At 47.9% G+C, this 144,179-nt stretch overlaps 2 protein-coding genes across 3 annotated transcripts; both read right to left on the reverse strand.

The window, feature by feature from the left end:
• Positions 1-25,149: 25,149 nt before the first annotated feature.
• On the reverse strand, positions 25,150-26,245 carry LOC137544857 (uncharacterized). Its single transcript, XM_068265948.1, has 2 exons — positions 26,130-26,245; positions 25,150-26,026 (listed from the first exon to the last, which is right to left on the reverse strand). Exons 1-2 carry the CDS (start codon positions 26,243-26,245, stop codon positions 25,150-25,152), a joined length of 993 nt encoding a protein of 330 aa, XP_068122049.1.
• Positions 26,246-33,503: 7,258 nt separating this feature from the next.
• LOC137544061 (TRAF family member-associated NF-kappa-B activator-like) lies at positions 33,504-85,104 on the reverse strand. 2 transcript variants are annotated; one of them, XM_068265125.1, is made up of 4 exons: positions 84,909-85,104; positions 82,818-82,944; positions 79,377-79,915; positions 33,504-33,847 (listed from the first exon to the last, which is right to left on the reverse strand). In XM_068265125.1, exons 2-4 carry the CDS (start codon positions 82,927-82,929, stop codon positions 33,674-33,676), a joined length of 825 nt encoding a protein of 274 aa, XP_068121226.1. In that variant the 5' UTR covers positions 82,930-82,944; positions 84,909-85,104; the 3' UTR covers positions 33,504-33,673. The 2 variants fall into 2 exon arrangements, with proteins under 2 accessions (XP_068121226.1, XP_068121225.1); XM_068265124.1 differs by having other exon boundaries at positions 84,893-85,104.
• Positions 85,105-144,179: the final 59,075 nt, after the last annotated feature.

Consider the following 144,179-nt stretch of genomic DNA (forward strand, 5'->3'; position numbering starts at 1 on the left):
AATCTGTACTCTAATATTCTTACAATAAAAAGCATACCATTCTGTTCCTTATTTTCTCCTGGACCCCTCTGTGCTGTTTCTGCCACTCCCTGCTGCAATCCTGGTTTGTAATGAACAGTGTTAGGCAGTGTTTACAAACAAAAGACTGGCTTCTAACCACAGTATCATAGGCTGAGAACTAGCTTACTGTGTGACTCATGCAGAGCTTGGAGGGGGTGTGTAAAGCTGCTGCCAATGACAAGCAGTGCTGCACAGACACGACAGAGGAAAGGAGATACGATTTATTACAGAGACAGTGCAAGTAGGAAAGGCTGCAGTAAGACAGGCCACATTAGAACAGGTATAGGAACTTATAGGATAGAAGAAATAAGGCTTAAAATTTGGTTACAGAGTCTCTTTAAAGAAAACCTGTAACAAAAAAAAACCTTCCCTGGGGGGTACTCACCTCGGGTGGGGGAATCCTCCGGATCCTATTGAGGCTTTCCCCGTCCTCCTCGGTCCCACAGCGGTGGCGATAAAGCTCCCGAACAGCGGGGATGCAAATATTTACCTTCCCGGCTCCAGTGAAGGCGCAGTATTGGTTCTCCGCTCGGAGATATGTGGAAATAGACGATCGCTGTTGGCCTGCTCTACTGTGCAGGTGCAAGTCTCCTGTGCCTGCGCAGTAGAGTGGACCCGACAGATCAGCTATTTTCGCTTATTTCCGTGCGGAGAGCCGCAATATTGCCCCCGCTGGAGCGAGGAAAGGTAAATAAATCAGCGCTTATCAGCGCTTTTCAGGCTTGCCGAGGGAGGATTGCCAGACACTGCGGGGGAGCCAGCGCTTGACTGCCTGCAGCTACAGGGGAGAGGGAAGCCTCATTGGGACCCTGAGGCTTCCCCCTCCCGAGGTGAGTACCCCCCAGGGGAACTTTTTTTTGTTACGGGTTCTCTTTAACAGACTGTTTCCTAACTCTAAATACACCTCTCCAACTTTTGCTGTCCTTGATAGGCTTTGGGGCTCCATATCAATAGAGTGCTTGGGGCCTCATGTAAAACTCACACTGGGCCCCCAAGCTCCTTTGTTACGCCACTGAACAAACATGATCATTACCTATAGTAAATGTATAGCATGCAAGCAGTTACAGTGTGTGTGTAGAGCAGACTGGGATGACTGAAACTCTTATAGTAGGATTATGTCCCTGCTGATTGTGCAGAGCCTGTCTGAGGCTAAAATAGCTACAGGCTTTTGAAGAATATCACACTGGTGATGAAGGTCTGTGATTCGGACTAGTCTAGTATGTGAACACATCAGAGTTTGAGAGCCCGCTGTCTCTGGGATATTTCTGACCTGTGAGTTACCCAGGAGTGTACGGAACAGCAGCAAATACAAACCATTACTAGTAATGACCTTTTAGCGTTAGACAAAAACGACCTTTGGTAATGACATTGTTAAATTAACAAGTACATTGCCAAATACATGCTGGTCTCTACTACTAGTCCATGTGTGACATTAGGATTCCATGTACTACCACGACTCTAATAAAAAAAGGCCACTCACTGTGAAGTAGGCCTATTAAGTGTTTTAATAGAGCAATTAGTGGTGCACTGTTTGTGCGTTTCTCCATGTATTGAAGACTAATGCCTGTTCCCAATAAGTCTTTCTGGCAGCAGTTTTCCTTGGTGCGCAGTTCTGGTGCAAGTTACAGAAAAGTGTAGTTACAAATGTAAAAAACTAATGATCTGTTGTGAGGACTCTAGTAATCATCCTGAGATGAGCCACCAAGCTGTTAATTTCTCAGCTGCACGCTTAAACTGTTCTGTAATCACTCACATCAAATTAAAATAAATGTTCCCGGCTTACATCCTAAATTTTGATTCTCCTTCTTTCACATATTCTGTTTAACCCGTTGCCATGGCAGAACATTAAACTACAAAACTTATCCAGCTTTGCCTGTAGGCTCCAAGGTTTGCTACAATTACCTCCAGTCACTGTTCATTGTCCTGAAGAAGCTGATCCTTACCAGTGAATTGCATTGTCTAGTAAGTTTTTCAATAAACTCACTACATTTTTACTTAAACTATAATTAATTCATGAGGTACGTTTTTCTTACCTTTTTAAACTGTTTTTTTTTTAGATATTTTTATTATTTTGGTGCACCTCCTTCTCTTCTAGTTTACTTAGCCACTACAAGGGTTGCTTTAAGTTCAAGCAATTGCATTTTTGTAACCCCTTCATGTATTTAAACTAAACCTTTTTCTGGAGGGCGATCAAATCTACCAGAGTATACAGGGTCGGTGAACCCCCCCCCCCCCCCCCCCCTGTAAGAAATGGATATTGTTGAAAATATAGCATCAACAATCAGATATTATTAAATACAACAATATCTATGTCACGCTTGGAGGTGTATTCTCCACGGTCAGCACGTGATGCATAAGCTGACGTGAAGGAGGTACACACACCAGCACAAGGAATCAGGATATCCCCAGTTTAGTGGAGGAGAGGACTGACTCCAATAAGAGATTGTGGTGCACAGAGCCGGTGCAGATCCGAACAGCCACAAACACTTTCGTAATAACGTCTCAGCGCAAAGTAGCGCTGAGCGCATAAACCAGGACTGAGGAGATCAGGACAGGTAGACAGAATGAACGCTTGCCTAACTAGCCACTACTCAGTGACAGCAAGCGTCCACAATAAAACAGACTGGAATGAGGTAGCCAATGCGTTTGCAGCAATGGCGTGCCTCACAAAGACAGGACAGGATAGTCAGGAAATAGCAGGATCAAGATAGATGAACGTAACACAGATAAATATACAATAAGTATGATTTCCTAGCGTATTACAATTACAGCTATCAATGAAACTATTTGTAACGTCTGACTAACATATGTATATATCGGCAATGAACCGATATATGACATAAGCAGGAACTCTGACTAAGACTAGAGTAATACAGGGAACAGGACTCAGAAGGATTCGCTATCTCTTCGCAGAGATGAACGCAATCCACAAACAGGAGCAGGAACAGGATAACTAGCTCAGCGTGCTGGAACGCTGATTAACGGAATACAGGATATAAACAGTTCGTGTACGTATATATCAGCGACACTGATGTATCAACGTAACACGAATACAAGGAAAATAATTAACGTGCAAGTATGCGTATATATTGGCGATGAACCAATATATGACACAAGACAAGCAAAGTAACAACTTCTAGAAACAAGAGCAGAACTAGGAGGACTCGCTGACCCCTTCGCAGGAGTCAGCGCAGTCCACACGGACTAGGAACGAGGTGGGGCACGGGCAGAGTAACAGACAGGATCTGAGACTATGGTAGCCCATGAGACATTGCAGGAAGCAGTTCTTTATACTGAGGTCATCCAATGGGAGCAGACCTGCAGATTCCCACACAAGTGAATGGTAATTAATCACAGGCTGATAGCAGGAAAAGGCAGACAATGATATGCAGCCTGCAGGAAAGGGACTGCCCCTCCACTGCAGCAGACAATGTTTGTTTACACAAGAGCATGTTAAACTGTCATTAATTTCAGAGTGACTGCAGATGGAATCAGCAACTAGTTTAAGTGCAAACCAAACTATGCAAGAAAATGCATGTAATGACATCAGAACTTCTTGGGTTACAATACCACTGCAGCCAGCAGTAAACGCTGCAGACATGATCATAACATAACCCCCCCCCCCCCCCTTAAAAGCGGATACCAGACGCTTTTCAAAACTGAAATTCCCGACAAAACAATCTGACTGATAATTCATGATGACCGGGACAGCCCGGCAAGACCAAATTCCAGAATCAGGCCCCACAAGACTGGACCCATCAGAACCAGAACCTACAGAACCATGCCCATCAGTACTACAAGCCCCAGTGTGACACCCATCAGAACCATGATTTCCAGAATAAAGCCCTCCGAAACTCCCTGAGCGATACCCACCGCCTTCCAGGAACCGTTCAAAAACGCCAAAGCCTTTGCAATGCCCACGGGGACTGTCTTTACCAACACAAAACCCACTATTGAACCAGTCCAAGGCACCAGGACAAGTTTTCTCAGAGACCTCCCAGAACACCTTGAAGCTCCAAAGAGATCCCCATAGGTCAGAACGCCCCTTAGGCTCACATGGAGAACTATCAAGAACCCCTATGGAACCTAGGGCAATTCCCGAGTCAGGGCCACAAGGACAAACATCAAGATCAGGGCTTTCAGGGACCAGAACCATCTCTGGGCATGCAGGCAGACTGGCAACATCAGAACATGTTCCTACCAAGGAAGCATCAGAGCACGCTAACACCTTAGACACACTTGGGCATTCTGGCACACAAAGAACATCTGGGCACACTGGCACAAGAGAAACCTCTGGGCATGTCAAGGAACCGTGAGCCTCAGGGTCAGCCAAGACAGGACCAAAACCAGGACTGGCCAAAAAAAAATCATCATGACTAGACTTCGCAACTACTGGGCTTTTACACGAGAATGCAGGATCAGACTTAGATGTCGCTGATTCCAGCAAAGTTAGTAACAAATCAGATTCAGGGGCACTAACAAGACAGGACAAATCTTCTGATGTATGCACTGAACCAGATAGGAACTCCACAACTACCTCTGGACTGGACAGACTCATCTAATACACTGGATTGGAGCTCATGAGGTGCTGCAGAACAAGTCAGTATTGCAGCAGCCCCCACTGGACTAGGCAAAACTGAGGAATTCCCTGGACAGGAAGGAGACTCTGGAACCTCTGCCACAGCGGCCAGAGAACTAGAATCTTTCAGGATACAGGGCTGGGTTTCAGGAACACTCATTAGACCGGACTGAAATTCTGAGATTTCTATTATTTTGACCAGAGAATCAGAATTATCCATGTTACAGGGCAAGACTTTTGAAACATTCAAAGGACAGGGCTGGAGTTCCTCGGTTGTTACAACACTGGAGAGGGACTCAACAACATTGGATAAATCAGACTGTGTACAGGGCAAGGTATCTAACACACTTGCTGACGAGGACAATATTTCAATGGCTTCTGCTTCGCTGGGCAGAAATTCATCAAGTTTTATTAGAGCAGACTGTAATTCCAAAACAGCTGCTAGACAAGTGAATATTACTGCAACACCAACTGAGGTAAGCAGTGCCTCAGACTCCTCTGCTAGAGGGTTTGAAGTATCCAAAGTACTGGGTGAAGCATAAGACTCTGCGACCACAGCTTCACTGGACAGGATCACTGAACAGTCCATATTGCAGGGCAAAACCATGGAAGCACCTGCTGGACAGCAAAATGATTCTGTGACCTGAGTTTCATTGGAGAGATCTACTGCACAATTCATGGTACAGGGCAAATTTACTGGAATATTTTCTGAACACGGTAATAATTCTGCGATTTCGGATTCACATAGCAGACGCTCTGAGTTATTCACGAAACTAGAGTGAGGTGTAGAAACAGGAAGATCAAAACACAATGTTTGCGCATCTGAATCACCATTCAATTGTGAAATTGGAAAATTCAGATGCTGGGGTTCTGAGGTTTCTGGACAGGATTGCTGGGACTCGGAAACTGATGTAGTGCATCTATTGGCATTTGCTGGATCAGACAGGAGTTGAACTTTATTAACACAGGTAATTTCTGCAGAAGTGTTTGCAGAGACAGGCAAGATTTTTCTGGTGTCTGTTTCACTGAACAAAGACTCATGAGTACTGGCTAGGCTGGACTCAGAAGTCAGCAGGACCTCTGGATTCTCTGCTGAGAAATTTGTGCAGGGCAAAGTTATGAAAGTATCAGTGGCTTCTGTTTTACTGGGAAGTAACACTGAGTTATCCATGGTACAGGGTGGAGTCACAGGAACATTCACAAAACATGGCAGGGACTCAGTAACTGGAGAAGTGGGACAGTCTCCATAAAAATCGTCCAAAATCATCTTCCACACATCGATCAATGGAGCCACAAAGTCATACCCACACACACCAGTTTTTATTAGGTTATAGGCAGACTTAATGCATGCATTCAATACTAATTCACTTTTTGCACTGTAAAATTGACAAAATGAACTTGAATCATTCTTCCATTCATTGATCAGAGCTTCCATCTCTCCTTTCTCAAATGGAGGATTCCAAGCATACTTAACAGGCAGATCACAGTTTGCAAATGTGGTTATGGCAGAAACATACATTGGATTATTTAGCAGGCGATTGGCAGATTTCTTATTCCTAAGGATCTCCAATACCTGTAGCAAGTGTTGGACTGTAGTGTATGCAAATTTTTCTTGCTGCACGAGTAGATTGATTTGTTCAATACTCTGTAATATATCCTCATAATCATACTCAGATAATTCTTTTAAACAAAAATCTTTATTTTCCCTAGCCAGTGATGAAAGTTCATTAGTAGTTTCATAAGTCCATTTAACTCCCCTGAAAGACAATTGCATTTCATTATCTGTTAATGGCAGAATCTCATTGCAGGTCTGATGCGCAGTCGCTAAAGATAACGATTCTGCAGATTGGACACGTTTCTTAGAACGTTTGCGTTTTGCCTTTGACCTTGCTGTTTTTGGTGATTTATTCAAAGCTGCAGGAAAATTATCAGTAACACTTTCTGCTTGCTGGTCATTTTTGCAAGCAATTGAAGGAGCAGCTGATTGGCCTGCTGCCAGGAGTTCATTAAGAGGAAAAGGCAATGGATCTATGCGCAACCAATTGTGAATTACAAAAGCTATAAATTGCAAAGGACTTTGTCTAAACTGAGTGTAATCTAAGACATCGATTGCCCAATCAAAAAGTTTGCCCTTAAAAAGAGCACAAACGATCCAATCAGACCAGGTAGAAATTGCAGAAGCCCGAAAGTCGGGATTGGCCAGAACTTTAACCAATTCTGATATAAATTTGTCTGTAACTTCAGGACCAAGCTTTTCAAATTTTTTAAAGGAGCAGAACCCCTGACAAACAGTGTCATTATTTCTGGAAATCCCCCCCACAATAGGGATTGGTAATGGGGCTACCATAATGTCACGCTTGGAGGTGTATTCTCCACGGTCAGCACGTGATGCATAAGCTGACGTGAAGGAGGTACACACACTAGCACAAGGGATCAGGATATCCCCAGTTTAGTGGAGGAGAGGACTGACTCCAATAAGAGATTGTGGTGCACAGAGCCGGTGCAGATCCGAACAGCCACAAACACTTTCGTAATAACGTCTCAGCGCAAAGTAGTGCTGAGCGCATAAACCAGGACTGAGGAGATCAGGACAGGTAGACAGAATGAACGCTTGCCTAACTAGCCACTACTCAGTGACAGCAAGCGTCCACAATAAAACAGACTGGAATGAGGTAGCCAATGCGTTTGCAGCAATGGCGTGCCTCACAAAGACAGGACAGGATAGTCAGGAAATAGCAGGATCAAGATAGATGAACGTAACACAGATAAATATACAATAAGTATGATTTCCTAGCGTATTACAATTACAGCTATCAATGAAACTATTTGTAACGTCTGACTAACATATGTATATATCGGCAATGAACCGATATATGACATAAGCAGGAACTCTGACTAAGACTAGAGTAATACAGGGAACAGGACTCAGAAGGATTCGCTATCTCTTCGCAGAGATGAACGCAATCCACAAACAGGAGCAGGAACAGGATAACTAGCTCAGCGTGCTGGAACGCTGACTAACGGAATACAGGATATAAACAGTTCGTGTACGTATATATCAGCGACACTGATGTATCAACGTAACACGAATACAAGGAAAATAATAAACGTGCAAGTATGCGTATATATTGGCGATGAACCAATATATGACACAAGACAAGCAAAGTAACAACTTCTAGAAACAAGAGCAGAACTAGGAGGACTCGCTGACCCCTTCGCAGGAGTCAGCGCAGTCCACACGGACTAGGAACGAGGTGGGGCACGGGCAGAGTAACAGACAGGATCTGAGACTATGGTAGCCCATGAGACATTGCAGGAAGCAGTTCTTTATACTGAGGTCATCCAATGGGAGCAGACCTGCAGATTCCCACACAAGTGAATGGTAATTAATCACAGGCTGATAGCAGGAAAAGGCAGACAATGATATGCAGCCTGCAGGAAAGGGACTGCCCCTCCACTGCAGCAGACAATGTTTGTTTACACAAGAGCATGTTAAACTGTCATTCATTTCAGAGTGACTGCAGATGGAATCAGCAACTAGTTTAAGTGCAAACCAAACTATGCAAGAAAATGCATGTAATGACATCAGAACTGCTTGGGTTACAATACCACTGCAGCCAGCAGTAAACGCTGCAGACATGATCATAACAATCTATTTCTCGTACGTTCTAAGTGGTCATTTTGCAAAAGAAATGCACACCAACAACAGTATAAATAAAGTTTATATTATATGCATAGCTCCCAACTGTCCCTCTTTTGGAGGGACAGTCCCTCTGTCCTTCTTTCCTCCCCATTTGTCCCTCTTTGGCCTGGTGCACACCAGAGGAGTTTTTCTGATGCAGATTTAAAAACTCAAAACGCTCAGAAAAACTCCTCTGGTGTGCACCAGGCCTTTCTATGTAAATATATACATTTATCTACTAAAACATGTGTTTGATTGACTCTAAACTTCATTCCTATCCTTTAAATTGATATATTACTAGTTTTAAAATGTTAATATAAAGGAAAATGAACCAGGATAGAAAGGACCAGTGTGGTCTGAATTATAAAACACCATATTTTTCTTATGAAATCTTTATGGTATGCGTGACTAGGGGTGTGATCAGGGGCGTGGCTTAAGTGCCCCTCTTTCTCATCTCAAAACGTTGGGAGGTATGTATATGTGAGATTTGCAGTGCATGTACAGACACCGATGAACTACAGAAAATAACATCTGCACTGACTTCAACAGTATAAAAACATAAATTACAAAGAACCTACATAATGTATACATTAATACCTAGCCTTAGTGCAGTGCAGCTTCCCCCAAGACATTCTAAAGTACAGACTCCATTACAGACCCATAGTTCCTTACCTTGCCTAGACCAAGACAAAAGAAAAAACACCCCTTGTCACCAATGTCACCTGATACAGAGAGTTTCAGTTTCCTTGACTCCACTCCCTCTGCACACCTCACTTCTCTTTAGGTGCCATAGTGATTGGCTAAAGACTCCGTTCCCCGCTTACGGGCCCGGCCTGAATAGTCCTTTAGCGAGACTTCGGCTGCACAGCCATATCCGCGTGCGTGCTTGCTCCCGCTCGTGTCTCCAGGAGCTTACTGCGCAATTTACTGGAGTTTCTTAACTCTTCCCGTACTGGAAACCTGTAACGATTGTGGGATATCTCCGTGTTCAGCGCACAAAGATGTGCGCTGACACTGCGGAGGTCCTCCACAAGCTTGTCAAGATACTAGAACCCAGCTTTTGGTGCAAGCACCAGTAGAGGGAAATTCCTGTCGGCAGAGGGCGCTGTGAAGCGCAGAGGAACCAATCCCCTGCACCTCCACAAATGCCAGACAGGAATTGCATGAAGCGCAGAACGCAATCGCAAGAGAAGCGATTGCGAATGAGAACGAGCAAAGGGACAGGTTGTATGTGTGTGCGCCAATCTAGTCGCCACCCCGCGACCGCGCACACACAACAGCAGGTGCGAAACAGAAACGCAACCGCCAAGAACGGCGATTGCCAGAAGTGACACAAGGCAGATCAGAACAGAATACGAGGATAGCAAAGGCACAGCAAATCATACAATGAGAAGATACGGAAAATAATAAACGCTAGCTAACCGCGAACACCGCACTCATTCGCAACAGTGCACACGGTTATGCGCGGTCTCCGCGTGATAAGCACAATAGAGACAAGCACGCCTAACTAACCATCAACAGATAAACACGAAACAAAGAACGTGAACGCTTGCTAAACGGTTACCTCATCGAGCCTACAGCAAGCGCCCGTATCAGACAAGACAGACAAACGAGAAACAGGAACTAGGCAGAAAGGATCCACCGCTCCTCCGCCAGAGCAAGTGCGATCCAAGCAGGAACACAGACCAGAAAGATCCACAGCCGCTAACGCCAGCGGCCAGCGCGATCCAAACAAGACAGATCAGATGAAGTAGCCGGTAGCAACCGCTGCTCCAGCTTACACTCCAGGAACCAGATCAGAAGGATCCACAGCCGCTACCGCTAGAGGCTAGTGCGATCCAAACAAGACAGAGCGATTCGCTATCAACCGTCGCTGGTGACAGCGCAATCGCGACAGACAAGACAGGACAGAATAGGCAGTACAAATTATACACAAACTGACTGCACTAACTAGGAATGCAAGGAGCACTCCCCAAGAATTAACTATACTAAGATAGCAGTGGCTGACACTCCAGGTGAGTCCAGCAGGAACAAACCTCTATGAGCAGCGAAGCATTGTGGGACACACATAGTACTTATAGTACACGCCTCCAATGAATGTGGCCAGGCAATTTGCATGACAACGTATGCAAATTCCTCAGCAAGCACAAGCTGCAAAACTTACAGAAGGTCTTCTTTCCAGAGTCCTGCAGCATGCAGACCTGAATAATGATCAAAAGGCTGCCTGCCTGCGCAGGCAGCCGAGCGGATTGTTACAAAACCATGTTAGACTTCTGTCTCTGCTCCTAATGTTTTATTTCTTAGCTGTACTACACATACAAATCATTATATCATTTTTTTTTTCGCTTCAGTATCTCTTTAAAGTAAACCTGTCTTGGGGAATACAGAGAGGCTGCCATTACTGGCCTCCCCCTGTGGGTATAGGGATTGGGGGCGCATCATGACTTACCTACATCTATAGTCAGCATAGTCAGCACATCTATAGTCCTCTGGCCCCTGGCCCTTTGGCATTCACCACCTTCTCCACCTGACTGGCAGCATCTAGAAGATTTTGAAACTGATGGGAAGTATCGCTTCCAGGCAGCATGAAAGCGGGAATTGCATAGGTGAGGAAAAATTTGCCTAATTTTTAGAACTCGCCAGCACTTAAGTCTAGCCAGTTTAGGTATTGCATAAGGCTCCACAGCTGCTTCAGATGCTTCCAGCTGTATTCTACAATCGTTTGGCCTAGAAATGGCTAGTTTTTTACTTAAAGTGAACCTGAGGTGAAAATAAACTGATGAGATAAACAATTACATTTATCCTCCTACTCCTAAAAATGACTTTTTTTTAGATATCTCATTGCTTTATTTTATATTTAAACATTTACAAAGTGGGTTGGATGTTTTAGGGCCCGTTTCCACTAACTACCTGCGCTGCAGGAAAGCAGACGAATCCCATGAGCCGTGCCATGCACGGCTATGGGATTCCCAGCCTCCCGCACGAAAACTGTGGCCAGTGTGGGCCGAATCGCTAGGGTAAGCGATTCGGCCGGCGGCACCATAGTTGCTTATGGGAGAGTTTCCACGCGCGATTTGCCTGCGGGGAAACTCTCCGAATTTGGCCCGGTTTCCGTGCTAGTGGAAACGGGCCCTTACAGTCTCTAATCAGTGGCTGCCTATTAAGTGTCCCAGAGTTAGAAAAAGGTCTATAGGTCATGTGTTTTATCTTTCCCTGTCCTCAGAAGTTGTATTCTGCCAGGGAAACTTTTATGGTTTTACTATGCTTATCAGTGATGTTTACTATATTCCCAACAAGACAGAAGCTGTCACTTTCATGCCTAGAAATTAACTCTTTCAGGCAGCAAAATTGTACAAGTAAAACAGCCTGGTTGTCACATATTGCTTCGGGTGCACTTTAATCTTTTTCTACTGGTTATCAGGGGCATAACAATAGAGGCTTTAATGGGTGCTGCCATGGGGGCCCAAGGCCCCTCTGGGACCTGTCTAGGGCTGTTTTGGGGTCGTGAGCCAGTAGGGGACACAGCACATGAGGAGGGAGCAATGCCTACACACAGTGGCAGGGAGGGGGGCCCATTCCCCCCCTCACCTTGGGCTCCCCCATCAGCGCTTCCTCCTCCACCATTAATTAGCAGCAGCAGCGACATGGAAAAGGGAACACAGACTTACTTCCATGTTCCACAACCAGAGGTTGTTCTCTGTATTGGAGCCTGACGACGCCACTTCCTGTTTTTTAGGAAGTAGTGTCAGGCGCTGATTCAGAGAAGATCTGACTTCTGGCGTGTGGAACGCAGAAGATGTATGTCTGCGTCCCTTTTTCCCATGCCACCGCTGCTGCTAATTATTGCTGGAGGAGGAAGCGCTGATGGGGGGCCCAAGGTGAGGGAGTGGAATCCCATGCCTAGCTAGACTGAGCACCAATGCCTAGCTAGACTGTGAGCACCCATGCCTAGCTATACTGAGGGCACCTATACCTAGCTATACTGAGGGCACCCATGCCTGGCTATACTGAGGGCACCCATGCCTGGCTAAACTGTGGGCACCTATACCTAGCTATACTGAGGGCACGCATTCTTGGCTTCACTGGGGGCATCTGGCTATACTGGGAGAACCTATACCTAGCTATACTAAGGGCACCCTGCCTAGTTTTACTGTGGGCACCCATGCCCGGATAAACTGTGGGCACCTATACCTAGCTATACTGAGGGCACCCATGCCTGGCTATACTGAGGGCACCCATGCCTGGCTAAACTGTGGGCACCTATACCTAGCTATACTGAGGGCACGCATTCTTGGCTTCACTGGGGGCATCTGGCTATACTGGGAGAACCTATACCTAGCTATACTGAGGGCACCCTGCCTAGTTTTACTGTGGGCACCCATGCCCGGATAAACTGTGGGCACCTATACCTAGCTATACTGAGGGCACCTATACCTGGCTATACTTGGGGCACCTATATCTGGCTGTACTGGGGGCGGGCACCTATATCTGGCTATACTGGGGGTGGGCACCTATTCCTGCCTATCTATACTGGGGACAAGTATACCTGGGGTGAAGGGTAGGGGGGCCCCATTCAAAGTTTCGCAGGGGGGCCCAGTAAGTTCTAGTTATGCCCCTGGTTGTTATGTTTGCAATTTGGAACTCCTGATTGCTTATTGTGCAGGACTGTGCCCCTTTATAAACAAATACTACTAATAATAATAAACTGACAAAAGCTTCCATCTTGTTCTTAAGACCCTCTTGTCCTACTTCACAAATGACATTTTTACCGTATTTATGAATCTGGGCACTACTCACTCTCTCCATGGACTGCTGTGGCTCTTTAGTTACAGGCCGAGTTGGCAGAGCTTTAGTCAGTCTGGAATGCAGCTGGCAGACTAGGCTTTCTTCCTAACCACATTCCAATGTCTGATTCCTTGTGCTCCATTATAACTGATGTGCTCAGCTCCAGTCATCATATCTTATTACCACCTCTCTGAAGAGGTTTGTGGTGCTGTTCCTTTATTCTTAAATGCTTTCTCTTTCTGTCACACTAACAATAGTATTCTTCAAGTGCTTGCAGACCATGATCTGTTTATAGAAGAAGATTGTCATTTTTCCAGGTTCATTCAGTCACATCCTATTCATATCTGTTGTGCATACCATTCCTGTCCTGCATTCACTTCTCTCCACTCTCTTCTACACTACTTATCTCATTATGGATACAGTACAGCTTTATGGGCCAGATTTATCAAGAGTGTCTGAGACAAAATATTAGTAGGTTTTTAGAAATCCATGCAGAACTGTCTCAGGCATCCTAAGAAATCATTAGATAGTGCAGATTCCTTCTAAAACTGTTGTATAATAGGAGGAGCTAGGAAGGTCTCTCCGACAGTACAGTGTGTGAGGGAAATTGCTGTTGCTGAAGTAACCAACACACCTGCTGTATTGATAGCAGCAGGCTCTGAGGAGGAATTCAGCAGGTGGGAGGAGCACATCACAAATCATGTGTAGCCTGAACTCTGCAATCATGTCTAGCCAGCAGTTCTACATCTGTAGAACTGCTATCAAGCACTTCTTAATGTGTGCCAGTTTAGGGATGGATTTGCACGTTTCTTAACCGTAGTGCAGCTCTAGAAATTCATGCTAAACTGCCACTATTACTAGGATTTAAGAAGGTTCTTATCATCATGCAGAACTGTTCTCCCTTCTGGTTAGAACAGATTAAGAAGAAAAAACTGTCGGTAATGCTTTGATAAATCTCCCCCTATATTCTTTATTTCCTTCTAACCTTTTACCTTAGTTGCGTGTGGTCCGGTATTCGTCATGGAGACAATCCGAAGACATAAGAACGAAAACTGTTCAGGTGATACCTTTAATGACTAACTGTACAAGATTTCTTTGCAAACTTGAAGTTTCTACTTCAGGCATGTTTCAGAGCTGGATCAGAACTATACGGTTCTGATGGTTTTGATCCAGCTCTGAAACATGCCTGAAGAAGGAACTTCAAGTTTCAAAAGCTTGCAAAGGAATCTTGTACAGTTAGTCATGTAAGGTATCACCTAAACAACTTTTATTGTTATGTCTTCGGATCCTTTTACCTTAGTGTCACTAACTCATTTACTCTAAAGGGGGCCCCACACCATACAACTAAAAGATCCAATTTGACACCAATTTGATAACTAAGATAGGTTGTCCCAAAGAATCGACAGTTTTTTTTTCATTTGTTCGAGAAATCTGATCAAATTTCCCGTTTTGTATTCGATAAAAGAAGAGCTGGAATGTTTAATTTTTCTGATCATTTTTTATCAACATTGTATGGTGTGTGGTAGATTGTCAATTACTTGATGTACGGACTCAAGCAATTTTTTTTGAGTTGTAATCATTTTTTCATAATTGGGGAAACATTGAACATATGTGTGTGGTACGTTGGTTAGATTTGTGAAATGTTACAATCAGTCAGAAAAAATGATTTCAATTATTAAATTGAAAAAGGTATTTCAAAAATTGTATGGTGTGTGGCCGCCTTAAGGCTAATACACATACATATCCAACATAATGCACAACCAATGTTTACACAGCAAGTACGTTCACACACGCCAACCAACTAAACAACAAACTCATTTAACCACTTGAGGACCACTGTATTAAACCCCCCAAATGACCATTCATTTTTTTTGTAAAATTGGCCACTGCAGCTTTAAGGCCAAGCTGCAGGGCCGCACAACACAGCACACAAGTGATCCCCCCCCCACCCCTTTTCTTCCCACCAACAGAGCTGTCTGTTGGTGGGGTCTGATCCCCCCCGCCCGTGTTTATTTTTTTAATAAATATTTGTGGGGGTTTTTTAAATATTTTTTTTTACTATTTTTTGTTTATTTATTTTTTTACAATCCCTCCCTCCCCCCAGCCGGCCAATCATGGCGATCGGCTGTCATAGGCTTCTGCCTATGAGAGCCGATTGCTCTCTTGTCCCCCAGGGAGACAGCTGTGCCACGCGGCTGTCCCCAGTACAGCGCTACTGCTGATCAGCAGCACTGTACTAACAGCACCCGCTCGGAGACTGAAGGCAGGGCGGAACTCCGCCCCCCGAGCAGGAGATGCACGTGCACCCTGCGCACAATCTCCTGCACATTGCTGCCCCAGGACTTTATGCCGATCAGCGTTAGGCGGTCCTGGGGCTGCGCCGCGGCCACGCCCATCGGCGTGACGTGGTCGGCAAGCTGTTAAAAGACTTGTACACATGTTCCAAACTGCACAATAGTTGGGCAGGTTGATCCACTGGTTGGATCTGGCAAACAACCTGTTATCATTTGGTCGTCTGATTGTTTGCCAGCCGTACACACGCCTAACAATCTTCCAACAGACTAAGTTTAGAAGATAGTTGGGCAGATTGTTGGGACGTATGTATGAGCCTTTACTCTTTAGGGACCTTTGCAGATTATATCTGATTTAGGCTGGCCACACCCAGAAAGTCTTTTAAAGTGTACAATTTGTTTCATAAGGTTTTATGTACAGTATATACTATGTCGATTTTTTGTAAGGAAGTCATGTAAAAACCTATGGTTATGTAATGGATAATCAGAAATGGTCACTTACTGTATATGATCAAGGGATTTCCCACCCCCAAATCCAACCACCACTGATTGAGGTAAAATTAGAAAAAATAGTTGAATTTGTATTAAGGAAATTAAGGTCAAATTGATGTGCAATCGAAATTTGAAACGCAACACAAATGAAATGCATCTATCCCAGAGCTGTTTAACCTGAATATTGTTTATAAACCAAGGTCTAGGCCTATGAATGCTAAAAAAAAATATCTTGCACTCTTTTGAGATGACCCCTGTAAACTGGGCAATTAAAGGGAATCTTAAGTGACATGTGAAATGATGAGCTAGACATGTGTATGTACAGTGCCAAACACACCAATAAATATGTTGTGATGCTTTTATTATTATTAGTGATTTATAAAGCGACAGCTTCTTCTGTGGCACTGTACATCAGCATACAGGCTATAAAAATACAAAATAAACAGTACAACAGTTAATACAAAACAAGGGTGGATTACAGCTGATGCAGTGAACAAATTAACTACAGATTTTTAACCACTTGCCGACCGCACACTCATAACGTGCGTCGGCAAAGTGGCAGCTGCAGGACCAGCGACGCAGTACTGCGTCGCCAGCTGCAGCCTAATTAATCAGGAAGCAGCCGCTCGTACGAGCGGCTGCTTCCTGTCAAATCACGGCGGGGGGCTCCGTGAATAGCCTGCGGGCCGCCGATGGCGGCTCGCAGGCTAGATGTAAACACAAGCGGAAATAATCCGCTTTGTTTACATTTGTACGGCGCTGCTGCGCAGCAGCGCCGTAAGGCAGATCGGCGATCCCCGGCCAATCAGCGGCCGGGGATCGCCGCCATGTGACAGACCACATCCTGTCACTGGCTGCACAGGACGGATAGCGTCCTGTGCAGCCCGGAACACCAGGGGGAGGCAGCAGGTAGGAGAGGGAGGGGGAATTTCGCCGCGGAGGGGGGCTTTGAGGTGCCCCCCCCGCCACCCACAGCAGGCAGGAGAGATCAGACCCCCCCAGCACATCATCCCCATAGGGGGGAAAAAAGGGGGGCAATCTGATCTCCCTGCCTGCACCCTGATCTGTGCTGGGGGCTGCAGAGCCCACCCAGCACAGATCAATCAAACCAGCGCTGGTCCTTAAGGGGGGGGGGTAAAGGGTGGGTCATCAAGTGGTTAAACAGTGTTCAAAGATATGTACACACATTACATAGCTTTGTGAGTCAAAAGAGGAGGAGAGCCCTGACCAAAAGGACTTACAGTCTTAAGGTTTAAGGGATAGGACAGTAGGTAAAGGGAAGCTGTGTATGAGATGGTAGAAATGGTGGTCAGTGGACGACGTGTCCTAGGTAGGAGAGTATGCTTGCTTGAATAGGTGAGTTTTCAGATTCTGCCTAAGAAGAGTAAAGGTAGCCATACACTGGTCGATTTGCCATCAGATTCGACCAACAGACAGATCCCTATCTGATCGAATCTGATCAGAGAGGGATCGTATGGCTACCTTTACTGCAAACAGATTGTGAACTGATTTCAGCCTGAAACCGATCACAATCTGTTGTGGTGGTGCTGCCGCCGCTCCCCCCGCCCGCATACATTACCTGCTCCGCCGGCGCGACTGCCCCCGGTCACCGCTCTTCTTCTCCGTCTCCGCTCTGGTCTGCTCTGGTCTTTGGCATGCTTCCCTTCTTCCTGTCTGGGGAAAGTTTAAACAGTAGAGCGCCCTCTACTGTTTAAACTTCCTGCCGGGACAGGAAGAAGGGAAGGATGCCGGAGAAGACCAGACCAGAGCCGATACGGAGAAGAGTGGAGACCCGGGAGTCGCGCCGGCGGAGCAGGTAATGTATGCGGGCTCTATTGCGTCGGTCGTCAGGCACTCGAACGCCGCTAGCGATGCGCTCTTTACCCGCGGGCGATCGACGGTTATTTTCCGCACGGCGCGATCGACGGGATCAGACGGAATGGATCGAAATTCGGCGTGTAGCGTGAACGATTGGCAGCAGATTCGATCCCAGTGATCGAATCTGCTGTCGAAACGGGCGGAAATCGGGCCAGTGTATGGCCACCTTAAGTGTGAGTGGCGGATGTGTTGAGGGAGAGTGTTCCAGAGAAGGGGGGAGGATCGAGAAAAGTCTTGCAAGTAGCAGTGAGAAGAGGTGACCAGAGAAGAAGACAGGAGGATATTGTTAGTAGAGCACAGATTGCGTATAGGATGGTATCTGGAAATAAGTTAATTTAGATAGGAAGTGTGGAGAGCTTTGAAGGCAAGAGTAAGAATTTTAAAATGTATCCTTTGTGTAACTGGCAGCCAGTGAAGGGACTGAAAGAGTTTGATAGGGCTGGAGAAGTGGGAGGAGAGGTGGATGAGTCATGCAGCAGAGTTCATGCTGGACTGTAGCGGGCTAAATGGTTGGCGGAGAGTTGCAGTAGTCTAGTTGTGAAATAATCAGGGCATGCACCAGAAGTTATTTAGTGTCCTGTGTGAGAAAAGGGTGGATGCGGGAGATTTTTTTTAGGTGGAGGCGACAAGAGGAGGATAGTTTGATGCTTTTCTTCTTTCTCTGCCTGAAAGAGTTAACATTCAGATATGCAACTGACAGTTTTTCTTAAAGCGGAATGTAACCCAGAATTTCTTCTTTGCTCTAAAAGATTATTTACAGCATATAATATACTAACATAATGTTTTTTTTTAGTAAAACAGCATTAAAAGGGTTACATCACAGGGCTGACTCTTTCTTCTGCAGGGAGAACCCGCATCAGAACTGCTTATAATCTTATCTTGTGTACACATTCTTTACTTGATACATTTATGTAAACATTCTCTGGCTGTGCAGGACTTCAGCTGATGAGTGCTGCAGTGAAAAACAGATGAGAAATAACTGCTGGCAGCTTTTAAAACAGAATGATAACAGTTATAAATAAAATGCACCAGCAGCTTTCAAAGTAAATTAACTGAACTTTGGGAAGTTATAATATCTAAATGAATATTAATACTTGTGCACAAAAGCAAATATGATAATTGTTTGGGTTATAAAAAGTAGGAAAACACATTTTTGTTGAAAATTTTGTCAGAGTTTTAAACTGCTTTAAGTCAGGACCAAGGACTATAGCATCCCCTACTGATAAGGAATTACAGCTATGAAATACTTTGCTATCAGAAGCCCAGTTCTCTGCCAGGAGAGGATAGATAAAGAAGGTCAAGAGTTCATATATTTGAGCACTCCAAGACACAGGGGACAGACTGCTTAATTCAGCTAAGACAAAACAATACATCTGTTTTTTAAGTTCTTAAACATAACATCAATCTGTGGGATATCGAAAAGTCATTTTTAGAAGTAGATACAATTGTTTATCTCATCACCTTGTTTTCACTTTAAATCTTTAATTTTATAAATTTTGTAAAACTTTAATTATATAAGCAAGACAATGCAATGTAGTTTATTTAGCCATTGCAGATATGTAATGTAATATAGAGGCAACTCTATCTAGTGAACTTTTCCTATCAACAGTTACAGATTGTGCTAAAAATCAGATATAAGGCACTTTAGAAGAAAAATGTTCAATAAAACTGTGCATCCCTAATCAGCATGCTTCTCAGTAGCGAGTAAGCTTACTCTGATGTCCAGAATAAGGCCACATACACACATCAGACCACAGTCTTTTGAAAATGAAAGATCACAGACCAATCTTACCACCCTTCATGTAGTATGAGAGCCATACTCTACACAGTCTATTCTATGGAGCTGAACTCCACATCAGAAAAAAATCTTTGCAAGATGCTGCACACACAGATGCTGTACAGACACAACAGATCAGTATCTGCAAAAGATCTGTTCCTGCCAAAAATCCATTCCTGCAAATTGCAATGATAGTCTATGAGATCTGCAGATCATCATACACACATGATTTAACTGACATTCATCTGCAGATCAGATCCACCAGGATGGATTTTCAGATCTGCGGATCTGCAGATGAATGTCAGTTAAATCATGTGTGTATGATGATCTGCAGATCTCATAGACTATCATTGCAATTTGCAGGAATGGATTTTTAGCAGGAACAGATCTTTTGCAGATACTGATCTGTTGTGTCTGTACAGCATCTGTGTGTGCAGCATCTTGCAAAGATTTTTTTCTGATGTGGAGTTCAGCTCCATAGAAAAGACTGTGTAGAGTATGGCTCTCATACTACACGAAGGGTGGTAAGATTGGTCTGTGATCTTTCATTTTCAAAAGACTATGGTCTGATGTGTGTATGTGGCCTAAGGCAGCTACGCTGAATGTGCGAGCCTATCAATGGAGCTCACAAACTACCAAATACACATACAAATAAAAAGCTATTAATTAGTTAATAAACTATTTAAATAATAATAAACTATTTTGCATTAAAGAAACACTGAAGCGAAAAAAAAATTATGATATTATGATTTGTATGTGTAGTACAGCTAAGAAATAAAACATTAAGATCAGATACATCAGTCTAATTGTTTCCAGTACAGGAAGAGTTGAGAAACTCCAGTTGTTATCTCTATGCAAACAAGCCATTAAGCTCTCCGACTAAGTTAGTCGTGGAGAGGGCTGTTATTTGACTTTTATTATCTCAACTGTAAGGGCCGGTTCACACGAACGTCTGCCATCGTTATTTTCTGTCGTTTAAACGACGCGTTTTAACCGCTCGTAATAGATTTCTATGAGAGCGTTTATGTTAGTATCGTCTGGCAGCGGTTTTGGGAGTTTTTTTCAGCGTCGAGGTTGATGACGTTCTTTCGGACGCCTCATGAGACTTCTATTGGCGGCTGCGTTTGGCAAACGTCAGCGGTAAACGCATACAATCGCCGTCGAAAGCACGTGAACGGTTGTGTTGAAGGTTGTAGGCGTTCTGGAGGTATCTTGTTGACAGGAAATAGACAGGAAATAGACCAGAATTCATAGGGAAGGGTGTTGACAGGAAATGGACCATAATCCTCTAGTGCTAAGGACACAGAAGGAAGGAGAGATGGCGCAGGTGTCTCTGGAGAACACTGTGGAGCTGTGCAGACTGGTGGACCTGATCCAGAACAAGCCTGCTATATGGGACACAGGCAGCGCTGAGTACAGCAACAACATACAGAAGAGCAGGGCATGGGAGAGTGTGTGCCTGTATTTTTTCCCTGATTACCATCGTCGGTCTGCAGCCACCAAGAAAAAAATGAGTGAGTTTACACTTTGTGGTTCCTTATTTCGTTGTGCACGAGTATTTGTAATGTTCTATTGTTTTTTAAAACTTGAGCCTTGGTATATCTTTTTGTGCAATCCAGCTAGCCAGCCGAACTGTTGTGCAAGGTTGTTAGGCCTGAGAATGGGGAAATTTGTCTTATTATACTGTGTGCATCATGTTCAACCATGCTTCATTTGCTATCTCTAGGCTGTTGCACATGTCTTCCAAAGCTTTTTGGGGTTTATTTGGTATAGTGCATTTTTTTTGATTTTTTTTTTTTTGTTATTATTATTGGAAGGGTGGTGTGTGGTAAGGGGTAAGAGAGTGGTAATGTCTGATGAAAGTATGAATTTGTATTGTTGTACTATTTATGCACAATTTTGACATTGGTGTTTCAATGTATTTACAGTGAACATTGTGAAAACCAAGTGGAAATCCTTGAGAGATAGATTCAAGAAAGACTTGAAGGTGCATCGTGGTTCCAAAAGTGGGCAGGCTCCATCCAAATACAAATTCCATCCGATGTTTGAAAGCCTGATGTTCCTTGTTCCGTCGCTGCAAACCAGGGCGTAAGTGTGATTTTAACGATTACCACCTAATCAATATGTCTTTCTCCATAGTCATGTCATCTTTCATGCGAATGTGGTCGAATTTTTTTTTTTTTTTATTTTTGTTTTCCATAGTACTTCTGGAAACATGGGATCGGTGCGTCGTGAGGAGGAAGAGCATGACAGTCAGTCTTCTGTACAACCTGAGGATTCGTTTTCTGGACAGTCAGCAAGTGAATCTCTACGCGATGTTGGTGTGGAGGAGCAATCAGAGTCTTCCTCTGTGTATCAAGATCATGGTGATGATTGTCTCTCTCCGCTAGCTATAACTCCTCCCCCATCTTCACCCGTTTCTGTAGCTGCTCGTGCCCCTGTGAACCCACCCAAAAGAAGCAGAGGTGCTGCCAAAAAAACCACAGATAGTAATAATGAGGAAGTTTTAAAAATGATTAAAGAGGTGTCAACTTGTGTCGAAAATGCTATGAGGCCTAAAGATGACATATCCTATTTTATGCAGTCCTTAGAATTGGATGTTAGAAAAGTACCAAAACACAATTTGGGGAAGTTAAAAATTGATTTTTTAAAAATTGTTGATCTTTACCTACAGCCAGATGTTCCTTTGCAAAGACAACCAGACACACAGCAATATGCTCCACCTCTCAACCAATCATTAGCATCAAATCAAAACCCAATTGCAAACTATAGTGCCATGTATCCTTTCACCACATCCTCATCTCAAACCCCATTTTCTTACAACAACTATCCGGGCCACTGTATTCCTTATATGCAACCAACACTGGCAAATACTTCAAGATCACAGCGCGGTCCTACTCAAACATCCCCTGTGGATTTTGGTACTGCTGAGGCTCTAGGCTCTTCTTTACAAATGTTGTCCAGATCCTCAACTCCCATAATTGAGGATGTGTAAACTGCTGAGTATTACAATAGTACTGCATTGGTGTTTAGTATATTACATAGTATGTATAGTATAGTATTTATGGTATAAGTTGTGGTATACCAGTTTTTTCCGTTAAGTTTATATAATTTTACCTGGTCCATTGCAGTTTCTAGGCTAAAATGCACCCAGGGCGAGGGTGTAAAAATTGCGCCCCCCCCCCCGAGCAAGGTATGGGTGCCCGCAGTATAGTTTTGCCAGGTCTAGTTGCACTTAGTATAGGTCCCCCCAGTATAGATAGCCAAGAATAGGTACCCCAGTATAGGTAGCCAGGCATAGGTGAGCCGGTATAGTTGCCCACGCTATAGGTTAGCTAGGTAGGTGCCTCCAGTATAGGTAGCCAGTATAGTTGCCCCCAGTATAGGTTAGATAGGTAGCTGCCCCCCAGCGTAGGTTAGATTAGGTAGGTGCCCCCCAGCGTAGGTTAGATTAGGTAGGTGCCCCCAGGATAGATTAGATAGCTAGCTGTCCCCTATAATGGAGGGGGGAGCCGGAGCCGCGGGGAGGGCAGCCCGACCTCTCCCTCCCTCTCTTCTCCCGGGTGCCCTCCATGCTCCCCCCTCAGATGCAGAGCGAGCAGCCGGGAAGCGCTGTTTACAACATACCTCCCTGGCTCCAAGCGCTGCTCTCTCGCCGCTGGTCTGTCTCCTCTCTCTGCATAGATGCGGATACACACGCGGCTTCCTGTTTAGCAGCATGTGTATCAGCATCTATGCAGAGAGAGGAGACAGACCAGCGGCGAGAGAGCAGCGCTTGGAGCCAGGGAGGTATGTTGTAAACAGCGCTTCCCGGCTGCTCGCTCTGCATCTGAGGGGGGAGCACGGAGGGCACCCGGGAGAGGAGAGGGAGGGAGAGGTCGGGCTGCCCTCCCCGCGGCTCCGGCTCCCCCCTCCATTATAGCGCCCTCCACCAAACAGCGCCCCGGGCGGTGGCACGCCACGCACGGCTGAAGAAATGGGCCTGACCTGGTCACATAGTCTAAGCAGTGCACATACTATTGCAACCTGTATTTGACAGTACCCTTATCTGTCCCATTGTTACCGTTATTAAAATTACATAATTTCTTAGTGTGTGAAAAATATAACATGTACTTGCCCTCGGGCTTCCTCATTCTACTGGCAGTAGATCTATCCACCGCTGCCACTGCACATTTTTTCATGAAGGGCACTCTGCGGCGATGGACAGATCATCTGCCAGTGGATTGGGGAAGCCCCGGGCAAGCACATGGTAATTTTTCACCACTACGATACTTCCAACCTATGCGGGTATAAAAATGTCCCATCATACACATTTTTATACTATATATCATATATATAGTTAGTATATACGTCCATATAATTGCAGTATATATAGTGCCCCCCCCTGTATACAGGTAGTATATACTAGTGGAGTGTTTGGAACTGCAACCCCCCCCCCCCCCCCCCCCCGCCTGCACACACACAACAATCCTGATCTCTGTGTCTGTCCAACCACCCCCCGCCCCCCCGGTCAACGCCACTCTATCCCCATGCAGCTCTCTGAGATTTGTTTGATAAAATCCCAAAGGCACATTGAACATACCTTCGTGTTCTAGTGAGGCGATAATTAAACCCACACTCTGTAATATCCAAATCTCTCTTTGAGAAAGGCTTCATGAGGTTTGTATACAGCGCAAAGGCCTCATCTCCTACAAGTACATGTGGGAAAGGCTGTCCACCATCACTAATGGGACAGGGGATGGGGAGATTTAATTCCCCTGCATACAATCAATGACCAATACTGCTAATAAAAAAAAAATACAAGGCAGCCACAGATGTTATCTAAATTTTTATTGTGGAAAACACAATTATATATATATAAGAGTATGTTCAAGTAGTAAATATAGTATGTTGTTCACAACTTTACAACTATTTTATCTAACAGTTTTTACCTGTTGTTTATAGAAAAAACTTTACTGCAGATATCAATGTGATAATACATTGTAATAAAAAAAAACATGTTTTGGACATAATCTATACGTCTACATTCTTGGTTTGTAACATATTAAAATCATGTTTGCCGGATATCAGCACTGGTGTGAAACAGTCCCTGCCAGGTAAAGTGTTGTCTCTGTACCTCCTTGGTTGGAAACAGTTCTGTTGAAGACTTGTGGTACAGACACAAACTAGGCACAGTGGGGGTGGGGTGGTGGTGATCAGCACTGGTGTGAAACAGTCCCTGCCAGGTAAAGTGTTGTCTCTGTACCTCCTTGGTTGGAAACAGTTCTGTTGAAGACTTGTGGTACAGACACAAACTAGGCACAGTGGGGGTGGGGTGGTGGTGATCAGCACTGGTGTGAAACAGTCCCTGCCAGGTAAAGTGTTGTCTCTGTACCTCCTTGGTTGGAAACAGTTCTGTTGAAGACTTGTGGTACAGACACAAACTAGGCACAGTGGGGGTGGGGTGGTGGTGATCAGCACTGGTGTGAAACAGTCCCTGCCAGGTAAAGTGTTGTCTCTGTACCTCCTTGGTTGGAAACAGTTCTGTTGAAGACTTGTGGTACAGACACAAACTAGGCTCAGTGATCAGCACTGGTGTGAAACAGTCCATGTCTATTTTTTTTTTTTAAATCTTGCTGTACTGAAATGGTATTGAACCTTCGCGAGACACAAAGTAGTTAGCAAATCTGCCACGTACATCTCCGGCTTCATTGCTGCCTCTACAAGAAACACTCTGAGTGTCTGTGAAAGGATGATCTGGGACCTCATCTGAGTTAATGCCTTCTTTCATGCGTACATAATTATGGAGAACGCATGCGGCCTTCACTACATTATCCACATTATCAGGTGTCATGATTAGTGTAGAGTGGAACACCCTCCATTTGTTTGATAAAATCCCAAAGGCACATTCAACATACCTTCGTGCTCTAGTGAGGCGATAATTGAAGACACGTTTTCTAATGTCCAAATCTCTCTTTGGGAAAGGCTTCATGAGGTTTGTATGCAGAGCAAAGGCCTCATCTTCTACAAGTACATGTGGGAAAGGCTGTCCACCATCAGCAATGGGACAGGGGGTGGGGAGATTTAATTCCCCTGCATACAATTTCTGACCAATACTGCAGGAACGGAATATGTGAGAGTCTGCAGTACTCCCATAGGACCCCACATCCACTGCAATGAACTTGTACTGTGCATCAACCACAGCCATAAGCACAATTGAGAAATACTTCTTGTAGTTAAAATATTTAGAACCGGATCCTGTCGGTAGCTGGATACGTATGTGCTTTCCGTCGACGGCACCGACACAATTTGGAAAATTTGCTTTAGCTTTGAAGCCTCGGGCTGCCTCTTTCCAGGTATCCTCAGTTGGTTCTGGCATATAAAGTGGTTGGAGTACCTCCCAAATCCGACGGCAAGTGTCATGCACTATCCCATGTATAGTTGATCTTCCCAACCTAAACTGATAATGCAATGAGGCAAAAGACTCTCCAGAAGCAAGAAACCTGAGGAGGAGGAGGAAAATAGTATTAAAATACACAAAAAATACGAGTTGGACACAAAAGTATAAAAAAACAAACACCATAAACAAAAAAAAACCTGACTCACCGTAAGGTCAGCAACAGTCTTTCGGCTGGACTGACCGGCATCCGCATGTTGGTGCGCTGTCTCCGAATAAGTGGCGACACCAACATCAGGAGTTCATCGAATGACGACACAGACATCCGAACATAACGGTGAAACTTCTCGGGGTGTCTTCTTAAGTCTTTATAAAGGGCCATAAAGACACCCTTAGTAGACCTCTGAGCTGTTATGGGATGTACCCATGTACGATGACGCACAACCCTCTGAGGCGAAGACCGCTTCATCAGAAGCATCCTCAAAGAAAGAAGCTTCAGCTGCAGCAGACTAGCCTCACACTGATCCATATTGAAAGTCAAAAACGCAATTCCTGGGGACAACTACCAGAGCTCAAAGACAAAATGTCGATATCACTCAGGAGTACAGGAAGTACAAACCTATGACGAATTTCCACTTCCAGGTACAGTTGTTCTGCCCCTTTTTATGACTACTTCCTCTTTAACAGGCGTCTAACTATCAAACGCTACCAAACGCTGTTGAACGCGTACGCTCACTGGAACGCTGACAACCGCAGGCAAATAGTTTTGTTCAAACGACATGACGATTTGTGTCGTTCGGCGTTCAGCGGTTGAACGCTTATAGACGCGGACGCAGCGCAGACGTTCGTGTGAACCGGCCCTAAGTGAACTGTTTACTTTTTCTCTGCTAGAGGAAAGGTCATTACTTCACAGACTACTCTGAAAGAATCATTTTGAATGCTGAGTGTTATGTAATCTGCACATATTATAGAATAATGCAATGTTAGAAAAAACACTATATACCTGAAAATAAAAGTATGAGAATATTTTGTTTGCTGCTAATCTTCTAGAAATTATTCATAGTACACAACCAATTCATTATATCATATTTTTTTTCGCTTCAGTGTCTCTTTAATACTTAATTAATGCAAAATAGTGCGCTTCCCTAAAAAGTCCATAAAAAGTCTCTGAGTATTAATATGTGTCTTCTGGTCCTCGTGACTCCACCGTGGAACATCACATGTAAGAGAGCAGATGACAATACATAGTGTGATCTGTTTTTAACGTCGATTTTGAGGCTACCACTCAGAGTAAAAGCCACCCGTTTGTAAACTGAGGGATCACCAGCCTCCACCGTGTTCAAATAACAGAATGGCCCACTCACCTTTACAAATAGCTGCCCAGACCAGCAGACAGCAGTTAAAGGGGCACTATGGTGAAAAATTATAAAGTGTAAAATATGTGAAAACATATACAAATAAGAAGTACATTTTTTTACAGAGTAAAATGAGCCATAAATTACTTTTCCCCTATGATGCTGTCACTTACAGAAGGTAGTAGAAATCTGACAGACGTGACAGGTTTTGGATTAGTCATTTTCTTCATAGAGGATTCTCAGGGATTTATTTATTTTCAAAAGCACTTAGTGAATGTCAGTTGCTCTGTCCAACTGCCAAAAAACTGTGTAGCGAGCAGGGAAGCTGGCCAGCATCATTGTTTAAATCCTTTTTAGGGAATTTCTTTATAAAGAATAAAAGCCTTGCTGAGAATCCCCTATGAAGAGACGGGCTAGTCCAAAACCTGCCAGCAATGTCAGATTTCTATTACCTACTGTAAGTGACAGAAACATAGAAGAAAAGCAATTTATGGCTCATTTTACTCTGCAAAAAACGTACTTCTTATTTGTCTGGGTTTGCACATATTTTAAATTTTACAATATTTCGCCATAGTGCCCCTTTAATGCTAGATGCCTTCTAGCTAAATTTTGGAAGGGCCTCCAACCTCAGCCTTAATAGATAGAATCTGGTGGCTCTCTTACATGGAACACATTTCATACAAATTGAAAGCCAGACTTCATGTGTTTACCACTGGACCATGCAGATCCTCTTGGGTCAGATTTGTTGTCGATAGAAACTTCTGCCATAGCTGTTGACTTAAAATGCTTACTAATGTGCTGCTTTTTCTTGTTGGAATAATGGGTTACCAATACTTGTACTCTTTCTGTATGCTATGCCTTTTGTTTTTATTGGCTCACCGTTTTGCACACTTGTCATTTTGATTCTGCTCAGAACACTGTGTGGTGTGTGTTGTTATAATGTTTATAAAAATTTTGAATACTTAAAAAAAAAAAGAAAAAAAAAAAAGAAGACGTCCATAGTTCTCTGAACATCATAGCCAAGTTGTTATCTAGGACTAATACGATGGCATCCTACCCAGCAGCTGCAGCTGCAGTAGTGAACCAAGCTGACGGATTGCAATATGCAGTGCTTTTGCCTTGGAAATCAGGCATATTATGTGGAGGAGATTGTATGGAGGCTGCCATATTTATTTCCGTATAAGCAATACCAGTTGCCTGGCAGTCCTGCTGATCCTCTGCATCTCATCCTTTTAGCCATAGTCCCTGACATTAATGTCAGATCTGACAAGATTAGCTGCATGCTTGTTTCCGGTGTGATTCAGACAATACAGCAGCCAAATAGATCAGCAGGGGTGCCAGGCAACTGGTATTGTTTACAAGGAAATAAATATGGCAGCCTCCATATCCCTCTCATTACGGTTGTCCTTTAAAGTGAATCTGTAACAAAAAAAGCCCTAGGGGTTATTTACCTTTGGAGGTGGAAGCCTCTGAATCCTAATCCTCCCATCCTCTTCACCCTTTGGCACTGGCAGGCCCCAAAAAATCATCTGACAAGTCTGTTGGCTGTGGCGCAGTAACGATTGCAATATTTACCTACCACGCTCCTGCACAGACGCAGTAGTGGCTTTCTGATGGGCTACGGCAGAAATAGCTGAGCCTGATAGGGTCCGCTCTGCTGCGCAGCCGCGAGTTGCCTGCTCTTGGGCAGTAGAGCAGACCTGATTGGGCTTGGCTATTTCCACCAGAGCCCATCGGAAGCCACTACTGTGTCTGTGCAGGAGCGTGGAAGGTAAACATGGCCGCTGTCCCGGGGCTGCAATCGATGGATCCTGGCGGGTAAATAGGATAGGGGAAGCCTCCTTAGGATCCAGAGGCTTCCCGCTCCTGAGGTAAGTACCCCCCAGGGGCTGTTTCTTTTTCAACAGGTTCTTTTTAAAGCCTGGTACACACTTTCAATTATGATGGTCAATCACAGACTATTTTTACCACCTCCATGTAGTATGAGGGTCAACAGATATTGAAGACTATGAGCAGATTGTGTAGGTAAATCCTCATATTACATGGAGGTTGTAAAATGAGTCAGTGATTGGCCAATCATAATTGAAAGTGTGTACCAGACTTTAGGGTGCATACTCACACCCAATTTTGATTGGCCAATGTTTGTCCAATTTGACCACTTCCATATAGCATGAGAGCATATCTGTTCATAATATTACAAACAAAATATGTTGGCCTTTATAATACACGGAAGTGGTAAAATTGGTCAGTGATTGGCCAATCAAAATTGGATGTGTTTATGTACCTAAAGCCTGGCACACACATCCCATTTTGATTGGCCAAACGATTTTACCACTTCCATGTAGTATGAGAATGTATCTACACAATCTGTTCATAGTATTCAAAATTGGTTGGCCTTCACACTAAATAAAACTGGTAAAAATGGGCAGTGATTGGTCAATTAAAATTGGATATGTGTGTGCCAGGCTTTAGTCAAGGTTACTGAAACAACACACCAATTGGAGGACATTGACCACTACAGTTATTGAAATATAAATGTTTCTAAACAATAATGATGGACAATATCTACAAAATTATAATCCTGAAAGAAAACACTTTATACATTACTGGTGACCTTAGCCTGTTTAAAAACGGGCTAGGTCTGTCACAAATCTGCCGTGTGCATGTGCGCGCCTGCCGCACGCGCGCACACACGCCCGACCCTCTGGCCCCGTCCTCCTCTGGCTCTCGACAGTGTCTCTGCGTCTGGTCCCTACACATGCGCCGTGCACAAAAGCACTGACACAGGGACGGACGCAGGGACACTTGTAAATTATATACAGAGATTATCACAGTAACTACAGGGACATTTTTAATATTCTGGGATGTTTTGATTATTAAACTTTATTATTAGCTCCTAATTTAACTACCTCATGGCTACAGGAATCATCTCTTTCCCCTTCACAAGTAACCTCTGATACCTGCCTTTTCCATTTCTTGCTGGAACAGTATTTATATAGTCCCAGCTATACCATTAAACATGTGTGTGTTTAATTGTTACCAAGTGCATGCTGTCCCTTTTCTTGTTCCATTATAAGCTTGGCTATGTGTCTGTCGCTGTGATAATGTATTTACTTAGTTCTGTGATTACCAAGCAGAGTGATGTCATTCCTCTGTGGAAAACCCATTTCAGGATCAGCACCACGGCCAGCAACTGCATTACTTATTTAACACACTGAAAAACTGGAACCTGAATTAAAGGAACAGGCTGCTTCTCCACATAACTGCTGTACGATAAGGGCTGCAGAGGGGAGAGATACCAAAATATCTGATGTAAGACATTGCATGTTGCCATAAGTCATTTGCATAAAGACGTAAATTGTTAACACACACTAAGGTGATAGAAATGAAAGCAAACCTGAAGTGAAAATGAACTGATGAGATAAACAATTGTATCTATAGTCCTACTCCTTAATAGGACTTTTCTACAATGTCACAGTCTTATAATGTATCTAAAGCATACATGTCAAACTCCGGCCCGTGGGCCAAATCCGGCCCTGAGAGCCATCAGATTCGGCCCTCAGGTGGTTTCCCCACTTTGCATTATGTTTGGCCCACTTAGGATCACCAGAGAAGCTATATTGGAGTGAAAGTCCTAGATCCCCAGGGAAGCCATATGGGGAGGGGGAAAGCACTAAGTACCAGGGAAAGATATAGGAGAGTGAGGGGTCCATTAGACACCCAGGGAAATGTATAGGGGAAAGAGGGGGCCACTAGAGAGGTCCACTAAACATCAGGGAATTGTATAGGGTTGGGAGGAAGAACCACTAAACACCAGGGAAATGTATAGATGAGGGAGGAGGGCCACTAGTCACCAAGGAATCACATAAAGGGAAGGAGGGGGGCACTAGATACTAGAGAACTGTATATGGAATTGAGGGTGGCTATTTGACACCAGGAAACTATGTAAGGGAGAGAGGTGGCCACTAGACATTGAGGTCGGCCCGCGACTTGGTCCCAGAGCAAAATTTCGGCCCGCTTTGTATTTGAGTTCGACACCCCTGATCTAAAGTAAACCTGAGATGGCAGGAAAACAAGAATTTATACATACCTGGGGCTTCCTCCTGCCCACTTCGGCCTGATCGGTCACTCGCCGTTCTCCGCTGTCTCCTTGTTTACCCACGACTCCTCCCGGTAACTTTGGGAGTAAGGGCTTACTACGCTTGCAGGGCCCGGGCCATGCGCACGTGCTCCATCGCGCTCCCGTCACAGGGAGCGCATGTGCAGTAGTACTGTTTGGAATGCTCACAGTTGTGGGAGTGCGATGGGGGAACGTTCGCACCAACTGGCCCGACTGACCGAAGTTACCGGGAGATTTGTGTACGAACGAGGAGGTGGCGGGGTACAGCAGAGCAGCACTCAGGCCGAAAGGGGGTGGAGGAAGCCCCAGGTATGTATACATTCTTACTTTACATTCATCTCAGGTACACTTTAATGGTAAATATACATTTACACTTTTGGCTGTCTCATTTGAATATCTCAGTTTTTTCTATAGTTTTCTGCTCCCACAGAGACAAATCTTCAACTACTAATGTGTTCCCTGGACTGAGAAGTATTTGTTAGCCACACCCAGTTTTATTTACGCTAATTAGTTGTCAGAAAGCATAATGTTTAGCCTTGTACACATGTATGAGGACTGTCACCCACAGGGACCATGGCTCGATCTGCTGTACAGATGCATCACTAGCCTACAGGCTAGCAATGTATCTGTTGCTATGAATCGGAAAGCAGGGACAACATGTGACGCATGATGGAGAAGTAAGTATAAAGGGAAAATTCTCTCAGCCTGTGCTCAGCCAAGAGAATCTGACACTCTATTAGACATGTTGACAAATTTAGACCAACTTTACCAGGAATTGTATGCTGTGTGCTGGATTTTGGTGGAAAATTGGATTGAACCGGAATAAATTGTATATAACTATTCAGTACACCTTTACGGTTCAACAGCATGTGCAGTGCAGAGCCGCTTGTCTTTGGGAGCACTCTGGCTCTCAAAGGCTTCTGAAGCTTCCCACGTCAAGTTCAAATATGTATGTTAAATAGTTTAAAGATACTCTGTAACAAAATTTTCAGCCTTATTTCTCCTATCCTATAAGTTCCTATACCTGTTCTAATGTGCTCTGGCTTACTGCAGCCTTTCCTAGTTGCAATGTCTCTCTAACATATCTTATCTTCTTTTCTTTGTCAAGCTTTGTCGACCCAGAGAGGAAGGAGCTGCGGAGAGTGTTGAAAATATCACAGAGGGGGCTAGGAGATGTCGCCGAACAGGCTAAAATGTTTATTTATATAACATTTCTTCAATACAGATTGTCTTTAAATATCTTTCCTATCAGCAACGTAGCTAAGGCGCTGTGGGCCCCGATGCAAGTTTTACAATGGGGCCCCCCAAGCACTCTATACATAACAATTGATACGGCACACCAAAACCTGCCAATGGCAACTACAGTGTCAGAGGTGCAAGAAAGGAATGGGGAACAGTTTCTTGATGATTACCACTATTCAAAGCATCTATAGAAGTGATCATTACAAGCACAACACCAGTAGAGAGATAATACTGAAGTAAAGGTAGGAACCCCCCAGCCCCTCTGGCCCAAGGGCCCCTGTGTGGTTGCAACCTCTGCACCCCTATTGCTACGCCCCTGTTTCCTATCAAATACTCCCTGTCAATCTAGTGAATCATAAGCCGAAGTCTCTAAGTCATTCTGCCCTTTGCTCATGTAATCAAGTTAGACCACACATGTCAAACTCTGGCCCATGGGCCAAATCTGCCCTATAGAGCCATGAAAATTAGCACTCAAGTGCTTTCCCCACTTAGCACTATGTAGACCAAGAGTGAAGCAATAAGATCACCAAGGAAGCCATATGGGAGAGGAAGGGGGAGAGCTTTAGACTCCAGCGAACTGTATAGGAAAGGGAGGGTGCCACCAGATGCCAAGGTGCTGTGTAGGGGGCAGGGGGGGGGGGCATTAGACACCAGGGAACTTTTATAATGGAGGGAGAGGAGGACTACTAAACATCGAGGTTGGCCCGCAACTTGGTCCAAGTGTTTAACTTTGGACCACTTCGTATTTGAGTTTGACAACCCTGAGTAGAGCCTGATTGGTTCACAATGTTTCCATCTCCTTCTCTCTCAAGGTGAGTGCAGAAGAATGTGCAGGAGATTATACGAGGCTCTTATAAAGACAAATATCTTTATTCGATCTTTATTAAAAGCATAATTAAATTAAATGTTGTTTTCTTCATTTTTGCCCAGAGACCATGTCTAAGTTCACTACAATGTACTTTAATGAAACAGCAGTCTTATTTATAAGGTTCCCACTTCCAGCACCTGTCCTGTATTTATCACACTGTGGCTGGGCTCATTCTACGTGTCCAGTAAGGTGCTGCAGATATTCTCCTTTGGTTGCTGCTCCAGCTGGGAACACAGCTTGGCAGAATTCACAGATCTGAGAGCTGAGGCCATCATCTGAGAACGTGTCTTCATTATGGTCACGGTGGCATTCTCCAGACAGGCAGCTGGGGCTCCAGGAAGACTGCACAGAAGAGAGCAGAGCACACATATGATCAGTGGGAAGATAAGCAAGTAAAGGCAAAAATAGACGACAAATTAAAATAGCTGTTGTCTTATTAGCTTCTAACTGTAATCCCTTTGGACCCTATTTGTTAAGCCACAAAGCATGAAAGTTACAAACATTCTCTGACTCACTTCTGAGTGTTAACTCTTGTCTAATCATATCGGTTTACTCCTTATTAACTATATCTGATAAATGCTCATGAAGATTAACCCTCCGGGGCTTTCACACTGGGGTGGTGCCGCGCCCCACTGCAGGGCAATAAAAGTCTATGTGGACTTCCATATCGATGCGGCGCAGCACATTGCAACAGAACCGTTACTGTGTGGCTCTGTGACGACCTGCCATGAAGTCAGGTAAGTGTATGGCGACATGTGTATGTTAAAATTCCCACCACAAGTTTTACTCGAGACTTCGTAGCAATGCGTTTCCATGCAAGTGATCACTTCAGCCACAGGAAGTAAGCGTCACTTCCTGCTTGGCTGGCTGCCAGATGGGGATTACTGCGTACTAACGCAGTATTTCCCAAAGGCCTGTTTTTGATGGTGCAGTGCGGCCCTGGGCCACGCCGCACTAGTAACGCCAATTCACAGTCTGAAACCAGCCTTAGTCTTTGTTCCCATTTGTGCCGGACCATGTGTGGCCAGCGGGAGCCGATGCTCCGCCGATGGTCCGGCTGCAGCTCGGGGCAGATGTGCTCCCCTATATGCTACATGGAGGATCGCAACCGCCTGCCGGGGACTATCGCGGACTGCACAAAAGTGTGGTCTTCTTACTGCATCGATCCCTCAGATCCGTTGCGGCATGACAAGTGTGAATGGCTCCTATTTATAAACAACGAGCTCTTTACTGTGGAGCGGAGAACTGACAAAAATGTAAATTCCTCTGCATAAAGTGGACCTGAACTCTTGCACAGGACAGAAGGAAAACATAAACAAATGCACCCTGTATGTATTTAGAGAGTTTAGCCTGTCTAATTCCCCCTCATCTGTGATTAAAGTTGTAGTTTAATCTCTTCAGCTGCATCAGCTCCTGCCACAGCAGAAAGCTAATTAGTAAACACAGGATATTAACAATATGTCTGTTTCCATGAAAGCAGGAAATAGATGTACTGCAGATTTACTGCAGGATTTGTATCAGCTGTAACAAAGAACTCTTTTTCTTGAAAGGTGATTATGCTGCTGTGTATCTTTTAGAGGAGATAGGAAGTTCTGAGTTCAGGTCCGCTTTACGTGGGAACAGAGCCTTAGCTTGCTAGTATTAAAAACAAAACTATATGCAAAAATCAGCGGGGAGAGAAGGGACACAGGCGGGGAGTGGCGACATAGAGGAGACGTGGGAGTGGCGTAGAGTGACAGTGAACATGTAAACACGCTGCGTGTCGCTAGCATGGCGGTTTACTTTGGGGGGCACAGCAGAGTGCAGGGGGGGCCGGGGGGAGCTAATATAGCAACAGAGGCTGGGCATTACATGCAGACCCAGCCTCTGTATGCAATTAGGATTTGTAAAACTGGGAGAGATTATATTACCTATCTATTTTAATTAACGTAACTAATGTAACTTAATGACAGTATGTTTGTTTAGGCTGAAGTTCATCTTTAAGCATCAGAACATGGTATTTATATTTACATATTTTGTTTTGTTTACTTTATGCAGAGGAGGACAGAATCAGAGGTAGAGGTTTAGGTGAAAAGTACTAGTATAGGGTTATTGAGGAAGTCATCATTTATAAAAATCTACAACTGACAGTGTGCTTCTTATCTCACAATGGCCTCAATTCACTAAGGGCAGTTCGGTAAAATAATTTAGGTATCTGCTACCTTTACTGGTGTTCCAGCTAATATTGTGGCAGATACATTTGCTACATGGATATCAGAGTACATTTGCTACCCATACTGGTACCTATACTGTCACGTGCTGCAGTGGACCCTACCAACTAACCATTGTGCCTGTGCCCCCAAAAATCTGAAAAAAGGTAGAGCCAGAAAACATTTTTTTTGCATGAGCAATGCTTATGGGATTAGCTTTTGGCAGTTTAAGTTATGTACGCTTCTTCTTTTCCTGAAAAACTGTAACGTTTGCGGAATTATCTCCGTGGTCAGCGCACAACATGTGCACTGACACTGTGGAAACCCTCCAAAAGCGCTTGGAAAAGGGAACCCAGCTTTGGTGCAAATGCACCTGTAGAGAGGAATTCCAACCAGCAGATGGAGCTGTGGAGTACAGAGGAACCCGGTCTCTGTACAACCACAGATGCCAGATGGAGATTGTACGAAGTGAAGCAATACAGGGCAAGATAGCCTCTCGAGAGAGAGAGTGAGCACAGAGACAGAATGTATGTATGTCCACCAATCTAGTCGACACCCGGCGACGGTTGACATACAACAGCGAAGACCAAAGTGAGAAAGCAATCGCAAGAATGGCGATTGCTAATAGAGACACAAGACTGAGTAAATACAGATCATAGGAAGAATAAAGACAGATCCAATTAACGAACTGTAATCCAACACGAAGGAACAGACAGGACTAGCTACACGCGGTCACCACACGTTAATCGCAATAGCGACAAAGCGCGTTCAAGGCACGGTCACCGCACGTTAAGTGCAACAGTGACAAAGTGTACCAACCCTGACTAACAAACGAAACACAAAAAATGAAAACAAACAGAGTATGCGAACGCTTGCTAATCAGTTGCCTCACCCAGACAACAGCAAGCGTTCGTTCCAGACAAGACAGACAGAAGGAGTAACCAGTAGCAACCGCTGCTCTGGCTTACACTCCAAGAAAGAGTACAGAAGGATCCACCACCTCTACCGCTAGGGCGAATGCGATCCAAACAGACAGAGCGATTCACCGTCAGCTGCCGTTGGAGAAAGTGCAATCGCAACAGACAAGACAGAATTAGGCAATACAGATAATAAACAAACTGACTGCACTAGAAGGAATGCTAGTGCACTCCCAAGGATAACTACTCTAAGACAATATTTAGCAAACAATTAGCAGAGGGGCTGAAACTCAAGGTAAGTCCAGCAGAACCAAACCTTTATGACCAGCCGGGAATTCTGGGAGGAAATGGCATTTATATTGCAAGCCTTCAAGAGAGGCAGAGCTATCAATTACCAGATAAGTGAATGCAAATCCCTCACCAGAACGGCAAGTCTGAAACTTGCAGAGTGAAAACAGGTCTCCTTTCCAGGGACCTGCAGCATACAGACCTGAAAAAGGGTCAAAAAGCTGCCTGCCTGTACAGAAAGCAGAGCAGATCATTACAAAAGTGCAACAGTTTCCAATTTATTTTTTGTTACACAATGGCCTCAATTCACTAAGCTTTATTAAACACTTTATCAAAAGTTTGATAATTTACCTCATGGGTAAAATCTAATTTTGAATTCACTGAGGTGTTATATATTTATTGAATGTTTTATCAATAGTAAATTCAAAATTAGATTTTACCCACGAGGTAAATTATCAAACGTTCGATAAAGTGTTTGATAAAGCTTAGTGAATTGAGGCCAAAGTGTATTTCTTTTGTTGCATTTTGTGCTATGGTAGGATCAGATTATTTTCTTGGGAACAAACAGACATGGGCAATTCTGCCACCAAGTGGTCATAAGTGGTGGTATATTTTCTAGTACTTTTCAAGTTGTATATGATTGTATATGATTGTATACGATTGGTCCATTTTCAAGCTGCATACATTTGAGAACAAAATTGGCACCGTCCTGCATTCATTCAGAATTATAAGCATCTCACTGACCACCCCTGATCACCCCTAGTTATCACCTTAGCAATATAATATTGTACCAAATTTTGGACCTCTCATGTGTCTATGTCTCCAACTACTTGTTTTGCACTATGTACAGCTTTATGGAAGATGTTGGCGCTATATAAATAAAAAATAATTGTTAAATTAAAGATAACTGCTATGTGAAGATGCTGCAGTGTAACAGTAAACCTTTTCCATTATTTCTAAAACATAAACAGATATGCTTTGAACCACCCACATCTCAACTCAAGCCCCATCCAAAACATTCCGTAAAGAGAGTCTGAAGTGTTATAAATTACCTCTTTCTATTTCAGAATGCTCTTTAGCCTCATCCCCGCGGCCGTTGCCCCAAATCCCGGGGCAAAATTCTACGACTTTCAAAGTTGCAGATTTTGCTGCCTCTGCTTTTTGCTGTAGCTCTGCCTCCAGTCCATTCAATCACTGCCGATCGCCGCCTCTCACCGACCCTCTCAGTCTTCTTTCAAAGAGAGGGGCGGGAAGAGGCGGCGATCGGCGGTGATTGAATGGACTGGAGGCAGAGCTACAGCAAAAAGCTCTGCCTTCTCCAAGAAGCATTGGAGGATTTAGCAATGGGGATTAAAGGAGGGATAAAGAACCCGTACGGCTGCAGGGATGTGGCGATTCATCTTTGCTCAAAAGGCTAAAGAGCATTGTGAATTAAAAAGAGGTATTTGTAACGCTTCAAACTCTCTCTAAGATAGCAAGCGGAGGTGTCTGTGAAACGGCTGTTGGGACAGTATAGTGCCCGTTATCTACTGGTATGCCTGTGCTGTGTTGATTGTTAAATTGGTGAAGCAGTGGAATGGTGCCTCATTCTCTTCTTGAAGATAAGAAATGATTGATATGTAATTAATTCATACTGTTTGATCCACCCTGAGCCTGCTGGACAGCATATTTACTGCTGGCAGGCAACAAAAAAACCAGACCAAACCAACTGTCATTATCTATAAACACACCCATTAACAAAGTGATAGGTAAAAAGGTTGTTTTTATTTTAATAAATAACAGTGGTGGGCTGAAATTTTGCATCAAAATTTGCAATTACACATCGTAATCATAATGTGAAATTTCAGAGCAAATCGTAATTAATTTTACGGTATGTAATAGTAATATTTCATAATTTCACTAAATGCACTCAATTTTCAGCTTACTTTTCGCAGTTTTGCTAAATTTTGTGCCGAATTTAGCAGTGAATAGCAAAGCCACCATAAATGCTATTGCTACTATGGTGGCAAAGCCACCATAAATGCTATTGCTACATATGTTAAGGAGAATCGTGGGTACAAGTCAAAAAAAGATTTTTTCAAAAAGACCTTGTAGATTTTGAGAAAATTGATTTTAAATATGCAAAGAAAAATGGTTTTGAAACATCTTTTTTTAAAAAAACAAAAAACATTTTTTCTTTGCATTTTTAAAATTGATTTTCTCACAAACTACAAGGTCTTTTTGGAATTTTTTTTTTACTTGTGCCCAACAGTCTCGTTAACATGTGTAGCAATTTCGGTGGCACTACCATGCATGGGGGATTTGCTATTCACTGCCAAAATAGGCATGAAATTATGTGAAAATTACGCAAAATATTAGGCGAAATTATGAATAACTATGAAATCAATTGAATCTACAAATTGTAATTACGTATAAGCATGAATGCGAAAATGTACGTGAAATTTAGCGTATTTGTAATTAGCTGGTTACGATCATCATTGATAAATATATATGTATGCAGTATATGTATATATATATATATATATATATATATATATATATATATATATATATATGTATATATATATATATATATATATATTTCTCATTCACTCTCTCTGTCTCTCTCTGTCTCTCTCTCTCTCTCTTTCTCTCTCTATGTAAATACTGCTTGCTTGGCAGTTGGAAACAGTTGTTATTTACCAGGATAAAAAGACGTTCACAGACAAGAAACTGTGAGGACCATGGCCCTGACATCACACTGTGGGAGGGGTTTCACTCCAGTATCAGCCCTACGGAGGTCCCTGCTGATCTATTTGAGTAAAGGTAAAGATTTCTAGTTGGAAAGGGAGTATCAGCTACTGACTGGGATGAAATTGAATCCTGGGTTAGGGCTGGTGCACACCAAAACCCGCTAGCAGATCCGCAAAACGCTAGCAGATTTTTAAACGCTTTTTTTTATTTTTATGAGGCGTTTTGCTAGCGTTTTGCGGATTGCTGCTGCGGTTTTCAGTATAGTAGATTTCATATATTGTTACAGTAAAGCTGTTACTGAACAGCTTCTGTAACAAAAACGCCTGCAAAACCGCTCTGAAGTGCCGTTTTTCAGAGCGGTTTGCGTTTTCCTATACTTAACATTGAGGCAGAAACGCACCCGCAATCCAAAAAATGCCTCACCCAGGCATTTTTCGTTTCTGCAAAACGCCTGCCGCTCTGGTGTGCACCACCCCATTGAGATACATTGACCAAGCAGATCCGCAGCCGCAAGCGGATCTGAAAATGCCCAAAAAGCCGCTCGGTGTGCACCAGCCCTTAAAGTTCCTCTTCAAGTGGGCTGTAAATTCAGGAAGTTATTTTTAAACAGAGAATGAAAAGCTGTATACTCTACATCATGATCATATTTCCTATTATGCTTTCTTGAAATGTAACTCATATAAAGAGGATCACTAACATTTAAGAGGAAATGTAGTGAACATAAAAAAAATTAAAATTGCTTATGTTTGTTTACAATATTCATATAGGGCTGGTGCACACCAAAACCCGCTAGCAGATCCGCAAAATGCTAGCAGATTTTGAAACGCTTTTTCTTCTTTTTCTGTAGCGTTTCAGCTAGCGTTTTGCGGATTGCTGCTGCGGTTTTCAGTATAGTAGATTTCATATATTGTTACAGTAAAGCTGTTACTGAACAGCTACTGTAACAAAAAACGCCTGGCAAACCGCTCTGAAGTGCCGTTTTTCAGAGCGGTTTGCGTTTTTCCTATACTTAACATTGAGGCAGAAACGCATCCGCAATCCAAAAAATGCCTCACCCAGGCATTTTTCGTTTCTGCAAAACGCCTCCCGCTCTGGTGTGCACCACCCCATTGAGATACATTGACCAAGCAGATCCGCAGCCGCAAGCGGATCTGAAAACGCCCAAAAAGCCGCTCGGTGTGCACCAGCCCATATAGATTATTTAGTCAGTTTTTGCCCATTGTAAAATCTTTCCTCTCCCTGGTTTACATTCTGAAATTTATCACTGGTGCTGACATCTTTAGTCCTGCCAGGTGATCTGCACAGAATGTTTGCTACTGAGAGTTCTATGCACAGAGGGAGATATTGCTTGCTTGGCAGTTGGAAAAAGCTGTTATTTCCCACAATGCAATGAGGTGCACAGACAGCCTGACATCCTACTGTGGGAGGTGCTTCACCACAATATCAGCCATAGAGACCCTCCAGATGATCTGTTGGAGAAAAGGTCAATATTTCTCATCGGAAAGGGGGTATCAGCTACTGATTGGGATGAAGTTAACTCCTTGGTTAAAGTTTCTCTATAAGCTTCATTTCACCCTTTAGTCACCCTTGCTAATCCAGTCTCAGGCCTGGAACCCACTAGATAGCGCAAAGCGTTATTGCAATCGCTAGCGATTTGTGTTAGCGTTTTGCAAATTATTTTAGGGGTGATTTCCCTGCTCTTATACAATTCATTAGAAAGGAATTGCTCCCAAAATGCTGCATGTCCTGCGTTTGCGATTTCCTTAAAGGACTATCGCGGAAATCATAAAATGTAAAATACATGTAAACACATACAAATACAAAGTATATTTCTTCCAGAGTAAAATGAGAAGTAAATTACTTTTTTCATAGGTTGTTGTCACTTACAGTAGATAATAGAAATCTGACAGAACTGAGAGGTTTTGGTCTAGCCCATCTCCTCATGGGGATTCTCAGGGTTTTCGTTATTTTCAAAAGCACTTAGTGAATGGCAGTTGCTCCACCCAACTGCCAAATAAGTGTGCATCGAGCAGGGGGGCTGGCCCGCATCTCAGTATGAATCCTTTTCAGGGAGTGTCTTTATAAAGAATAAAGGGCATGCTGAGAATCCCCCATGAAGAGATGGACTAGCCCAAAACCTGTCAGTTCTGTCAGATTTCTACTACCTACTGCGAGTGACAGCAACATAGGAGAAAAGCAAACTCTGGAAGAAACATACTTCTTATTTTTATGTGTTTACAATTATTTTAAATTTTGCATTTTTTTGCGATAGTGGTCCTTTAATCGCAGTCGCTCTAGTGGAATCTGTCCCATTCATTTGCATTGGCAGATCGTTTAGGGAAATAGCTAGGGATTTAAAGCGCTTCCTAAATGCCCAAAGAAACACTCTAGTGGGTTCCAGACCTCAGACGTCTGTCTGAAACACATGTTGCACATAACAAAGAGCAACATACGTGCTTAGAAGACATGTTAAACATGTGATATTCAAGTAGACTAGTGATGATTGTGGAGCTATGATCTTCTACCAAGACGTGCCGCATTGTCCTTGGACACCAATACAGAAAGGAAGGCAAAATCATCAACAGTACCACTAAGCAATAAAACATATGGGTAATTAGGTTCTATAGCTTCCTTCCTGTAGAATGTTTCACCTGGATTTCCACTTTCAACCGAGGTCAGATAATAATGGTTTATTTGGTTAACTGGTTAGAACAGCAAGCTTTCAAGGCAGCTCAAGTCTCTTCATAAGGCATGACAGAATACACCTTGACTGATAAACAGATTTTGCTATTGCTACCAAGAAAAGGTATAATAATACGGGTCAGTTAAAAATGGCGCCCAGCACCGATGGATAAAAACGGCGCACCATTGACTTACATTATGAAACGATATTTATCGTTTTAAATGTTAAAAAATGGCGCCGACCTTTTGAACGAAATTTATCGTTTTAAAACTTATTTTTTTGTCCAGCCTGAACGATATTTGTCATTTTAACCCCTGCTTTGCTGCCGTTTGGAAAATATCTGCCCACCGACTTTAATGTTTAATAGCAAAGCCCCCTTAAACGCTAAAAACACCAACTTTGCAGGGAATGTTAAGAAAAAAATTGTGAACAAGAGAACATTTTTTTTTTCAAAAAGACCTTATAGTTTTTGAGAAAATCAATTTTGAATATTCTCCTTCTGACCGCGGGAAAATTAAACGCCGACTTTAGCGGTTAATAGCAAAGCCCCTTTAAATGCCAGAAACACCAAATGTGTAGGGAATTGTTAAGAAGAACAGTGGGAACAAGAAATAAATTTTTTTTTCAAAAAGACCTTATAGTTTTTGAGAAAATCGATTTTAAATCTTCAAAGAGAAACATCTATTTAAATCGCGTACTGACATTTCCGCGGAAACAATTCCCGCCGACTTTAGCAGTTAATAGCAAAGTCCCCTTAAATCCTAGCAACACCAAATTTGCAGGATATGATAAAAAGATACTGGGAAACAATTTTTTTTTTTTTAAATTTAAATTTTTGGGTTATGTTCAGAGTATGGGAAACTTTTTGAAAAAAAAATGACGTAGGGTCCCCCCTCCCGAGCCTCTGTAACCCCTTGTCTCCCATGCAGGCTGGGATAGCCAGAATGCGGAGCCCCGGCCGACTGGGGCTTCGCACCCTGAGCTATACCAGCCCGCATGGTCCATGGTATGGGGGGGGGGCTCCGGGGGGAGGGGCGGCCAAGCCTTCCCCTCCCCCCGGAGCCCTTGGCCAATCCATGGACAAGGGGCTCTTCCCCACCTCCGGTGCCCCAGGAGGAGGTGGGGGTGACGACTCCCTAGGGGGGGGGAGGTTCATGGTGGCATCTGGGAGTCCCCTTTAAGAAGGGGACCCACAGATGCCCACCCCCCTCCCAGGAGAAATGAGTATAGGGGTACAAAGTACCCCTTACCCATTTCCACAAAGGGTTAAATGAAATAAAAACGCAACCACGAGAAAAGTCGCAAGATGGAGGATACTGTCGTGGGACCTAATTGACGTGGGAATTTTTTCTTAAAGGTACAGGTAAGTATTTGTGGTTAATTTAGAACATTAGGGGACTCCCAGATGCCACCATGAAGGGGAGGGGGGTGGGCCTTTAAGAAAAAAATCCCACGCCAATCAGGTCCCACGACAGTATCCTCTATCTTGTGATCTTCTGATACATCTTGATTGAAGATCTCCGCCGCCCTGACGCCACACACGCTGCCCCCGCCGCACTGCTCTCATTTGTGGTTAATTTAGAACATTAAAGGACTTTTCTCATGGTTGCGTTTTTATTTCATTTAACCCTTTGTGGAAATGGGTAAGGGGTACTTCTTAAAGGGGACTCCCAGATGCCACCATGAACCCCCCCCCCCAGGGAGTCGTCGCCCCCACCTCCTCCTGGGGCACCGGAGGTGGGGAAGAGCCCCTTGTCCATGGTTTGGACAAGGGCTCCGGGGGGGAGGGGAAGGCTTGGCCGCCCCTCCCCCCCGGAGCCCCCCCATACCATGGACCATGCGGGCTGGTATAGCTCAGGGTGCGAAGCCCGGCCGGGGCGCTGCATTCTGGCTATCCCAGCCTGCATGGGAAACAAGGGGGTTACAGAGGCTCGGGAGGGGGGAACCCAAAAATTTAAATTTAAAAAAAAAATAAATACAATTTTTCAATTTTTTTTTAAATATTCTTTCCCAGTATCTTTTTAACATATCCTGCAAATTTGGTGTTGCTAGGATTTAAGGGGACTTTGCTATTAACTGCTAAAGTCGACGGGAATTGTTTCCGCGGAAATGTCAGTACGCGATTTAAATAGATACATTTTCCTCTTTGAGGATTTAAAATCGATTTTCTCAAAAACTATAAGGTCTTTTTGAACAATTTTTATTTCTTCGTGTTCGCACTATTCTTCTTAACATTCCCAACACATTTGGTGTTTCTGGCATTTAAAGGGGCTTTGCTATTAACCGCTAAAGTCGGCGGGCGTTTAATTTTCCCACGGTCAGAAGAAGAATATTCAAAATCGATTTTCTCAAAAACTAAAAGGTCTTTTTGAAAAAAAAGTTTTCCTCTTGTTCACAATTTTCTTCTTAACATTCCCTGTAAATTTGGTGTTTTTCGCTTTTAAGGGGGCCTTGCTATTAAACATTAAAGCCACCGGGCAGATATTTTCCAAACGACAGCAAAGCAGGGGTTAAAACGATAAATATCGTTCAGGCAGGATTAAAAAAAATATTTTAAAACGATAAATTTCGTTCAAAAGGTCTGCACTATTTTAACCTTTAAAACGATAAATATCGTTTTAAACATATATCGGGCAGAAGAAGGCGCCATTATTTAGCCTGCGCCATTTTTCACTAGACCCTAATAATAAGTGTTTCTCCTCACACAGGTAAGACAAGCTCTACATACAGGTGATTACACAGCCATTCCAGCTAAATAATATGAAACTGAGACCTCCAGACTTCTGTGTGCGCTAAAATAAACCGTCAGGAAGTCACAGCCTCTAAATATGATGAAAAAGTCCAGATGTAGAAAGGATTGTAAGAGGAACTAACCAACCAGTATTTCCGCATTTGCCGGCAGACTTATCAGCATATATTTTAAGCTATGTCAGTGCATTCAACTAATGCTGTAAATAATCTTGTTCTAAACCGATCGCTAATCTTTTGTTGCATCTGTCTTTTTATTAACAAACCCATAACATGATAAATACTGATGGCAAAAAAATTCAATTTCGTGCTTCAGTATAACAAATTTCATTTAATAAAGTGTTTATGACCTTCAACTCACTGAGCAACGTGACTGTATTTCCCTTCATCTGTACAGAAGAGCTTATGAGAGGTCGGAGGCTGGGGATAGGCTGTCCAAGACCTCGTTTACGTGCGCTAGAAAATTGCAAACACTGTTTTTAAAGTGAACCTGAGGTGAAAGTGATATGTAGGCTGCCACATTTATTTTCTTATAGGCTCTTTTCACACTGGAGTGCTCTCCCTCGCTGCTCCCTCACTGTTCCCTTGCCACAGGGGCATTCGTTTCTATGAGAATGGCCACAGTACTCGCGCTGTGAGGTGATGTGCTGGAAGTGCTTCTAGCGATGCAGAGGCGATTCAGACTCTGCAGTGCGTTGCGGAGAGGTATAAGAGGTGCCACCCTGCTCACAATTGCTTTGGAGTCAACGGCAGTACAGCAATCTTTATAGATTGTTGCAGTAGTGGTGCAGCACGTATGTGCATACCCGCAAAGTCGTGTGACGCACTTCCTGTCTAGAAGTGTGCACACGACTTAGATGCCTGCCCTTTATGATGTCTGACATCACTTGTACACACGTTCAAGGGGGCGGGGCATGCAGATTTCCATTTTAGGGCTATCTGCCAGCAGGGGTAAATCTGAACACGATGATGCGTTGCGATGTGCTGTGGTAGGCTATTCTACCTTATGTAAATTGCACCGCACCAAGCATGCAGTTAGCCTTAAACAATACCAGATGCCGGGCAGTCCTGTTGATCTTCTGGCATCAGTAGTGTCTAAGTCAAAAGCCTGAAACAATCATTTGTCTAATCCAGTCAAACTTGACTCATAGCACCTGATCTGCTTGCTTGTTCAGATTGCCGGTGGGGGGTGCTTGTAGAGTGGCATTTGAGCTCCTGCTGCCATTCTGCAAGTACCCACCTCTGCTGCACCCTCTGAGACAACAGCTGCTGCATCCTGGGAGATGTCACACTCTGCCCACCTCTGGAAATGCCTGCATAGTAGTGTGGATTCTCTCTGTCTTTGGTGGAAAAAGCCGAGCTGTCGACAAACTCTCATCGATGGTTTCCATCTGGTTCCGTCAGAAGAGCAGTGAGGAAGAGCAGGACGGGGGACGCCGGTGGATTATCAAGAGGCGTCCCTCAACCTAGGTAGAGTAATTACCCAAATTGGGCACTTTTTCCCCACAGGTTTCCTTTAAAAATGATTTTGTAACTTCCAAAGGTGGCAATTCATTTCATGGATTCAGTTATTTTTTTAACCATTTGGGTTATAAAATTTAGAAAATATATATATTTTCTGTATTTCATATCTATTTTCCTACCTAGTATGATACTAATTTTCAGAACATAAATGTTCTAATATTGTGATGCCTGTAACTGAATGACTGTCATGGAACATATGGCCTGTTAAACCACTTAAGCAATTTATCAGTCTTTTTTTAACCTTGTGCTTAGCAAATTATTTTTATATATTGCTGTATGAATCACTTATCCTGCGCTTTTCAAAATTTTACTCTATCTGTACATGAGGAACTTAAAGCGGAATATAACCCTGCATTTCAACTTTGCTCTAAAACATTATTTACAGTATATTATATGCAACCAGCATTTTTTTTTTTTACTAGACCAGCATTGGAAGGGTTACACAGAGCTTTAAAGTTCCTGGAGATTTCTGCAGACGCATCCGAAGCTGACATAGATACATTTTGTTTACATAAATGTATCTAAGTGTTGAATGTGACTCACTCTCTCTGACTGAGAAGGAGCTGGAGGACAGCCAAAGAGTGTGTAACATTTCTCAATAGATACATATAACTAAATAGAATGTAACAATCTGAACTTCTGCATATCTCTCCATGGAACTTTAAACCTCTGTGTTTAACCCTTCCAATGCTGGTCTAGTAAAAAAAAAATGCTTTTTGCATATAATATGCTGTAAATAATGTTTTAGAACAAAGTTGAAATGCAGGGTTATATTCCGCTTTAAGGTGCCCTTGAACAGTACAGTTTTCAGCAACGAATCGCCCAAGGGATCAGATAAATGTGATCAGAAATAAAATGTCATAATACATTGTTTATTTCACCATCAACAAACCAATCTTTCCTTCCTATCCATCAAAACTGGTTATAAAAACCAATTTCCCAATCAACTAAATCAAACAATCACCTTTAGAATCGTTCACAGTTAATTAGGAACATCAACAAAATGTATTTTCTGACAATCCGATCACACTTTATACCAGTACAAGGATATATAGATCAAAAATGTTGAAGAAACTTGAAAAATGTATATGCAAAAATACAAAAAGTCTTTATTGAAGACTAGTGATGTCGCGAACATCCGATTTTCGGTTCGCGAACCCCGTTCGCGAACTTCCGCGGAAGGTTCGTTTCGTGTAAAAGTTTGTGAACCGCAATAGACTTCAATGGGGAGGCGAACTTTAAAAAATAGAAAAAATTATGCTGGCCAGAAAAGTGATGGAAAACATGTTTTAAGGGGTCTAACACCTGGACCCCCAGGTGGCGGAGTGGGATAGACACCAAAAGTCCTGGGGAAAAATCTGGATTTGACGCAAAGCAGCGTTTTAAGGGCAGAAATAACATTGAATGCTAAATTGCAGGCCTAAAGTGCTTTCAAACATCTTGCATGTGTATGCATTCATCAGGGAGTGTAATTAGAGTACTGCTTTACACTGACACACCAAACTCACTGTGTAACGCACCGCAAACAGCTGTTTGCGTAGACTGGTGCGCAACATGGCCAGAGTGCAGGCCGTGGCAATTTTCCAGCCCATATGGTCGCTGGGCTGTGGTAGCTCAATGATAGAACAACAGTGACTGTCAAGCTGATTAAATTTGGTCTGTCCACAATAAAGCAACGACCTTATTATCTTCTTGTATGTAGGTAGGCATAGGTAGGAGTCCCAGTATAGGTAGGTAGGTAGGCATAGGTAGGAGTTCCAGTATAGGTAGGTAGGCATAGGTAGGTGCCTTATTAGTTAGCTAGGCATAGGTAGGAGACCCAGTATAGGTAGGTAGGCTTAGGTAGGAGTCCCAGTATAGGTAGGTAGGCATAGGTAGGTGCCGAAGTAGTTAGCTAGGCATAGGTAGGAGACCCAGTATAGGTAGGTAGGCATAGGTAGGTGTCCCAGTAGTTAGCTAGGCATAGGTAGGAGTCCCAGTATAGGTAGGTAGGCATAGGTAAGTCCCTTAGTATAGGTAGGTAGATAGGTGTCCCCGTATAGGTAAGTAGGTGCCCAAGTAGTTAGGTAGGCATAGGTAGGTGTCCCAGTATAGATAGTTAGGCAGGGCCTGGCTGGCACAGTAATAACAATTACCAAGGTCCAGCTGCAACAGATAGGGCTGTATAATGTCAGTGTCAGTGAGCAACACACACACAAAAAAAACACATCAGGAAAACATTAGCTCTCAAAAGAGCTGTTGAGGGGTGCTATTTTAGCAATAACAATCAGCCAGGAGCAGGCCAAGAGCCTAACTAATCTTTCCCTAGGAGAAAAAATCTGCAGCAGCTCTCCCTAGTCTGTCTATTTGCAGCAGGTACACGAGTGAGTGTCATGGCCAGCGAGCCTGCCTTATATAAGGGGGGGGGGGAGGGACTCCAGGGCTTAGTGTAGCCTGAATGGCTACAATGTGCCTGCTGACTGTGATGCAGAGGGTCAAAGTGTGCATTATGGGGTGAATCGAACTTCCACAAAAGTGAACCACCAAAGTTCGCCTGGAACCGTTCGCAGGTGAACCGTTCGCGACATCTCTATTGAAGACAACATTTGTGCAATAATATTCATAAAAGGTATCCTTCAAGGAACATATTCCATAGCTGAGAATGGCAAACATGCAGCAGTGATTAACATGAAGATTAGTGCAGTTTATCAGGCCTCCACTTATATAGACAAATCTGTATAGTTAACACACGTTCATGACAGACATCTGAACAGAATGAAGCCAGGTAAAACCACTTATCCAATTTTCAAACACAAGAACTGCACAGGCAGGAGCTGAAGGAGAATGGCCTTATCTGATCGTTATCACACTTATCTTATCGCATGCCCGTTTTTAGGGCCGTGCGGGGCGTGCCGCCGTCTGGGGCGCTGTTGGGAGGGGGGCGCTATAATGGAGGGGGGAGCCGGAGCCGCAGGGAGGGCAGCCCGACCTCTCCCTCTTTCTCCCGGGCCGCCCTCCGTGCTCCCCCCTCAGATGCAGAGCGAGCAGCCGGGAAACGCTGTTTACAACTCACCTGCCTGGCTCCAAGCGCTGCTCTCTCGCCGCTGGTCTGTCTCCTCTCTCTGCATAGATGCAGATACACACGCTGCTTCCTGCTAAACAGGAAGCAGCGTGGCAGCGTGTGTATCCGCATCTATGCAGAGAGAGGAGACAGACCAGCGGCGAGAGAGCAGCGCTTGGAGCCAGGCAGGTGAGTTGCAAACAGCTCTTCCTGGCTGCTCGCTCTGCATCTGAGGGGGGAGCACGGAGGGCGGCCCGGGAGAGGGAGGGAGAGGTCGGGCTGCCCTCCCTGCGGCTCCGGCTCCCCCCTCCATTATAGGGGACAGCTAACTATCTAACCTATCGTTGGGGCATCTACCTAATCTAACCTACGGTGGGGGGCAGCTACCTAATCTAACCTACACTGGGGGGCAGCTACCTATCTAACCTATACTAGGGGGCACCTACCTAATCTAACATACACTGGGGGGCAGCTACCTATCTAACCTACACTGGGGGGCACCTACCTAATCTAACCTACACTGGGGGGCACCTACCTAATCTAACCTATACTGGGGGGGGCACCTACCTAATCTAACCTACACTGGGGGGCACCTACCTAATCTAACATACACTGGGGGGCAGCTACCTAATCTAACCTACACTGGGGGGCAGCTACCTATCTAACCTACACTGGGGGGCACCTACCTAATCTAACCTATACTGGGGGGGCATCTACCTAATCTAACCTATACTAGGGGGCAGCTACCTATCTAACCTATACTGGGGGGCAGCTACCTAATCTAACCTATACTGGGGGGGCATCTACCTAATCTAACCTATACTAGGGGGCAGCTACCTATCTAACCTATACTGGGGGGCAGCTACCTATCTAACCTATAGTGGGGGGCACCTGCCTATCTAACCTATACTGGGGGGTATCTACCTAATCTAACCTATAATTGGGGGCACCTACCTAATCTAACCTATACGGGGGGAACCTACCTAATCTAACCTATACTGGGGGGCACCTACCTATCTAAACTATACTGGGGGCACCTACCTATCTAACCTATACTGGGGGCACTTACTTATCTAACCTGTATTGGGGGCACCTACCTACCTAGCCTATACAGGTGGCAACTATACTGGCTACCTATATTGCAGGCACCTACCTAACTATCCTATACTGGAGGCACCTACCTGGCTAACCTATACCGGGGGCAACTGACTCACCTATGCCTGGCTACCTATACTGGGGGCCTATAGCTGGCTACCTATACTGGATTACCTATTCTTGGCTACCTATACTGGGGGGACCTATACTGAGTGCAACTAGACCTGGCTAACCTATACTGCAGGCGTCCATACCTTGTCCGGGGGGGGTTGGGGGCGCAATTTTTACACCCTCGCCCTGGGTGCATTTTAGCCTAGAAACTGCACTGTCTGATCGTTCCAGCAATTTTTTGATCAAAACTGTACATAAGTGGAAAACTTAAAGAGAACCCGAGCCGGGTCTATGAGTTAAAACAAACAAAAAACATGCTGCTTGGTATGGGAAGAAGGGGGGGGGATGGGGGCTTGCTGGTCTATGCAGTGCTCATTACCTCCTCTCTCCATCACTTCTAGCTGCTGGAATTCCTTGCTTTCAGTTTCGTGACGCTGCAGAGAAAGCGCCTGTGCTCCACACAGCGCTAATTGATGACAAGATAAGGTAAAAAGACAGTGGGAGCCTAATATTATGGGGGGTGGAGAGGGGGGTGGAGACAGTGTAAAGATTAAGGAGGTTGGTAAAACTTCAAGTAGCCCATTTCGTGTAAACAAAATTGGTAAATGTGTTGGTAAAAATATAAAGTGCATGGTAACCAATGCTCGGAGCCTTGCAAATAAAATAGACGAACTAGAGTTCATTCTGAATGACAAAGGCTATGACATTGTGGGAATAACCGAGACATGGATGGATGAAAGCCATGACTGGATAGCTAATTTAAAAGGATACAATGTGTTTAGGAGGGATAGAACAGGGAAAAAAGGTGGAGGGGTTTGTCTCTTTGTTAAGAATTCTTTTACAGCTGTCCTCAACGATGAGATGGAGGAAGATTGCGAAGATGGGGAGTCCGTTTGGGTAAATATTCATGTTGGAAATAAAAGTTGCCAATTGCTTATTGGGGTATGCTACAGACCACCTCTTATTAATGAAGCTGCAGAACTGCGATTACTACAGCAGATTGAAAAAGCTGCAAGTAAAAACGAGGTCATAATTATGGGCGACTTCAACTTTCCAGACATTGACTGGGGTATTGAGGCTACCCATTCTGGTAAAAGCAGCAGATTTCTGGCAGCACTACAGGACAATTACTTGACTCAAATGGTAACGGAACCAACTAGGGGGAATGCGTTACTGGATCTGATCATTTCTAATAGACCAGATAATGTATCAAATGTGCAGGTTCAAGAACATTTGGGAAATAGTGATCACAACATGATAACGTTTGATCTGGTGACTGATAGGCCACGGGGCAGCGGGACCACTAAAACTATGAATTTTAGAAAAGCAAAGTTCAATCAAATTAGGCAGGCACTAAGTTTGGTGAACTGGGATAATGTACTACAAGGGGACGACACTGAAGGGAAATGGCAAGCTTTTAAACGTATTCTCAATCAATATTGTAGTATGTATATCCCATATGGAAACAAAATGTCTAGGAATAAAAAAAGGCCTCTATGGATGAATAGAAAGGTTAGGGATAAAATGAAGAGGAAAAAGAATGCCTATAAGGTCCTAAAACAGGAGGGGACTGAGGCTGCACTAAGCAATTATAAGGAGTGCAATAAAAATTGTAAAAAAGAAATTAGGCTGGCAAAGATCGAAGCTGAAAATCAAATCGCTAGGGATATCAAATCTAACCCAAAAAAGTTTTACAAGTACATCAACTCTAAAAAAAGAAAAGTTGACTGTATAGGAATCCTAAAGGATGAGGGTGGGAACTCAATGGTGGATGACCAAGGTAAGGCAGAGTTATTAAATGCTTTCTTTGCTTCTGTCTTCACAAAGGAAACAGCACTGTTGCAAATTACAGAGGCAGAAGAGTCTCAATCTTCTAACTGTAATATTAAATACTTAACGCAGGAAGAAGTAAAGGCAAGACTAAATAAATTAAAAATAGACAAGGCACCTGGCCCGGATGGCATGCATCCTCGGGTCCTAAGAGAATTAAGTTCAGTTATAGCTAAGCCCCTTTATCTTATCTTTTGTGACTCTCTTGCAACTAGCAGAGTCCCAGTGGATTGGCGTACAGCCCAGGTTTTCCCATTATTTAAGAAGGGCAAAAAATCTGATCCAGGAAATTATAGACCTGTAAGCTTAACATCAGTTGTATGCAAACTATTTGAGGGGTTACTAAGAGATACTATACATGACTTCATAGTAGAAAATAATCTTATTTCTCAGCATCAACATGGGTTTACTAAAGACAGGTCCTGTTTGACTAACATGCTCAGCTTTTATGAGGTAGTGAATGCTAATATGGATATTGGGAATGCTGTAGATGTGATATACTTGGACTTTGCAAAGGCCTTCGACACTGTTCCCCACAGAAGTCTGGTGCAAAAGTTGAGGATGCAAGGACTGGGGAAGAGTTTGTGTGCATGGATAGGGAACTGGCTAATGGACAGAAAAAAAAGAGTTGTGGTCAATGGATCGTACTCAAAATGGGAGACTGTTAGCAGTGGGGTCCCACAGGGGTCTGTACTGGGTCCAGTGCTCTTCAATTTATTTATTAATGACCTAGTAGATGCAGTAGTGAGCAATGTTGCTATTTTTGCAGATGATACAAAATTGTGCAGAATCATCAACTCTCAGGAAGATAGTGTCATATTGCAACAGGATCTGGATAGGATGGCTATATGGGCACATACATGGCAGATGAAATTCAATGTTGACAAATGTAAAGTCATGCATTTTGGTCGTACCAATGGTCTAGCACCATACAAAATAAATGGGATACAGTTGGGAACATCAAACTTGGAGAAGGACTTAGGAGTACTCATCGACAACAAGTTAAATAATCGTACTCAATGCCAAGCCGCTGCAGCTAAAGCGAACAAAATTTTGGGATGCATTAAAAGGGAAATAAAAACTCGAGATGCTAGCATAATATTGCCCCTGTTTAACTCTCTAGTAAGGCCACATCTGGAATATGGAATTCAGTTCTGGGCACCACATTACAAAAAAGATATTGCAGTTTTAGAGCAGGTGCAGAGACGAGCTACAAAATTGATACGTGGGATGGAAGGTCTCGCTTACCAAGAAAGGTTAGATAAACTGGGTTTATTTAGTCTAGAGAAAAGACGCCTTAGAGGAGATCTAATTAACATGTATAAATACATTAGAGGGCAATATAATAGCTTGGCGGATGAGCTTTTTGTCCCTAGGCCTTCTCAAAGGACTAGAGGACATGAGCTGCGCATGGAGGAAAAACGTTTTAGCCATTTATTTAGGAAAGGGTTCTTTACAGTAAGAGTGGTTAAGATGTGGAATGCATTGCCACAGGAAGTCGTTATGGCAAACTCTATACCTGCATTTAAAGGGGGCTTAGATGCTTTCCTTGCGTTGAAAGACATCCATGGCTACAATTACTAGGTTATGCCTAATGATGTTGATCCAGGGATTTTATCTGATTGCCATCTGGAGTCAGGAAGGAATTTTTCCCATTTGGGGCTAATTGGACCATGCCTGGTGGGTTTTTTTTCGCCTTCCTCTGGATCAACAGGGGTATGTGGGGGACGGGCTGGAGTTGTACTTTGTACTGGTTGAACTCGATGGACGTATGTCTTTTTTCAGCCAAAATAACTATGTAACTATGTAACTATGTGAAGGGGGCTGGGAAGAGGAGAAGTGCAGGCAGCGGAGTGCCTATTGAAGGCTCTGATAGGTAGGGAAGGGGCATTTTGCAGGTGTTTCTTATCCTGCAGTGGGATGCCCCTTCCCCGAAAGTCTGTCGACGTGTGTATGTTTGCCAGATTTTGGGGGAAGGGGGGCTAGCGGGGCACAGGGGAAAGGAGAGCGGTGATCAGGGCACACAGAGGCATGACCTGCAGATGGGAACATGCCTCTGTGTCCGTTTTTTTTAGATTTAAGACCCCACCTCGGGTTCTCTTTAAGACTGTAATCCATATACCCCCAAAGTTAATTGTGGCTTCAAAATTGGCCTAAAAGTTACCAAAAACAATTACATATTCAGCGAAGAAACTCCAGAGTGATAAGATAAGTGCTATCAAACTGGCAGAAAATAAGCCTCCTTGATGTCCTAAATCAACTGAGAATGATTTTAAAGGAGAACGTTTGATGACAATTAAGTTGATCACGAAACCAGCTTTTATAATCGGTCGTGATGAATAGGATGTACAGATTGGTTAGTTTATGGTGAAATAATCAATGAATTAGGACATTTTTATTTCTGATCGCATTTATCTGATCACATGGGTGATTCTTCGCCAATAATGGTAGCAAAGAGTGTAATATATATTGCACCTAGCATAACAATATTTCCATGGGTGCCACACAGCTTCCCCCCACCCCATGGGCATCTATATGGGATTAGTGGCAAGACTGAGAATATGGCTTACTATTTTGGTGATCGCTAGACACCTGTGACATCACTGAGAACACAGCCTGTGCCTTCACTAGAAAAATGTAGCCCGTCCATTCACTGGAGATCAGTGACATCATGAAGAATACATCTTCATTCATTAGAAACCAATAACACAGACTGCAACCTATCCATTCACTAAAGACTGGTGACATCCCTGACTATACAGATAATCTATTGAATGGAGAAGAGTATCTTTACAGACCAGCCAGTAGAATCACCATATACCAATGTCATTAATGAGTGGTGACAATGCAGCATATCTATTCATTAAAGAGAACCCGAGGTGTGTTTAAAGAATGTTATCTGCATACAGAGGCTGGATCTGCCTATACAGCCCAGCCTCTGTTGCTATCCCAAACCCCACTAAGGTCCCCCTGCACTCTGCAATCCCTCATAAATCACAGCCGTGCTGTAAGGCTGTGTTTACATCTGTAATGTCAGTCTCAGCTGCTCCCCCGCCTCCTGCATAGCTCCGGTCCCTGCCCCCGTCCCTTCCCTCCAATCAGCAGGGAGGGAAGGGATGCAGGCGGGGAACGGAGTTCTGCAGGAGGCGGGGAGAGCAGCAGACTGACACTATAGAGATAAACACAGCCAGCTCTGACAAGCTGTTTGTCAGCAGCGTGGCTGTGATCTATGAGGGATTGCAGAGTGCAGGGGGACCTTAGGGGGGTTTGGGATAGCAACAGAGGCTGGGCTGTATAGGCAGATCCAGCCTCTGTATGCAGATAATATTCTTCAAACCCACCTCGGGTTCTCTTTAAAGGAGGCCAGTGACATAACTGAGTATATAACCAATCCAATTAACTACAGATCATAAACATCAACAAGCATAATCGAAAGAGAACAGAGGCCAGCAGGATAAAAGGTAATAAAAGTTTTAAAATTTGCTGGTAGGAAGTGGTGGACTTACCTCCGGAAAGCAGACTCAAAATACTGTCTGAGTTAAACAAATAAATGTATTATTAATACCCCAAAATATGCAATGTGTTTCGCAGGCACAGCCCGCTTCATCAGGCAACAAAATAGGGGACAAACAGTAGCTCGTCAATAGCGCCTCTGTCATCAACAAGCATAAAGTCTATTTGTTTACTTGAACGTAATTACATAATTGAGGCCTAGTAATCAGATCCCAGGATGGATCTTCAGATCTGCAGATGATTGTCAGATATGAAGATGAATGTCTGTTAAACAAGGTGTGTATGAGGATCTGCAGATATCATAGACTATGAATGCATTTTGCAGGAACAGATCTTTTGCAGGAACAGATCTTTTGCAGATACTGATCTTTTGAATGTGTACAGCATCTTTGTGTGCAGCATCTTGCAAAGATTTCTATCTGATGGGGAGTTCAGCTCCATAGAATAGACTGTGTAGGTATGGCTCTCATACTACATGGAAGGGGGTAAAATTGGTCTAGGATCTTTCATTAACCAGCCTGTCGGTATGGACGAGCTCAGCTCGTCCATTACCGCTGGAGGCTGCTGCTCAGGCCCTGCTGGGCCGATTTTTGTCAAATAAAAAGGTGCACACGCAGCCGGCACTTTGCCAGCCGCGTGTGCTACCTGATCGCCGCCGCAGCGCGGCGATCCGCCGCGCGCAGTGGCGAAAGAGGGTCCCCCCAGCCGCCCTAGCCCAGTGCAGCCGGACCAAACAGTTCCAGCCAGCGCTAAGGGCTGGATCGGAGGCGGCTGACGTCAGGACGTCGGCTGACGTCCATGACGTCACTCCGCTCGTCGCCATGGCGACGAGGAAAGCGAAACAAGAATCGCGGCCTTTTTTGTTATTTCTGATCGCCGGAGGCGATCAGAAGTACGCATCAGGAGCGCCCTCTAGTGGGCTTTCATGCGGCCAACTTTCAGTTGGCTGCATGCAATATTTTTTTTTAATTAAAAAAAAACGTCCGGTCGCCAACCTGGCGATCTTAATAGAACGCAAGGCTGGTTAATCTTTCAAGTATGTACACAACATAAGTCATGTTCAGTATTGATCAGATTTCAGAAGACACTTAAATGAGAAATCAATTGCAGCACTACTCTACTTGTTTGTGTAGTGTTTCATGCAGTACAAAAGTATGGATCCATCAATCAATTCACCGCCTAGTCAGAAAAAAAAATAACTGCAACTCTTGATTATAGTTTTGATAGATAGGCTCTTAAAAGATTGATTGTGAGGCATAAACAATGACCCACATAATTATTTGCACCATAACAGGGGAGCAAAATTGTCATCCCACCACTCTCTGTGGGAACCAGCTACCAGTGATTACCCTAACACAAGGCTAGCCCTCCCATGAATGATACACTCATTACCTATCAGAGCACAGAGTGAAGAAAAGAGTCATTCATCCAGTAGACCAGGGAGCCTGCAAATGTCCTTCTCAGGAGTTTCTTTATTAAAATATACTAGTAGATCCGCGGCATAGGAGGGTAGCGGGCTGGAAGGTAGTATTGGGCACAGCGGCTGGTCGGACCCCCCCTCCTTCACTTGGGTCCACCATCTGCGCTCCCCCTCCAGCTTAAGTTGAGCAGCAACCGCCTCCGCTATTAGTAGGAGGAAACGGGCGGGGATGACTCACTTCTTCCGCATTCCAGCGTGCGTTCCACTGTCGTCACTTCCTGCAATGCCGCCCACTGTATTGTAAGTGGACGGCATTGCAGGAAGTGATGACAGTGGAACGCACGCCGGAACGCGGAAGCGGTGAGTCATCCTCGCCCACTGCCTCTTACTAATAGTGGCGACTGCTGCTGAACTTAAGCTAGAGGGGGAGCGCAGATAGAGGACCCAGGTGAGGGAGTGGGGGGGTCCGACCCCCCTTCCTGCCGGTGTGCCCAATACCCCCTTCCAGCTCGGTGGCAAGTGTAGGACCACCCCTGGGGGCAGGGAGCTACTTCTTCTTCTTGCTTGGACCGGCCCCTTCTTCTTGCTTGGACTGGCCCTGGGGCAGGGCGCTACTTCTTCTTCTTGCTTGGACCGGCCCCTTCTTCTTGCTTGGACCGGCCCTGGGGCAGGGCGCTACTTCTTCTTCTTGCTTGAAGGTTGAGGCACTTAGCCTATTATATATATAGATAGGATGAGCAGGCTACCTAGTGTGCCACCTCACTTTAGAGCTATGGGCCACCCCCTGTTGGCATGGCCTTTCAAGATTCCTTTACTCTGGATGAGGTTGCACCTCTGTCTTTGGTCATATCAAGGGCTTGATTCACAAAACCGTGCAAAAGCATAGCACGACTATGCTATGCGTGTAGCGCGTAATGCAACGCGTGTGAAGGTTTGCATGCATAAGATTTACGTGCGCGCGATAACGCGGCAAGGTGCGCGCATTAACGTGCAACAACCTTTGTTAGTGCGCACACGTAAATCTTTACGTTACATTGTGCGCTAAACGCATAGCACAGTTGTGCTATGCTTTAGCACGGTTTTGTGAATCAAGCCCCAGCAGTCTATGAGGGGGATAATGTCTTAATTAAAATCTTATCTTTATTAAACTGACTATCAATACCCCTTATATATTATGTACCAATGGCTGTATCGTCATGTATACCAATGCCTGTATATTATGTACACATTTGAATTTCTACTCCTATTGAACAGTGTGTACAAAAGATGATGATGATATATCAATCATTGATAATATTTAATAATAATGCAACTGTCGGCAGTATTTCCTTGTGTGCTACAACAAATCAGTTTTTGAAAGTTGTACCAAGTCCCATGACTATATTTTGAGTTTAAAAAAAGGCATTTGTGCTTCATCAGTTTTGTCAGAAATGGGCTATTTTTTGTATGGATGAGAAGAAGTGCAACTATATTCCAATAATTTTTGGATGCTGTATAAGGACATATATAATAGTGGCGTATATGAAATGTATACATAAAAAAGGTGCCCGGAAAAAGGGCACAGGGGTTTACCACAAGTAGAATCTGGCTAAAATTAGCAATTTTCCACTATTGAATTAAGTAATACAGTATTTACCGATATTTTACAATGGCTAAACCTAACCTTATTCTCACCCCCCTGGTGTTCTAATCCTAAACCCCCCCACGTGGTGCCCCCACTGGTGGTGCCTAACCCTAAGACCACCCCCAGTGGTGCCTAAACCTAACAACCCCCGGAGGTGCCTAACCCTAAGAACCCCCTAGTAGTGCCTAACCCTAAGACTCTCCCTCGTGGTGCCTAACAACCACAGTGGCGCCTAACCTTAAACTCTCCTAAACCTTTACTCCTCCCTCTACTGCAAAGCCACAATATCCGGCAAAAATAGGTACATTTTAATGCCTGGAGGTTTTACCTACTTTTGAACTTTACTGCTAATCGTGCGCCTCCAGGGGCCTAAATTTACCTTGTTGGCAGCATATCGCAGCCAGGCCCGCCATCAGGGGGGGACATCCGTGACTCCCGTCATGGGCCCGGGGCCTGCAGGGGGGCCCCATCCCCGCCGCGGCCCTGGCGGGTGCTGCGGGTGCCGCCCGGCCGCCGCTCAACCCCTCTGGCCGCTGCTCCCTCCCTCCATCCCTCTAGACGCCGCCGCCGCCTCCGCCGCGTCAGACCTCGATCAGGCGGCGACAATAGTGCGGGCGCTAGGACCCAGCGCCCGCACTGATATGCGGAAGTGACATCACTTCCGCATATAGAGCGGGTGCGTCCGGCGCCCGCTCTTACTGGTCGGGTCGCCGCTGATCTTGAGGTCTGACGATGGGCTGCTGGCAAGGTAGGGGAAGCAGCGGCGGCGGCTGGGGCTCCCTGTCACTCACTAGCTAAAGGGCCTCCCTGTCACTCACTCACTAGCTAAAGGGGCTCCCTGTCACTCACTCACTACCTAAAGGGGCTCCCTGTCACTCACTCCCTAAAGGGGCTCCCTGGCACTCACTCACTACCTAAAGGGGCTCCCTGGCACTCACTCACTACCTAAAGGGGCTCCCTGGCACTCACTACCTAAAGGGGCTCCCTGGCACTCACTCACTACCTAAAGGGGCTCCCTGGCACTCACTACCTAAAGGGGCTCCCTGGCACTCACTACCTAAAGGGGCTCCCTGGCACTCACTCACTACCTAAAGGGGCTCCCTGGCACACACTCACTACCTAAAGGGGCTCCCTGGCACTCACTACCTAAAGGGGCTCCCTGGCACTCACTCACTACCTAAAGGGGCGGACTGATGATTTGTGAGGGGCCCCAAAATTTCTGATGGCGGCCCTGATCGCAGCCATTATAAAAGACGTGATTTGAGGGGAAAAAAGGTACACTTTGCCACCCAGAGGCGCCCAGTGGCGGCCACTGCCGTGCGCCCAAATTTCCATTCTTTACCGCTAATTGTGGCTTTTATAATAATCCTATAATCTTAACATCTGTATAGCGCTTTTCTCCTATTGGACTCAAATCACTCAAGTGCTGCAGCCACTGGGACGCACTCAAGAGGCGCTTATGGCAGTGCCGTTTCTTCCAAAAGGGCTCCTGCACCCTTTTTTCCTGCTGCAATATGAAATACCACATGTTTTAGGAAGACAATGCTATAGTTTGCTGTAGTAAGTGAATTGCTTAGGCAACAGTTTGTTTTACTAATAAACGCCCAAAATACTGAGATGGGAATGATGATTGCGTGAAATCTATTATAACAGCCTAGAGAGGTTTCATCCTTCATTAGCTGCTTCTAATGATAACTAAACAGATGTCATCTTCCATTGCACTTATAACTTACTTCGTCCTCAGAGATTTTAGAACATTGTCTGCACAAAGCACCATTCCCAGCTCTAAAGGGAAATGCAGGACTGAATCTAGCAACCATTGCTAAATAATTAATGCAGTATAAGTGCTATGTTTACTATGACAATCTACTTACTACTGCTAAAAAAAAGCCATTGCCAGGAGTTTGTGGCATTTTCCTGAAACTGCAGTGAAATGAAACTGAATGTTTCCAGGGGTCCAGGGTGACATTTCAGCAGCTGATATACAGACTTTCCCCAACACCAAATATGGTCCTACTTTTAAATGAAATAAACACTTAAAGAGGAACTTTAGTGAAAATAACATAATGAATAAAATTTCTTATTTTTTTTTACAATATTTATTTATAAATTATTTAGTCAGTGTTTGCCCAATTTAAAATCTTTCCTCTCCCTGATTTACATCCTGAAATGTATCACTGATGGTGACATCTTTAGTTCTGCCAGGTGATCTGTACAGAATGTTTGTTACTCAAAGTTCTATGCACAGAGGGAAGTTTTGCTTGCTTGGCAGTTGGAAAAAGCAGTTATTTCCCACAATGTAACAAGGTTTACAGACAGCAAACTGTCAGGACCATGGTCATGACATTACACTGTGGTAGGGGTTTCACCACAATATCAGCCATACACATGTCTCTGATGATCTGTTCGAGAAAAGGTAAAGCTTTCTTGAGGGAAAGGGGGTAGAAGTTACTGACTGGAATGAAGTTCAATCCTTTTCAAGTATCCCAGGTTGTTTTTTTTTATATTTAAACATTATACAAAGTAGGTTGAATGTTTTACTGTCTCTAATCAGTGGCAGTGTCCCAGAGTTACAAAAAGACCCCTAGCTCATGTATAGTATAGTTCTTGCCCTCAGAAGTTGTATTCTGCCTAGAATACTTTTATGGCTGTAATTTACTTATCAGTGATGTTTACTACATTCCCACAAGCAGTGTCGGACTGGGAGGTGGGAAAGCTGAGGAAATCCACTTGCTGGCCGAGCAGCAGTAATCAGGTGTTGCTGCTCACAGTGAAGACTTGCTGCAGGTTTCTATTGGGAGTGATAACACAGGGTTACTGATGCTTGGCCAGCAGGTGGATTTCCTCAGTTTTTCCACCTCCCAGTCCGACACTGCCCACAAGGTATTGACAAGACAGAAGCTGTCACTTCCATGTCTAAAAATAAATTATTTCAGGCAGCAAAATAAAACAAGTAAAACAGCCTGGTTATTAATGTGTTCTGTATTGTACATACACATGTTTATCTCATCATGTCATATATCACCTCAGGTACACTTTCAAGAGAACCCGAGGCAGATTTATTACAACTAAATTGGACACAGAGGCATGTTTTGCGGCACAATGACATACCTCTGTGCCCTTCTATTGCCCTCCCCCAGGCTCTGCTGTCCCCCCTGATAAATATCGCCAGGCTAGTGACAATCTGCTTGTCGTTAGCCTGATGTTTACCTGGCAGCCTGTCAATATTTTTTCCAGAATCGCCTCCCCACCGCCTCCTCCATAGTGTAACTTCCCCACGCCGCTCTCCACCTCGCTAGCTTCCTCCAATTGGGAGCTAAGCCGCAACCCAGGAAGTACTCCTGGGTCGCAGCTTAGCTTCTGATTGGAGGAAGCTAGTGAGACGGAGAGCGGCGGGGGGAGCGACGCTATGGAGGAGGTGGAAATTATTGACAGGCTGCCAGGTAAACATCAGGCTAGTGACGAGCAGATTGTCACTAGCCTGGTGAATTTTTTTTTTCGTCACAAATCATTTTATTGTTTTCAATATAAAGGTAAACATAGCCACATAAAACATATATGAAAAATGTAACAGCAGAAAGATGCGCAACATAAGGTACAACAAAGTCTACAACAGCAGAAAATGTCAACATTAAATTAACATAGGTGCCGGCAGCACAAGGCATTATTTACTGACACCACAAAAAGTCATCAAATAGCTTGAGGTAAGGTAATACAGTGAAGGCCACCACGCAGTATCGGTGACCCAATAGCTCTTGACTAAAGGTATTCCACAGTCTGGGAATTGATATATGAAAGAGAATATCTTCAGACTTGATTGGTCCCCTAGCTGAAAGGCTGCTAGATTTGCTAGGTAGATGGGACAGAACCATCTAGAAGGAGAGAGAGAGAGAGAGAGAGAGTAGAGAGAGAAAGATAAGGGGAGTAGAGAAAATAAAGAGAGTAGGTCCGTTTGCCACTCCGCTGCTCCTCCAAAATGCAGTTACGACAGTTTCACACAGTAGTGAGGGAGGCCGCGAGCCAATGGGAGTACTGGGTAAATTATGGCTTCCACACTTTTTCAAATTGTTGAAGAGAGTCATCTAAAATAGCCTTCATCTTCTCAAAACAAAGCGCAAAGCTTAGTTTGGTTTGAAAAGAGCTAAAGAGAAGTGAGGGAGTCTTCCATGAGGGAATTTTCCAGGAGCCTGCAATCACTCTTTTATCAGGGAGACAAATATGCATTAGTAGTTTGTATTGGGATTTTGTGAGATCTGGGGGCGTTAAGCCCAAAAGGGCAACCTCCGGAAGCTTGGGCTCTTGCTTACGAATAGTAGTAATACTCTAATACAGAATCTGCGCACTTTTGGGCAAGACCACCATACATGTAAAAAGGAACCCCGCTGGCCGCATGCCCTAAAGCATAACCCTTTATTCGAAGGGCAGAACTTTTCAATACGGTCCAGAGTCAAGTACCAGCGCAAGAGTACTTTGTATTTGGTCTCCACTAGAGAGGAGCTTATAGAAAGACCAGGGGTAGCTCTCCACAAGTGCCGCTGATCCTCTATTTTAAAAGTATTATTAAGGTCATGGGTCTCCCATCTCAAAATATAATGTGGCTTAGAAAGGTCTGAGGGAGAGATTGCATTTTTGTACAATAAAGAAATAAGGCCTGGGGATCCCGAATTCGGGGCACAAATATGTTCAAAACATGTTCTGGAAAGTAATGATTTACAGGACTTGATATGCTTGTTGACAAAATGTGAGATCTGGAGAAAGCAAAATAACTCTTTGGTTGGTAGATGCTTATGTTCTTTAAAGAGAAACTCCGACCAAGAATTGAACTTTATCTCAATCAGTAGCTGATACCCCCTTTTACATGAGAAATATAATGCTTTTCACAAACAGACCATCAGTGGGCGCTGTATGACAGATTTTGTGCTGAAACCCCTCCCACAAGAAGCTCTGAGTACAGCGGTACTCTGGGCAAACTGCCACAATGTAACAATGTTCACAGACAGGAATTAGCTGTTTACAGCTGTCTCTAACAGCCAAAACAGCTAGGAGCAGCTACATAACCTGCCCACAGTAAAAATATCACTATGTAATAAATGTCAGAATGTAAATCGGGGAGAGGAAAGATTTTACAATGGGCAAATACTGACTAAATCATTTATACATAATTATGGTAAAAATGAAGCACTTTTTTTACTACATTATTTTCACTGGAGTTCCTCTTTAACCTATTTTGGTTCCTGGACGTAGTTTCTACGTCCAGAAACCATGCGCGCTACCGCGCGCCCCCACGGCCGATCGTGCGCGGGCACGCGCACTCCCGGCCGCGGATTCGGTAGCCAAGGAATCAATGTATCAGGCTATGGAGCCCGATCATTGATTCCTCTCCCCCGCTGAAAAAGCGACAGCTTCTCTCGGAAGCTGAGCTTTTTCTGGCCGTCTTCTTCCTGATGCGTCACTCTAAGCGCGTGCTACGCTTAGAGTGACGTCACGTAAACAAACTCATGGCCGCCATCTTGTGGCCAAAAAGTAATACTACACCTGAAAAAAAAAAAAAAACAGAATTAACACACATTTACATTATAAATCTATTGTTTACCTCCCACCCTCCCAAAAGTACCCAAATAAAATGTTTAGTATAAAAAAAAAAAAAAACATTACAATAAAAAAAAAAACATGTAAATATTTACCTAAGGGTCTAAACTTTTTAAATATCAATGTAAAGATGAAATATTTCTATATTTTTTTTATTTTAAACTTGTAAATAGTGATAGATGCAAAATGGAAAAAATGCACCTTTATTTCCAAATAAAATATTGTCGCCATACATTGTGATAGGGACATAATTTTAACGGTGTAATAACCGGGACATATGGACAAATACAATACGCGAGTTTTAATTATGGAGGCATGTATTATTTTAAAACTATAATGGCTGAAAACTGAGAAATAATGAATTTTTCCATTTTTTTCTTATTCTTCCTGTTAAAATGCATTTACAGTAAAGTGGCTCTTAGCAAAATGTACCCCCCAAAGAAAGCCTAATTGGTGGCGGAAAAAACAAGATATAGATCAGTGCATTGTGATAAGTAGTGATAAAGTTATAGGCTAATGAATGGGAGGTGAACATTGCTCACGTGAAAACGACGGAACCTGAATGGGTTAAGGGAAGAGTATGATTTAAGGGCTACGTCATTTACTAAGTTGTAAATTGTTGTTAGATCATTTTGTTGCCACCATTTAAGGTTTCGTTACTTTTTGCCCGCTTATTAAAGAATTGTGCCAAATGAATGTAAACGCTCTAGCTAGCACTAGGCTAGCTAGTAGAAGTGTCCGGCACCCTCCAATCCCAGCCGCTCCCTCGTTTATACATTACCCAGCCAGGATCCAGCGATCGGCGCAGCCTCCCCGGACATGCTCCGGTCTTCACTATGGGGAGGAGCGCACATGACGTCATGACGTCGTAGACGTCATGCGCAAACCCTTTTTTTTTTTTTTTTACACTCAGATGCACACCACATGCGGAAAGCTTGTCAGCTAAGGGCCTATCAGCCTTAAGTGGCTGTATGCCATCGCTGGGTAGTGCTGTCATCATAGTGTTCATATTTCTTATATTGCTCATAGGTAACTTGATTATATACTCGCCCTTTCAGAGCCCGATCGTCCCCACACTGAAGACAGTCGCGCCACACCAACTGTTCCTTCTCACCAACCCTAAGACGATGGGTAGTAAATTCCGGCCACCGCATGTGAGCACACACACTCTACCCTCATCCAACCAACTCTTATTCCACAGTCTACCCATTCAAAATTCATAAATACCACACCACTATCACCAGTCTCTACTACCGATTGCCCAACCGCCTCGATCCCCACCCGCCCTTATCCCTGACATGAATCTATGTTTTTTGAGTTGTTTAAATACCCTTCTGTGATTACTCGCCAGATTTTACTACACGGTCCTGCCCATTCACCACCTTCATAAGTCATATCATCTTCCTTCATATCTTGGACTACAGGATACCTGCCACCACACAGCTGGTCCATTCTACAAACCCATTCATCCAGACTTGGGGAAGTTGGTTCTTTCCACTTATCCAGTATCATTCTTTTAGCAACCTTGGAACCTACTTCCTTGATTAGAATGCTACCCTTACATCCACCTGCGTCAGCAAATCCGAAGATAGCTTCTTCTGCAGATAGGTCAAAGGTATCTGTTAGTAATTCTTTGCAAAGGAGGGTTATTCCTTCCCAAAAAACTTTAACTATGGGGCATGACCACCACATATGCAGCTCTGTCCCGTCCTCCTGCCCACACCTCCAACAAATCACTCTATGGCTAGTAAATTTCTGGATGCGGGATGGAGTGAAATACCATTTAGCAGTGGTCTTGTACTGGATAAGTTGTAGACTTGTATCCCGTATGGACCAGTTACTCTGCCAAATCTTAGACCATTTCTGGCTAAGGGTGGGACTAACAGCCGTTTCCCATTTTTTACAATAATTTGGGGTAGAATTATCGATCTCACCTGGGCTATTAAGTTTATTAAGTTTAGATAAAGCTTTTTCCATTTTTTTGTTAAGCAAGATGTGTTTTTCTAGGGTATTCAAGTCAAACCTACTTTTCAAATGCACTTTATGCAGGAAACTTTGCGCTTGAGTTAGTCCCCAAGTATTTTTCTGCCCATCATTATATAAGAGGCTAGGTATTTTCAGAGTGTGGTTGCCCCTGAGATTAATAATACGGGTTTCACTACTTATATTATTCTTTATGAACCACGACTTCTTCGCGCCTGGAATAAAGTCTGGGTTGTCCCTCAGTGTAGTCATGGGCGAGAGGCCCGTTTCTTTTTGCCATTTTTGCACAAACCAATAAAAGGTTTTTAGTGTTGGCGTAATCAAAGGATGGTGGGTAGTCGAATATATTTTGTAAATGTTGCTAGGTATCCATGAAAAGATTAAATCAGGTTTGCCTTCCTCCTTTTCTAATAATGTCCATATTTTGCCTGTTTTATTGGGGGAGGATTCTATTCTCCAGTCTAGAATTCTGGCCAAGTGTATACTTCTATAATAATTCTGGATATTTGGGGCGGCTAGGCCACCTCTCTCTTTCCCTCTGGAGATTAGCTTATAACTTAATCTGCGTCTGGACCTACTCCATATGAAATTTTGAAAAATGTTTTGCCAAATTTGGAACCATGAACCCGGGATTGTCACTGGCACACTCCGCAATAAAAAAAATGAGTTTGGGTAGCACTACCATTTTGATAATACTGATCCTACCAATAATATTAAAACAGAGGCGGTCCCATGACTGAAGTTTACCCTTAAATTCTTTTATAATTTTTGAGAAATTAGCCCCAAAAAGATCCTTAGGGTCTTTTGTGAGAGAGATTCCAAGATAGTTAATCACACGCTCATTCCAATTAAATTTGATTTTTTGTTTAATTTTATGTACCGTATCAGCTGAACAGCCCAAATCCAAAATTGTAGTTTTTTCTTGATTTAGCTTAAAGTTGGAATACAGTGCGAATGTGTTTAAGATTTCCTCACATCTAATAATAGAGTGCATCGGGTCAGTCAGGATTAACAACAGATCATCCGCGTAAGCAAGGATTTTAATCTCATCTTCATTTGTTTTAACGCTTTTAACCTGCTCATCAAATTGAATTAATTGAATAACAGCTTCTAGGCTTAAGTTGAATAGCCAAGATGATAGTGGGCAACCCTGCCTGACCCCATTCTTGATATCAAAAATATCAGATATGTGTCCATTAACGTTAACTCCTGCACTTTGATTCGTGTATAATCTTTTTATTTTCTTAAAAAAATTGAGACCAAAGCCAAACCTATCAAGAATTGAGAATAAAAAGTCCCTTGAAAGTCTGTCAAACGCTTTTTCAGCATCTACAGCAATCATTATTGCTTCAACTCCTCTTTTTTTGCATATGTGAGTCGAGTTTATTGCTGCATAGATATTATCTTGAGTTTGTTTATTTTTGACGAAACCTGCCTGTTGTTTGCCCAGGATTCTATCAGCAACCCGGCCCAGTCTATTTGCCAGGATTTTTGCATAAATCATGACATCACAATTTAGAAGTGAAATAGGCCTAAAATTTGCACAATCCAAGTTAGATTTCCCTTCCTTTGGGATTAACGTTATGGTTGCTCGGTTCGTCTCTGTAGAGAAAGTAGCAGCTACTTCTTCGTTATTAACCATATTACAGAAGATGGGGGCCAAGACAGGGGCGAAGTGCTGATAGACAGGGGCGAAGTGCTGATGACGTCATGCGCAAACCCGATCCTCCCCATAGAGAGACCGGAGCTGTGCCGGGAGGCTGTGCGATCGCTGGATCGGGGGGGATCGCAGGGGAGCGGCGGGTGCCCGACACTTTTACTAGGTAGCATAGTGCTAGCTAGAGCGTTTACAGTCATTTGGCACAATTATTTAATTATGGGGGCTCCTGGGGCCACAGAGCGGTATGCCCAACACAGTGTCAGGCATACCCCTAAGGAGGTTAAAGGCAGATGGGCTATGCAGCCTTGGGAGAAAATCTGGGTGACCTAAAAATGATAAGAGTGGAAGGTGGGGGGAAATTAATGTATCTTTTAACCTAGATTGGCTCCAAACACATAAGGCATGAGACAGTATTGGATTTTTGATGAGTGTACATTGTGTGGATGTGAGCCAAAGAAGGCTGCAAATGGAAAAGGGCGAACACAGTGAGCTCTCTATCTCGTAACACCATGGGGTGTGTTTTTCTTCATGCCATAGTGTTAATTGAGCAATCTGGGCAGACTTATAATAAGCCGATATATTAGGTACCCCCAGGCCACCATCTATATGCAATCTATAAAGGGTCTCTCGAGAAACTCAGGGACCAGAGTTCTTCCAAATAAAGGAGAGCTGTTAGGCTTGGAGGTGTATTCTCCACGGTCAGCACGTGATGCATAAGCTGACGTGAAGGAGGTACACACACCAGCACAAGGAATCGGGATATCCCCAGTTTAGTGGAGGAGAGGACTGACTCCAATAGGAGATTGTGGCGCACAGAGCCGGTGCAGATCCGAACAGCCACAAACAATACTTTTGTGATAACGTCTCAGCGCAAAGTAGCGCTGAGCGCATAAACCAGAACTGAGGAGATCAGGGCAGGTAGACAGAATGAACGCTTGCTTAACTAGCCACCACTTAGTGACAGCAAACGTCCACAACAAGACAGACTAGAATGAGGCAACGTAACACGAATACAAGGAAAATAACAAAATGCGCAAGTATGCGTATATATTGGCGATGAACCAATATATGACACAAGACAAGCAGAGTAACAACTTCTAGAACAAGAGCAGAACTAGGAGGACTCGCTGACCCCTTCGCAGGAGTCAGCGCAGTCCACATGGACTAGGAACGAGGTGGGGCACGAGCAGAGTAACAGACAGAATCTGAAACTATGGTAGCCCATGAAGCATTGCAGGAAGCAGTTCTTTATACTGAGGTCATCCAAAGGGAGCAGACCTGCAGATTCCCACACAAGTGAATGGTAATTAATCACAGGCTGACAGCAGGAAAAGGCAGACAATGATATGCAGCCTGCAGGAAAGGGATTGCCCCTCCATTGCAGCAGACAATGTTTGTTTACACAAAAGCATATTAAACTGTCATTAACTTCAGAGCGACTGCAGATGGAATCAGCAACTAGTTTAAGTGCAAACCAAACTATGCAAGCAAATGCATGTAATGACATCAGAACTGCTTGGGTTGCAATACCACTGCAGCCAGCAGTAAACGCTGCAGAAGCGATCATAACAGTACCCCCCCCCCCCTTAAACGCGGCCTCTGGACGCCTATAAAAACTGACATATTTCTCCTGAACCACCCAAACCAAAAAATCAGAAGTGGAAAATCCAGCAAACTGATCTGACTGAAAATTCATGAAGGTCGGATCAGCCCGACAAAACCAAATTCCTGAATCAGTCTCACCAAAACTAGACCAATTGGAACCAGAACCTACCGAACCATGCCCGTCAGCACTACAAGCCTCAGTGTGATACCCATCAGAACCACGACTTCCAGAAAAAAGCCCCAAGAAACTCTCCGAGCGATACCCACCGCCTTCCAGGGACCGTCCAAAAACGCCAAAGCCTTTGCAATGCCCACCGGAACTGTCCTTACCAACACAAAACCCACTGTTGAACCAGTCCAAGGCACCAGGACAAGTTTCCTCAGAGATTTCCCAGAACACTTGGAAGCTCCAAAGAGATCCCCACAGGTCAGAACGCCCCTTAGGCTCACATGGAGAACCATCAAGAACCCCCATGGAACCCAGGGCAACTCCAGAGTCAGGGTCACAAGGACAAACATCAAGATCAGGGCTTTCAGGGACCAGAACCATCTCCGGGCATGCAGGCCAACCGGCAACATCAGAACATGTCTCCACTAGGGAAGCACGTGAGCACGCTAACACAGACACATCTGGGCACTCTGGCATACGAAGCACATCTGGGCACACCGGCACAAGAGAAATCTCTGAGCATGTCAAGGAACTGCGAACCTCAAAGTCAGTCAAGACAGGACCGAAACCAGAACTGGGCAAAAAAAATTCATCATGACTAGACTTCACAGTTACTGGATTCTCACTAAAAACTGCAGGATCAGACTTAGATGTCGCTGATTCCAGCAAGGTTATTAACAAATCATGTTCAGGGGCTTTTACAAGACAGGGCAAATCTTCTGATGTATGCACTGAACTAGACAGGGTTCCCATAGCTTCTTCTGGACTAGACAGAGACTCATCAAATACACTGGATTGGAGCTCATGAAGGGCTGCAAAACAAGTCAGTATTGCAGCAATCCCCACTGAACTAGGCAAAACTGAGAAATAGGGCTGATCGGAACAGCTGAATTCCGATTTCGTCGAAATTTCGTGTACCGCATGCGAAAACCGAGTTTCGTGTTCCGAATTTTCGTGTTCCGAGTGCATTTCTATTGAATTAAATAGTGTTAACTTCTGTGGTTAATTGTAAAGCCCCCGTACATGCTATCATCACCAAATTTGGCATGTATGTTAAGCAGATGAGTAGGAACATGGTAAAAAAAAAATTTGTGAAAAGAGCTTATAGTTTTTGAGCAAATCGATTTCAAAGTTTCATAAGAAAAATGTTTTTTAAACTGTGTAAAATGACACTGCTGCAGAGCAGGTTACTGCATTCCGAGTTCTGTATACATATTGTATACATTTCATGAAAACAGAAAGCGTGGGGTCCCCGCTCCCAAGCCTCCTTAACCCCTTGTCCCCCATGCAGGCTGGGATAGCCAGAATGCGGAATCCCGGCCACGTGGGGCTTCGCACCCTGAGCTATACCAGCCCGCATGGTCCATGGTATGGGGGGGCTCTGGAGGAGAGGGGCGGCCAACCTCTCCCTCTCCCCCAGAGCCCTTGTCCAATACATGGACAAGGGGCTCTTCCCCACCTCCGGTGCCCCAGGAGGAGGTGGGGGCCGCCGACGTCCTGGGGGGTTCATGGTGCCATCCGGGGTTCCCCTTTAACAAGCGGACCCCGGAAGCCGCCCCCTCCCCAGGAGAAATGAGTATAGGGGTACACGGTACCCCTTACCCATTTCAGCAGAGTTAAAAAAAGAAATAAAAACACGACACCGAAAAAAGTCCTTTATTGTTCTAAATTAACCAGGGATACTTACATTGCGATAATCTCACGCCAGTAACCTCAGGAGTGGTCCCACTCCAATATCCTCTTATGACATCCCACCTCCCTCCCACACTGACGAACTCCCACCACTGAATGGTCACAGTCAGCCTCTGCATCTGTATAGCAGAGGCTGAGAACACGAAAATTTTGCCTTTAAAACAAGAAATTTCGGCAAACAGTGATGCAATCAAAATGGCCACTGGGAAATCCCCGATCGCTGGAGGCCACACTAGAGTGGCGAAACCAGTGATTTTTCACATAGATGGTGGGTCCAGGTGACCAGAGCAGGAGGTGCCCTAATCCCCTGGACCCACCCATTCATGTGAAATAACGTGTATTCTGACACTCTGAGGTGGCCTCCGGGGAACGGGGATTCCCCAGCAGCCATTTTGTTTATGACACTGTTTGCCGAAAATTCTTGTTTTAGCAAACAATTTTTGTGTTTCTAGCTTATGCAATACAGATTGCAGAGGCTGTCTACGGCCATTCATCCCCAGGAGTTCTGCAGGATCGGCAGGTGCGCGGGATCTCCTAAGAGGATAGAGGGGGGCACAGCGCAGGAAGGTGGGAAAGTGGGCACAGAGCGGCGGGGAGAGGGGGAAGCCTCCCCTCCCTCACCTAGGGGCCCCCCTTGTGCACTCCCCCCCACCTCCAGAATTCTAGCCAGCCAGCGGAACGGCTTACCGAGAGCGATAGCTCTGTGTGCCGCTGGTCTGGTATTCTGCACTGACACTGTCCAATCACGCTCTCGCAGTACTTCCTGTGAGAGCGTAATTGGACAATGCAATGCAGGAGACCAGACCAGCAGCGGCACACAGAGCTCTTCTCTCGGTAAGTGATTCCCGCTCGCTGCCAAGTTTCCAAGTTTAGGTAGGCAGGTATATAGGTGTTCCCAGTATAGATATACCCAGGTCTATAGGTGTCCCCAGTTTAGGTAGGCAGGTCACCAGTTAGTGGGGGCCCCCATGCTGGAAGGGGGGGCAGTGGGCACAGAGTGGCGGGGAGGAGTGGAAGCCTTCCCCCCTCCCTCACCTAGGGTCAACCTTCCGTGCTCCCCCTCCAAAATTGCAGCCAGCAGCGGCAGCAAGCTGGAATCACTTACCGAGAGAAGAGCTCTGTGTGCCGCTGCTGGTCTGGTCTCCTGCATTGCATTGTCCAATTACACTCTCACAGGAAGTACTGCGAGAGCGTGATTGGACAGTGTCAGTGCAGAATACCAGACCAGCGGCACACAGAGCTATCGCTCTCGGTAAGCCGTTCCGCTGGCTGGCTGAAATTCTGGAGGTGGGGGGGATTGCACAAGGGGGGGCCCTAGGTGAGGGAGGGGAGGCTTCCCCCCCTCCCCGCCGCTCTGTGCCCACTTTCCCACCTTCCTGCGCTGTGCCCCCCTCTATTCTCTTAGGAGGTCCCGCGCACCTGCCGATCCTGCAGAACTCCTGGGGATGAAGGCTGTAGACAGCCTCTGCAATCTGTATTGCATAAACTAGAAACACGAAAATTGTTTGCTAAAACAAGAATTTTCGGCAAACAGTGTCATAAACAAAATGGCTGCTGGGGAATCCCCGTTCCCCGGAGGCCACCTCAGAGTGTCAGAATACACGTTATTTCACATAAATGGGTGGGTCCAGGGGATTAGGGCACCTCCTGCTCTGGTCACCTGGACCCACCATCTATGTGAAAAATCACTGGTTTCGCCACTCTAGTGTGGCCTCCAGCGATCGGGGATTTCCCAGTGGCCATTTTGATTGCATCACTGTTTGCCGAAATTTCTTGTTTTAAAGGCAAAATTTTCGTGTTCTCAGCCTCTGCTATACAGATGTAGAGGCTGACTGTGACCATTCAGTGGTGGGAGTTAGTCAGTGTGGGAGGGTGGTGAGATGTTCTAAGAGGATACTGGCGTGGGACCACTCCTGAGGTTACTGGCGTAAGATTATCGCAAGGTAAGTATCCCTGGTTAATTTAGAACAATAAAGGACTTTTTTCGTTGTCGTGTTTTTATTTATTTTTTTAACTCTGCTGAAATGGGTAAGGGGTACCGTGTACCCCTATACTCATTTCTCCTGGGGAGGGGGCGGCTTCCAGGGTCCGCTTGTTAAAGGGGAACCCCGGATGGCACCATGAACCCCCCAGGACGTCGGCGGCCCCCACCTCCTCCTGGGGCACCGGAGGTGGGGAAGAGCCCCTTGTCCATGTATTGGACAAGGGCTCTGGGGGAGAGGGGGAGGTTGGCTGCCCCTCTCCTCCAGAGCCCCCCCCCCCCATACCATGGACCATGCGGGCTGGTATAGCTCAGGGTGCGAAGCCCCACGTGGAGGGGGCTCCGCATTCTGGCTATCCCAGCCTGCATGGGGGACAAGGGGTTAAAGAGGCTTGGGAGGGGGGACCCCACGCTGTCTGTTTTCATGAAATGTATACAATATGTATACAGAACTCGGAATGCAGTAACCTGCTCTGCAGCAGTGTCATTTTACACAGTTTAAAAATCATTTTTCCTATGAAACTTTAAAATCGTTTATTTCAAAAACTATAAGCTCTTTTCACAAAATTTTTTTTTACCATGTTCCTACTCATCTGCTTAATATACATGCCAAATTTGGTGATGATAGCATGTAAGAGGGCTTCACAATTCACCACGGAATTTAGCACAATTGACTTCAATGTAAACACGAATTCGGTACTCGGAATTGCAGAATTTTCGAGTTTCGAGTGCTTACTCGGAACTGCCAAATTCCGATGGCAAACTCGAAATTCGGAATCCTAGAGCTCAGCCCTACTGAGAAACTCACTGGACAGGAAGGGGACTCTGGAACTACTGCCACACCGGCCAGAAAACCAGAATTTTCCAGGATACAGGGCTGGGTTTCAGAAACACTCATTAACCCGGACTGAAATTCTGAGATTTCTATTATTTTTTCCAGCGAGTCAGAATTATCCATGTTACAGGGCAATACTTCTGAAACATTCAGAGGACAGGGCTGAAGTTCCCTGACTACTGTGAGATCAGAAAGGGACTCAACATCTTTAGCTAAATCAGACTGTGTACAGGGCAAGGTATCAAAAACGCTTGCTGACAAAGACAATGTTTCAATAGCTTCTGCTTCACTGGGCAGAGATTCATCAAGTTTTATTAGAGCAGACTGTAATTCCAAAACAGCTGCTAAACAAGTGAATACTACTGCAACACCCACTGAAGTAAGCAGTGCCTCAGACTCCTCTACTAGAGGATCTGAAGTATCCAAAGTACTGGGTGAAGCATAAGACTCTGCGACCACAGCTTCACTGGACAGGATCACTGAACAGGCCATATCGCAGGGCAAAACCATGGAAGCACCTGCTGGACAGCATAATGATTCTGTGACCTGAGCTTCATTGGGAAGATCTACTGCACAATTCATGGTACAGGGCAAATTTACTGGAACATTTTCTGAACAAGGTAATAATTCTACGATTTCAGGTTTACATAGCAGATGCTCTGAGCTATTCACGAAACTAGAACGAGGTGTAGAGACAGGAAGATCAAGACACAAAGTTTGTGCATCTGAAGCACTATTTAATTGTAAAATTGGGAAATTCAGATGCTGGGGTTCTGAGGTTTCTAGACAGGATTGCTGGGACTCAGAAACTAATGTAATGCATCTATTGGCATCTGCTGGATCAGACATGAGTTGAACTTTATTAACACAGGTAAATTCTACAGAAGTGTTTGCAGAGGCAGGCAAAGATTTTCTAATGTCTGTTTCACTGAACAAAGACTCATGAGTACTGGCTAGGCTGGACTCAGAAGTCAGCAGGACCTCTGGGTCCTCTGCTGAGAAATTTGTGCAGGGCAAGGTTAAGGAAGTATTAGTAATTTCTGTCTTACTGGGAAGTAACACTGAGTTATCCATGGTACAGGGTGGAATTACAGGAACTCCAATTTCACACAAAAGGAGCTCTGAATCACTCGCTGAATCAGCCAAAGGTGCTGAAGCAGGCGAGTCATCAGCAACTGAGGAAGTGGAACAATCTCCAATTGACAGTGTGTCTTCCCTGGTATCAACTGATTGAATCGCATAAAAATCGTCCAAAATCATTCTCCACACATCGATCAATGGAGCCACAAAGTCATACCCACACACACCAGTCTTTATTAGGTTATAAGCAGACTCAATGCATGCATTCAATACTAATTCACTTTTTGCACTGTAAAACTGACAAAATGAACTTGCATCTTTCTTCCATTCATAGACCAGGGCTTCCATCTCTCCTTTCTCAAATGGAGGATCCCATGCATATTTAACAGCTGAGCATTCAAGCTGATCATAGTTTGCAAATGTGTTAGTGGCAGAAACATACATTGGGTTATTTAGCAGGTGATTGGCCGATTTCTTATTCCTAAGGATCTCCAATACCTGTAGCAAGTGTTGAACTGTAGTGTATGCAAATTTCCCTTGCTGCACGAATAAATTGATCTGTTCAATACTCTGTAATATATCTTCATAATCATATTCAGATAATTCATTTAAACAAGAACTTTTATTTTCCCTGGCTAGCAATGAAAGTTCATTAGTAGTTTCATAGGTCCATTTGACTCCCCTGAATGGTGACTGAATTTCATTATCTGCTAATGGCGGAGTCTCATTACAGATCTGATGCGCAGTCGCTAAGGGCAACGACTCCGCTGATTGTAACGCTTTTCTTTTGGAGCGTTTACGTTTGGCTTTAGACCCTGCTGCCTTAGGTGATTTATTCAAAGCAGAAGAAAAGTTATCAGAACAATTATCTGCTTGCTGATTATCTTTGTAAGCAGTAGAAGGAGCAGCTGATTGACAAGCTGCCAGGAGCTTATCAAAAGGGCTAGGCAAATCGGTTTTGCGCAGCCAGTTATGGATCACAAACGCTAGAAATTCCAGCGGTCTCTCTTTTAAATTCGTATGATCCAAGACATCGTACGCCCACTGGAACAAATTTCCCTTAAACAAAACATAAATTAACTGGGGGGCCCACGTTGAAACAGGAGTAGCCTGGAGCTCGGGATTGGCCAAAAACCTGGTACATTCAGAAAAAAACTCATTTTCTGTTTCAGAATTAAGTTTCTCAAATTTCTTGAAGGAACAGGAACCATAACAAACAGTGTCATTTTTGCTGGAAACCCCCTCCACAATGGGGATTGGTAATGGGGCTACCATAATGTTAGGCTTGGAGGTGTATTCTCCACGGTCAGCACGTGATGCATAAGCTGACGTGAAGGAGGTACACACACCAGCACAAGGAATCAGGATATCCCCAGTTTAGTGGAGGAGAGGACTGACTCCAATAGGAGATTGTGGCGCACAGAGCCGGTGCAGATCCGAACAGCCACAAACAATACTTTCGTGATAACGTCTCAGCGCAAAGTAGCGCTGAGCACATAAACCAGAACTGAGGAGATCAGGGCAGGTAGACAGAATGAACGCTTGCTTAACTAGCCACTACTTAGTGACAGCAAACGTCCACAACAAGACAGACTAGAATGAGGCAGCCAATGCGTTTGCAGCGATGGCGTGCCTCACAAAGACAGGACAGGATAGTCAGGAAATAGCAGGATCAAGATAGATGAACGTAACACAGACAAATATACAATAAGTATGTTTTCCTAGCGTATTACAATTACAGCTATCAATGCAACTATTTGTTACGTCTGACTAACATATGTATATATCGGCAATGAACCGATATATGACATAAGCAGGAACACTGACTAGCACTGGAGCAATACAGGGAACAGGACTCAGAAGGATTCGCTATCTCTTCGCAGAGATGAACGCAATCCACAAACGGTAACAGGACAGGATTCAGAAGGATTCGTTATCTCCTCGCAGAGATGAACGCAATCCACAAACAGGACCAGGAGCAGGATACTAGCTCAGCACGGGTGATCACGATACGCGCAAACTACCAAAACGTGCTGGAAGGCTGACTAACTCAACACAGGAAATAAACAGTTCGTGTACGTATATATCAGCGACACTGATGTATCAACGTAACACGAATACAAGGAAAATAACAAAATGCGCAAGTATGCGTATATATTGGCGATGAACCAATATATGACACAAGACAAGCAGAGTAACAACTTCTAGAACAAGAGCAGAACTAGGAGGACTCGCTGACCCCTTCACAGGAGTCAGCGCAGTCCACACGGACTAGGAACGAGGTGGGGCACGAGCAGAGTAACAGACAGAATCTGAAACTATGGTAGCCCATGAAGCATTGCAGGAAGCAGTTCTTTATACTGAGGTCATCCAATGGGAGCAGACCTGCAGATTCCCACACAAGTGAATGGTAATTAATCACAGGCTGACAGCAGGAAAAGGCAGACAATGATATGCAGCCTGCAGGAAAGGGATTGCCCCTCCATTGCAGCAGACAATGTTTGTTTACACAAAAGCATATTAAACTGTCATTAACTTCAGAGCGACTGCAGATGGAATCAGCAACTAGTTTAAGTGCAAACCAAACTATGCAAGCAAATGCATGTAATGACATCAGAACTGCTTGGGTTGCAATACCACTGCAGCCAGCAGTAAACGCTGCAGAAGCGATCATAACAAGAGCAAAGCTGTTTGTATTTTCATGAAAAATGAATATGGTAGAGGGATTGGCAAAACTCTAAAAGCATATAAACATTTCTGCAATATGGTCATTTTAATCGCTGTTATCCGACCCATTCAAGAGATTGCATAGCGTTTCCAGCACTCTAATAGCTGTCTCTGAAAATAGCCTAGGATAATTGGCCTCAAAAAGAGTATTATATGAATTAGTCAGATAGATGCCTAAATATTTCAGTTTATGAGGTTCCCACTTGAATTCAAAGGTGTTTCGTAAATCTTGCACTACCTCATGAGGCAAGGTGATATTTAGTGCATTGGATTTAAGGCTATTTATTTTTAATCCGGACATGTCCTCAAAGGTCAGAAGGGTGTCTGCTAAATTAGATAGGGATTCATGAGGGCGTGTTAGAGTTAAAATTACGTCATCAGCGTACATACATAATTTGTGTTGTCTGCCACCCAACTCAATCCCGTGTATGTTTTCATGATGATATATTAAAAGGGTCAACGGTTCCAGAATGAGGGCGAATATTAATTGGAACAGAGGACAACCTTGACGGGTGTCTCTTCCAATGGGAAATGTAGCGGATTTAAACCCGCTAAGCCTGGCGATATTTGTCAGGGGGGACAGCAGAGCCTGGGGTGGAAGGGGGGGGCAGGGGGGCTGGTCGGCAATACAAGGGCACAGAGGCATGTCATTGTGCACAGAACATGCCTCTGAGTCCTATTAAGATTTAATAAATTCCCCTCGTGTTCTCTTTATAGATACAAGATTGTCATTTTTCAAGTGTGTTTTACAGTTCCATGTGATTATACTTTGCAAAAAAGCTATTGTAAGTTTTCTTTCATTACCCTTATTACATACAGAAATGTGCTTACATACCTTGGTTGGCCCTCTTACATCATTGGAATTGTTTTTCTTTGGTTCTATAAAGTCTCCCTCTGATAAATCTTTTGATTGTAGAAAATGCAGTTCTTCGTATATGTTTGACAAACTGAACGCATGGTCTGGATCCATTGTTAAAATGTCAATGTCAGGAAGCATAGGGATCATTTTATCTTCAACATCGCAGGCTCTGGGAAATCTTGGTGTGTATTTTTTGATAAATAGTGCAAAATTACCATTTAGCTCAGTTTCATTCAGGCTGATCTCTGTGTTTGACATACCAGTAGCAAGTTCCTCGTTGTCATCTTGACTGGTTAAAAAAGTCAACTGTTCTTTGCTTGGTGGAAACCGCACATCAGAATCAAATGAGAAGCTGGGTTTCTCCTCTGTGTCCAGGTGCTGACATTGGCCCTCAGTGCTGATCTTGGCAGTTTCTGCTGAAGGAGAATTTGGTCCAATCAACCGAAAGAAAGGACTTTCTGAGGATGTTGGGTCTCCAGGATCAGTGCACTGGATTGGCTTAGAAATGGGCATTTCTGGAATGTAAAATAGAATGCTATAGCTCAATAAAATGAGCTTTATAGTTTCAGAAATCTACTTGAATATTTGATTTGTACAGGACCCTAGGCCTCAAAAGTAGACAAGACAAGACAAATAACATTTATATTGCGCTTTTCTCCTTGCGGACTCAAAGCGCCAGAGCAGAGCAGCAGCCACTAGGGCGCGATCTATTGGCAGTAGCAGTGTAAGGGAGACTTGCCAAAGGTCTCCTACTGAATTAGTGCTGGCTTACTGAACAGGCAGAGCCGAGATTCGAACCCTGGTCTCCTGTGTCAGAGGCAGAGCCCTTAACCATTACACCATCAGCCAAAAGTACACTTGTACTTTAATGGCTACAGGTTTTTATTAGGCATCCATAGTAATAGCATAGGTTAAGGCATACATGTCAAACTCTGGCCCATGGGCCAAATCTGTCTCTCTGCGTCGGAGCCATCAGATTGGCCCTCAGGTGGTTTTCCTACTTTGCATTATGTTTGGCCCACTTAGGACTACCAGAGAAGATCTATTGGAGGGTAAGCTCTAGATCACCAGGAAAGCAATATGGGGAGGGGGAAAGCACAAAGTACCAGGGAACTGTATAGATGAGGGCCACTATACACCAGGGGACCGTATAGGGGATACAGGGGGGCTATTAGACACCAGGGAACTTTATAAGGGAGAGAGGTGGCCACTAGGCATTGAGGCTGGTCCGCTACTTGGTCCCAGAGCTCAATGTCGGCCCAGCTTGTTTTTGAGTTTGACATGCTTGGGTTAAGGGCTGTGTTACACTGCAAAAGCAAAACGATTTCATTGTGATTTTTACAATATGATTGTCTGCCTTTTGTCTGCAATTACATTTTATGATTTTCCATAGATTGTAGGAGCACAAGCATAAGAGCTGAAACATACAGCAGGACTGACATTTGTGATCAGGCAAATCTGGAACGCAATTGAATCACAATAGTCTTAAAAGGTTCCTTGAATTCCATAACTTTGCAGATGTCCTTGCATTTTGCATCTCACAAACAATTGGAAACATATCACAAAACACAGCAAAATGCGCAGTAGAATAAATATATCAGCCTCTATATGTCTGTTACCTCGGATTGCCTTTAACCTCCCTAGTGGTATGATTACTTCTGGATTTTAGGGTCTAAATGCGGAGCAATTCTTTCACATGCTTTTAGACCCTAAAATCAGTGAAAAATCATCATGCCTATCGAGAGGTCTGCAGCAGCCCAGGACATTACTCACCTCCCTTGGATCCAGTGCTATTGTTCTCCCTAGGTCCTCCGGGTGGTACGCTACCCCTATAGTGAAAGTCATGACGACAGATGATGATCTCACCATAAGGCTCATGAGCCTCTGAGGACCAGAAGAAGAATGACGTCGGGATCCTGGGGGAGGTGAGTTGAAATGCCGCCACACTGCACTCTTTATTCTTACCTCCCAGTGGCTACCACAAGTCAGGCTTTGGGTTACCGCTCTGAGCTGCGGATTTCCTTCCTGAGCCTGACACGGGGTTAGTGCTAAGGACGGTAAACATTTTTCCTATTGTGAATTTAAAATCAATTTTCTCAAAAACTGCAAGGTCATTTTGGAAAAAAAAAATCCCCCTATTCCCATTACAGATTGGTGAATATAGCATGTATGGAGCCTTTGCTATTAACTGCTAAAGTCAGAGCCATAGACTTTAAAGGGACACTTAAGTCAAAAAAAAAAAAAGAGTTTTACTCACCTATGGCTTCCAATAGCCCCCTGCAGCTGTCCGGTGCCCTCGCTGTCTCCCTCCGATCCTCCTGGCCCCGCCAGCAGCCACTTCCTGTTTCGGTGACAGGAGCTGACAGGATGGGGACGCGAGTGATTCTTCGCGTTCCCAGACACATTAGCACCCTCTATGCTGCTATATGGTATATGATATATGCTATAGCAGCATAGATGGCGCTATTGTGGCCAGGAACGTGAAGAATCACCCGCGCCCCCAGCCTGTCAGCTCCTGTCACCGAAACAGGAAGTGGCTGCTGGTGGGGCCAGGAGGATCGGAGGGAGATGGCGAGGGCACCGGACAGCTGCAGTAAAACTCATTTTTTTTGTTTGACTTAAGTGTCCCTTTAAGTAAATTTGCAAAATAGTTTCAGCGAAATTTTGCCGAATCACTAAAACTTCAGAGAAATTATTGTGAAACTGCCAGAGTTGTTCTCAATCTTAGCTAGTTCTTGGCTGATTGGCCATTTGGGGCTGCCTCTGCTGGGAGTCTAATGTGGCCTCTTGCCCTTCCTGAGATGTTAGTAAAAGTTCCAGACTGCTGAATCTGAGCCCTGGCTTACTCCATTGTTCTCCCTCCTTATCCCTCCCAGGCTTACTGTGTCTGTACAGAACTTGGCCCCGAAATGTCGCCCAAATGATCAAACAGCCGCACTCATTCACATATAGTAGCATGGCCTGAACTTCTGAAGGTTCTGTCACTGGATTGGTGGTCAGGAGGAGGACATGGGAAGCTTTTGGAGAAACCTGAAGCTTTCCTTTATCGAGGTATCTAAATTTTTGACTCGTGGATCTCACAAGTTTGCATTAAGCGCGCAAGTTTTTTACATTTTGTATATTCAGTATTTCTATTTCATTGATCAAATATACTATCTGGAGAGTGGAGACTTGCATTGGATAAGCACTGTTTTACCTAACAATGTGTTTATGTGAAAGTACCCTTAGAGCTATTAACTATAGCAGCTGACCCAGATCCTGAGAATTTCTGTCTGCAGATGAGAAAACATTTTAGCGCTATTTTTCTGGCAAACCTTGAAAGGTCTACAATTCCACCCTACCTTTCCTAGTATTGTATTCTTATTATACCTAGATTTGGCATATAGCTTCTGCTGTGACCCCCAGGGTTGGACTTACCAGCAGTATTAGATTGCTTTGAAAGCAGTTTTTGTAGAAGCTCTGCTTGTCGGGAGCATAAAGCTTGCAGTTCCTTGAATTCTTTATATAGTGCCAAAAAGGCATCTTCCATTGTTCGGCACCCAGGCTGATTTAAAAAAAAAGAAAACAGAAATAAATGGAAAAATAATACACTAAGTTTTGTACAGTCTAAAGCAGTCGTGTCCTATGAAATAGCACAATGTAAGTCAGTCTAGCCCATATTGACAGTACGCTACCCCTGAAAATGTTGGTCAGTCTCCAAAGATATCATGATCTTGTGGTGGTAATGAGGCATCTCAGATAACTCCTTCCTCCCATTTTATCTTTCCTATTCTACACAATTACATTAATTGTGAAATTCCACATGTGTGCACTCAGATACTTCCTCACTTTGATACAATGGCCCATATGCAATTAACTTTTTCTCCTGAGTTTTCTCCTAAGTGATATTTTTCGAACTTGTCAATAAAATGCTTTTTAACCTGCTTACCGGTTATCCCGAGCTCAGCTCGAGGTAACCGGCCGCGGAGGATTCCTCAGGCCCTGCTGGGCCGATTTGCATAATTTTTTTTATACACGCAGCTAGCACTTTGCTAGCTGAGTGTCACTTACGATCGCTGCCGCTCCGCGGCGATTCGCCGCTACCCGTCGCATCAGAGGGTGCCCTCCCCCCGAGACCCGTGCGCTGCCTGGCCAATCAGTGCCAGGCAGCGCTGAGGGGTAGATCGGGACTCCCTCTGACGTCACGACGTCGATGACCTCAGAACGGGATTTCCGGATGGGCATATGCGCCGGCGGCAATCGGCGCATACGGGGGGACGCCGCAGGGAGGGGGGAAGCATGTAGCTAGCGCTAGGCTAGCTACATGCTAAAAAAAAAAATGCAAAAAAACACCCTCCCTGCCGTGCGCAGCAAATATTTAGAACGGCAGGGAGGTTAAATCACCAGCAAGAAAAAAAATAATAAAATAGTTTTGAAAGTACTTTTCCGCCTACTTTTTGGTACGTTTTCAATTGCAAAGAGCTGAAAAGTTATCCTAAATAGAAGATGAAAATGCATCACCTAAGAGAAAACACAGGAGAAAAAAACGAATTGCACATGGGCCAATGTGTAGGGGCCCTGTTGATCCTAGCACCAATGGAAACTATGGGGGTAAGTAACCCTGGAAACAACCTGTTGTACAAAAAATTGCTCTAATGATATGATAACTAGAGATGACCCGAAGTTCCGATTTTCGGTTCGCGAACTTCCGCGAAAGGTTCGGTTTGCGCAAACTTTCGCGAACCGCAATAGACTTCAATGGGGAGGCGAACTTTGAAAAATAGAAACACTTATTCTGGCCACAAAAGTGATGGAAAAGATGTTCCAAGGGGTCTAACACCTGGAGGGGCGCATGGTGGAGTGGGATAGATGCCAAAAGTCCCGGGGAAAAATCTGGATTTGATGCAAAGCCGTGTTTTAAGGGCAGAAATCACATTGAATGCTAAATTGCAGGCCTAAAGTGCTTTAAAACATCTTGCATGTGTATACTTCAATCATGGAGTGTAATTAGAGTACTGCTTCACACCAAACTCACTGTGTAACGCAAGTAGTGACGGCTATGCTGGACTGGTGCGCACCATGGCGAGAGTGCAGGCCGTGGCGGTTTTCAAGCCCATATGGTCGCCGGGCTGTGGTAGCTCAATGATAGAACAACAGTGACTGTCCAGCTGATCAAAGTTGGGCTGTCCGCAATGAAGCAACGACCTTATTATCTTCTTATATGTAGGTAGGCATAGGTAGGTGCCCCAGTATAGGTAGGTAGGTGCCCAGTAGTTAGCCAGTATAGGTAGATAGGCATAGGTAGGTGGCCCATTTTATCCAAATGCCTTCAGTGCCCAAATTAACTACTTCACCTTCCACCTTATATGTAATCATGTGTAGCCAAAGCAATCCACGTGAGATGACAAAACCCAACATTGTGCTCGCACCTGCCTCTCCTCCTGACAGATCCAAATGGGTTGTCTGCAAAATACTACAGCTGTGGACATTCAGTCCTTAGTAAGTGCACTCACCTCTGAAGAATCTCACCTAATTCAATGATCTTCCCAAAAAGCTCTGGAGCAGAGCAGAGCCTGCAGCAGCCATTGAAAGCGCTTCCAACTCATTAGCAGATGAAGAAGTCTTTAAATTCTTTCCTGAGCAGGCTGACTGTACCGTGTGTGTTTTTGTTCCTGTAAATGTGTCACTTTAGGCTGTGCAGAGAACAAGTTTAGTACGCAGCGGGGAAATTCCCAGCTTCATTACGCTGAAAGTGAAACCCGCAGCCCACACAAAACAGGAAGCATGAAAGCTGGTTCTCGCACTAACTTACATGTACGTCTGCTTAGAAAGGGTTGAATGTCAGATCCACTCAGTTCAGTGGCAGAAATCAGCATACAGAGGAGCGGTAAGGAATCATGGTGCTATGTTTCTTAGGCCTCGATTCATAAAGCATTTCCGCATGAGGAAATGCTGAAAACTGCTCACTTTACTGACCACACAGCCAAATCTGTATTCATAAAGGCTTTTTCCGCATGAAAAGCCGACATCCACGAGCAGAGTGATCAATCACCGCCTTGCGCGGTGATTATCACAGCAAAAGTAACAAATGTCAATTCATAAAGATTAGAGGTAGCGGTATGCGGACGGGTATTACCGCTACCTCTGATGTGGCGAGAAGCGTGCGGAATCCGTTGCAGTGAATGGGACAGACCTTCCAAGCAGCTGCAGAGAGAACACCGCACGGAGGGATTCCGCCTGCTTCTCCTGTTTCCGCATGCGTAGGACAGCCTAACGCCTGCCTACAGCGGAGTATCTCCGCACACCTGTCACAACTAGCTAAATTTTTATGAATTACCTCCCTGAAGGCGGAAATACCGACAGCGGTGTTTCCCCGCTCGACTTTCCCCGCTCGCAGGCACTTTTATGAATCGAGGCCATATTGTCTACAATGCACATAGCTTATTAGCTTACCATTGCAGTGGGGCCCCTGCAGCAGAGGTCCATCACCTCTTCTCTGGTGTCCAAGTGGTAATGACACACTGTGCTCAGGCATCTCTCACCACAGCTGTCCTCAGAATGCAGGTGTAGGGGTTTCCCAGTGTACATTTTGCACTGGTCCCCATGACTCTACAGTAATCAAGGCAAATGGTCTGCGTGCAGCTTTCTTCATATTGCCAGTTACACCCTTCATTATAAAATTGCAGTATAATATGGGCAGAGATGAACAGTTCTACCAGAAAATAACGTGACTAATTCTAAATGTGCCAGAATCTGACGTTGCCATTATGGTCACTGTGAGCACGGCCAGTTCTCTTGTGAAGCAAGATAAAACATTGACATCAAGTGCAGAGATTACAGGGCCAGCATTTTTGTACCGTGTTTAGACAAGACAAGACAAATAACATTTATATTGCGCTTTTCTCCTTGCGGACTCAAAGCGCCAGAGCAGAGCAGCAGCCACTAGGGCGCGCTCTATTGGCAGTAGCAGTGTAAGGGAGACTTGCCAAAGGTCTCCTACTGAATTAGTGCTGGCTTACTGAACAGGCAGAGCCGAGATTCGAACCCTGGTCTCCTGTGTCAGAGGCAGAGCCCTTAACCATTATACCATCAGCCAAGTTTACCTAACAGCATGCAGTCAGAGTAGGAGGAGAAGTGAGAGGAGAGCGAGGTGAAGAGGTCATCATTAGGGAAAAGCAGCTTGTTGTCCTGCGTGAGGAGTCTGACAGTGAGTGAGGCAGGAGAGCAGCAGTGTTTCACTTGAATTGCACAGCAGAAGGGAGGAGGTGGCACTGTTGTCCTGAATGAGGAGGAATGGAGTGGCTGAGGGTGAGCAGTTTATTTGTCACAGACTCACACCCAGCCAGTGTGCTATTGTGTTGAGCTGCAGCATGTCATGTGAGAACATTAAATGAAGCAGAGTAAATTGTTGGGTGCTGTGCGAGCGTACGTTAAAAAGGGGCACTGGGAAAAAAGGGCGCGGGGTTTTAAACGATAAGCATGGATAACGTTTAAAAATGTATTGTACTGTATTTCGTTTAAAATTAATGTTTTATAAAGTTATAAATCATTAAATAATGTGCATTAAATCGGCAATTGTAAAAACGTTAATCTTTGGTTTAAATAGTGAAACGTATAATAACGTTTAAAAAAAAAAATTACTAAGTAACCCTCCCTGTACCTACCCCTAACCCCTAGACCCCCCTGTTAGTGCCTAAACCTAAGACCCCCCTGTTGGTGCCTAAACCTAAGACCCCCCTGTTGGTGCCTAAACCTAAGACCCCCTTTTGGTGCCTAAACCTAAGACCCCCCTGTTGGTGCCTAAACCTAAGACCCCCTGTTGGTGCCTAAACCTAAGACCCCCCTGGTGGTGCCTAAACCTAAGACCCCCTGTTGGTGCCTAAACCTAAGACCCCCCTGTTGGTGCCTAAACCTAAGACCCCCCTGTTGGTGCCTAAACCTAAGACCCCCCTGTTGGTGCCTAAACCTAAGACCGTTAATAACGTTTCAAAAACATATTGTGCGGTTTTTTTGTTTAAAAATAATGTAAAAAAAAATTGTACTGTTTTTCGTTTAAAAATAATGTTTGAAAAAATATTGTACTGTTTTTCGTTTAAAAATAATATTAAAAAATGTATAAATCATTAAATAATGTGTAATCATGAGAAGCAGTAATAAAACATTAAGTCCCCGGGCGCTGCTTTTAAAACGTTATTTTTCTCCGGCGCCCTTTTTTCCTATCGGGCGCCCATTAAACGATATTTATTATGGGAGTGAATGGCGGCGCCCGATTTGTCCACTAGCCTCCTGCGCCCTTTTTTACTGTTACCGCTGTGCGATCATGGGGGTAAAATGTATCCTCACAAGTTTGCCTCAGGCAGCAAAAAGTCTAGAGCTGGCCCTGTGAGACATCTCTCCAGAGGCATAGCAATAGGGGGTGCAGATATTTCAGCCACCCTTGGGCCAGAGGGGCCCTTCCTCAACCACAGTGCTAGCTCTTTATTGGTCCTGTGGTGGTAATAATCACTTCGATACATGCTTGGAATAGTAGTAATCAACAAACTGTCATCCCCTTCTTGCACCTCTGACACTGTAGTTGCCATTGGCAGGTTTTAGTGCGCTGTGTCAATTGTTATAGAGTGCTTGAGGGGACCCAATGTAAAGTTTGCTCTAGGGCTTATAGCGCCTTAACTACATCACTGCATCTCTCATTGGGCTCTCACAGTTAGGATCCTTTTTACACTGCGTTGCATCACAACAAGCATAATGTGATGCAATGATATTCCTATAGGCAGGACCGGATTTACAACTCATAGGCCCATTGGCACAGGTGTTTTAATGCCCTAAACTCCGCCATTGAACACATGCCACACCCCCAAGTAAAAAATATTCTGAACTCTAAATCCCTTCACTGAAGCGAAGTGCTTGTCACTAACTGTCCTTAAATCTTATTCTCTAATCAATGTTTTAGATCATATTTATTGACTTGAGACAATGATTGGGGTGTAAGTGCCTGAGGTTAGTGATATGTGGCGGGGATTTGACTGTAAGGTTCTGACGTCAGTGATCTGAGGAGGGGGGCCGCCTCTCCTGCATAAGATGCCTGTAGGCACATGCCTATAGTGGCTTATGGCCCTGTCTATAGGGCTGTCACATTGAGTGTGGTGCAGCAGGTCCTGAGTAGTAACGCACAACTTGAGTTTACAGCGGTAGTGAGGCATACTTTCACTGTACTGCAGTGGCGTAGCTAAGAAGCTGTAGGTCCTGGTGCAAGTTTAGCATTGGGGCCCCCCAAGCACTCTATACATAACAATTGATACGGTGCACCAAACCCAATCAAGGACAACCACAGTGTCAGAGGTGCAAGAAGGGGATGGGAAACTGTGTGTTAATGATCACTACTATTCAAATCAACTATAGAAGTGAATTTTAACAGCAGAGGAGCAGTAAAAAGCTAATACTGTGTTTGAGGGGTGGGCCCCTCTGGGCCCTTCTAGCCTATGGAACCCGATGCGGTCACTACACCAGTCAGTTTTTCTGTGCGTCACTTTTTCTGCATGAGTTATCTGAGGGTAGGAACACTCTAGGCAGAATCGCATTGCATTTTCCCCATAGCACATAGTGGAAAACACATATGCGATTCTGCCTAGTGTGTTCCTGCCCTGCCAGTTTTGCATTACTGTCAATTGTATTTCTGCATGTGAAAAATGCATTCAAGGTTGCAGTTTTCCTGTGCAAAATGCACAGAGAAACTGACTAGTGGAGACAGGCCCTAAAAGGGCCCGAAGTTCTGTTTTGTGCAGGATACAGATACCAGATAGTAGCTGGCTGTAAAAAGGACTGCTGGATGTTATGGTAAAGAAGCAACGCAACTACATAAAGTTAAAAAAACATATTATTCAGGATACCCATTTTACGTTAATTATCCAGGTACTACAGAAATATGAACGTACACTGCCGATTAGAGATGTAGCGAACGTTTCGCCGGTGAACGGTTCCAGGCGAACTTTGGGGGTTCGCGTTCACCTGGACCAAGCGAACTTTTGCGGAAGTTCGATTCGCCTCATAATGCACTATGAGGGTCAACTTTGACCCTCTGCATCACAGTCAGCAGGCACATTGTAGCCATTCAGGCTACACTAAGCCCTGGAGCCCCACCCCCCTTATATAAGGCAGGCTCCGGCGGCCATTACACTCACTCGTGTGCCTGCTAGAGACAGACTAGGGACAGCTGCTGCAGACTTGTTCTTCTAGGGACAGACTAGTTAGGTTCTTGGCTACTTAGCTTGCTCCTGGCTGATTATTATTGCTTTTATAGCACCCCTCAAAAGCTCTTTTCAGAGCTCATCCTGTACTTTTTTTCTGTGTCAAACTGACACTTTAGTTGCATGCACAGCCTTGCTAATTCATAGTGTGTGTGCCACTGCCAGCAGCCCAGCACATTCAGTGCGTGTGACAGGGAGCTGCACATTGTACTAACCAGTACTACATATACCCAGTACCTGTTGTGTTTACTTAACCCACCTCATCGCTGCATATACCTAGCTTTGTGTTGAGTGAACCCAGCTCACTGCATTTAACTACCTGTTGTGTTCTGTGAACCCACCTCACTGCATATACCTAGCTGTTGTGTTGAGTGAACCCACCTCACTGCATATAACTACCTTTACTGTTGAGTGAACCCAGCTCACTGCATCTAACTACCTGTTGTGTTGAGTGAACCCACCTCACTGCATCTAAGTACCTTTACTGTTCAGTAAACCCAGCTCACTGCATCTAACTACCCGTTGTGTTGAGTGAACCCACCTCACTGCATCTAAGTACCTTTACTGTTCAGTGAACCCAGCTCACTGCATCTAACTACCTGTTGTGTTGAGTGAACCCACCTCACTGCATCAAAGTACCTTTACTGTTCAGTGAACCCAGCTAACTGCATATACCTAGCTGTTGTGTTGAGTGAACCCAGCTCACTGCATCTAACTACCTGTTGTGTTGAGTGAACCCACCTCACTGCATCTAAGTACCTTTACTGTTCAGTGAACCCAGCTCACTGCATCCAACTACCTGTTGTGTTGAGTGAACCCACCTCACTGCATCTAAGTACCTTTACTTTTCAGTGAACCCAGCTCACTGCATCTAACTACCTGTTGTGTTGAGTGAACCCAACTCACTGCATATAATTACCTGTTGTGTCGAGTGAACCCAGCTCACTGCATCTAACTACCTGTTGTGTTGAGTGAACCCACCTCACTGCATCTAAGTACCTTTACTGTTCAGTGAACCCAGCTCACTGCATATAATTACCTGTTGTGTTGAGTGAACCCAGCTCACTGCATCGAACTACCTGTTGTGTTCAGTGAACCCACCTCACTGCATCTAACTACCTGTTGTGTTCAGTGAACCCACCTCACTGCATATACCTAGCTGTTGTGTTGAGTGAACCCACCTCACTGCATATAACTACCTTTACTGTTGAGTGAACCCAGCTCACTGCATCTAACTACCTGTTGTGTTGAGTGAACCCACCTCACTACATCTAAGTACCTTTACTGTTCAGTGAACCCAGCTCACTGCATCTAACTACCTGTTATGTTGAGTGAACCCACCTCACTGCATCTAAGTACCTTTACTGTTCAGTGAACCCAGCTCACTGCATCTAACTACCTGTTGTGTTGAGTGAACCCACCTCACTGCATATACCTAGCATCCCACCAAGATGGACAAAATGGATAAACCAGGTAGAGGAAGAGGTAGAGGCAGACCCAGAGGAAGGCCACCAGGCACTGGCAGGTCTGTGCGAGGTGGTGTTGAGTGAACCCAGCTCACTGCATCTAACTACCTGTTGTGTTGAGTGAACCCACCTCACTGCATCTAAGTACCTTTAGGGCTCGATTCACCAAGCGGTGCAAAGTGTTAGCACCGTGGTGAAAAGGCCCTTATCACGCCTAAAGTCACTTTAGGCATGATAAGAAGAAACTCGCGCGAAGTTGCCGTGCGTACGCGCGTAAGTGCGCGCACAACACCCGACGCTTCGCGCGAAGCTCCCATTAAGCCCTATGGGACTTTGCGCGCGCACTCACGCGCGTACGCGCGAACGCGCTTACGCGCGGTAACTTCGCGCGAAGAGCAGGAAAAATCGGTGATAACTCAGTGGTGAAAAGGTCATCACGCCTAAAGTCTTTTAGGCGTGATAACTGGGTTATCACCGCTTTGTGAATCGAGGCCATACTGTTCAGTGAACCCAGCTCACTGCATATAATTACCTGTTGTGTTGAGTGAACCCAGCTCACTGCATCTAACTACCTGTTGTGTTGAGTGAACCCAGCTCACTGCATCTAACTACCTTTTGTGTTCAGTGAACCCACCTCACTGCATATACCTAGCTGTTGTGTTGAGTGAACCCACCTCACTGCATATAACTACCTTTACTGTTGAGTGAACCCAGCTCACTGCATCTAACTACCTGTTGTGTTGAGTGAACCCACCTCACTGCATCTAAGTACCTTTACTGTTCAGTGAACCCAGCTCACTGCATCTAACTACCTGTTATGTTGAGTGAACCCACCTCACTGCATCTAAGTACCTTTACTGTTCAGTGAACCCAGCTCACTGCATCTAACTACCTGTTGTGTTGAGTGAACCCACCTCACTGCATATACCTAGCATCCCACCAAGATGGACAAAATGGACAAACCAGGTAGAGGCAGACCCAGAGGAAGGCCACCAGGCACTGGCAGGTCTGTGCGAGGTGGTGTTGAGTGAACCCAGCTCACTGCATCTAACTACCTGTTGTGTTGAGTGAACCCACCTCACTGCATCTAAGTACCTTTAGGGCTCGATTCACCAAGCGGTGCAAAGTGTTAGCACCGTGGTGAAAAGGCCCTTATCACGCCTAAAGTCACTTTAGGCATGATAAGAAGAAACTCGCGCGAAGTTGCCGCGCGTACGCGCGTAAGTGCGCGCACAACACCCGACGCTTCGCGCGAAGCTCCCATTAAGCCCTATGGGACTTTGCGCGCGCACTCACGCGCGTACGCGCGGTAACTTCGCGCGAAGAGCAGGAAAAATCGGTGATAACTCAGTGGTGAAAAGGTCATCACGCCTAAAGTCTTTTAGGCGTGATAACTGGGTTATCACCGCTTTGTGAATCGAGGCCATACTGTTCAGTGAACCCAGCTCACTGCATATAATTACCTGTTGTGTTGAGTGAACCCAGCTCACTGCATCTAACTACCTGTTGTGTTGAGTGAACCCAGCTCACTGCATCTAACTACCTTTTGTGTTCAGTGAACCCACCTCACTGCATATACCTAGCTGTTGTGTTGAGTGAACCCACCTCACTGCATATAACTACCTTTACTGTTGAGTGAACCCAGCTCACTGCATCTAACTACCTGTTGTGTTGAGTGAACCCACCTCACTGCATCTAAGTACCTTTACTGTTCAGTGAACCCAGCTCACTGCATCTAACTACCTGTTATGTTGAGTGAACCCACCTCACTGCATCTAAGTACCTTTACTGTTCAGTGAACCCAGCTCACTGCATCTAACTACCTGTTGTGTTGAGTGAACCCACCTCACTGCATATACCTAGCATCCCACCAAGATGGACAAAATGGACAAACCAGGTAGAGGCAGACCCAGAGGAAGGCCACCAGGCATTGGCAGGTCTGTGCGAGGTGGTGTTGAGTGAACCCAGCTCACTGCATCTAACTACCTGTTGTGTTGAGTGAACCCACCTCACTGCATCTAAGTACCTTTACTGTTCAGTGAACCCAGCTCACTGCATATAATTACCTGTTGTGTTGAGTGAACCCAGCTCACTGCATCTAACTACCTTTTGTGTTCAGTGAACCCACCTCACTGCAAATACCTAGCTGTTGTGTTGAGTGAACCCACCTCACTGCATATAACTACCTTTACTGTTGAGTGAACCCAGCTCACTGCATCTAACTACCTGTTGTGTTGAGTGAACCCACCTCACTGCATCTAAGTACCTTTACTGTTCAGTGAACCCAGCTCACTGCATCTAACTACCTGTTGTGTTGAGTGAACCCACCTCACTGCATCAAAGTACCTTTACTGTTCAGTGAACCCAGCTAACTGCATATACCTAGCTGTTGTGTTGAGTGAACCCAGCTCACTGCATCTAACTACCTGTTGTGTTGAGTGAACCCACCTCACTGCATCTAAGTACCTTTACTGTTCAGTGAACCCAGCTCACTGCATCCAACTACCTGTTGTGTTGAGTGAACCCACCTCACTGCATCTAAGTACCTTTACTTTTCAGTGAACCCAGCTCACTGCATCTAACTACCTGTTGTGTTGAGTGAACCCAACTCACTGCATATAATTACCTGTTGTGTCGAGTGAACCCAGCTCACTGCATCTAACTACCTGTTGTGTTGAGTGAACCCACCTCACTGCATCTAAGTACCTTTACTGTTCAGTGAACCCAGCTCACTGCATATAATTACCTGTTGTGTTGAGTGAACCCAGCTCACTGCATCGAACTACCTGTTGTGTTCAGTGAACCCACCTCACTGCATCTAACTACCTGTTGTGTTCAGTGAACCCACCTCACTGCATATACCTAGCTGTTGTGTTGAGTGAACCCACCTCACTGCATATAACTACCTTTACTGTTGAGTGAACCCAGCTCACTGCATCTAACTACCTGTTGTGTTGAGTGAACCCACCTCACTACATCTAAGTACCTTTACTGTTCAGTGAACCCAGCTCACTGCATCTAACTACCTGTTATGTTGAGTGAACCCACCTCACTGCATCTAAGTACCTTTACTGTTCAGTGAACCCAGCTCACTGCATCTAACTACCTGTTGTGTTGAGTGAACCCACCTCACTGCATATACCTAGCATCCCACCAAGATGGACAAAATGGATAAACCAGGTAGAGGAAGAGGTAGAGGCAGACCCAGAGGAAGGCCACCAGGCACTGGCAGGTCTGTGCGAGGTGGTGTTGAGTGAACCCAGCTCACTGCATCTAACTACCTGTTGTGTTGAGTGAACCCACCTCACTGCATCTAAGTACCTTTAGGGCTCGATTCACCAAGCGGTGCAAAGTGTTAGCACCGTGGTGAAAAGGCCCTTATCACGCCTAAAGTCACTTTAGGCATGATAAGAAGAAACTCGCGCGAAGTTGCCGCGCGTACGCGCGTAAGTGCGCGCACAACACCCGACGCTTCGCGCGAAGCTCCCATTAAGCCCTATGGGACTTTGCGCGCGCACTCACGCGCGTACGCGCGAACGCGCTTACGCGCGGTAACTTCGCGCGAAGAGCAGGAAAAATCGGTGATAACTCAGTGGTGAAAAGGTCATCACGCCTAAAGTCTTTTAGGCGTGATAACTGGGTTATCACCGCTTTGTGAATCGAGGCCATACTGTTCAGTGAACCCAGCTCACTGCATATAATTACCTGTTGTGTTGAGTGAACCCAGCTCACTGCATCTAACTACCTGTTGTGTTGAGTGAACCCAGCTCACTGCATCTAACTACCTTTTGTGTTCAGTGAACCCACCTCACTGCATATACCTAGCTGTTGTGTTGAGTGAACCCACCTCACTGCATATAACTACCTTTACTGTTGAGTGAACCCAGCTCACTGCATCTAACTACCTGTTGTGTTGAGTGAACCCACCTCACTGCATCTAAGTACCTTTACTGTTCAGTGAACCCAGCTCACTGCATCCAACTACCTGTTGTGTTGAGTGAACCCACCTCACTGCATCTAAGTACCTTTACTTTTCAGTGAACCCAGCTCACTGCATCTAACTACCTGTTGTGTTGAGTGAACCCAACTCACTGCATATAATTACCTGTTGTGTCGAGTGAACCCAGCTCACTGCATCTAACTACCTGTTGTGTTGAGTGAACCCACCTCACTGCATCTAAGTACCTTTACTGTTCAGTGAACCCAGCTCACTGCATATAATTACCTGTTGTGTTGAGTGAACCCAGCTCACTGCATCGAACTACCTGTTGTGTTCAGTGAACCCACCTCACTGCATCTAACTACCTGTTGTGTTCAGTGAACCCACCTCACTGCATATACCTAGCTGTTGTGTTGAGTGAACCCACCTCACTGCATATAACTACCTTTACTGTTGAGTGAACCCAGCTCACTGCATCTAACTACCTGTTGTGTTGAGTGAACCCACCTCACTACATCTAAGTACCTTTACTGTTCAGTGAACCCAGCTCACTGCATCTAACTACCTGTTATGTTGAGTGAACCCACCTCACTGCATCTAAGTACCTTTACTGTTCAGTGAACCCAGCTCACTGCATCTAACTACCTGTTGTGTTGAGTGAACCCACCTCACTGCATATACCTAGCATCCCACCAAGATGGACAAAATGGATAAACCAGGTAGAGGAAGAGGTAGAGGCAGACCCAGAGGAAGGCCACCAGGCACTGGCAGGTCTGTGCGAGGTGGTGTTGAGTGAACCCAGCTCACTGCATCTAACTACCTGTTGTGTTGAGTGAACCCACCTCACTGCATCTAAGTACCTTTAGGGCTCGATTCACCAAGCGGTGCAAAGTGTTAGCACCGTGGTGAAAAGGCCCTTATCACGCCTAAAGTCACTTTAGGCATGATAAGAAGAAACTCGCGCGAAGTTGCCGCGCGTACGCGCGTAAGTGCGCGCACAACACCCGACGCTTCGCGCGAAGCTCCCATTAAGCCCTATGGGACTTTGCGCGCGCACTCACGCGCGTACGCGCGAACGCGCTTACGCGCGGTAACTTCGCGCGAAGAGCAGGAAAAATCGGTGATAACTCAGTGGTGAAAAGGTCATCACGCCTAAAGTCTTTTAGGCGTGATAACTGGGTTATCACCGCTTTGTGAATCGAGGCCATACTGTTCAGTGAACCCAGCTCACTGCATATAATTACCTGTTGTGTTGAGTGAACCCAGCTCACTGCATCTAACTACCTGTTGTGTTGAGTGAACCCAGCTCACTGCATCTAACTACCTTTTGTGTTCAGTGAACCCACCTCACTGCATATACCTAGCTGTTGTGTTGAGTGAACCCACCTCACTGCATATAACTACCTTTACTGTTGAGTGAACCCAGCTCACTGCATCTAACTACCTGTTGTGTTGAGTGAACCCACCTCACTGCATCTAAGTACCTTTACTGTTCAGTGAACCCAGCTCACTGCATCTAACTACCTGTTATGTTGAGTGAACCCACCTCACTGCATCTAAGTACCTTTACTGTTCAGTGAACCCAGCTCACTGCATCTAACTACCTGTTGTGTTGAGTGAACCCACCTCACTGCATATACCTAGCATCCCACCAAGATGGACAAAATGGACAAACCAGGTAGAGGCAGACCCAGAGGAAGGCCACCAGGCACTGGCAGGTCTGTGCGAGGTGGTGTTGAGTGAACCCAGCTCACTGCATCTAACTACCTGTTGTGTTGAGTGAACCCACCTCACTGCATCTAAGTACCTTTACTGTTCAGTGAACCCAGCTCACTGCATATAATTACCTGTTGTGTTGAGTGAACCCAGCTCACTGCATCTAACTACCTGTTGTGTTGAGTGAACCCAGCTCACTGCATCTAACTACCTGTTGTGTTCAGTGAACCCACCTCACTGCATATACCTAGCTGTTGTGTTGAGTGAACCCACCTCACTGCATATAACTACCTTTACTGTTGAGTGAACCCAGCTCACTGCATCTAACTACCTGTTGTGTTGAGTGAACCCACCTCACTGCATCTAAGTACCTTTACTGTTCAGTGAACCCAGCTCACTGCATCTAACTACCTGTTATGTTGAGTGAACCCACCTCACTGCATCTAAGTACCTTTACTGTTCAGTGAACCCAGCTCACTGCATCTAACTACCTGTTGTGTTGAGTGAACCCACCTCACTGCATATACCTAGCATCCCACCAAGATGGACAAAATGGACAAACCAGGTAGAGGAAGAGGTAGAGGCAGACCCAGAGGAAGGCCACCAGGCACTGGCAGGTCTGTGCGAGGTGGTGTTGCTGTGATTTCGTGCGGACCTGGCCCAAAATACAGTGCTCAGAAGAAGGCACATGCCATCACTTACCAAGATCAGGACGTGCTTGACTATTTAACACAGAACACCTCATCTCCCGCAGCCACCAGCGGTACAACAAGCACCACATCCGCTGCATTTGACACTTCGCAGGAGTTATTTGGTGGTGGTGGTAAAATCACTGATTCCCAGCCCCTACTGCAACAAGAAGAAGAAGGCGCAGGTACACCACCTCATACGTCTGAGTTAGTATGGACACAACGTGTGAGGAGGGGGATGATGAACCACCTGAAGTTGGTGCAGTTGAGGAGGTGTCTGAGGAAAGCGAAGCTGGGCAGGATGATTATGATGACGATTATACGCCACATATGTTCCCGGTAGAGTAGATGACCAGGGGGACAATTCAGAGGAGGAGTCAGAAAGGAGTAGGAGTCGACGACTCCATGATAGAAGCAGAGGGAGCTCGTCCTCAGAAACAGCTGGGGGCAGTGTCCGGCGCCATGTATCACCAGCTATGGACAGCCAGCCAACATGCCCTTCAACGTCAGCTGCTGATGCCACCGTAGCGCCATCACCCCAGGGGGGCTCAGCGGTTTGGAAATTTTTTAACATGTGTGTCTCAGATCGGAGCAAAGCCATCTGTTGTCTCTGCCAGCAAAAATTGAGCCGTGGAAAGGCCAACTCTCACGTAGGGACAAATGCCTTACAAAGGCACCTGGAGAGAAGGCACAAACAGCTATGGCAAGAACACCTGAGGAAAAGCAGCACCCCTCAAAAGACAAGCCACCCTCCTTCTCTTCTTCCTACTTCAGGTGCATCATCTTCATCCGCTTTCTCCCTTGCACCTTCACAGCCACCCTCCTCCACACCGCCTCTTCCCTTCAGCGGTTCCTTCTCCTCTGCCCACAGCAGTACCCAGCTGTCCGTGAAGGAAGTATTTGAGCGTAAGAAGCAAATGTCTGCCAGTCACCCTCTTGCCCGCCGTCTGACAGCTGGCGTGGTGGAACTATAAGCTCGCTAGCTATTACCATACAAGCTGGTGGAGTAGGAGGCTTTCCGTAAGTTTGTGGCCATTGGTACACCGCAGTGGAAGATACCAGGCCGCAATTATTTTTCACAAAAGGCCATACCCAAACTGTACCGTGCAGTTCAGAGGCAAGTGGTGTCATCTATTGCGAAGAGCGTTGCGTCAAGGGTCCACCTGACCACGGATGCCTGGTCTGCCAAGCACGGGCAGGGCCACTACATTACATACACAGCCCATTGGGTCAACCTGGTGACCGATGGCAGCAAGCAGGGAGTACGTGGCTGCGCAGTGGACCGACTTGTCACACCTCCACGGCTTGCAGGCAGGCCTCCAGCCACCTCCTCTCCACCTGCTACCACCTCTTCGCTGTCGTCATCCTCCTCCTCCTCCTTGGCTGGTGCTGCGTTCTCCTCTCCAGCTACACAGCCCCTGCACCCCAGGGCCTATGCTGCATGCCAGTTACGACGGTGTCACGCAGTGTTAGGCATGTCTTGCCTGAAAGCGGAGAGTCACACTGGAGCAGCTCTCCTGGCTGCTCTTAACAAACAGGTGGAGCAATGGCTGACCCCGCACAAGCTTGAGGTCAGCAATGTGGTGTGTGACAATGGCAGCAATCTAATTTCTGCGTTGAATTTGGGAAAGCTGACACACATACCCTGCATGGCACATGTGCTGAATCTGGTCGTGCAAAGATTTGTGTCCAAGTACCCAGGCTTAGAAGACGTCCTGAAGCAGACCAGGAAGTTGTGTGGGCATTAGCCATGGCATGCTTTGGGGACATTTAGCGTAGAAACAACTTGCCGGTGAGACGCCTGATTTGCGATAGCCCGACTCGCTGGAATTCCACCCTGCTGATGTTCTCTCGCCTGCTAGACCAGGAGAAAGCCGTCACCCAGAACCTGTATCATTACAGTACAAGGACACAATCTGGGAGGATGGGGGTGTTGTGGCCCAACAACTGGACACTGTTGCGAAATGCATGCAGGGTCATAGAGCCCTTTGAGGAGGTGACCAAACTGGTGAGTCACGCTGAGGGCACCATCAGCGACTTGATCCCCTACGCCTACTTCCTGGAGCGTGCCGTGCGTAGAGTGGTGGATACAGCTGTGGAGGAGCGTGAACGAGAACAGTTACGGCAGGAGGAGTCGTGGGAGCGATTTACATCTGAACCCGATGTTTCCACAACAACTGCAGCAGCACAGAGGGGGGAGGAGGAGGAGGAAGAAGAGGAGTAGTGTGGGGAAGGAGAGGAGTCAGACTCTGATGATGGTGATGAGGAAGGTGTTTCTGTGGAGGAGGAAGAGGCGGCGGAAGAAGAACAACCACGGCAGCCGTCACAGGTGGCTTCTGCTGCTCCACGTCCCCGTGGTATTGTTCGTGGCTGGGGGGAGGAAGAGGAGTTGCGTCCCGTCACTGAGGAAGAGCAAGAGGAGATGGAGAGTACGTCTGCATCCAGCTTTGTGCAGATGTCCTCTTTCATGTTGTCCAGCCTGTTGAGCGACCCCCATATCAAAAAACTCAAGGCGAATGACCTGTACTGGGTGGCCACGCTACTAGACCCTCGGTACAGGCACAAAGTGGCGGACCTGTTACCAACTCAACAGAAGGCGGAAAGGATGCAGCACTTGCAGAACAAGCTGTCGATGATGCTTTACAATGCGTTTAAGGGTGATGTGGCTGCACAACGCAATCAAGGTACCACTGGCAGTAACCCTCCTCCTCCCAAGTCCACTCATGCAAGGACAGGACACTCCAGCGATCTCAGGGTGATGTCGGACATGCGGACATTCTTTAGTCCAACTCCTTGCCATAGTCCTTCCAGATCCACCCTCCACCAACGCCTGGACCGGCATGTAGCCGACTACCTGGCCTTGAGTGTGGATGTAGACACTGCGAAAAGCGACGATGAACCCTTGGACTACTGGTTGCGCAGGCTTGACCTGTGGCCAGAGCTGTCCCAATTTGCCATACAACTTCTCTCTTGCCCTGCCGCAAGCGTCCTGTCAGAAAGGACCTTTAGTGCAGGTGGAGGCATAGTTACTGAGAAGAGAAGTCGCCTAAGTCACGACAGTGTTCAGTACCTGACCTTTATCAAAATGAATGAGGAATGGATCACGGAGGGCTACTGCACGACCGAAGACTAAGTCAGTCCCCACACACAGCATCTCTGCCTGCAGGCCGGTTGCCTTCTCCGCCTCCACCAACAGGGTCCAGGACTCTAGGCGGATTCCTGAATTTTTAAGGCCCGCTACACTAATTTTTCTGGTGTGTGTACATGCCTGCCTAATTTTTCTGGCTGCACTGCGGGCGGCTGCAACAAATAAACAAAAGGCATGTACATGTGCCCATCCCCCTGCGTGATCATTACCTTGCCGCGGTGAAGGGGCTTGCGTATCACAATGAAGCAATAACCACCGGCTATTTGAGTGTCTTGGGTGGGGGTGGCACACAAAAGATAGGTCGTTGCTTCATTGTGGTCAGACCAAATTTGATCAGCTGGACAGTCACTGTTGTTCTATCATTGAGCTACCACAGCCCGGTGACCATATGGGCTTGAAAAACGCCACAGCCTACACTCTCGCCATGGTGCGCACCAGTCCAGCACGGCCGTCACTACGCAAACAGCTGTTTGCGGTGCATTACACAGTGAGTTTGGTGTGTCAGTGTGAAGCAGAACTCTAATTACACTCCCTGATCATGCAAGATGTTTGAAAGCACTTTAGGCCTGCAATTTAGCATTCAATGTGATTTCTGCCCTTAAAACGCTGCTTTGCGTCAAATCCAGATTTTTCCCCGGGACTTTGGGCATGTATCCCACTCCGCCATGCCCCGCTCCAGGTGTTAGACCCCTTGAAACATCTTTTCCATCACTTTTGTGGCCAGCATAATTTTTTCTGTTTTTCAAAGTTCGCATCCCCATTGAAGTCTATTGCGGTTCGCGAACTTTTCGGCGAACTAAACCTTCCGCGAAGGTTCACGAACGGGGTTCGCGAACCGAAAATCGGAGGTTCGCGACATCTCTACTGCAGATGCGCACTGGAATCAGAAGCAGCTTATTGCTTTAAATAGGCTGCCATTTTGAATCCAAATTTGCACACAGTAAATGGATTGCGCCAAGTGGAAAAGGGCCCTAACACTCAGGCTTACCTTTCACTTAAAGAGAAACTCCGACCAAGAATTGAACTTTATCCCAATCAGTAGTTTACATGAGAAAACTATTACTTTTCACAAACAGACCATCAGGGGGCGCTGTATGACTGATATTGTGGTGAAACCCCTCCCACAAGAATCTCTGAGGACCAAGGTACTCTTGGCAGTTTCCTGTCTGTGAACCTTGTTGCATTGTGGGAAATAGCTGTTTACAACTATCTCCAACGGCCAAAACAGCTAGCAGCAGCTACATCACCTGCCCACAGTAAAAATGTCACCATGTGATAAATATCAGAATGTAAATCTGGGAGAGGAAAGATTTTACAATGAGCAAATTATTGTAAAAATGAAGCACTTTTTTTTATTACATTATTTTCACTGGAGTTCCTCTTTAAGAAGCATAGCTGTCAGCTAAATGGTAGCTAGTGGCTTGCGCTTTCTATCATGACTTACATTTCTTGGTCAGTGAAGTTTAACACATTGGAGACCTTTTCTTCCTTCTCTAAAGAGGTCTACACTAGGCAGTGGCTTAGCTAAGGAGTTATGGGCCCCGGTGCAAGTTTTACATGGGGCCCCCAAGCACTCTATACATAACAATTAATACGGTGCACCAGAACCTGGCGAGGACAACCACAGTGTCAGAGGTGCAAGAAGGGGATGGGGAACGGTCTGTTGATTACTACTATTTAAAGCATCTATAGAAGTGATATTTACCAGCACAGGACCAATAGAGAGCTAATACTGTGCTTGATGGAGGGCCCCTAGGGGCCCCTCTGGCCCAAGGGCCCTGATGCGGTTGCTAACTCTGCCCCCCCTATTGATATGCCACTGACACTAGGCCTTCCCAGTATGGACATGCAAGCTGTAACTTTTAATTCTAGAAAGAAAGCAACCAAAGTGCTTGATTCCTTAACTCCATAGTGTCATCCTGCATTTTACTTTACAAACTGAATTATGATCAGCCCAAGAACTGAGTTTATTGGGGCCCAGTGGATTTTAGACTTAGCAATACAATTACAATCAACTACAGTATATGTTATATGTATATGTAGTAGAAGTAGGGTTTTGTACCGTGTTAGCCATCAGTAAAAGCAAGAAGTTTGGAATTATGATGATACCATTTATTGGCTAACTTAAAGGGCAGCTGAAGTGAGAGGTAAATGTAGGCTGCCATATTTATTTCCTTTTAAACATTACCAGTTGCCTGGCAGTGCTCCTGTTCTATTTGGCTGTAGTAGTGACCGAATCATACCTGAAAAAAACATGCAGATAATCTTGTCAGATCTGACAATAAAGTCAGAAACACCTGATCTGCTGCATGCTTGTTCAGGGTCTATGGCTAAAAGTATTAGAGGCAGAGGATCAGCAAGGCTGCCAGGCAGCTGGTATTGTTTAACAGGAAATAAATATGACAGCCTTCACATCCCTCTCACTTCAGTTGTCCTTTAAGGCTGGTTTCACAGTGAGATGTTAAAGTCCCACGTTACAGCAGCCAGTAACGCAGCCTAACTCACAGCACTGTAAAATCAATGTGCTGTTCACAGTGCCCACGTTGCGTTACATAGTAACGCAGCACGTTTAAACAAAGTGCTGCATGCTGTACGTTATACTGGGCTAAGCGGGTTAGACTATTTGCACATGCTCAGTAATCTTGGAGGAGGAGGTCTCCCCTCCTCCTCCAGCCACATGGCTAATTAATATTCACTGCACTGTGGAGACTCGTGGTGGGACTATAGTGTTGTTCGGATCCTGAACGAATCGTTCATTTGATCCGGATCTTTTTTTGTGAGTCGAATCATCCGGATCATCACAATGAAAGATTCGGTTCACATTGGATGTCTGTCTGGAAGAAACAGGAACATACAGAATGTACAGTGCAGGGAAAGTCCTGTCCTGCTAGTCATTGCACCCAGTCTGCTTCCCTAGTAAAATGATTCAAATGATTCGGTTCAAAGATCCGAGTCTTTTCAATGATCCGAATCAAATGATCCGACTTCCTATCACTAACCTGGAGCGCCTGCTTTGAGAGCTGCATAACGCAGCTCAATCTGACCTCCAACTTTAACACCACCAGGCGTTGCGTTAGGGGCACATTATGCGACCTTAACGTCCCCTAAAACGCAATGTGTTGGTGGGAAAGTAGCCTAAAAGAAGAATAAGCAAGCTTTTGGCTGTATAACCTTCGTCTGGCTTCAATCCTGTTACACATATACACATATGTATAACCGTTATGGAGCTACCATTGTAATTTTTAATGAAGGCCAAGCAGCAGTATGTTTAATTTAATGTCATTAACATTATGCTGGCTGGCTGCCTTTTGAACCACTAAAGTTTCCTTATGGAACACAGTGGGGGCCACTGTGCTTAGAGAAGTTATGATTACCCACGCAGTAGTCGGAGTGCCATATTCCGGAGCCTGAACATGCCACCCATGTGCCAGAGTTCCAATAGTCTCTTGCCCATATGAAGGAGTTGCAGTAATACATACATCAGCATGTCATACATTTTAATTAACCTATGATTTTCATAATTTCTGCAATATATGAAGCAATATTCGGCAGATGGCCAAAATTTTGTCAAAGGGCTCTGCTGAAACACTTGACACCTCCCAGCAGTATTGTTTCTGGGCTTGTGTCTCTAAACTGGCCTTATTAGCATTTAAGATTTCCCACAACTGCTGTGCATCTGAGAGACTCAAATCTATTTAAAGAGAATCTGTACTCTAAAATTCTTACAATAAAAAGCATACTATTCTGTTCATTATGTTCTCCTGGGCCCCTCTGTGCTGTTTCTGCCTCTCCCTGCTGCAATCCTGGCTTGTAATTGCCAGTTTTAGGCAGTGTTTACAAACAAAAGACATGGCTGCTAACCAGCATGTGATAGACTGAGAGAAGCTCAGTCTGTGACTCATATAGCGCCTGCAGGGCGAGGCAGAGATAACAGAGATAATACAGCCACTATGCAACTAGGAAAGGCTGCAGTAAGACAGACCACATTAGAACAGGTATAGGAACTTATAGAATAGAATAAATAAGACTGAACATTTTGTTACAGAGTCTCTTTAAAGAGGAGCTGTTAGGTATAGGGTCTCAGAGAAAATAAACACATATATCAGTAGCTAAAGATTGGCTGTACTTACATTACATATGCATTTCACTGTCCACGTTTGGATTTCACAGAATTTGTATATAGTATATGCAGAGAATGATGCTCCTGACAGCTCATGGCAGGTTCCATGTTTGTGAAGCCAAATGTGTCGTCATGTCCTGCCTGCTTCTGATCACAGAACAGCTCATACTGAATAACACTAGTTTGCAGTGAATATTAATGAGCCATGTGGCTAGGAACAATAGCGGACTCCTGCAGTGTACGCTGCCCCGAGATTTATCTGTGCTGTGGCTGGACTGAGTTTTAGAAGCTGCTGAAACTTGATCCCGTCTTCTCCTTAGCAGCCGAGGGGAATGCTTTGCAGTATGTTATGCGGCTTGCGTCCTGCTTAGCTCTAAGCTTTACTGATAAGCATACATCAAAGGTAAGAGAGATCTTTATCTTCAGTAATGTCTTTTTGGCTTCCTTCTAAACTGTTTAACACAGGAGACTAGAGGTTTAAATTAGCTTCTGCAGCCTGACAGTTACTCTTTAAGTACTTCCTGGTTCCTGGTCAGCAGAGCTCTGCTAGTTCATTATAGTACTGTCCTGTGTATCCTTGCCCTTACTCCCTGTATTTTTAACCTGGTAACCTTGCTCCTGCAATCTCTGACCTTTATCCTGACTCTGTTCCTGGCTGCTCTCTGATACTTTGTTGAGATTTCTTGTTTGCTCATACATGACTTGAAATCTGCCTGTCCTGACCATGGCTTATCTTGACCTTCAGCTGATTGGTGCTTGCCCTTGACCTCTGCTAGTCAGTCCCTGCTTTCAGCTATCAGCCTTCTATTCACCTGCCACCACCTAGTAGTATCATCTGTTCTATTTGTCACTTGTGGGACTATCTCAGGGATTGTAATCTGGTGGGTGCTAGGTAGCAAAGCTGTCCATTGCCCACTAGGGGTGCTCTGGTGAGGACACATAGAGCCCCTATGCCTACTACCAGTGCAGGAAGCAATGGAATACAGAGAATCGTAAACTGCAGCATGTACGTCTGGTGAGTCTCTAGAATGTTGAGAGTAACCTTAAATAGCAAACCATACATACCTCAGTGCACCTATACTGAGCTTGGGTGACCTGTCCAACCAACTACCACTGTAATGGGGTAATCAAGGGTGGGCATCGTGGAGTGAGACGAAGGTTAAGAGTCCACGAACGAAGACAAAACACAGAACATTTATATTGTGCTTTTCTCTTGGCGGACTCAAAGCACCAGAAGCTGCAGCCACTAGGGCTCACTCAGTAGGCAGTAGCAGTGTTAGGGAGTCTTGCTCAAGGTCTTCTTATGGAATAGGTGCTGGTTTACTGACAGGAAAAGCTGAGTTTTGAAACTTCGAACCCTGTTCTCCTGTGTCAGAGCCCTAAACCAGTCCACTATCCAGTCACTTTATATACAGTACATGATGAGGGGGGGAGGGGACAATGCTGTAAAAATATGGTTGGGGACAAACAGGAAAAGCCAGGGTTGGCATGGGAACACCATAGATTCTTGGAGCAGTAATACAGGAGAAGCCGGGTTTAGAGGAGAGGAAGAGCAGAGACCAGGGATGTAACTACAGGGGGGCAGCCTCGGCAACCTCAAGCGGGCCCAGAGCTGTAATGGGGCCCCAACTATTACTTCACTTATTCTGATAAAAGGGTCCATCCTTCAGATCAGGTGTTTTCATAGCTACACCTGTAATGGGTGTGAAGATTATGATGTCCACTCTTGTAGTTATGCCCCCGGCAGAGACCAGAGATTGGTGGTACATCTGTGTTGGTTTCCTCTGGGCACTCCGTTTTCCTCCCACATCCCAAAAACATCCAAATAAGTTAATTGGCCCTACACGAAACATACATAGACATATGACTATGGTGGGGACTAGATTGTGAGCCCCTCTGAGGGACAGTTAGTGACAAGACAATATACTTTGTACAGCGCTGCATAATATGTCGATGCTATATAAATAAATAAATAAAACAATTACCTTTTGTTCATTTTAATCGTAATGAAGTGAATTGTAAAGCAAATGAAGTACATATTTTTCACCAGTAGAGGGAAATAAAGATCTATATCACTGACACACATGACACATTAGTTTTTCATTTTGCAGTTTGCCAAGTTCTAGGTTAAAGGACCACTATTGCGAAAAAAGTAGGCAGTTAAAATCTGACAGAGAACCGACAGGTTTTGGGTCAGACCATCTCCTCATGGGGAATTCTTAGGGTTTTCTTTGTTTTCAACAGCATTTCCTGAACAGCAGTTGCAAAGTCTAAGGCAGGGGACACACTTGTGTTTGAATTTTCTGTGCGCTCTTTTCTGCGTATGTTTTCAGCACACCAAGTGTGTTTCTGTGCAGGAAAACGGGTGTGTTTTTTCACTGCAGTTAACGTAATTGATACAAAAAACTGACAAAATATGGAGAATCATGATGCAGAATGTCAGTTTTTTTTCTGCACGCAAAAACCACATTACTAGCCCAATAATTAACATGAGTTTTCAGTTTTTCTGTGCAGAAAAGTGTACGAAAACAGTGAAGTGTGTTCCCTGCCTAACTGACAAAATAGTGTGCAAGTGAGTAGGGAGGCTGGCTGGTATCTTACTATGTTGGCAGTTAGACTGCTGTTCAGGAAAACCCTGAGAATCCCCCATGAGGGGATGGACTGGCCCAAAACCTGTTGGTTCTGCCAGATTTTAATTGCCTACTTTTTTCGCGATAGTGGTCCTTTAACTAGTTAATGGCATTATGACTTAATAAAGCGTCCTGTTTGAGCCTGTTAACGGCAACAGGACGTTTTGATAAGTCGCTCACTCCCGTCGCCGCTCTGCACGCGTGTGTGCCGCCACCGTTACCTATCGGGACTCTGAGCGGTCCTCTACCCAATCGCAATGCCTGGAATGAATGGACATGACCGCTATCAGCGGCCACGTCCATTCATAAAACAGCAAGCCGTCATCGTTAGTGAAATGTAAAAAAAAAAAAAGAAAAAAAGTGAACACTTCCTATAAAAGAGGAGTGTTCACTAGCACCATCTAGTGGCCAAAAAGTAAAATACAGTACACATAGACTTACATACACACACACACACACAGAACACTTATATCGCGCTTTTCTCCTGGCGGACTCAAAGCGCCAGAGCTGCAGCCACTAGGACGCGCTCTATAGGCAGTAGCAGTGTTAGGGAAACTGGCCCAAGGTCTCCTACTGAATAAGTGCTGGCTTACTGAACAGGCAGAGCCGAGATTCAAACCCTGGTCTCCTGTGTCAGAGGCAGAGCCCTTAACCATTACACCATCCAGCCACACACTTAATGTATAATTATATATAGAGATAGCCCGAACGGTTCGCTGGCAAATTTGTTTGCGCAAATCCAATCAGTTTGCGTTCGCGGTGAACCGCGAACATATAGCGAGTTCGACCCGCCCCCTATACCACATTATTGGGCTAAACCTTGACCCTCTACATCACAGTCAGCAGACACATGGCAGCCAATCAGGCTGCACTCCCTCCAGGACCCCTCCCCCCCCATAAAAATGCTGCTGTGTTGGCCATCTTCTCACTCTGTCTGGTGCCTGCTTAGTGAGAGAAGGGAGATACATTGCTGCAAAGATAGGGTAAGCGTTAGTTAATTCTTGCTAGCTTGCTCCTTGCTGATATTTGTTGCTGAAAAGCACCCCCAAAAAAGCTCTTTCGAGAGCTAATGTTCTTGTGATGTGTTTTTGTGTGTGTGTGTGTGTGTGTGTGCCACTGCCACTGACTGCATATACAGCCCTGTTGCAGCTGGCCCTTGCTCTACTGTGCCAGGCCCGACACACTGCATTATACCAGTCACTGCATACTGCATTCACTAAATCTGTGACTGTACCCGGTTTTATATACCAGTCAGTGCATACCTTTCACTGCATCTGTGTGACTGCACACTGTATTTTACCAGTCACTGCATACCTTTCACTGCATCTGTGTGACTGCACACTGTTTTATATACCAGTCAGTGCATACCTTTCACTACGTCTGTGTGACTGCACACTGTATTATACCAGTCACTGCATACCTTTCACTGCATCTGTGTGACTGCACACTGTATTATACCAGTCACTGCATACCTTTCACTGCATCTGTGTGACTGCACACTGTTTTATATAGCAGTCAGTGCATACCTTTCACTGCATCTGTGTGAATGCACACTGTATTATACCAGTTACTGCATACCTTTCACTGCATCTGTGTGACTGTACACTGTATTATATAGCAGTCAGTGCATACCTTTCACTGCATCTGTGTGACTGCACACTGTATTATACCAGTCAGTGCATACCTTTCACTGCATGACTGCACACTGTATTGGTCCAGTCAGTGCATACCTTTCACTGCATCTGTGACTGCACATTGTATTATACCAGTCAGTACATACCTTTCACTTCACCCCCCACCCAATATGGACAAAATAACAGGCAGAGGCAGAGTCAGAGGCAGGCCACCCGACAAGTCTGTTCGAGATCGTGGTGTCGTGATTTCATGCGGCCCTTGACCAAAGTACATTGTTCAGAAGAAGGCACGTACCATCAACCCCCAAGATTGTCAGGACGTAGTTGACTATTTAACACAGAACACCTCAGCTTCCGCACGGAACCGTGACATATCTTCCTCCTCCTGCACTACCTGCTGATCCATGTATACACACGCAAGATGTTTTCAAGCACTTTATGCCTCCAATTTAGGAATGCAATGTGATTTCTGCCCTTTAGGGATTATAACCCTGCTCTGCGTCAAATCCATAATTTTCCCCGGGACTTTTGGCTTGTATCCCACTCCGTCATGCTCATCTCCAGGTGTTAGACCCCTTGAAATTTTTTTCCATCACTTTTGTGGCCAGAAACAGTGTTTGTAGTTTTTCAAGTTCGTCTGCCCATTGAAGTCTATTTCGGTTCGCTGAGTTCGCTGGTTTGCGAACTTTTGCGGAAGTTCGCGTTCGAGGTTCATGAACCTAAAATCTGAGGTTCGGGCCACCTCTAATTACGTATTAATAACATGAATAACTTATACAAAAATAAATCAGTTTAAAAAAAATATAAATAGTTGCCTTAGGGACTCAGCTTTTTTAATATATATTTTATAAGGGTAAATTACTATTACTTTACTACATATGGGCTGGTAATTATAGACCGGACTAAAAAATAAAAAAAACAACTGAAAAATAACACCAATATTTCCAAATAATATATTGTCACCATACATTGTGATAGGTACATAATTTCAATGGTTTAATAATCGGGATAAATGGGCAAATAAAACGTGTGAGTTTTATCCACAGAAGAATGTTTTATTTTAAAACTATAATAGCCGAAAACTGAGAAATAATGATTTTTTTCCCAATTTTTTCTTATTTTTCCTGTTAAAATGCATTTAGAATAAAAAATACTTAGCAAAATGTACTACCCACAGAAAGCCTAATTGGTGGCGAAAAAAACAAGGTATAGATCATTTTGTTGTAATAAGTAGTAATAAAGTTATCAGCGAATAAAAGGGAGGAGCACTGACAGGTGAAAATGGCTCTGGTCCGTGAAAGTAAAAACCCCTTGGGGCGAACTGGTTAAACTGGGTCTAAAATCTTGAATAGCACAGAAGGAAAACATAGAGAAATGCACCCTGTATGTTTTTAGAGAGTTTAGCTTGTTTAATTCCCCCTCTTCTGTGTCTAATCGCAAGTTGTATTTTGATCTCTCCTCTTGCCACCTGACTGCCAGGTAAGCTCATTTGAAAGCACAGGATGTTAACAATATGTCTGCTTCCATGAAGCAGGAAGTTGAAACAGTGCTGATTTATTTTAGGATTGGTATCACCTGTTACAAAGAATTGTTTTTCTGTAAAGGTTATTATTCTGTTGTGTATCTTTTAGAGCAGAGAGGAAGTTCAGGCCCGCTTTAATGAAAACTTGAAAAGAGAGGAATTTGAATTTCTTTAGAAAAAGCTATTTGCCTAGTTGTGGTGGTCCTTCCTATCATTACATACAGTATATTTACTTTACATTAGCACCCACACTTATTCTACAGCCTTTTACAGAGAAGATCTAACATGTCACATCATTAACTATGAGAGAGAGGGGCTCATATCAGGGGCATAACCAGACTTCATAGGCCCCCCCCCCATGCAAAAATGATAGTATGGGGCCTCATTTGTCCCCGAACCCCATGCGTGTCACGTGATCAGGAGCCGGCGAATGGCAGCAGAGAGTGTTCTGCTGTGAAGCAGCATTTGAAAATGACACACACTCCTGCACATGGTTTTTAGAGTGACTGGGGAGGTTTATTTGCTAATTGGCTGCAACTGTTCTTATTATCATGCAGAACAGTTCCTCCTGCTGGTTAGAACTGTTTAAGAAGAAAAACCTGTCAGTAATTCTTTGATAAATCTGGCCCTGTGATTCCTTTAATCCACACTAAATAACGGACCCAGGACAAGCATGCAGATCAGATGTTCTGACTACACTGTTCCTTCACTTGCTGCATTCTTGTGGCAGCTGTTACTCAAACACTATAGTTATTTTTAGAAGCCAAAAAGATCTGTATTGCTGCCAGATAGCTACTTGTAACGATTGGTGTCAGCACACGGAGAGAATCTGATTATTGGTGATCTGCAGTATCACCAACAATACAGATATATACCCGATTATTGATGATCTGCAGAATCACCAATAATACAAGTATGACTAACCTCTGGACACCTGATAAAGTGTAAGTGTTTTGGTGCAACAGTAGGCTGTCTCCCGTGGGGCGGGAGACGCCGATAACAATAAGCATGGACCACCTGAGGAGCAGGTGACCCTTGGCTGTGTGTGAACTATCTCCTAGGAAAGGGGATACAGATAACCTGCGAGCCAGTGATTCCCTGCAATACTGAGAATCAGACTATACTGCAGTCAAAGGACTCCTAAGGGATAGAGCCCCTGACTGGACTGCAGAGAGGCCTCTCTGAGGAACAGGAGGTCTCTGCAGCTACCTGACACTTGGCGTGGTAGTGTCACAGGTAGTACAGACAGACTGAACACTCAAGGTATGAGTGACAGCCAGAAGGGTCGGCCAGGCCAGGTCGGCAACACACAAGCAGATAAGGTACAAAGACAGAAGGCTGATTCGGTAACCGGGTACAGGCAAGGTTGGCAACTGGTAGACAGATAGGCAGAGGTACCAAATCAGAAAGCAAGAGAGAGGTCGACAGAGCAAAAGGTCATAACAGATATCAAGCACAATCCTAGTCTGAGGTGTGAGGTCCTTGGTCTCGACACCCGGGAACTAGTCTGAAGAATAACACAGTATCCTATGCTTGGGTGTGAGGTCCTTGGTCTCAACACCCTGGAACTGGTCTAAAGTATAACACAGCAATGACACAGTAATCCTAAGCTTGGGTGTGAGGTCCTTGGTCTCGACACCCTGGAACTAGTCTAGAGTATAACACAGCAATGACACAGTATTCCTAAGCTTGGGTGTGAGGTCCTTGGTCACAACACCCTGGAACTGGTCTAAAGTATAACACAGTAATAGCACAAGCGTAATCTGGCTAAGTGTGAATTCCCAGGTCCACCTGGTTCTAACACACTGTGGGATCTGACTATGGTCTGAGTTCTCACACGTATGTATTCGCAACGGCAGACAACCTGAGACTGACCAGCGAGATCTATATATAGTGCAGCGCTCCTCAGCGCCACCCAGCACTGCTCAGCCAATGACAGTCTGCGCTGGGATCAGCTGACCAACCTGATCAGCTGATCCCTCTCCTCCTGGCATAAAGGTCCTGCGCGCACGCACTTAGCTCTCTATCTGTGTACACTAGAAGCCTCAGACAAACCAGACACATGCTGCTGTGCGGAAACCGCCGGTCTGAACGCGGAGACCCCGCCGCCAGACCGCGCGGCGGCATCTCCGCAATCTTTTACACTACTATTTTTAAAGATAATAAAGATGGCAATCTCTATATTCATCAATCTGTGCTGAGATAAATATGGAAAGTGCAGTTTCTAAACTCTCCTGCTAGTTTCCTGGCTGTCATGTTGTTAATCCATTGGTTTCCTTTCCACCCTCTAGGTCAATGTCCTAGAGCATGTATGCAGGCTTCATTTTCTGACTTCACTCAGACTTCAAGTGTTGCAAGCTTGTTCTGGGTCAGTAACTTAGACGGTACTGAACCTAGAGATATCCAGATAACTGCTGACTTGTTGTATACAGAAGAAAAGTCGTCCCTGTCTACATCCATATACTACATTAGGAGTTTCCTTCAGGCTTTAGCCAGTAACAGAAATCTCATGAGGCAGTCTTGTCTATCTCTCTCTCCTACTCTCTCACTTTTTCCCTAGCTCTGTATAATAGTAGTGGCCTCATGGGACTCATCACTTAGCAAGTTACACCGAACCCATCATAATTCTGACCTAATCACCTCAATTCTTATAGCTATGTGAGGTAAATATTTTTTTGTAGGCAAAATACCTCATGAGGTAATTACTTCTTTATATAGCAATTCTGAAAGATTTTTCTCCATTTCCGAACATGAGGTAAAACATGTGGTAAAACATGAGGTAAATGCATAAAGTGAGGTAAAACATGAGGTATTTCAGTGGTAAGCATGCAGTAAATAAATAATAGTAGTCTTTAATTGTCTTCCATAAGTTAGGATTTGGATTTGTCTTCCATAAGTTTGGAAGATTTTTTTATTTTTTTTTTGAGGGAGGAAGATGTATTTGATTATGTAGCAACCTATGAAAAGTATAATTATAGACATCCCTAAAAAAAAAAAAAAAATCTGTAAATATTCAGAGTTTTATTTCCACGATTCTTTTCTATTACACAACCTGAATAGGAACGACACTAAAACAGCAATAGGAACTCCACTAAAAACTGCAAAATGCATGCAAATTGACTGTATTTCCAGGTACAGGCAGGTCTTAAACTGATCGGTAAATTATGTGCTAACATGCCCCCTAATTTCCATGAGATTAGCTATTTTTGGTAAATTACCTCATGAATTACCTCATAATTTACCTCATGAGGTAAAACATGACTAAAACCTACTAGAATTGCTAAATGTAATTACCTCATGAGGTAAATTACCTCACATGAGGCAATTTGTTTGATAACCCTACCAGAATTGAGGCCAAAAAGTCTGATCTAACTAGCCAATAAGCACTGAGCAAAAAATACTTTTTCTTATCTTAATGAGTGCTGCACATCATCTGTATACAGTGGGTTGCAAAAGTATTCGACCCCCTTGAAGTTTTCCACATTTTGTCACATTACTGCCACAAACATGCATCAATTTTATTGGAATGCCATGTGAAAGACCAATACAAAATGGTATACATTTGAGAAGTGGATCGAAAATCATACATCATTCCAAAGATTTTTTACAAGTAAATAACTGCAAAGTGGGGTGTGCGTAATTATTCGGCCCCCTGAGTCAATACTTTGTAGAATCACCTTTTGCTGCAATTACAGCTGCCAGTCTTTTAGGGTATGTCTCTACCAGCTCTGCACATCTAGAGAGTGAAATCCTTGCCCATTCTTCTTTGCAAAACAGCTCCAGCTCAGTCAGATTAGATGGACAGCGTTTGTGAACAGCAGTTTTCAGATCTTGCCACAGATTCTCAATTGGATTTAGATCTGGACTTTGACTGGGCCATTCTAACACATAGATATGTTTTGTTTTAACCCATTCCATTGTTGCCCTGGCTTTATGTTTAGGGTCATTGTCCTGCTGGAAGGTGAACCTCTGCCCCAGTCTCAAGTCTTTTGCAGTCTCCAAGAGGTTTTCTTCCAAGTTTGCCCTGTATTTGCTCCATCCATCTTTCCATCAACTCTGACCAGCTTCCCTGTCCCTGCTGAAGAGATGCACCCCCCGAGCATGATGCTGCCACCACCATATTTGACAGTGGGGATGGTGTGTTCAGAGTGATGTGCAGTGTTCGTCTTCTGCCACACATAGCGTTTTGCATTTTGGCCAAAAAGTTCCATTTTGGTCTCATCTGACCAGAGCACCTTCTTCCACATGGTTGCTGTGTCCCCCACATGACTTGTGGCAAACTACAAATGGGACTTCTTATGCTTTCTGTTAACAATGCCTTTTGTTACGCTTGGTGGTATATTCTCCACAGTCAGTACGTGGTGTATATCCTGACGTGAAGAAGGTACACACGCTAGCACAAGGAACCAGGATATCCCCAGTTTAGTGGAGGAGAGGACTGACTCCAACAGGAGATGTGGCGCACAGAGCAGGCGTAGATCCGAACAGCCACAAACAATCCTTCCACTATAGTGGCTCAGCGCAAGGTAGCGCTGAGCGCATTAACCAGAACTCAGAAAATCAGCACAGGTAACAGAATGAACGCTTGCTTAACTAGTCACTGCTTAAGTGACAGCAAACGTCCATAACAAGACAGACTGGAATGAGGCAGCCAATGCGATTGCAGCGGTGGCGTGCCTCACAAGGACAGGAGAGAATAGTCGGGAAATAGAGTCAAAGAAGGCAGACGTAATATACACAAATATACAATAGGTATTATTTCCTAGCGTATTACGGTTACAGCTATCAATGAACTACAAACGACTAACTGACATATGTATATATCGGCGATAAACCGACATATGACATAAGCAAGGAACACTAACTAAGAACTGGAGCAGGACTAGGAAGGATTCGCTACTTCTACGCAGAAGCGAGCGCAATCCACGCAAAGCAACAGGAACAGGACTGACTAGCTAAGCACGGGTAATCACGATACGCGCAACCTACCAAAACGTGCTGGAAGCTGACTGACTGAACACAGGATATAAACAGTTCGTGTACGTATATATCAGTGACACTGTTGTATTAACGTAACATATCGCCAGGCATAGGGGCTCCCACTATCGCCAGGCATAGGGGCTCCCACTATCGCCAGGCATAGGGGCTCCCACTATCGCCAGGCATAGGGGCTCCCACTATCGCCAGGCATAAGGGTTCCCACTATCGCAACGCATAGGGGCTCCCACTATCGCCAGGCATAGGGTTTCCCACTATCGTCAGGCATAGGGGCTCCCACTATCGCCAGGCATAGGGGCTCCCACTATCGCCAGGCATAGGGGTTTCCACTTTCGCCAGGCATAGGGGCTCCCACTATCGCCAGGCATAGGGGCTCCCACTATCGCCAGGCATAGGGGCTCCCACTATCGCCAGGCATAGGGGCTCCCACTATCGCCAGGCATAGGGGCTCCCACTATCGCCAGGCATAGGGTTCCCACTATCGCTAGGCATAGGGGCTCCCACTATCGCCAGACATCGGGGCTCCCACTATCGCCAGGCATAAGGGGCTCCCACTATCGCCAGGCATAGGTGCTCCCACTATCGCCAGGCATAAGGGCTCCCACTATCGCCAGGCATAGGGGCTTCCACTATCGCCCGGCATAGGGGCTCCCACTATCGCCAGGCATAGGGGCTCCCACTATCGCCAGACATAGGGGCTCCCACTATCGCCAGGCATAGGGGCTCCCACTATCGCCAGGCATATGGGCTCCCACTATCGCCAGGCATAAGGGTTCCCACTATCGCCACGCATAGGGGCTCCCACTATAGCCAGGCATAAGGGGCTCCCACTATCGCCAGGCATAGGAGCTCCCACTATCGCCAGGCATAGGGGCTCCCACTATCGCCAGGCATAGGGTTTCCCACTATCGCCAGGAATAGGGGCTCCCACTATCGCCAGGCATAGGGGCTCCCACTATCGCCAGGAATAGGGGTTTCCACTATCGCCAGGCATAGGGGCTCCCACTATCGCCAGGCATAGGGGCTCCCACTATCGCCAGGCATAGGGGCTCCCACTATCGCCAGGCATAGGGGCTCCCACTATCGCCAGGCATAGGGGCTCCCACTATTGCCAGGCATAGGGGCTCCCACTATCGCCAGGCATAGGGGCTCCCACTATCGCCAGGCATAAGGGTTCCCACTATCGCAACGCATAGGGGCTCCCACTATCGCCAGGCATAGGGTTTCCCACTATCGTCAGGCATAGGGGCTCCCACTATCGCCAGGCATAGGGGCTCCCACTATCGCCAGGCATAGGGGTTTCCACTTTCGCCAGGCATAGGGGCTCCCACTATCGCCAGGCATAGGGGCTCCCACTATCGCCAAGCATAGGGGCTCCCACTATCGCCAGGCATAGGGGCTCCCACTATCGCCAGGCATAGGGGCTCCCACTATCGCCAGGCATAGGGGCTCCCACTATCGCCAGGCATAGGGTTTCCCACTATCGCTAGGCATAGGGGCTCCCACTATCGCCAGACATCGGGGCTCCCACTATCGCCAGGCATAAGGGGCTCCCACTATCGCCAGGCATAGGTGCTCCCACTATCGCCAGGCATAAGGGCTCCCACTATCGCCAGGCATAGGGGCTCCCACTATCGCCAGGCATAGGGGCTCCCACTATCGCCATGCATTGGGGCTCTCACTATAGCCAGGCATAGGGGCTCCCACTATCGCCAGGCATAGGGGCTTCCACTATCGCCCGGCATAGGGGCTCCCACTATCGCCAGGCATAGGGGCTCCCACTATCGCCAGACATAGGGGCTCCCACTATCGCCAGGCATAGGGGCTCCCACTATCGCCAGGCATAGGGGCTCCCACTATCGCCAGGCATAAGGGTTCCCACTATCGCCACGCATAGGGGCTCCCACTATAGCCAGGCATAAGGGGCTCCCACTATCGCCAGGCATAGGAGCTCCCACTATCGCCAGGCATAAGGGGCTCCCACTATCGCCAGGCATAGAGGCTCCCACTATCGCCAGGCATAGGGTTTCCCACTATCGCCAGGCATAGGGGCTCCCACTATTGCCAGGAATAGGGGCTCCCACTATCGCCAGGAATAGGGGTTTCCACTATCGCCAGGCATAGGGGCTCCCACTATCGCGAGGCATAGGGGCTCCCACTATCGCCAGGCATAGGGGCTCCCACTATCGCCAGGCATAGGGGCTCCCACTATCGCCAGGAATAGGGGCTCCCACTATCGCCAGGCACAGGGGCTCCCACTATCGCCAGACATAGGGGCTCCCACTATCGCCAGGCATAAGGGGCTCTCACTATCGCCTGGCATAGGGGCTCCCACTATCGCCAGGCATAGGGGCTCCCACTATCGCCAGGCATAAGGGTTTCCCACTATCGCCAGGCATAGGGGCTCCCACTATCGCCCGGCATAGGGGCTCCCACTATCGCCAGGCATAGGGGCTCCCACTATCGCCAGACATAGGGGCTCCCACTATCGCCAGGCATAGGGGCTCCCACTATCGCCAGGCATAGGGGCTCCAACTATCGCCAGGCATAGGGGCTCCAACTATCGCCAGGCATAGGGGCTCCCACTATCGCCAGGCATAGGGGCTCCCACTATCGCCATGCATAGGTGCTCCCACTATCGCCAGGCATAGGGGCTCCCACTATAGCCAGGCATAATGGGTTCCCACTATCGCAAGGCATAGGGGCTCCCACTATCGCCAGGCATAGGGGCTCCCACTGTCGCCAGGCATAGGGCCTCCCATTATCGTCAGGCATAAGGGGCTCCCACTATCGCCAGGCATAAGGGGCTCCCACTATCGCCAGGCATAGGGTTTCCCACTATCGCCAGGCATAAGGGGCTCCCACTATAGCCAGGCATAGGGGCTCCCACTATAGCCAGGCATAGGGGCACCCACTATCGCCAGGCATAGGGGCACCCACTATCGCCAGGCATAGGGTCTCCCACTATAGCCAGGCATAGGGGCTCCCACTATAGCCAGGCATAGGGGCTCCCACTATCGCCAGGCATAGGGTTTCCCACTATCGCCAGGCATAAGAGGCTCTCACTATAGCCAAACATAGGGGCTCCCACTATCGCCAGGCATAGGGGCTCCCACTATCGCCAGACATAGGGGCTCCCACTATCGCCAGGCATAGGGGCTCCCACTATCGCCAGGCATAGGGGCTCCCACTATCGCCAGGCATAGGGGCTCCCATAATCGCCAGGCATAGGGGCTCCCATTATCGCCAGGTATAGGGGCTCCCACTATAGCCAGGCATAGGGGCTCACACTATCGCCAGGCATCGGGGCTCTCACTATAGCCAGGCATAAGGGGCTCTCATTATAGCCAAACATAGGGGCTCCCACTATCGCCAGGCATAGGGGCTCCCACTATCGCCAGACATAGGGGCTCCCACTATCGCCAGGCATAGGGGCTCCCACTATCGCCAGGCATAGGGGCTCCCACTATCGCCAGGCATAGGGGCTCCCATAATCGCCAGGCATAGGGGCTCCCATTATCGCCAGGTATAGGGGCTCCCACTATAGCCAGGCATATGGGGCTCCCACTATAGCCAGGCATAGGGGCTCCCACTATCGCCAGATATCGGGGCTCCCACTATAGCCAGGCATAGGGGCTCCCACTATCGCCAGACATCGGGGCTCCCACTATAGCCAGGCATAGGGGCTCCCACTATCGCCAGGCATAGTGGCTCCCACTATCGCCAGGCATACGGGCTCCAAATATCGCGAGGCATAGGGTTTCCCACTATCGCCAGGCATAGGGTTTCCCACTATCGCCAGGCATAGGGTTTCCCACTATCGACAGGCATAGGGGTTCCCACTATCGCCAGGCATAGGGGCTCCCACTATCGCCAGGCATAGGGGCTCCCACTATCGCCAGGCATAGGGGCTCCCGGGGCTCCCACTATCGCCAGGCATAGGGGCTCCCACTATCGCCAGGCCTAGGGGCTCCCACTATCGCCAGGCATAGGGGCTCCCACTATCGCCAGACATAAGGGCTCCCACTATCGCCAGGCATAGGGGCTCCCACTATCGCCAGGCATAGGGGCTCCCACTATCGCCAGGCATAGGGGCTCCCACTATCGCCAGGCATAGGGGCTCCCACTATCGCCAGGCATAAGGGTTCCCACTATCGCCACGCATAGGGGCTCCCACTATCGCCAGGCATAGGGTTTCCCACTATCGCCAGGCATAGGGTTTTCCACTATCGTTAGGCATAGGGGCTCCCACTATCGCCAGGCATAGGGGCTCCCACTATCGCCAGGCATAGGGGTTTCCACCATCGCCAGGCATAGGGGCTCCCACTATCGCCAGGCATAGGGTTTCCCACTATCGCCAGGCATAGGGGCTCCCACTATCGCCAGGCATAGGGGCTCCCACTATCGCCAGGAATAGGGGTTTCCACTATCGCCAGGCATAGGGGCTCCCACTATCGCCAGGCATAGGGGCTCCCACTATCGCCAGGCATAGGGGCTCCCACTATCGCCAGGCATAGGGGCTCCCACTATCGCCAGGCATAGGGGCTCCCACTATCGCCAGGCATAGGGGCTCCCATAATCGCCAGGCATAGGGGCTCCCATTATCGCCAGGTATAGGGGCTCCCACTATAGCCAGGCATATGGGGCTCCCACTATAGCCAGGCATAGGGGCTCCCACTATAGCCAGGCATTGGGGCACTCACTATCGCCAGGCATAGGGGCTCCCACTATCGCCAGGCATAGGGTTTCCCACTATCGCCAGGCATAGGGGCTCCCACTATCGCCAGGCATAGGGGCTCCCACTATCGCCAGATATCGGGGCTCCCACTATAGCCAGGCATAGGGGCTCCCACTATCGCCAGACATCGGGGCTCCCACTATAGCCAGGCATAGGGGCTCCCACTATCGCCAGGCATAGTGGCTCCCACTATCGCCAGGCATACGGGCTCCAAATATCGCGAGGCATAGGGTTTCCCACTATCGCCAGGCATAGGGTTTCCCACTATCGCCAGGCATAGGGTTTCCCACTATCGACAGGCATAGGGGTTCCCACTATCGCCAGGCATAGGGGCTCCCACTATCGCCAGGCATAGGGGCTCCCACTATCGCCAGGCATAGGGGCTCCCGGGGCTCCCACTATCGCCAGGCATAGGGGCTCCCACTATCGCCAGGCCTAGGGGCTCCCACTATCGCCAGGCATAGGGGCTCCCACTATCGCCAGACATAAGGGCTCCCACTATCGCCAGGCATAGGGGCTCCCACTATCGCCAGGCATAGGGGCTCCCACTATCGCCAGGCATAAGGGTTCCCACTATCGCCACGCATAGGGGCTCCCACTATCGCCAGGCATAGGGTTTCCCACTATCGCCAGGCATAGGGTTTTCCACTATCGTTAGGCATAGGGGCTCCCACTATCGCCAGGCATAGGGGCTCCCACTATCGCCAGGCATAGGGGTTTCCACCATCGCCAGGCATAGGGGCTCCCACTATCGCCAGGCATAGGGTTTCCCACTATCGCCAGGCATAGGGGCTCCCACTATCGCCAGGCATAGGGGCTCCCACTATCGCCAGGAATAGGGGTTTCCACTATCGCCAGGCATAGGGGCTCCCACTATCGCCAGGCATAGGGGCTCCCACTATCGCCAGGCGTAGGGGCTCCCACTATCGCCAGGCATAGGGGCTCCCACTATCGCCAGATATCGGGGCTCCCACTATAGCCAGGCATAGGGGCTCCCACTATCGCCAGACATCGGGGCTCCCACTATAGCCAGGCATAGGGGCTCCCACTATCGCCAGGCATAGTGGCTCCCACTATCGCCAGGCATACGGGCTCCAAATATCGCGAGGCATAGGGTTTCCCACTATCGCCAGGCATAGGGTTTCCCACTATCGCCAGGCATAGGGTTTCCCACTATCGACAGGCATAGGGGTTCCCACTATCGCCAGGCATAGGGGCTCCCACTATCGCCAGGCATAGGGGCTCCCACTATCGCCAGGCATAGGGGCTCCCGGGGCTCCCACTATCGCCAGGCATAGGGGCTCCCACTATCGCCAGGCCTAGGGGCTCCCACTATCGCCAGGCATAGGGGCTCCCACTATCGCCAGACATAAGGGCTCCCACTATCGCCAGGCATAGGGGCTCCCACTATCGCCAGGCATAGGGGCTCCCACTATCGCCAGGCATAGGGGCTCCCACTATCGCCAGGCATAAGGGTTCCCACTATCGCCACGCATAGGGGCTCCCACTATCGCCAGGCATAGGGTTTCCCACTATCGCCAGGCATAGGGTTTTCCACTATCGTTAGGCATAGGGGCTCCCACTATCGCCAGGCATAGGGGCTCCCACTATCGCCAGGCATAGGGGTTTCCACCATCGCCAGGCATAGGGGCTCCCACTATCGCCAGGCATAGGGTTTCCCACTATCGCCAGGCATAGGGGCTCCCACTATCGCCAGGCATAGGGGCTCCTACTATCGCCAGGAATAGGGGCTCCCACTATCGCCAGGCATAGGGGCTCCCACTATCGCCAGGCATAGGGGCTCCCACTATCGCCAGGAATAGGGGTTCCCACTATCGCCAGGCACAGGGGCTCCCACTATCGCCAGACATAGGGGCTCCCACTATCGCCAGGCATAAGAGGCTCTCACTATCGCCTGGCATAGGGGCTCCCACTATCGCCAGGCATAGGGGCTCCCACTATCGCCAGGCATAAGGGTTTCCCACTATCGCCAGGCATAGGGGCTCCCACTATCGCCCGGCATAGGGGCTCCCACTATCGCCAGGCATAGGGGCTCCCACTATCGCCAGACATAGGGGCTCCCACTATCGCCAGGCATAGGGGCTCCCACTATCGCCAGGCATAGGGGCTCCAACTATCGCCAGGCATAGGGGCTCCAACTATCGCCAGGCATAGGGGCTCCCACTATCGCCAGGCATAGGGGCTCCCACTATCGCCAGGCATAGGGGCTCCCACTATCGCCAGGCATAGGGGCTCCCACTATAGCCAGGCATAATGGGTTCCCACTATCGCAAGGCATAGGGGCTCCCACTATCGCCAGGCATAGGGGCTCCCACTGTCGCCAGGCATAGGGGCTCCCATTATCGTCAGGCATAAGGGGCTCCCACTATCGCCAGGCATAAGGGGCTCCCACTATCGCCAGGCATAGGGTTTCCCACTATCGCCAGGCATAAGGGGCTCCCACTATAGCCAGGCATAGGGGCTCCCACTATAGCCAGGCATAGGGGCACCCACTATCGCCAGGCATAGGGGCACCCACTATCGCCAGGCATAGGGTCTCCCACTATAGCCAGGCATAGGGGCTCCCACTATAGCCAGGCATAGGGGCTCCCACTATCGCCAGGCATAGGGTTTCCCACTATCGCCAGGCATAAGGGGCTCTCACTATAGCCAAACATAGGGGCTCCCACTATCGCCAGGCATAGGGGCTCCCACTATCGCCAGACATAGGGCCTCCCACTATCGCCAGGCATAGGGGCTCCCACTATCGCCAGGCATAGGGGCTCCCACTATCGCCAGGCATAGGGGCTCCCATAATCGCCAGGCATAGGGGCTCCCATTATCGCCAGGTATAGGGGCTCCCACTATAGCCAGGCATAGGGGCTCACACTATCGCCAGGCATCGGGGCTCTCACTATAGCCAGGCATAAGGGGCTCTCATTATAGCCAAACATAGGGGCTCCCACTATCGCCAGGCATAGGGGCTCCCACTATCGCCAGACATAGGGGCTCCCACTATCGCCAGGCATAGGGGCTCCCACTATCGCCAGGCATAGGGGCTCCCACTATCGCCAGGCATAGGGGCTCCCATAATCGCCAGGCATAGGGGCTCCCACTATCGCCAGGTATAGGGGCTCCCACTATAGCCAGGCATATGGGGCTCCCACTATAGCCAGGCATAGGGGCTCCCACTATAGCCAGGCATTGGGGCACCCACTATCGCCAGGCATAGGGGCTCCCACTATCGCCAGGCATAGGGTTTCCCACTATCGCCAGGCATAGGGGCTCCCACTATCGCCAGGCATAGGGGCTCCCACTATCGCCAGACATCGGGGCTCCCACTATAGCCAGGCATAGGGGCTCCCACTATCGCCAGACATCGGGGCTCCCACTATAGCCAGGCATAGGGGCTCCCACTATCGCCAGGCATAGTGGCTCCCACTATCGCCAGGCATACGGGCTCCAAATATCGCGAGGCATAGGGTTTCCCACTATCGCCAGGCATAGGGTTTCCCACTATCGCCAGGCATAGGGTTTCCCACTATCGACAGGCATAGGGGTTCCCACTATCGCCAGGCATAGGGGCTCCCACTATCGCCAGGCATAGGGGCTCCCACTATCGCCAGGCATAGGGGCTCCCGGGGCTCCCACTATCGCCAGGCATAGGGGCTCCCACTATCGCCAGGCCTAGGGGCTCCCACTATCGCCAGGCATAGGGGCTCCCACTATCGCCAGGCATAGGGGCTCCCACTATCGCCAGGCATAGGGGCTCCCACTATCGCCAGGCATAGGGGCTCCCACTATCGCCAGGCATAAGGGTTCCCACTATCGCCACGCATAGGGGCTCCCACTATCGCCAGGCATAGGGTTTCCCACTATCGCCAGGCATAGGGTTTTCCACTATCGTTAGGCATAGGGGCTCCCACTATCGCCAGGCATAGGGGTTTCCACCATCGCCAGGCATAGGGGCTCCCACTATCGCCAGGCATAGGGGCTCCCACTATCGCCAGGCATAGGGGCTCCCACTATCGCCAGGCATAGGGGCTCCCACTATCGCCAGGCATAGGGGCTCTCACTATCGCCAGGAATAGGGGCTCCCACTATCGCCAGCCATAGGGGCTCCCACTATCGCCAGGCTTAGGGGCTCCCACTATCGCCAGGCCTAGGGGCTCCCACTATCGCCAGGCATAGGGTTTCCCACTATCGCCTGGCATAGGGTCTTCCACTATAGCCAGGCATAGGGGCTCCCACTATAGCCAGGCATAGGGGCTCCCACTATAGCCAGGCATAGGGGCTCCCACTATAGCCAGGCATAGGGGCTCCCACTATCGCCAGGCATAGGGGCTCCCACTATTGCCAGGCATAAGGGTTTCCCACTATCGCCAGGCATAGGGGCTCCCACTATCGCCCGGCATAGGGGCTCCCACTATCGCCAGGCATAGGGGCTCCCACTATCGCCAGACATAGGGGCTCCCACTATCGCCAGGCATAGGGGCTCCCACTATCGCCAGGCATAGGGGCTCCAACTATCGCCAGGCATAGGGGCTCCAACTATCGCCAGGCATAGGGGCTCCCACTATCGCCAGGCATAGGGGCTCCCACTATCGCCAGGCATAGGGGCTCCCACTATAGCCAGGCATAATGGGTTCCCACTATCGCAAGGCATAGGGGCTCCCACTATCGCCAGGCATAGGGGCTCCCACTGTCGCCAGGCATAGGGGCTCCCATTATCGTCAGGCATAAGGGGCTCCCACTATCGCCAGGCATAAGGGGCTCCCACTATCGCCAGGCATAGGGTTTCCCACTATCGCCAGGCATAAGGGGCTCCCACTATAGCCAGGCATAGGGGCTCCCACTATAGCCAGGCATAGGGGCACCCACTATCGCCAGGCATAGGGGCACCCACTATCGCCAGGCATAGGGTCTCCCACTATAGCCAGGCATAGGGGCTCCCACTATAGCCAGGCATAGGGGCTCCCACTATCACCAGGCATAGGGTTTCCCACTATCGCCAGGCATAAGGGGCTCTCACTATAGCCAAACATAGGGGCTCCCACTATCGCCAGGCATAGGGGCTCCCACTATCGCCAGACATAGGGCCTCCCACTATCGCCAGGCATAGGGGCTCCCACTATCGCCAGGCATAGGGGCTCCCACTATCGCCAGGCATAGGGGCTCCCATAATCGCCAGGCATAGGGGCTCCCATTATCGCCAGGTATAGGGGCTCCCACTATAGCCAGGCATAGGGGCTCACACTATCGCCAGGCATCGGGGCTCTCACTATAGCCAGGCATAAGGGGCTCTCATTATAGCCAAACATAGGGGCTCCCACTATCGCCAGGCATAGGGGCTCCCACTATCGCCAGACATAGGGGCTCCCACTATCGCCAGGCATAGGGGCTCCCACTATCGCCAGGCATAGGGGCTCCCACTATCGCCAGGCATAGGGGCTCCCATAATCGCCAGGCATAGGGGCTCCCACTATCGCCAGGTATAGGGGCTCCCACTATAGCCAGGCATATGGGGCTCCCACTATAGCCAGGCATAGGGGCTCCCACTAAAGCCAGGCATTGGGGCACCCACTATCGCCAGGCATAGGGGCTCCCACTATCGCCAGGCATAGGGTTTCCCACTATCGCCAGGCATAGGGGCTCCCACTATCGCCAGGCATAGGGGCTCCCACTATCGCCAGACATCGGGGCTCCCACTATAGCCAGGCATAGGGGCTCCCACTATCGCCAGACATCGGGGCTCCCACTATAGCCAGGCATAGGGGCTCCCACTATCGCCAGGCATAGTGGCTCCCACTATCGCCAGGCATACGGGCTCCAAATATCGCGAGGCATAGGGTTTCCCACTATCGCCAGGCATAGGGTTTCCCACTATCGACAGGCATAGGGGTTCCCACTATCGCCAGGCATAGGGGCTCCCACTATCGCCAGGCATAGGGGCTCCCACTATCGCCAGGCATAGGGGCTCCCGGGGCTCCCACTATCGCCAGGCATAGGGGCTCCCACTATCGCCAGGCCTAGGGGCTCCCACTATCGCCAGGCATAGGGGCTCCCACTATCGCCAGGCATAGGGGCTCCCACTATCGCCAGGCATAGGGGCTCCCACTATCGCCAGGCATAGGGGCTCCCACTATCGCCAGGCATAGGGGCTCCCACTATCGCCAGGCATAAGGGTTCCCACTATCGCCACGCATAGGGGCTCCCACTATCGCCAGGCATAGGGTTTCCCACTATCGCCAGGCATAGGGTTTTCCACTATCGTTAGGCATAGGGGCTCCCACTATCGCCAGGCATAGGGGCTCCCACTATCGCCAGGCATAGGGGTTTCCACCATCGCCAGGCATAGGGGCTCCCACTATCGCCAGGCATAGGGGCTCCCACTATCGCCAGGCATAGGGGCTCCCACTATCGCCAGGCATAGGGGCTCCCACTATCGCCAGGCATAGGGGCTCTCACTATCGCCAGGAATAGGGGCTCCAACTATCGCCAGCCATAGGGGCTCCCACTATCGCCAGGCTTAGGGGCTCCCACTATCGCCAGGCCTAGGGGCTCCCACTATCGCCAGGCATAGGGTTTCCCACTATCGCCTGGCATAGGGTCTTCCACTATAGCCAGGCATAGGGGCTCCCACTATAGCCAGGCATAGGGGCTCCCACTATAGCCAGGCATAGGGGCTCCCACTATAGCCAGGCATAGGGGCACCCACTATCGCCAGGCATAGGGTTTCCCACTATCGCCTGGCATAGGGTCTCCCACTATCGCCAGGCATAGGGGCTTTCACTATCGCCAGGCATAGGGGCTCCCACTATCGCCAGGCATAGGGGCTCACACTATCGCCAGGCATAGGGGCTCCCATTATCGCCAGGCATAGGGGCTCCCATTATCGCCAGGTATAGGGGCTCCCACTATAGCCAGGCATAGGGGCTCCCACTATAGCCAGGCATAGGGGCTCCCACTATAGCCAGGCATAGGGGCTACCATTATCGCCAGGCATAGGGGCTCCCATTATCGCCAGGCATAGGGGCTCCCATTATCGCCAGGTATAGGGGCTCCCACTATAGCCAGGCATAAGGGGCTCCCACTATCGCCAGGCATATGGGGCTCCCACTATAGCCAGGCATTGGGGCACCCACTATAGCCAGGCATTGGGGCACCCACTATCGCCAGGCATAGGGGCTCCCACTATCGCCAGGCATAGGGGCTCCCACTATCGCCAGGCATAGGGGCTCCCACTATAGCCAGGCATAGGGGCTCCCACTATCGCCAGGCATAGGGGCTTCCACAATCGCCAGGCATAGGGGCTCCCATTATCGCCAGGTATAGGGGCTCCCACTATAGCCAGGCATAGGGGCTCCCACTATAGCCAGGCATAAGGGGCTCCCACTATCGCCAGGCATAAGGGGCTCCCACTATCGCCAGGCATAGGGGCTCCCACTATCGCCAGGCATAGGGGTTCCCACTATAGCCAGGCATAGGGTTTCCCACTATCGCCAGGTATAAGGGGCTACCACTATAGCCAGGCATAGGGGCTCCCACTATAGCCAGGCATTGGGGCACCCACTATAGCCAGGCATAGGGGCTCCCACTATCGCCAGGCATAGGGGCTCCCACTATCGGCAGGCATAGGGGCTCCCACTATAGCCAGGCATAGGGGCTTCCACTATCGCCAGGCATAGGGGCTCCCACTATCGCCAGGCATAGGGTTTCCCACTATCGCCAGGCATAGGGTTTCCCACTATCGCCAGGCATAGGGGCTCCCACTATCGCCAGACATCGGGGCTCCCACTATAGCCAGGCATAAGGGGCTCCCACTATCGCCAGGCATAGGTGCTCCCACTATCGCCAGGCATAAGGGCTCCCACTATCGCCAGGCATAGGGGCTCCCACTATCGCCAGGCATAGGGGCTCCCACTATCGCCATGCATAGGGGCTCTCACTATAGCCAGGCATAGGGGCTCCCACTATCGCCAGGCATAGGGGCTTCCACTATCGCCCGGCATAGGGGCTCCCACTATCGCCAGGCATAGGGGCTCCCACTATCGCCAGAGATAGGGGCTCCCACTATCGCCAGGCATAGGGGCTCCCACTATCGCCAGGCATAAGGGTTCCCACTATCGCCACGCATAGGGGCTCCCACTGTAGCCAGGCATAAGGGGCTCCCACTATCGCCAGGCATAGCAGCTCCCAATATCGCCAGGCATAAGGGGCTCCCACTATCGCCAGGCATAGGGGCTCCCACTATCGCCAGGCATAGGGGCTCCCACTATCGCCGGGCATAGGGGCTCCCACTATCGCCAGGCATAGGGGCTCCCACTATCGCCAGGCATAAGGGTTCCCACTATCGCCACGCATAGGGGCTCCCACTATCGCCAGACATAGGGTTTCCCACTATCGTCAGGCATAGGGGCTCCCACTATCGCCAGGCATAGGGGCTCGCACTATCGCCAGGCATAGGGGTTTCCACTATCGCCAGGCATAGGGGCTCCCACTATCGCCAGGCATAGGGGCTCCCACTATCGCCAGGAATAGGGGCTCCCACTATCGCCAGGCATAGGGGCTCCCACTATCGCCAGGCATAGGGGCTCCCACTATCGCCAGGCATAAGGGTTCCCACTATCGCCACGCATAGGGGCTCCCACTATCGCCAGGCATAGGGTTTCCCACTATCGTCAGGCATAGGGGCTCCCACTATCGCCAGGCATAGGGGCTCCCACTATCGCCAGGCATAGGGGTTTCCACTATCGCCAGGCATAGGGGCTCCCACTATCGCCAGGCATAGGGGCTCCCACTATCGCCAGACATAGCGGCTCCCACTATCGCCAGGCATAGGGGCTCCCACTATCGCCAGGCGTAAGGGGCTCCCACTATAGCCAGGCATAGGGTTTCCCAATATCGCCAGGCATAAGGGGCTCCCACTATAGCAAGGCATAGGGGCTCGGGCTCCCACTATCGCCAGGCATAAGGGGCTCCCACTATAGCAAGGCATAGGGGCTCGGGCTCCCACTATCGCCAGGCATCGGGGCACCCACTATCGCTAGGCATAGGGGCTCCAACTATAGCCAGGCATAGGGGCTCCCACTATAGCCAGGCATAGGGGCTCCCACTATAGCAAGGCATAGGGGCTCCCACTATAGCCAGGCATAGGGGCTCCCACTATAGCCAGGCATAGGGGCTCCCATTATCGTCAGGCATAAGGGGCTCCCACTATCGCCAGGCATAAGGGGCTCCCACTATCGCCAGGCATAGGGGCACCCACTATCGCCAGGCATAGGGTTTCCTACTATCGCCTGGCATAGGGTCTCCCACTATAGCCAGGCATAGGGGATCCCACTATAGCCAGGCATAGGGGCTCCCACTATAGCCAGGCATAGGGTCTCCCACTATAGCCAGGCATAGGGGCACCCACTATCGCCAGGCATAGGGTTTCCCACTATCGCCTGGCATAGGGTCTCCCACTATAGCCAGGCATAGGGGCTCCCACTATAGCCAGGCATAGGGGCTCCCACTATCGCCAGGCATAGGGGCTCCCACTATCGCTATGCATAGGGGCTCCCACTATAGCCAGGCATAGGGGCTCCCACTATCGCCAGGCATAGGGGCTTTCACTATCGCCAGGCATAGGGGCTCCCACTATCGCCAGGCATAGGGGCTCCCACTATCGCCAGGCATAGGGGCTCCCATTATCGCCAGGCATAGGGGCTCCCATTATCGCCAGGCATAGGGGCTCCCATTATCGCCAGGTATAGGGGCTCCCACTATAGCCAGGCATAGGGGCTCCCACTATAGCCAGGCATAGGGTTTCCCACTATCGCCAGGAATAGGGGCTCCCATTATCGCCAGGCATAGGGGCTCCCATTATCGCCAGGTATAGGGGCTCCCACTATAGCCAGGCATAAGGGGCTCCCACTATCGCCAGGCATATGGGGCTCCCACTATAGCCAGGCATAGAGGCTCCCACTATAGCCAGGCATTGGGGCACCCACTATAGCCAGGCATAAGGGCTCCCACTATCGCCAGGCATAGGGGCTCCCACTATCGCCAGGCATAGGGACTCCCACTATAGCCAGGGATAGGGGCTCCCACTATCGCCAGGCATAGGGGCTTCCACTATCGCCAGGCATAGGGTTTCCCACTATCGCCAGGCATAGGGGCTCCCACTATCGCCAGGCATAGGGGCTTCCACTATCGCCAGGCATAGGGGCTCCCACTATCGCCAGGCATAGGGGCTCCCACTATCGCCAGACATAGGGGCTCCAACTATCGCCAGGCATAGGGGCTCCCACTATCGCCAGGCATAGGGGCTCCCATTATCGCCAGGCATAGGGGCTCCCATTATCGCCAGGTATAGGGGCTCCCACTATAGCCAGGCATAGGGTTTCCCACTATCGCCAGGCATAAGGGGCTCCCACTATCGCCAGGCATAGGGGCTCCCACTATCGCCAGGCATAGAGGCTCCCACTATCGCCAGGCATAGGGGCTTCCACTATCGCCAGGCATAGGGTTTCCCACTATCGCCAGGCATAGGGGCTCCCACTATCGCCAGGCATAGGGGCTTCCACTATCGCCAGGCATAGGGGCTCCCACTATCGCCAGGCATAGGGGCTCCCACTATCGCCAGACATAGGGGCTCCAACTATCGCCAGGCATAGGGGCTCCCACTATCGCCAGGCATAGGGGCTCCCATTATCGCCAGGCATAGGGGCTCCCATTATCGCCAGGTATAGGGGCTCCCACTATAGCCAGGGATAGGGGCTCCCACTATCGCCAGGCATAGGGGCTTCCACTATCGCCAGGCATAGGGTTTCCCACTATCGCCAGGCATAGGGGCTCCCACTATCGCCAGGCATAGGGGCTCCCACTATCGCCAGGCATAGGGGCTTCCACTATCGCCAGGCATAGGGGCTCCCACTATCGCCAGGCATAGGGGCTCCCACTATCGGCAGGCATAGGGGCTCCCACTATCGCCAGGCATAGGGTTTCCCACTATCGCCAGGCATAGGGTTTCCCACTATCGCCAGGCATAGGGGCTCCCACTATTGCCAGACATCGGGGCTCCCACTATAGCCAGGCATAAGGGGCTCCCACTATCGCCAGGCATAGGTGCTCCCACTATCGCCAGGCATAAGGGCTCCCACTATCGCCAGGCATAGGGGCTCCCACTATCGCCAGGCATAGGGGCTCCCACTATCGCCATGCATAGGGTTTCCCACTATCGCCCGGCATAGGGGCTCCCACTATCGCCCGGCATAGGGGCTCCCACTATCGCCAGGCATAGGGGCTCCCACTATCGCCAGGCATAGGGGCTCCCACTATCGCCAGGCATAGGGGCTCCCACTATCGCCAGGCATAAGGGTTCCCACTATCGCCACGCATAGGGGCTCCCACTATCGCCAGGCATAGGGTTTCCCACTATCGTCAGGCATAGGGGCTCCCACTATCGCCAGGCATAGGGGCTCCCACTATCGCCAGGCATAGGGGTTTCCACTATAGCCAGGCATAGGGGCTCCCACTATCGCCAGGCATAGGGGCTCCCACTATCGCCAAGCATAGGGGCTCCCACTATCGCCAGGCATAGGGGCTCCCACTATCGCCAGGCATAGGGGCTCCCACTATCGCCAGGCATAGGGTTTCCCACTATCGCCAGGCATAGGGGCTCCCACTATCGCCAGACATTGGGGCTTCCTCTATCGCCAGGCATAAGGGGCTCCCACTATCGCCAGGCATAGGTGCTCCCACTATCGCCAGGCATAAGGGCTCCCACTATCGCCAGGCATAGGGGCTCCCACTATCGCCAGGCATAGGGGCTCCCACTATCGCCATGCATAAGGGCTCTCACTATAGCCAGGCATAGGGGCACCCACTATCGCCAGGCATAGGGGCTCCCACTATCGCCAGGCATAGGGGCTTCCACTATCGGCCTGCATAGGGGCTCCCACTATCGCCAGGCATAGGGGCTCCCACTATCGCCAGGCATAGGGGCTCCCACTATCGCCAGGCATAGGGGCTCCCATTATCGCCAGGCATAGGGGCTCCCATTATCGGCAGGTATAGGGGCTCCCACTATAGCCAGGCATAAGGGGCTCCCACTATCGCCAGGCATATGGGGCTCCCACTATAGCCAGGCATAGGGGCTCCCACTATAGCCAGGCATTGGGGCACCCACTATAGCCAGGCATAAGGGCTCCCACTATCGCCAGGCATAGGGGCTCCCACTATCGCCAGGCATAGGGACTCCCACTATAGCCAGGGATAGGGGCTCCCACTATCGCCAGGCATAGGGGCTTCCACTATCGCCAGGCATAGGGGCTTTCACTATCGCCAGGCATAGGGGCTCCCACTATCGCCAGGCATAGGGGCTCCCACTATCGCCAGGCATAGGGGCTCCCACTATCGCCAGGCATAGGGGCTCCCACTATCGCCAGACATAGGGGCTCCAACTATCGCCAGGCATAGGGGCTCCCACTATCGCCAGGCATAGGGGCTCCCACTATCGCCAGGCATAGGGGCTTCCACTATCGCCAGGCATAGGGGCTCCCACTATCGCCAGGCATAGGGGCTCCCACTATCGCCAGACATAGGGGCTCCAACTATCGCCAGGCATAGGGGCTCCCACTATCGCCAGGCATAGGGGCTCCCACTATCGCCAGGCATACGGGCTCCAAATATCGCGAGGCATAGGGTTTCCCACTATCGCCAGGCATAGGGTTTCCCACTATCGACAGGCATAGGGGTTCCCACTATCGCCAGGCATAGGGGCTCCCACTATCGCCAGGCATAGGGGCTCCCACTATCGCCAGGCATAGGGGCTCCCGGGGCTCCCACTATCGCCAGGCATAGGGGCTCCCACTATCGCCAGGCCTAGGGGCTCCCACTATCGCCAGGCATAGGGGCTCCCACTATCGCCAGGCATAGGGGCTCCCACTATCGCCAGGCATAGGGGCTCCCACTATCGCCAGGCATAGGGGCTCCCACTATCGCCAGGCATAGGGGCTCCCACTATCGCCAGGCATAAGGGTTCCCACTATCGCCACGCATAGGGGCTCCCACTATCGCCAGGCATAGGGTTTCCCACTATCGCCAGGCATAGGGTTTTCCACTATCGTTAGGCATAGGGGCTCCCACTATCGCCAGGCATAGGGGCTCCCACTATCGCCAGGCATAGGGGTTTCCACCATCGCCAGGCATAGGGGCTCCCACTATCGCCAGGCATAGGGGCTCCCACTATCGCCAGGCATAGGGGCTCCCACTATCGCCAGGCATAGGGGCTCCCACTATCGCCAGGCATAGGGGCTCTCACTATCGCCAGGAATAGGGGCTCCCACTATCGCCAGCCATAGGGGCTCCCACTATCGCCAGGCTTAGGGGCTCCCACTATCGCCAGGCCTAGGGGCTCCCACTATCGCCAGGCATAGGGTTTCCCACTATCGCCTGGCATAGGGTCTTCCACTATAGCCAGGCATAGGGGCTCCCACTATAGCCAGGCATAGGGGCTCCCACTATAGCCAGGCATAGGGGCTCCCACTATAGCCAGGCATAGGGGCACCCACTATCGCCAGGCATAGGGTTTCCCACTATCGCCTGGCATAGGGTCTCCCACTATCGCCAGGCATAGGGGCTTTCACTATCGCCAGGCATAGGGGCTCCCACTATCGCCAGGCATAGGGGCTCACACTATCGCCAGGCATAGGGGCTCCCATTATCGCCAGGCATAGGGGCTCCCATTATCGCCAGGTATAGGGGCTCCCACTATAGCCAGGCATAGGGGCTCCCACTATAGCCAGGCATAGGGGCTCCCACTATAGCCAGGCATAGGGGCTCCCATTATCGCCAGGCATAGGGGCTCCCATTATCGCCAGGCATAGGGGCTCCCATTATCGCCAGGTATAGGGGCTCCCACTATAGCCAGGCATAAGGGGCTCCCACTATCGCCAGGCATATGGGGCTCCCACTAAAGCCAGGCATTGGGGCACCCACTATAGCCAGGCATTGGGGCACCCACTATCGCCAGGCATAGGGGCTCCCACTATCGCCAGGCATAGGGGCTCCCACTATCGCCAGGCATAGGGTCTCCCACTATAGCCAGGCATAGGGGCTCCCACTATCGCCAGGCATAGGGGCTTCCACAATCGCCAGGCATAGGGGCTCCCATTATCGCCAGGTATAGGGGCTCCCACTATAGCCAGGCATAGGGGCTCCCACTATAGCCAGGCATAAGGGGCTCCCACTATCGCCAGGCATAAGGGGCTCCCACTATCGCCAGGCATAGGGGCTCCCACTATCGCCAGGCATAGGGGTTCCCACTATAGCCAGGCATAGGGTTTCCCACTATCGCCAGGCATAAGGGGCTACCACTATAGCCAGGCATAGGGGCTCCCACTATAGCCAGGCATTGGGGCACCCACTATAGCCAGGCATAGGGGCTCCCACTATCGCCAGGCATAGGGGCTCCCACTATCGGCAGGCATAGGGGCTCCCACTATAGCCAGGCATAGGGGCTTCCACTATCGCCAGGCATAGGGGCTCCCACTATCGCCAGGCATAGGGTTTCCCACTATCGCCAGGCATAGGGTTTCCGACTATCGCCAGGCATAGGGGCTCCCACTATCGCCAGACATCGGGGCTCCCACTATAGCCAGGCATAAGGGGCTCCCACTATCGCCAGGCATAGGTGCTCCCACTATCGCCAGGCATAAGGGCTCCCACTATCGCCAGGCATAGGGGCTCCCACTATCGCCAGGCATAGGGGCTCCCACTATCGCCATGCATAGGGGCTCTCACTATAGCCAGGCATAGGGGCTCCCACTATCGCCAGGCATAGGGGCTTCCACTATCGCCCGGCATAGGGGCTCCCACTATCGCCAGGCATAGGGGCTCCCACTATCGCCAGAGATAGGGGCTCCCACTATCGCCAGGCATAGGGGCTCCCACTATCGCCAGGCATAAGGGTTCCCACTATCGCCACGCATAGGGGCTCCCACTATAGCCAGGCATAAGGGGCTCCCACTATCGCCAGGCATAGCAGCTCCCAATATCGCCAGGCATAAGGGGCTCCCACTATCGCCAGGCATAGGGGCTCCCACTATCGCCAGGCATAGGGGCTCCCACTATCGCCGGGCATAGGGGCTCCCACTATCGCCAGGCATAGGGGCTCCCACTATCGCCAGGCATAAGGGTTCCCACTATCGCCACGCATAGGGGCTCCCACTATCGCCAGACATAGGGTTTCCCACTATCGTCAGGCATAGGGGCTCCCACTATCGCCAGGCATAGGGGCTCGCACTATCGCCAGGCATAGGGGTTTCCACTATCGCCAGGCATAGGGGCTCCCACTATCGCCAGGCATAGGGGCTCCCACTATCGCCAGGAATAGGGGCTCCCACTATCGCCAGGCATAGGGGCTCCCACTATCGCCAGGCATAGGGGCTCCCACTATCGCCAGGCATAAGGGTTCCCACTATCGCCACGCATAGGGGCTCCCACTATCGCCAGGCATAGGGTTTCCCACTATCGTCAGGCATAGGGGCTCCCACTATCGCCAGGCATAGGGGCTCCCACTATCGCCAGGCATAGGGGTTTCCACTATCGCCAGGCATAGGGGCTCCCACTATCGCCAGGCATAGGGGCTCCCACTATCGCTAGACATAGCGGCTCCCACTATCGCCAGGCATAGGGGCTCCCACTATCGCCAGGCGTAAGGGGCTCCCACTATAGCCAGGCATAGGGTTTCCCAATATCGCCAGGCATAAGGGGCTCCCACTATAGCAAGGCATAGGGGCTCGGGCTCCCACTATCGCCAGGCATAAGGGGCTCCCACTATAGCAAGGCATAGGGGCTCGGGCTCCCACTATCGCCAGGCATCGGGGCACCCACTATCGCTAGGCATAGGGGCTCCAACTATAGCCAGGCATAGGGGCTCCCACTATAGCCAGGCATAGGGGCTCCCACTATAGCAAGGCATAGTGGCTCCCACTATAGCCAGGCATAGGGGCTCCCACTATAGCCAGGCATAGGGGCTCCCATTATCGTCAGGCATAAGGGGCTCCCACTATCGCCAGGCATAAGGGGCTCCCACTATCGCCAGGCATAGGGGCACCCACTATCGCCAGGCATAGGGTTTCCTACTATCGCCTGGCATAGGGTCTCCCACTATAGCCAGGCATAGGGGCTCCCACTATAGCCAGGCATAGGGGCTCCCACTATAGCCAGGCATAGGGTCTCCCACTATAGCCAGGCATAGGGGCACCCACTATCGCCAGGCATAGGGTTTCCCACTATCGCCTGGCATAGGGTCTCCCACTATAGCCAGGCATAGGGGCTCCCACTATAGCCAGGCATAGGGGCTCCCACTATCGCCAGGCATAGGGGCTCCCACTATCGCCATGCATAGGGGCTCCCACTATAGCCAGGCATAGGGGCTCCCACTATCGCCAGGCATAGGGGCTTTCACTATCGCCAGGCATAGGGGCTCCCACTATCGCCAGGCATAGGGGCTCCCATTATCGCCAGGCATAGGGGCTCCCATTATCGCCAGGCATAGGGGCTCCCATTATCGCCAGGTATAGGGGCTCCCACTATAGCCAGGCATAGGGGCTCCCACTATAGCCAGGCATAGGGTTTCCCACTATCGCCAGGAATAGGGGCTCCCATTATCGCCAGGCATAGGGGCTCCCATTATCGCCAGGTATAGGGGCTCCCACTATAGCCAGGCATAAGGGGCTCCCACTATCGCCAGGCATATGGGGCTCCCACTATAGCCAGGCATAGAGGCTCCCACTATAGCCAGGCATTGGGGCACCCACTATAGCCAGGCATAAGGGCTCCCACTATCGCCAGGCATAGGGGCTCCCACTATCGCCAGGCATAGGGACTCCCACTATAGCCAGGGATAGGGGCTCCCACTATCGCCAGGCATAGGGGCTTCCACTATCGCCAGGCATAGGGTTTCCCACTATCGCCAGGCATAGGGGCTCCCACTATCGCCAGGCATAGGGGCTTCCACTATCGCCAGGCATAGGGGCTCCCACTATCGCCAGGCATAGGGGCTCCCACTATCGCCAGACATAGGGGCTCCAACTATCGCCAGGCATAGGGGCTCCCACTATCGCCAGGCATAGGGGCTCCCATTATCGCCAGGCATAGGGGCTCCCATTATCGCCAGGTATAGGGGCTCCCACTATAGCCAGGCATAGGGTTTCCCACTATCGCCAGGCATAAGGGGCTCCCACTATCGCCAGGCATAGGGGCTCCCACTATCGCCAGGCATAGAGGCTCCCACTATCGCCAGGCATAGGGGCTTCCACTATCGCCAGGCATAGGGTTTCCCACTATCGCCAGGCATAGGGGCTCCCACTATCGCCAGGCATAGGGGCTTCCACTATCGCCAGGCATAGGGGCTCCCACTATCGCCAGGCATAGGGGCTCCCACTATCGCCAGACATAGGGGCTCCAACTATCGCCAGGCATAGGGGCTCCCACTATCGCCAGGCATAGGGGCTCCCATTATCGCCAGGTATAGGGGCTCCCACTATAGCCAGGGATAGGGGCTCCCACTATCGCCAGGCATAGGGGCTTCCACTATCGCCAGGCATAGGGTTTCCCACTATCGCCAGGCATAGGGGCTCCCACTATCGCCAGGCATAGGGGCTTCCACTATCGCCAGGCATAGGGGCTCCCACTATCGCCAGGCATAGGGGCTCCCACTATCGGCAGGCATAGGGGCTCCCACTATCGCCAGGCATAGGGTTTCCCACTATCGCCAGGCATAGGGTTTCCCACTATCGCCAGGCATAGGGGCTCCCACTATTGCCAGACATCGGGGCTCCCACTATAGCCAGGCATAAGGGGCTCCCACTATCGCCAGGCATAGGTGCTCCCACTATCGCCAGGCATAAGGGCTTTCACTATCGCCAGGCATAGGGGCTCCCACTATCGCCAGGCATAGGGGCTCCCACTATCGCCATGCATAGGGTTTCCCACTATCGCCCGGCATAGGGGCTCCCACTATCGCCAGGCATAGGGGCTCCCACTATCGCCAGGCATAGGGGCTCCCACTATCGCCAGGCATAGGGGCTCCCACTATCGCCAGGCATAAGGGTTCCCACTATCGCCACGCATAGGGGCTCCCACTATCGCCAGGCATAGGGTTTCCCACTATCGTCAGGCATAGGGGCTCCCACTATCGCCAGGCATAGGGGCTCCCACTATCGCCAGGCATAGGGGTTTCCACTATAGCCAGGCATAGGGGCTCCCACTATCGCCAGGCATAGGGGCTCCCACTATCGCCAAGCATAGGGGCTCCCACTATCGCCAGGCATAGGGGCTCCCACTATCGCCAGGCATAGGGGCTCCCACTATCGCCAGGCATAGGGTTTCCCACTATCGCCAGGCATAGGGGCTCCCACTATCGCCAGACATTGGGGCTTCCTCTATCGCCAGGCATAAGGGGCTCCCACTATCGCCAGGCATAGGTGCTCCCACTATCGCCAGGCATAAGGGCTCCCACTATCGCCAGGCATAGGGGCTCCCACTATCGCCAGGCATAGGGGCTCCCACTATCGCCATGCATAAGGGCTCTCACTATAGCCAGGCATAGGGGCACCCACTATCGCCAGGCATAGGGGCTCCCACTATCGCCAGGCATAGGGGCTTCCACTATCGGCCTGCATAGGGGCTCCCACTATCGCCAGGCATAGGGGCTCCCACTATCGCCAGGCATAGGGGCTCCCACTATCGCCAGGCATAGGGGCTCCCATTATCGCCAGGCATAGGGGCTCCCATTATCGGCAGGTATAGGGGCTCCCACTATAGCCAGGCATAAGGGGCTCCCACTATCGCCAGGCATATGGGGCTCCCACTATAGCCAGGCATAGGGGCTCCCACTATAGCCAGGCATTGGGGCACCCACTATAGCCAGGCATAAGGGCTCCCACTATCGCCAGGCATAGGGGCTCCCACTATCGCCAGGCATAGGGACTCCCACTATAGCCAGGGATAGGGGCTCCCACTATCGCCAGGCATAGGGGCTTCCACTATCGCCAGGCATAGGGGCTTTCACTATCGCCAGGCATAGGGGCTCCCACTATCGCCAGGCATAGGGGCTCCCACTATCGCCAGGCATAGGGGCTCCCACTATCGCCAGGCATAGGGGCTCCCACTATCGCCAGACATAGGGGCTCCAACTATCGCCAGGCATAGGGGCTCCCACTATCGCCAGGCATAGGGGCTCCCACTATCGCCAGGCATAGGGGCTTCCACTATCGCCAGGCATAGGGGCTCCCACTATCGCCAGGCATAGGGGCTCCCACTATCGCCAGACATAGGGGCTCCAACTATCGCCAGGCATAGGGGCTTCCACTATCGCCAGGCATAGGGGCTCCCATTATCGCCAGGCATAGGGGCTCCCATTATCGCCAGGTATAGGGGCTCCCACTATAGCCAGGCATAGGGTTTCCCACTATCGCCAGGCATAAGGGGCTCCCACTATCGCCAGGCATAGGGGCTCCCACTATCGCCAGGCATAGAGGCTCCCACTATCGCCAGGCATAGGGGCTCCCACTATCGCCAGGCATAGGGGCTCCCACTATCGGCAGGCATAGGGGCTCCCACTATCGCCAGGCATAGGGTTTCCCACTATCGCCAGGCATAGGGTTTCCCACTATCGCCAGGCATAGGGGCTCCCACTATTGCCAGACATCGGGGCTCCCACTATAGCCAGGCATAGGGGCTCCCACTATCGCCAGGCATAGGGGCTTTCACTATCGCCAGGCATAGGGGCTCCCACTATCGCCAGGCATAGGGGCTCCCACTATCGCCAGGCATAGGGGCTCCCATTATCGCCAGGCATAGGGGCTCCCATTATCGCCAGGCATAGGGGCTCCCATTATCGCCAGGTATAGGGGCTCCCACTATAGCCAGGCATAGGGGCTCCCACTATAGCCAGGAATAGGGGCTCCCACTATAGCCAGGCATAGGGTTTCCCACTATCACCAGGAATAGGGGCTCCCATTATCGCCAGGCATAGGGGCTCCCATTATCACCAGGTATAGGGGCTCCCACTATAGCCAGGCATAAGGGGCTCCCACTATCGCCAGGCATATGGGGCTCCCACTATAGCCAGGCATAGGGGCTCCCACTATAGCCAGGCATTGGGGCACCCACTGTAGCCAGGCATAGGTGCTCCCACTATCGCCAGGCATAGGGGCTCCCACTATCGCCAGGCATAGGGGCTCCCACTATAGCCAGGGATAGGGGCTCCCACTATCGCCAGGCATAGGGGCTTCCACTATCGCCAGGCATAGGGTTTCCCACTATCGCCAGGCATAGGGGCTCCCACTATCGCCAGGCATAGGGGCTTCCACTATCGCCAGGCAAAGGGGCTCCCACTATCGCCAGGCATAGGGGCTCCCACTATCGCCAGACATAGGGGCTCCAACTAACGCCAGGCATAGGGGCTCCCACTATCGCCAGGCATAGGGGCTCCCATTATCGCCAGGCATAGGGGCTACCATTATCGCCAGGTATAGGGGCTCCCACTATAGTCAGGCATAGGGTTTCCCACTATCGCCAGGCATAAGGGGCTCCCACTATCGCCAGGCATAGGGGCTCCCACTATCGCCAGGCATAGGGGCTCCCACTATCGCCAAGCATAGGGGCTCCCACTATCGCCAGGCATAGGGGCTCCCACTATCGGCAGGCATAGGGGCTCCCACTATCGCCAGGCATAGGGTTTCCCACTATCGCCAGGCATAGGGTTTCCCACTATCGCCAGGCATAGGGGCTCCCACTATCGCCAGACATCGGGGCTCCCACTATAGCCAGGCATAAGGGGCTCCCACTATCGCCAGGCATAGGTGGTCCCACTATCGCCAGGCATAGGGGCTCCCACTATCACCAGGCATAGGGGCTCCCACTATCGCCAGGCATAGGGGCTTCCACTATCGCCCGGCATAGGGGCTCCCACTATCGCCAGGCATAGGGGCTCCCACTATTGCCAGGCATAAGGGTTCCCACTATCGCCACGCATAGGGGCTCCCACTATAGCCAGGCATAAGGGGCTCCCACTATCGCCAGGCATAGGAGCTCCCACTATCGCCAGGCATAAGGGGCTCCCACTATCGCCAGGCATAGGGGCTCCCACTATCGCCAGGCATAGGGGCTCCCAGTATCGCCAGGCATAGGGGCTCCCACTATCGCCAGGCATAGGGGTTCCCACTATCGCCAGGCATAGGGTTTCCCACTATCGCCAGGCATAGGGGCTCCCACTATCGCCAGACATCGGGGCTCCCACTATCGCCAGGCATAAGGGGCTCCCACTATCGCCAGGCATAGGTGCTCCCACTATCGCCAGGCATAAGGGCTCCCACTATCGCCAGGCATAGGGGCTCCCACTATCGCCAGGCATAGGGGCTCCCACTATCGCCAGGCATAGGGGCTCCCGCTATCGCCAGGCATAGGGGCTCCCATTATCGCCAGGCATAGGGTTTCCCACTATCGCCAGGCATAAGGGGCTCCTACTATAGCCAGGCATATGGGCTCCCACTATAGCCAGGCATAGGGGCTCCCACTATAGCCAGGCATAGGGTTTCCCACTATCGCCAGGCATAGGGGCTCCCACTATCGCCAGGCATAGGGGCTCCCACTATCGCCAGACATCGGGGCTCCCACTATAGCCAGGCATAGGGGCTCCCACTATTGCCAGACATCGGGGCTCCCACTATAGCCAGGCATAGGGGCTCCCACTATCGCCAGGCATAGTGGCTCCCACTATCGCCAGGCATACGGGCTCCAACTATCGCGAGGCATAGGGTTTCCCACTATCGCCAGGCATAGGGTTTCCCACTATCGACAGGCATAGGGGTTCCCACTATCGCCAGGCATAGGGGCTCCCACTATCGCCAGGCATAGGGGCTCCCACTATCGCCAGGCATAGGGGCTCCCGGGGCTCCCACTATCTCCAGGCATAGGGGCTCCCACTATCGCCAGGCCTAGGGGCTCCCACTATCGCCAGGCATTGGGGCTCCCACTATCGCCAGGCATAGGGGCTCCCACTATAGCCAGGCATAATGGGTTCCCACTATCGCAAGGCATAGGGGCTCCCACTATCGCCTGACATAGGGGCTCCCACTATCGCCAGGCATACGGGCTCCTGCTATCGCCAGGCATAGGGGCTCCCACTATCGCCAGGCATAAGGGTTCCCACTATCGCCACGCATAGGGGCTCCCACTATCGCCAGGCATAGGGTTTCCCACTATCGCCAGGCATAGGGTTTTCCACTATCCTTAGGCATAGGGGCTCCCACTATCGCCAGGCATAGGGGCTCCCACTATCGCCAGGCATAGGGGCTCCCACTATCGCCAGGCATAGGGGCTCCCACTATCGCCAGGCATAGGGGCTCCCACTATCGCCAGGCATAGGGGCTCCCACTATCGCCAGGCATAGGGGCTCTCACTATCGCCAGGAATAGGGGCTCCCACTATCGCCAGCCATAGGGGCTCCCACTATCGCCAGGCATAGGGGCTCCCACTATCGCCAGGCCTAGGGGCTCCCACTATCGCCAGGCATAGGGTTTCCCACTATCGCCTGGCATAGGGTCTTCCACTATAGCCAGGCATAGGGGCTCCCACTATAGCCAGGCATAGGGGCTTTCACTATCGCCAGGCATAGGGGCTCCCACTATCGCCAGGCATAGGGGCTCCCACTATCGCCAGGCATAGGGGCTCCCACTATCGCCAGGCATAGGGGCTCCCATTATCGCCAGGCATAGGGGCTCCCATTATCGCCAGGCATAGGGGCTCCCACTATAGCCAGGCATAGGGGCTCCCACTATAGCCAGGCATAGGGGCTCCCACTATAGCCAGGCATAGGGGCTCCCATTATCGCCAGGCATAGGGGCTCCCATTATCGCCAGGTATAGGGGTTCCCACTATAGCCAGGCATAAGGGGCTCCCACTATCGCCAGCCATATGGGGCTCCCACTATAGCCAGGCATAGGGGCTCCCACTATAGCCAGGCATTGGGGCACCCACTATAGCCAGGCATAGGGGCTCCCACTATCGCCAGGCATAGGGGCTCCCACTATCGCCAGGCATAGGGGCTCCCACTATCGCCAGGCATAGGGGCTCCCACTATAGCCAGGCATAGGGGCTCCCACTATCGCCAGGCATAGGGGCTTCCAGTATCGCCAGGCATAGGGGCTCCCATTATCGCCAGGTATAGGGGCTCCCACTATAGCCAGGCATAGGGGCTCCCACTATAGCAAGGCATAAGGGGCTCCCACTATCGCCAGGCATAAGGGGCTCCCACTATCGCCAGGCATAGGGGCTCCCACTATCGCCAGGCATAGGGGCTCCCACTATAGCCAGGCATAGGGTTTCCCACTATCGCCAGGCATAAGGGGCTACCACTATAGCCAGGCATAGGGGCTCCCACTATAGCCAGGCATTGGGGCACCCACTATAGCCAGGCATAGGGGCTCCCACTATCGCCAGGCATAGGGGCTCCCACTATCGCCAGGCATAGGGGCTCCCACTATCGGCAGGCATAGGGGCTCCCACTATAGCCAGGCATAGGGGCTTCCACTATCACCAGGCATAGGGGCTCCCACTATCGCCAGGCATAGGGTTTCCCACTATCGCCAGGCATAGGGTTTCCCACTATCGCCAGGCATAGGGGCTCCCACTATCGCCAGACATCGGGGCTCCCACTATAGCCAGGCATAAGGGGCTCCCACTATCGCCAGGCATAAGGGCTCCCACTATCGCCAGGCATAGGGGCTCCCACTATCGCCAGGCATAGGGGTTTCCACTATCGCCAGGCATAGGGGCTCCCACTATCGCCAGGCATAGGGGCTCCCACTATCGCCAGGCATAGGGGCTCCCACTATCGCCAGGCATAGGGGCTCCCACTATCGCCAGGCATAGGGGCTCTCACTATCGCCAGGAATA

This window comes from Hyperolius riggenbachi, chromosome 2 (genome assembly GCF_040937935.1).
Source record: "Hyperolius riggenbachi isolate aHypRig1 chromosome 2, aHypRig1.pri, whole genome shotgun sequence".
NCBI classification, from domain to species: Eukaryota; Metazoa; Chordata; class Amphibia; order Anura; family Hyperoliidae; genus Hyperolius; species Hyperolius riggenbachi.

What these genes read in the sequence shown, in the direction of transcription:
- LOC137544061 (XM_068265125.1), bottom strand. Translation starts at nt 82,929, where the DNA reads ATGGAAGATGCCTTTTTGGCACTATATAAAGAATTCAAGGAACTGCAA. An exon ending in AAAGCAATCTAATACTGCTG is followed by an intron (nt 79,916 to 82,817) that starts GTAAGTCCAACC and finishes TTTACATTCCAG; the next exon opens with AAATGCCCATTTCTAAGCCA. An exon ending in ATGTAAGAGGGCCAACCAAG is followed by an intron (nt 33,848 to 79,376) that starts GTATGTAAGCAC and finishes TCTTCTGTGCAG; the next exon opens with TCTTCCTGGAGCCCCAGCTG.
- LOC137544857 (XM_068265948.1), bottom strand. Translation starts at nt 26,245, where the DNA reads ATGTCTGTGTCGTCATTCGATGAACTCCTGATGTTGGTGTCGCCACTT. An exon ending in AGACTGTTGCTGACCTTACG is followed by an intron (nt 26,027 to 26,129) that starts GTGAGTCAGGTT and finishes CCTCCTCCTCAG; the next exon opens with GTTTCTTGCTTCTGGAGAGT.